General features: G+C 47.0%; 2 protein-coding genes across 3 annotated transcripts; both read left to right on the top strand.

Annotated features, from left to right (window-relative positions):
• Positions 1 to 8807: 8807 nt before the first annotated feature.
• LOC104004476 (nuclear pore complex-interacting protein family member B15) lies at positions 8808 to 19958 on the top strand. 2 transcript variants are annotated; one of them, XM_054669248.2, is made up of 6 exons: positions 8808 to 9525; positions 13143 to 13242; positions 13406 to 13550; positions 17633 to 17693; positions 17803 to 17838; positions 19189 to 19958. In XM_054669248.2, exons 2-6 carry the CDS (start codon positions 13194 to 13196, stop codon positions 19891 to 19893), a joined length of 996 nt encoding a protein of 331 aa, XP_054525223.2. In that variant the 5' UTR covers positions 8808 to 9525; positions 13143 to 13193; the 3' UTR covers positions 19894 to 19958. The 2 variants fall into 2 exon arrangements, with proteins under 2 accessions (XP_054525223.2, XP_063653110.1); XM_063797040.1 differs by having other exon boundaries at positions 13143 to 13550.
• A 1064-nt stretch (positions 19959 to 21022) lies between these two features.
• Positions 21023 to 67205, top strand: LOC749547 (putative RRN3-like protein RRN3P2). Its single transcript, XM_024354067.3, is given in 17 exon segments — positions 21023 to 21061; positions 33037 to 33134; positions 34670 to 34775; positions 35913 to 35969; positions 40835 to 40924; positions 41031 to 41160; positions 41609 to 41668; positions 42608 to 42630; positions 42633 to 42671; positions 47221 to 47319; positions 50730 to 50822; positions 52617 to 52747; positions 53618 to 53802; positions 55597 to 55705; positions 58479 to 58631; positions 60556 to 60643; positions 67061 to 67205. Coding segments are annotated over 17 exon segments (1545 nt in total). The 3' UTR covers positions 67106 to 67205.
• Positions 67206 to 143629: the final 76424 nt, after the last annotated feature.

Consider the following 143629-nt stretch of genomic DNA (forward strand, 5'->3'; position numbering starts at 1 on the left):
CCGAGACTGCACCACTGCACTCCGGCCTGGGCATGAGAGCGAGACTCTGTCTTAAAAAAAAAAATTCTCAGAAGAAAATTTAGGAAACTATATATATATAATGTGGAAATTGTGGAAAATATTTGTTATTTTTGTTTTTGAGACAGAGTCTTACCCTGTTGCCCAGGCTGGAGTGCAGTGGTGTGATCTTGGCTTGCTGCAACCTCTACCTCCTGGGTTCAAGTGCTTCTCTGGCCTCAGCCTCCCGAGTAGCTGGGATTACAGGCATGTACCACCATGCCTGGCTAATTTTTGTATCTTTAGTAGAGACGGGGTTTTGCCATGTTGGCCAGGCTGGTCTTGAACTCCTGACCTCAGGCAGTCTGCCCACCTCGGCCTCCCAGAGTGCTGGGATTACTGGCGTGAGCCACCATGCCCAGCCGGGAAATTTTTAAACCAATAAAAGAAGCCCAGAAGTCACCAAGAATCTTTTAGATGAATCTTTGTTAAAATTGGAGGAAAAAATTATGGGAAAATATTCTAAGCAAAGTTAAAGGGTGACTTGGATTTGCCAATATGGCAAATGAACAGCCTGTATCTGTGGTGCATAGACAGGCCTTGCAGACTGTCAGCAAAAAGACAAACAGTATGAAAGAAAAACAGCCAAGAGGAGGAAGCGCAGGCAATTCACAGAGGAGCAAATTTAAATAGCAAATAAATAAGCAAAAAATGTTCAGCCTCATTAGTAACCAGGGAAACACAAATTGAAGGACCAATGAGGTAGCACTTTATACCCATCAGGTAAGCAAAAATTAAAGAGCTAATGGAGTTTCAGGGGAAGCATAGTCATATATTGCTGGTGAAAATGCAAACCCCAGTGGGCATTTTAGAAATGAGTCTGATAAGATTCAACAAAAAAAATTTTTTTTGCAAGGTCTCAGAAGATACTCCATTTATTTATTTATTTATTTATTTATAGAGATGGAGTCTCACCCTGCCACCCAGGCTAAAGTGCAGTGGCATGATCTTGGTTCACTGCAACCTCTGCCTCCCAGGTTCAAGCGATTCTTCTGCCTCAGCCTCCTGAGTAGCTGGGAATACAGGTGTGTGCCACCACACCTGGCTAATTTTTGTATTTTTAATAGAGACAGGGTCTTACCATGCTGACCAGTCTGGTCTTGAACTCCTGACCTCAAGTGATCTGCCTGCCTTGGCCTCCCAAAGTGCTTCGATGACAGGTGTTTTTTTTTTTTTTTTTTGAAAGCAAGGTTATTAAGAAAGTAAAGAAATAAAAGAATGGCTGCTCCATAGGCAGAGCAGCCAAAAGTTACTTCTGATGCATTCTTTAACTGGGTAACTATAGGAGAATGCACTCGACCAAAACAAGAAAACAAGCCAAGTAAGAGGAACATAATGGCATCTAGGAACAGGAGATTCAACATATGGAAGACGGGAAGGGAGGTGGGGCGGGGTGGCTCACGCCTGTAATCCCAGCACTTTGGGAGGCCAAGGTAGGCGGATCACCTGAAGTCAGGGGCTTGGGACCAGCCTGGCCCACGTGGTGTAACCCCGTCTCTACTAAAAATACAAAAATTAGCCGGGCATGGTGGCACACACCTGTGAGCCCAGCTACTCGGGAGGTTGAGGAAGAAGAATCGCTTGAACCCGCGAGGTGGAGGTGGCAATGAGCCGAGACTGCCCCACTGCACTCTAGCCTGGATGACAGATTGAGACTCTGTCTCAAAAAAGAGGAAAAAAAAAAAAAAAGAGGGGAAGGGTATCCTTGGGGAAAGGATGAGATGAGAAAGACCCCGCGATGACACCGTGCAGAAGGCCTGGGCAGGAGTGCGTTCATATTGGAGCATGGCAGGAGGCACCAGCAGAGATTTTTTTCCAAGAAAATGAAATTCACAAACCACTTAATCTAAGTGAACATCTTGAGAAATGATATAAACAACTGATGGAGAGATTTGGGTTGAGTTAATAAGCACATCGAATATGCTAAGCAAATGAAAAAAACGAAAATGACTAACCCATGGAAAACAAAAATTGTGCAGAAAGGAAAGGTAATAATAATTTATTATATAGCTTAGCTCTGAGTTGAGTTTACATGTCATAATAATATTTGCTAAGATTTTTGGATGGGTAGTTTAGTTTTTCATCAAATTTAGGATGCTTTCAGTCATTACGTATTTATTATTATTTTTTTTGATAAATAATAATAGGCCCCAAACATCGTGGGGCCTGATTCTTCCTCTTTGTTCCAATGGCCCTGGGTGACTCAAGTGCCCATTCAATGACCAGGACACAGAGGTCTTAGAGAGATGCTCCATGAGGCCCCAGGTGTGAGCCTGTACCCTGCCGGAGCATGAGGCAAGGGACAGGGCATCATCTGTGGGGATAGTGGGGGTAGTGGGGGTAGTGGTCAGCCAGGCTTGGTGACTCTACTTGCTCACCAGACGATCCTACACCTGCCACCTCCGATGGATCCACTGCCTCTGTGCCTGCCTGTACTGCTGATGCTCCAGTGGATAACTCAGCATCCCAGCCTAGGCCCAATGCCACTGAAGATGGACCTGCCCCCTGGAGACCCAGGAGTCCTACCATTCAGCTGTCCCCAGAAGTGCCCAGACCCTCATTCTTATCCAGGACCTAGGAGCCCTACCCCCTGGCCTTCCCTCATCAGCCGTAAATGATGATTTACTGCTGTTACCATCATCACTGCATTTAGTGACCAAGGGCCTTCCAAGGTGCCAGCTCTGGAACGAAGGATGTCCTTGGGAGGTGATGACACTCAGGTACACGGGTGCTCAACAGATTGCTTCCTCCTATCCTCAGACGGTCTTTGCATGCATGCAGCCACTGGCACTCCCATTGTATGCAAGGAAACCAGCCCAGGGTCACACTGCTGGTCAGCAGCAACACAGCTGATCTCAAATCTAAGGTGCCTGGCCATGCCTCCATGAGGGACCGCCTGCAAGGGAGGTTGATCCTGGCTTTGGGGAGCCTTTCCTGGGCTGCACGAATAACCTCCAATGTTTGAGGCCCCAAAAGCTGCTCACATCTTCCTTTCCCTGTCTCTGCTTGAGCTATGATCACGGTGACTCTAGCAACCCTTCATGGACATTATAGTACTCTCTGCCATTCACTTTTGGTCTAATCTGACTTCAACCCCCACTTACTTGGTCTCTCCTTTTACAACCAACACAACTAAAATCTAGGGCTTCTTTTTTTTTTTTTTTTTTTTGAGACAGAATCTCATTCCATTCTGTCACCCAGGCTGGAGTGCAATGGTACGATCTCGGCTCACTGCAACCTCCGCCTCCCGGGTCCAAGGGATTGTCCTGCCTCAGCCTCCTGAGTAGCTGGGATTACAGGCGTGTGCCACCATGTCTGGCTAATTTTTGTGTTTTTAGTAGAGACGGGGTTTCACCATGTTGGTCAGGCTGGTCTTGAACTCCTAACCTCGTGATCCGCCTGCCTCAGCCTCCCAAAGTGCTGGGATTACAGGCGTGAGCCACCATGCCCAGCCAAATCTAGGGCTGGAACATGGCTGCAGCATATAAATAGAATTGAATTCCATAGTTTTGTTAACCCTGTTTTTTGTTTGTTTGTAGTTGTTGCTGTTTTTGAGACAGAGTCTCGCTCTGTCACCTAGGCTGGAGTGCAGTGGTGCAATCTCGGCTCACTGCAGACTCTGCCTCCCGGGTTCAAACTATTCTCCTGCCTCAGCCTCCCAAGTAGGTGGGACTAAGGCGCCCACCACCACACCCGGCTGATTTTTGTATTTTATTAGAGACAGGGTTTCACCATATTGGCCAGGCTGGTCTGGAACTCCTGACCTTGTGATGCGCCCACCTCTGCCTCCCAAAATGCTGGGATTACAGGCGTGAGCCACCACACCCAGCCCCTGTTTTGTTTTTGTTTTGCTTGTTTCTTAGGGTTGTTTTTCTATTTATGGTAAAGGCATTGGCTTTCCATTTGTAGCATCAATAGAATATTTCCTGTTTACAATAACCTTATGTCATAGTAAATGGTAAAGGGATTTAAAGCAGTGGTTTTCAGCTGCCAGAGGCCTGAGTGAGTTTGGGCACACTCTGTGTGATCGATCGGGCAGAAGGCCTGTGGGAAGTTTAGCTGAGGACAGGGCCAGGAAAGGTGATGGACAGTGGGGGTCTGTCCGGGTCACCAGACCCCTGGGTCCTGCCCACCTGCTTGGAGCTCCCCACCCATCACACATGATGCTGCCAAGCCCTCTGGGTATTGTGGGCAAATACCTTAGGAGAGAAGCTGATGAACTTTGTTTCTTGAAATGCACAGATTCCTTGGACATCCCTGAGAGGTCAATCATGAAAGTCAACTTGGTTTTCTCCCCCTCATTTGGGTTCAGAATTTAAAGTCCACACACACAGGCAGTAAGATGATATAGATAAGGACATCATCACTCGGTTTCGGATGTTAAAATGTCTAGGTGGGTTAGGGGTGATTTGAGATCACACAACATTGTGGCACAAAGATGATTATAGATAAGGACATCATCACTCGGTTTCGGATGTTAAAATGTCTAGGTGGGTTCGGGGTGATTTGAGATCACACAACCTTGTGGCACAAAGAGGAATTCCCAGGCCAGAGGGAGACATTTTATTGCCATGTTATGATCTTATCACTGAGTTGAAAGGCAATCTTGTTTCATTTTGGATTCTTATGTTTATGTCTTATAAGGGCACTTTGAATTTCCAAGCAAATAATAATTTTGAATTAGCTTTTAATCATTGACTTCTAGCACAGTTATATGATCAGAAACATGCTGTGTGATTGGATTGCTCTCAAATATATTGAGATTTGCTGGAACAAAATAAGTCAGGTTAATTTTTATAAATGTACCATGCATGCTTAAAATGAATGTATCTACATTTGTTCCTGAGATACAGGTTGATGGACGGATGGCTACATGGATGTGATGGAGATGGTTTACTATCGGGACCTTCCGCATCCTGCTGATGTTTTGTTGCTTAGGATATGAATGGCTGAGCGGAGGCTGTAAAACCTGGCACCCTGCTTGGGTATGAGGTTCTTCCTGCCATCCTGCCATCATTTATTTTTTATGTTTTGTCGCCAAAAGTGACCTTGAGGAACCCTGGGAGCTCAGGAAGGAAGGAGCGCCCAGAAGCAGGGACAGGGAGCTGGTTGGGGAGGACCAGAAATCAGGTTTTTGAAGGTTCCAGAGAGGACCTGTCTTTGGGAGGAGAGTGGGAGACTGAGATGGGGGAGGGGTCATTGGAATGATGCGGGCGCTACTTGGCGTTGTCCATTGTGAGGCACCACCGGGGTCATCAGGGATTGGTGGAGAGGGAGTATAAAGCCCCAGGGTTGCCAAGGGAGGGCCCAGACCGAAGAAGGTTTGGTGGATAGCAGAACCTTTTTGTCTCCCTCTAATTGCTCCTAAGCCTCACGCTCCCTTGCCCCGCGTGTCCTGTTGCTTCCCTGATCTTCTCCGTGACCTGTAGCTAAACCTTCCACCAGCGCTTGAGAACTTAATTTGAACCGGATCCTTTCCCAGACCCCTTTCTTCTTCTCCTCCTCCTCCTCCACCTCCTCCAGGTGCCCAACAGCCCCCTTCTCCTCCTTTCCCTTCCCTTACTTCCCCCCTTCCCCTCCCCTTCCCCTCCCCCTCCCCTCTCCCTCCCCAACTCAGATCCGGCCCGGTCCCCGTCCCCTTCCCTCCCCCCTGCCCTAAGCCACCTCCACCTCTGTCCTGGCCGCCTCAGGGCGCCCTGAAAGGACCAGGACATGCGGCTGCGCTTTTGGCTCCTCTTTTGGCTCCTGCTGGGATTTATCAGCCATCATCCCACCCCTGTGAGTAGACGCTGGACCCGCGGGGTTTCTTCCTTTTTACTGGGCTGTGTCACGCGGCATGAAATTACACAGCTCAGGCCTGTAATCCCAGCACTTTAGGGGGCCGAGGTGGGCAGATCACTCGAGTCCAGGAGTTGAAGAGTAGCCAGGGCATCATAGCGAAACCCCATCTCTACAAAAAATTCCAAAAAAGAGATTAGTTGGGCCTGGTGGTGCGTACCTGTTATCCCAGTTACTGGAGAGGCTGAGGTGGGAGGATCGCTTGGGCCCAGGAGCTGGATGTTGCAGTGAGCCGAGATGGCCCCGCTGCACTCTTGTCTCTAACAAACAAAATGGACCAAAACAAAGTGAAATGTCATTTGATTTGTGTCATCTGGTTTGATGACTTTTTTTTTTTTTTTTTTTTTTAGACAGAGTCTCACTCTGTCACCCAGGCTGGAGTGCAGTGGCAAGATCTCGGCTCACTGCAACCTCTGCTTCCGGGGTTCAAGCAATTGTCCTGCCTCAGCCTCCTGAGTAGCTCAGATTACAACGCCTGGCTAATTTTTGTATTTTTAGTAAATGACCAAGCCTGGCTAATTTTTGTATTTTTAGTAGAGACGGGGTTTCACCATGTTCACCAGGATAGTCTCCATCTCTTGACCTCGTGATCTGCCTGCCTCGGCCTCCCAGTGCTGGGATTACAGGCGTGAACCACCGCGCCTGGCCAAAATATGTAACCTTAAGTGTAAGTTTACTAACTTTGGAAAGTACATACACCAGCATAAACCAACCCCCTTTCAAGATCTACATTATTTTATTTATTTATTTATTTTTTTGAGACAGTTTCTCCCTTGTTGCCCAGGCTGGAGTGCAATGGGGCAATATCAGCTCACCGCAACCTCTGCTTCCCAGGTTCGAGCGATTCTCCTGCCTCAGCCTCCCGAGTGGCTGGGATTACAGATATGTGCCACCACTCCCAGCTAATTTTGTATTTTTAGTAGAGATAGGGTTTCTCCATGTTGGTCAGGCTGGTTTTGAACTCCCGACCTCAGGTGATCCGCCCGCCTCGGCCTCCCAAAGCGTTGGGATTACAGGCGTGAACCACCGTGCCCAGCCAAGATCTACACTATTATGTCACCCCAGAAAGTGAACTCTCACTCTTCCCAGCCAGTCTCTTTCTTATCATAGATTAGCTTGCTTATTCTGGAATTTCGCGTCTACAGATGCATGCCATGCCATAGGTACTCTTTTGTGTCTGCTTTGTTCTGCTCAACACCATGTTTCTGAAATCATTACCATTGTTGTATGGTTCTCTAACTCCATCATTTCCATTTCAGACTCAGCATATGCTGAGTTCAACCTGATGAACGGCTATCTCTGTTTAATTCACCATCTTGAAAGAAACATTTAAAATTGAGATGTTTTCAAGAATATATAGTTAAATCCTGAGGAATCCGTGTAGAAATGTTATCACAAGCTGTCTGAACTTACTCAGGGGAAGTCTTCGTCTTCACTCACATAAGAGTCTAATGGAATTAATATCAACAATGTTAGAGAAATCCCACACTATTCATGCCATTTTCATGATCTCCACCTTGGTAATTTTTGTTTTTTTTTTTTTTTTTTTTTTGAGACAGAGCCTTGCTCTGTCACCCAGGCTGAAGTGCAGTGGTGCGATCTCGGCTCACTGCAACCTCTGCCTCCCGGGTTCAAGTGATTCTTCTGCCTCAGCCTCCCAAGTAGCTGGAACTATAGGCGCGTGCCACCATGCCCTGCTAATTTTTTGTAATTTTAGTAGAGATGGGTTTCACCATGTTGGCTAGGATGATCTCAGTCTCCTGATCTCGTGGTCCACCCACCTCGGCTTCCCAAAGGGCTGGGATTGCAGGCATGAGCCACCACGCCCGGCCCACCTTGTTAATTTTTAAGCACTAAAATTTGATACTTATTTGTGAATGAAGTAATCCCTTCATTGTATTTTTTTTTTTTAACTTATGCTGAGCTTTAAATGACAAAGATTCATATAATCCAAGAGAGAAGTATTATTTAGAGGGATTCTTTTACCATGTGATATATAATAAATGCATCCAATGTTATACATCAATTTAAAAAACAAGTAAATAACTTTAAAGAAAAGATAACTACTGGCCAGGTGCAGTGGCTCACACCTGTATTCCCAGCACTTTGGGAGGCCGAGGCAGGTGGATCATGAGGTCAGGAGTTGGAGCCTGGCCAAGATGGTGAAACCCTGTTTGTACTAAAAATACAAAAATTAGCCGAGTGCGGTGGCAGGCGCCTGTAATCCCAGTTACTCAGTAGCTGAGGCAGGAGAATCGCTTGAACCCGGGAGGCGGAGGTTGCAGTGAGCTGAGATCATGCCACTGCAATCTAGCCTGGGTGACAGAGCAAGACTTTGTCTCCAAACAAAAAGAAAAGATAATTACTTTATACTTAGCTTGTCTTAGCCACGAGAGACGGGCTGCATGTGGCCCAGGACAGTTTTGAATGCAGTTCAACACAAATTTGTAAACTTTCTTAAAACATTAGGAGATTTTGGCCAGGTACAGTGGCTCATGCCTGTAATCCCAGCACTTTGGGAGGCTGAGGCGGGCAGATTACCTGAGGTCAGGAGTTCGAGACCACCCTGGCCAACATGGCAAAACCCCATCTCCACAAAAAATACAAAAATTTGCTGAGTGCATTGTCAGGCACCTGTACTCCCAGCTTCTCAGGAGGCTGAGGCAGGAGAATCACTTGAACCTGAGAGGCAGAGGTTGCAGTGAGCCGAGAGCACGCCACTGCACTCCAGCCTGGGTGACAGAGTGAGACCCCATCTCAAAAACAAAACACCAAACAAAAACAGAAACAAAAAAAAAAAATGGCTGGGCGCGGTGGCTCACACCTGTAATCCCAGCACTTTGGGAGGCCGAGGCAGGCAGATCGCCTGTCAGGAGTTCAAGGCCAGACTGGCCAACATGGTGAAATCTCATCTCTACTAAAAATACAAAAATTAGTCGGGCATGGTGGCAGAGACCTGTAATCTCAGCTACTCGGGAGGCTGAGGGAGGAGAATGGCTTGAGCCCAGGAGCTGGAGGTTGCAGTGAGCCGAGATTGCACCACTGCACTCCAGCCTGGGCGACTGAGTGGAGCGGAACTCTGTCTCCAAAAAAAAAAGTTTTTTTTAAGATCATCAGCTATTGTTAGTGTTAGTGTATGTTATGTGTGGCTCAAGACAACTTTGCTTCTTTTAATATAGGCAGGGAAGTCTAAAGATTGGATATCCCTGCTTTATACCAAGAAAGACAGCACCCCACATTTGCAATGCCTAAAAACACTACCAGCCATCTGAAAAAGATGAGACTTGTAACTTCTGTTCTTTTTTGTAGCAGTGGAATCCCACGGTGATATCTGAGGGATGTGGTTACCTTTTGGAGGAGGTTGACGGTTTCTAAGGATGATTCTTTCTGAGTGAAATATTGTCGGTGTCATTGACCTTTTCATTATTTCAACTATTATTATTCCAGGTTATCAATACTCTGGCTGTCTATCATCATCGTGAGACTGACTTTTGTGGAGGAGTTCGAGACCACCCTGGCCAACATGGCAAAACCCCATCTCCACAAAAATTGGATAATTTGATAATTATCATTATTGGGTTTCTGAGACCTTACACATTTACCATTCTCTTCTGCACAAATTACCTTTGTGTGAGTATACTAACTTTCTGTAGAGGTATACTTGTAATCACAAATAAGAATAAATTATATAAAACAATTCACATTTCTGGACTTCATTATGAATATGTGGTTTTACCCAAACAATCAGGGAAATGATTTATTAGCATAAGAATTATGAAAATGTCTGCCATTTACATTATGAAAATTAAATAGGTCGGTGTTTGTTTAATAGAATGTCAACAGAGCTTTTGGTCAAAAATAAGTTTTTTTAACCTTTGTGCTATTTATCACAAATGGAGTATGAGGTTTCGTCACTTAAATAGGAAATTCTTTCTAAACTCTTCTGCTTTATAGTTCTATCGTATGGGTGGAAGGAAAGCTTCCAATCTCCTCTCTGAAGATTCACTGCAGAAATGAGCTGACAACAGACAGCTTAACAGGAGAAGAAAAACCTAGAACAGGCATAAACATGGGAACCAGCTGAAAAATGAGACTGCTAGAAGGGCCGGATGGTTGATGCTTAAAGAGCACCCTCTTGTGAGGGGAGAGGGAGATAGATGGAGATGTAGGCCATTTAGAGGGGCAGCAAATGATTTTTAGGGGAAATGAAAGAGCCCAAGGAACAAACAATTGGCCTGAGACAAAGTTCCTCTGAGGTCATAGGGACGAGGTGACAAACTGCCGGAAGGTGAAGGGCAGAACTGCACTGCGTCTCATGATGCAGAGAAAGCCCCAGAGAATCTCTTAGAACTGCCCTCCAAGAGAATCAATGAAAAGTGTGTCTGGGCAGGGTAATTTTGAATGACATCATTCAAAGTGCATGTTCCCACTTGCAACTGGAGAGAGATCAGTATGTCAAAAGTCTGTACTTGGTAAGAATTTGGCTGCTAAGTTGTGCCATAATTTGTCTTTTGAGCCTTTTTTCCTTTGGGGAAGTTGAGCTCTACATTTTGTCTTGCCATTCATGACAGTAAAAATGTGGTTGTCTGGGGGCTGAACCTCCTTCTGAACAATGATCCAAGATAAAAGTACTAATACCACAATGCTTTTTTATATTCAAGGGAAGAGGAAGTATGTTTCAGTTTAACCACCTAGATAATTACACGTCATTTGGCACTGCCTTTCAAGATATGTAGAAAACAGAAAATATATGAGTTATGAAGATATCTAGGCACATTTAACATTCTCTATGCCACTTAGTCCTGAACAGAGAATTTTCGGTATAAATTGGAGGAAGCTTTTTTTTTTTCTTTTTTTTTTTTTCTTTTCTCACCCCCGAGACGAGTCTCCCTCTGTTGCCCAGGCTGGAGTATAATGGTGTGATCTCGGCTCACTGCAACCTCCACCTCCTGGCTTCAAGCGATTCCCCTGCCTCAGCCTCTCAAGTAGCTGGGATTACAGGTGCCCACCACCATGCCCAGCTAATTTTTGTATTTTTAGTAGAGTCGGGGTTTTACCATGTTGGCCAGGCTAGTCTCAAAACCCGACCTCAAATGATCCACCCGCCTCAGCCTCCCAAAGTGCTGGGATTACAAGCGTGAGCCACCACATGAGCCAGGGGAAGTTTTTAAATTTACCACTTTTTAACAGTTCCATTTAGGAAAGTTCAGTTGAGCTGTTGGACTTGGACAACTTCGCACCTCTCATCTTTGTCCTTGTCATCTAGTCATCTATACCATTACCTCCTAAGCAGGGACATCATGGGTGCCATGAAGCATTCATGCGTGATGGCATTTCTTTGCTTGTCATTTCTTCATGTGTTCGACATTTCTCCTAGCTCCAAACTGGGCCAGCTACCTTTCCTATGAAATCTAGTAGTAGCTGTGGGATTGACGTGGTTGCTCTTTTCATCTTTTTAGATTACCCATTGCTTCTCTCGAAATCCTAGTACATGATTTTTTTTTTATCCTATGTGCAGAAATCAGGAAAAAACAAATTCTACAAAGAATTTGAAAGATATTATTTCAGGCCAGGTGTGGTGGCTCATGCCTGTAATCCCAGCACTTTGGGAGGCTGAGGCAGGTGGATCACTTGAGGTCAGGAGTTCAAGACCAGATGGGCCAACATGGTGAAACCCATCTCTACTAAAAAGACAAAAATTAGGCAGGCATGGTAGCAGGCACCTGTAATCCCAGCTACTTGGGAGGCTGAGGCACAAGAATCGCTTGAATCTGGGAGGTGGAGGTTGCCATGAGTCAAGGTAGCGCCACTGCACTTCAGCATGGTTGAGAGTGACACTCCATCTCAAGAAAAAAGTCATTTCAATGACTACCTCAGGAGATTCATAGGTATCTGACCCACATCTGAGATGGGATTTGCATTGCATTTTCGCTATGATGAGAACAAATATTTAATATCTTCGAAGATTAAAAGCATACTGTGATAATACGGAAATCTTGGTGGGAATTCAGTCATTAGTGAGAATGTTTTGCGTTAAGTTCAAACCAGCCTCAATGAAGCTGATGTGAGGGAAGGGAAAGTGAACTCTGAGTAGAGCAGGGACAGAAGGAAGTTGCTCCAGTGCAGATCAGGAAGGAGCAGGGGGTGAAATGTTACAAATTCTAGAACTCAGAGAGCTGAAGGTAATTACTTCCTTTTCAAGTTGTGAAACATGTTAACCTGTGGTAAAATACTTATAAGATGATAATTACCATCTAACCGTGTTGAAGTGTACAGTTCAGTTGTGTGAAGTATATTCATGTCATTTTTTTTTTGAGATGGAGTCTCACTCTGTCACCAGGCTGGAGTGCAGTGGTGGGATCTTGGCTCACTGCAACCTCTGCCTCCTGGGTTCAAGCAGTTCTCCTGCCTCAGCCTCCCGAGTAGCTGGGACTACAGGCGTGCATCACCATGCTCAGCTAATTTTTGTATTTTTATTAGAGATGGAGTTTCACCATGTTGCCCAGGATGGTCTCCATCTCTTGACCTTGTGATTCACCCGCCTCGGCCTCCCAAAGTGCTGGGATTACAGGCGTGAGCTACCGCACCTGGCCTATTTTTTTTTTTTTTTTTTTTTTTTTTTTTTGAGACAGAGTTTCAATTTTGCTGCCCAGGTTTGGAGTGCAATGGCACAATCTCAGCTCATCACAACCTTTTCCTGCTGGGTTCAAGTGATTCTCCTGCCTCAGCCTCCCGACTAGCTGGGATTACAGGCATGCACCACCATGCCTGGCTAATTTTATATTTTTAGCAGAGACAGCATTTCTCCATGTTGGTGAGGCTGGTCTCAAACTCCCGACCTCAGGTGATCCGCCTGCCTCGGCCTCCCAAAGTGCTGGGATTACAGGAGTGAGCCACCGTGCCAGCCTCATGTCATTCATGTGTGTGTGTGTGTGTGTGTGTGTGACAGAGTCTCATTCTGTCGCTCAGGCTGGAGTGTAGTGGTGTGATCTCGGCTCACTGCAACCTCCGCCTCCCAGCTTCAAACGGTTCTCTGCCTCAGCCTCCCGAGTAGCTCAGATTACAGGCGCCCGCTGCCATGCCTGGCTAATTTTTGTATTTTTAGTAGAGACGGGGTTTCACCATCTTGGCCAGGCTGGTGTTGAACTCCTGACCCCGTGATCCACCTGCCTCGGCCTCCCAAAGTACTGGGATTATACGCATGAGCCACCGTGCCCAGCCGTCATTCTTATATTATTATTTCCTAGGTGTCTTTCCTGAAGACTATCTTCTGGTCTCGAAATGGACATGATGGATCCATGGATGTACAGCAGAGAGCCTGGAGGTCCAACCGATGTAGACAGGAAGGTATGGCTCTGTTGGAGTCCCCATAGTGTGGAAATGAGTTTGCCCTGGAAAGGGAAAGAACAGCTTCTTGCCCTCAGGTTTCTCACCTTCTCCTCTCCTCACTCTCACCAAGGGCTGAGGTCCATTTGTATGCACACAAAGAAAAGAGTTTCTTCCTTTCCAGGAAATAAAATTGGCCGGAAAGACGTCATTACTCTACAGAGACATGTGAAAAGAAAAGTTAGAGCTAAAATCCATAAGATGAAGGTGACAACGAAAATCAACCATCATGACAAAATCAATGGAAAGAGGAAGACCGCCAGAAAACAGTAAGATGTGCCTTGACACAAATACTGTTGTATGAACCATGTGCCAATCAAAGTAGACAACTGTAAAGTCCTTGAGAATATTTTCTACAATATTTGTGGCAAATTCAGTGGGCTCAAAATTGAGTTTGTCCTTTCTGCTTCATTAGTTTAAGCTGTATAATTCCTTTCCCTTCCTACATTTTTGTTTGTAATTTTTTTGGGGGAAGAGGAGTTGCTAGTACTGGCATTGGTTTTCCTTTCTCTCTCTCTCTTTTTTTTTTTTTTCCTGAGATGGAGCTTTGCTCTTGTTGCCCAGGCTGTAGTGCAATGGCACAATCTCAGCTCACTGCCTTTTGGGTTCAAGCAATTCTCCTGCCTCAGCCTCCCAAGTAGCTGGGATTACAGGTGCCCACCACCACGCCCAGCTAATTTTTGTATTTTTACTAGAGATGGGGTTTCATCATGTTGTCCAGGCTGGTCTCGAACTTCTGACCTCAGGTAATCCACCCACCTCAGCCTCCCAAAGTGCTGGGATTAGAGGTGTGAGCCACCACTCCCAGCCTTTTTTTTTTTTTTAATTTTGAGATAGAGTCTCGCTCTGTCGCCCAGGTTGGAGTGCTATGGTGCAATCTTGGCTCACTGCAACCTCTGCCTCCCAGTTTGAAGGAATTCTGCCTCAGCTTCCTGAGTAGCTTGGATTACAGGTGTGTGCCACCACATTCGGCCAATTTTTTTTTTTTTTTTTTTTTTTTTTTTTGAGAGAGAGTCTCACTCTGTCACCCAGGCTAGAGTGCAGTGGCATGATCTTGGCTCACTGCAACCTCCGCCTCCCAGGTTCAAGCGATTCTTATCCCTCAGCCTCTTGAGTAGCTGGGACTACAGGCGTATGCCACCATGCCCGGATAATTTTTGTATTTTTAGTAGAGGCGGGGTTTCACCATATTGGCCAAGCTGGTCTAGAACTCCTGACATCATGATCCGCACACCTCGGCCTCCCAATGTGCTGGGATTACAGGCGTGAGCCACCGTGCCCAGCCCAATTTTTGTATTTTTAGTAGAGACGGGTTCACCATGTTGGCCAGGCTAGTCTTGAACTCCTGACCTCAGGTGATCTGCCTACCTCAGCCTCCCAGTGTGAGCCACCGCACCCAGCCTGGATTGTTGAATTCAATGCTTGGGTCACCTCCAGATTCATTTTCACAGTCTCTCATGTTCTGGTCATATTACATTGTATTTTGCTGCCATATGACTGATCTCTTTTTGTTAAATGTGAGATACTTGTTAAAAAATATTTAGCAATGAATTGAGGCCTAGTGGCATGTTATCTTGCTGCAGAAGAGATGGGAGTCTACTTCTGGGGGATGGTCACGGGTCCTCCATACAGGCTGCAATTGAGGTCATCAGTGCAGGCTCAGTTCCTACAAAGGCCAGGGTATTTCCTGTCCACCTCTATTCTGATGCATGACTCTTCTGGGTCTCAACCAGAGCCAGTGGACTTCAGTATGGGTCGCTTTCATTGGCAGACCCTCAATCCACTTGTTTTCCATCTAATCCCACGCATGTGTGCAAAAGCTGCTGTGCTTCTTTGCATCTCAGTAGTTCCTTCTGGAATTCAGCAATGAAACTTAGGGAAATGGGTTCCAAATGCGAGGCTGACTTTCGTCCTGGGTTTCCTTCTTCTCCATCTACACCTCATGTCTGTTTACTGCCATGTTAGCAATTTGATGTATTCAATCATGGGTTTTATATTCTGTTTGGTGTCCCCCATTGTTCTCATCGGAGATCAGAAGCTTCAGATGCACTTATGTCAACTCAAGAGTAGAATGCTTCCTTAGCTTCCCTCCAAAGTCAGGTTTTGTGTTTCTAGTTCCCAAGTGCACAGCAGGAGTAGCGATGTCCTCACTGGCTTCTCATTTGCATTAAGCTGTGAGCTTCTTTAGCATGGGGACAGGACCCTGCTCCCATTGCATTCTCAGCACCACACCACACACTCCTTGTTTGAGGCCACTCCAGACAGCATGTGCTGAAGGATGCCCTATGGTCAAAAACAAGTTCATTAACTTTCTCTTTGAAGTGTTTTCATCCATGTTTCCTAGCATTCTGGGAATTTTACACATCCTTCCTATAAAACCAAGTATCAGGTGAGATCCTTAGGATCAGGACCATGAATCAAGTGGTGTGAGGGCAACACAGCAAACTTACCCTTTTTAGGCCATTTCCTTTTTCTGCCCTCAATCTCTGTGAACTGAACCTTGTTAAAGTCAGTCAACACCAGGTTGGATGGTTTGCAGTTGTCACCTATTTTCAGGACATAACACCCTGACTTAGGAGTCATTCCGATCATTTCTAAGTCAATAGATGCGCCCAGCATTCAGATTGCCTTTTCTCTCAACCAGGATCTTTAAAGTCGATGACAAGAGTTCCAGTCCTGAATCATGGCAAAGTGCAGTAGTGAACTGCGGGGTTAATGACACCATATTCTGGAATGATCTCTCTATGGCTGATGGTCTCAGTTCTGGCATCAGCCTCTGACTGAGAATCAGGTCTCACACAGGAGGAGTCAGATGAGGAGCAATCCTCTGCTTCCGATGGAGTTAGTTGTGATGAGTTGGTGAGGTCTGGTTTTTCACACTGAACTAAAATGATCTTTCGCTGTGTCAAGCACAAGACTGACCCCAGAGACACACATAGTGCACCTCATAGAAGCTTTTAATAGTCTTTATATTTACTAAAGAATAGGACTAACTATGGAACTATGAAGATGAGCTGGAAATGACAGGTGACTTGCCAGCAGGCCAGAGTGTGACTTTTTTTGGTCCCTCAATGGGAGGTGTCCATTCTCCCTTCAGTTGTGAGAATCAGTTGGTTCATTTGTGGGAAGGTTGCAGGGGGGATCTTTGAATCACAGCCTTCAGATGCCAGAAGGGCAGAGGGAATCCCACACGGGCTGGTGGATCATGTGTGTGCATTTCTCTCCCTTCTAACCTGAGGAAACTAAGCATGAAAGAATGTGAGCACGCAGAAAAGGAGAGGCAGGTATCAGAGGCAGAGGAAAATGGGAAATTGGATATGAAAGAAATACACACCTACAAGTGAGTTCAGAAACTGAACCCCACCCTCCTGGGAAACGCCCATTGGAGTGTTGTTTTTAACCTCTGTACAATGTTTAGACCCAGTAAATGCAGAAATAGAAACAAATGGTCAGAAGACATATTGTGTGAGAGAGAGAGAGTTCACAAAACAGAAAACAAAGTACCTTAATATTTACCAGTGACCAAAAGATGTGAAGCAGCAAAACGTCTCCTGACCCCATTGCCAGCTAGACTGTGTGGAAACTCGGTTCATACCAGCCATTCTAGGGGTGGGGTGAGTTGTTGTCATCCTTAGGAAAGTGTGTTGTTGTAGGATCAACCACATCCTTCAAAAGGACTATGCCTGTTTATAAGCCCAGCTGTTTCTGCCCTGTGAAACACGGTAAGGATATTAATACAAAGAGAATACAGCTTTATGATAAAAGATACTCAACGAAGGATGAATTAGGGATATACTGAGAATGGGGAAGGAAACTATCATCTCAGAAGTCAGCAGGCAGTAAGCAAGAGGAGGAATCAATATAGCAACAGTTTGGATCAGACCATACAGTTTTTTTGTTTTTGTTTTTGTTTTTCTGAGATGGAGTCTCACTGTGTCACCCAGGCTGGAGTGCAATGACGTGATCTTGGCTCACCGCTACCTCCGCCTCCCAGGTTCAAGTGATTCCCCTGCCTCAGCCTCCCGAGTAGCTGGGATTACAGGTGCCTGCCACCACGCCCGGCTAATCTTTTGTATTTTTAGTAGAGACGGGGTTTCACCGTATTAGCCAGGATGGTCTCAATCTCCTGACCTCGTGATCCATCCGCCTCGCCCTCCCAAAGTGCTGGGACTACAGGCGTCAGCCACCGCGACCGGCTCAGACTGTACTCTTATAGCCATCTGAAATACGTTTTCTAGGTAGAGATAGATTGTGTAAGGGTACAGTTGTGAGGATAACAGAAACATGGCAGATTATTTAAAATCATCCTGAAAGTGGTGCTTTATCTGATGAAAGTGATTGTAATCCATAGGAAAATGTTTCAACGTGCGCAAGAGTTGCGGCGGCGGGCAGAGGACTACCACAAATGCAAAGTAAGGAGCTTCCTCCCCGCAGTTGCAGGATAGTTCAGTGCTGATGCAGATGATGCCACGGCTCTTAGACTCTCTCAACATTCAATTTCTCATGTGTTGGCTTTTTCAGATCCCCCCTTCTGCAAGAAAGCCTCTTTGCAACCGGGTAAGTTTGTTTGTTTTCCTTGCTTTTGAACATAGTCTGCCAGGTCAGGACATGGATACATTTTTCTCCCTACAGCTCTGTGCTCAAGCCCTGCAGAGGGAGATGGCAGAGAGAAAGGCTGCCTACAAGCATCACAGTCCCATCCCTGTTGGTAACCGTGTTGTGCAAAAACACCTTCATCCCCACCCAGTGGGGCCCCTGATCTAATATTCAAAGTGTCAGAGGTTCCATATTTGTAATAGCAAATGGGCCCTGACTGTAAATTAGTGAAGAATGAATGTAACTTATTACCCACAGGGACAATTCCAAATGAAGGCCTTAAATGATGCTCAGCTAAGCTGGTTCTTGTGTGGCCTCTGTACCTTCAAAAGCTGCTGAGTCCTATGATTACACGTGATGGGACTTGTACACTTGAAGTGAAACACAGTTTTAAAACTTGCCTTGTTTAGAATTCCCACCTCATTTTTCCATGGACAAAAGTATTCTTCATGTCCTAGTGCACTTACAATTTGGTATTACCTGGGAGTGAAAAGAAATATTACAGCCATGCCTAACTGACTTCTTGAGGTAAGATTGTTCTGTCAGAAAACCCTCTCCCAGTTCCCCTGCAGCTCTTCAGGAATCCACATCTCTCCAGAGCTCTTTGTTCTCATGGGTGGCACCTCCAGAGTGAAGAAGATCCTTTGTCAAGAAGGGAAACAGAGGGGAAATGAGAGGGTCCTGCAGGCAGAGCTGAAATAAACTTCCACTCTGCCTCTTGCAAGCTGTGTGACCCTGGGCACAATTTCTCCTTCCTCTGGAAACCTCTGTTTTCTTAGATTTGGAGCAGGGTGGTCACACTGACCTTGCAGAGTTCTGAGAATCAGAGACAGAACATAAAAGGCCTGGAAAACATTCTCCAAAAAGAAGCTGCAACATGTGTGGACAATGGGCTTTTCATGCCTCTCTTACTGTCTGTTGACCTGGTGCAAGAAACATGCTCTGGTGATGGCTGTGAGGGAGGAATGAAGATAGACATAGACACTCCTGTGTCTCAAACATGCTTCTTTATTACTCTGTTATGACTCTGTCTTCCCTGGGGCAGGACCCCAGCCTGCCTACATTTGCAGACAGACACAGTGGCATGTGGAGACAACAGTGTGCCCCAATGACTTTTCTTTACCCCCCAGCTGTCGGCAGTACTCAGTGGAAGGGTGATATTATGACACTGATACTGCTATTTTGAAACCTGGAGGATGGAAAGGTGCAAAAATCTATCACCAGCAACAGAAGGTGCAGACCGTGTTGGTGGCGGTAATTTTGTCCATCAAATGAATATGTGTGAAAACATTCCCTTCTTCGGCCCTACAGGTCAGAATGGTGGCAGCGGAGCATCGTCATTCTTCAGGATTGCCCTACTGGCCCTACCTCACACCTGAAACTTTAAAAAACAGGATGGGCCGCCAGCTACCTCCTCCAACTCAACAACGTTCTATAACGGATAACTCCCTGAGCCTCAAGACACCTCCCGAATGTCTCCATCGTCCCCTTCCACCCTCAGTGGATGATAATATCAAGGAGTGTCCTCTTGCTCCTCTTCCACCCTCTCCTCTTCCACCCTCAGTGGATGATAATCTGAAGGAATGTCTCCTTGCTCCTCTTCCACCCTCTCCTCTTCCACCCTCAGTGGATGATAATCTGAAGGAGTGTCTCCTTATCCCTCTTCCACCCTCAGTGGATGATAATCTGAAGGAGTGTCTCCTTATCCCTCTTCCACCCTCAGTGGATGATAATCTCATGACTCCTCCCTTAGCTACTCAGGAGGCCGAGGCGGAAAAACCACCCAAACCCAAGAGGTGGAGGGTGGATGAGGTGGAACAATCACCGAAACCCAAGAGGCGGAGGGCGGATGAGGTGGAACAATCGCCCAAGCCCAAGAGGCAGAGGGAGGCCGAGACACAATTACCCAAACCCAAGAGGCGGAGGTTGAGTAAGCTGAGAACATGCCATTGCACTCAAGCCTGGGCAATAAGAATAAATCCGTGGGTCGAAAAAAAGAAAAAAATCAAAAAATAAAACAAAACCCACACTCCAAAAACAAACTAACAAAGAATAAATAAATAATATAAAAATAAAATAAATACTGCAGTCCTTATGTTATTGCTTTGTTTCAATATCTGGTATGATTGCCTGAGGGACCTGAGGTTTTTAATTAATTGTAGGGTTTTTTTTTTTAATCTTTAGAAGTGGTTGGTTATGTAAAATATTATTATTATTATTATTTTTTTTTGAGACTGGGTTTTGCTCTGTCACCCAGGCAGGAGTGCGGTGGCTCGATCACAGCTCACTGCAGCCTCAACCTCCGGGGCTTCAAGCAATCCTCCTTCCTCAGCCTCCCAAGTAGCTGGGATCACAGATGTGTGCCACCACACCTGGCCAATGTTAAAAAATCCTTTAACTTTTTTGCAGAGATGCACTCCTGGACTCAAGCGATCCTCCTACTGGTCCCGACCACCAGCCTCTTTCTGATAAACATTTACACTGTTTATTATCTGATGCCATTTCTATCTTCTTCCTTGTCATCCAGACATCAAAGAATTAGGTTTCTTCAGGGTTTTCTTTTTCAAGTCCTCATTGTTAAAGATCACTCACATTAGGGCCAGACACCACGACTCATGCCTGTAATCCCAGCACTTTGGGAGGCCAAGGCGGGCAGAGCACTTGAGGTGGGGAGTTTGAGACCAGCCCGGCCAACTTGGTGAAACCCCACCTCTACTGAAAAACATACAAAAATTAGCTGGGCGTGATGGTGCATGCCTGTAGTCCCAGCCACTTGGGAGGCTGAGGCATGAGAATCGCTTGAACCCAGGAGGCAGAGGTTGTAGTGAGCCAAGATCACATCAGCACACTCTAGCCTGGGTGACAGAGCGAGACTCTGACTCAAAAAATAAATAAAATAAATATCACTTACATTAGATATACCCAAGGGGTGGTCTATAGAGACTTGGAAGCAGTGGTTATTGCAACAGGGGCACGGAAGTCATCTGGCTATGCCAGGGTGCCCAGGGGATACTCAGGGTGGGTGGCATGGTGCTGCTGGGCTCTCACCGCACAGGACGCTCTGATTGATGCGCTGCCAGGAGTAGCACTCTGTCTTGGGGCTGCAGCCGGCCTCCTCAGCTCGAGTGTAACAACAGTCGTGGCCATGGCAGCACCTGCGGATGTCACATGGGCAGGACAGCAGGTGGGTGAAGCTCTCTCCTGGCCCTCCTCTCTTGCCAGGACCATGGGTGACTGAAGACCCCCAGGGAGGCACAGCATCCTCTTATCTAAGTTTTTTTTGCTTTTTTTTTAAGAGACAGGGTCTTTCTCTGTCGCCCAGGCTGGAGTGCAGAGGCACAATCATAGCTCACAGCAGCCTTGAACTCCTGGGCTCAAGCGATCCTCCCACTTCAGTGTCCCAAGTAGCTGAGACTACAGGCACACGCCAGCATGCCCGGCTGGTTTTTTAATTTGTATTTCCTTTGAGACAGCGTATCTCTCTGTCGCTCAGGCTTGAGTGCAATGGCTCAATCAGCTCACTTTAGCCTTGAACTCCCGGGCTCAAGTGATACTGCCACCTCAACCTCCCAAGTAGGCTACTACAGGAACACAAACTCCTTTTTTAAATTTTTTGTGGATATGGGGTCTCACTATGTTGCCTAGGCTGGTCTCAAACTCCCAGGCTCAAGCAGTCCTCCTACCTCAGCCTCCCCAAATGCTGGGATTACAGGTGGGAGCTACTGTATGCCTGGCCTTATCTAAGCTGTTTCCCTGAAAATCCCCGACTTGGGTAATGATTCCATTGGCCCCACCATGCCCTGTCCTGCCTTCCTGGCTGTGCCCAAGCTTGGTCCCTGCCTGCCTGCCTGCCTCACTCTCTGGGTCTCGAGCTTCTGTGACACATGACTCCTCTCTCTTCCTGGAGTGATCCAAGCCATGCCACTTCCTGACTTTGCCCACACTGTACCCTCTGCCTGGGGCAACTTCATGTCTGCCCATTGTCCCTTAGGCCTCAGCCCAGGCACAAGCCCCTGCCTCTGGGGGTCATCCAGGCCTCACCAGGCTACACCCTCTCGTAAAATTGGATTCCCTCCCTTCAGGGCAGGTTTATAATGAAATCCTCCTCAGAGGCCAGGTGCGCTGACACCCATCTGTAATCCCAGCACTTTGGGAGGCTGAGGTGGGAGGATCACTTGAGGCCAGGGGGTCGAGACCAGCCTGGGCAACATAAGAGAGACTCTTGTCTCTCTTGTCTCTATAACAAATTTAAAAATTAGCTCACCAGGCCAGGCTCAGTGGCTCATCCCTGTAATCCCAACACTTTGAGAGGCCGAGGCAGGTGGATCACGAGGTCAGGAGTTCGAGAGCAGCCTGACCAACACGGCGAAACCCTGTCTCTACTAAACATACAAAATTAGCCAGGCATGGTGGCACGCACCTGTAATCCCAGCTACTCGGGAGGCTGAGGTAGGAGAATTGCTTGAACCCAGGAGGTGGAGGTTGCGGTGAGCCAAGATCACGCCATTGCAGTCCAGCCTGAGCAACAGAGCAAGACTCTGTCTCGAGAGAATAAAAACACACAAAAAATTAACTCGCCAGGATGGCACATGCCTATAGTCCTAGCTACTTGGGAGGCTGAGGAGGGAGGATTCCCTTCAGCCCAGGAGTTTGAGGCTGCAGTGAGCCACTATGATTGTGCCACTGCACTCTAACCTGGGCAAAAGCGAGACTCCAGGCTAGAGTGCATGATTTTGGGTCACTGCAACCTCCACCTCCCAGGTTCAAGTGATTCTCCTGCCTCAGCCTCTTGAGTAGCTGGGACTACAGGCATGTGTCACCACGCCTGGGTAATTTTTGTATTTTTAGTAGAGACAGGGTTTAGTAGAGACCATGGTGAAACCCCATCTCTATTGAACAAATCTCTACTAACCCCATCTCTACAAAAAACAGCTGGGCGTGGTAGTGCACACCTGTAATTCCAGCTACTTGGGAGGCTGAGGCACGAGAATCATTTGCATCTTGGAGGCAGAGTTTGCAGTGAGCTGAGATCGCACCACTGCACTCCAGCCGGGATGACAGAGCAAGACCCTGTCTCAAAAAAAAAGAAAAAGGAACAAACAACAGCAACAAAAACAAAAAAACCTCTGTGTCAATCACAGCCTTCGAGCTAGGGGAGAGGTGGCTGAATTCTGCCCTCTGCTAACGAGCTATAGCTTTGTGGAAATGGGCGAGTGGCGTGCCCTTGTGAGCCTCAGGGCCCCATCTGTAAAATGGGCATAACTGTCATGCCCGTCTTTAAGAACAGCCTTGGGGGTAAATGAGTGGAACTCATGGAAAGATCTCAGCCCACAACCTTCCACAGAACAGGCGCTTCTCACACAGTAAGTAGCAGGAGTGCAGAGGCTGCAGGCATGAATCCAGCCAGACTGCCTGGGTTCAAGTCCCAGCTCCCACGTCTTGGTAACTAAGTGGCCTCAGACAAGTTACTTAGTATTTCTTCTTTTTTTTTTTTTTCAGACGGAGTTTTGCTCTGTCACCCAGGCTGGAGTGCAGTGGTGTGATCTCGGCTCACTGCCACCTCCGCCTCCTGGGTTCAAGCAATTCTCCTGCCTCAGCTTCCTGAGTAGCTGGAATTACAGGCACCTGCCACCACACCCAGCTAATTTTTGTATTTTTAGTAGAGACAGGGTTTCACCATGTTGGCCAGGATGGTCTCGAACTCCTGACCTCGTGATCTGCCTGCCTCAGCCTCCCAAAGTACTGGGATTATAGGCATGAACCACCGCACCTGGACACGTTACTTAATATTTCTGTGCCTTGGTTTCTTCATCTGTGAAATGGGATTGTTGTGAGAATGCAAAGGGATTCCCAGGGCAGTTCCTAGTGCATAGTCTGGCTGCCTTTGTGTGTGTGTGTGTGTGCGCGTGTGTGTGTGTGTGCATGTGTGTGTGTGTTTAATATAGAGACAGGGTCTCACTATGTTGCCTAGGCTGGTTTCAAACTCCTGGGCTCCAGTGATCCTCCTGCTTCCACCCAAAGTGGTGGGATAACAGATGTGAGTCACCACACCTGGTCACTTTATATTATTTTTTTCTTTTGAGACAGGGTCTCGCACTGTTGCCCAGGTTGGAATGCAGTGGTGCAATCTCAACTCACTCAAACTCCGCCTCCTGGGTTCAAGTGATTCTCCTGCATCAGCCTCTTGAGTAGCTGGTACTATAGTCACCCGGCTCCTTGCCCAGCTAATTTTTGTATTTTTAGTAGAGATGCGGTTTAGTGATTCTCCTGCATCAGCCTCTTGAGTAGCTGGTACTATAATCACCTAGCTCCTTGCCCAGCTAATTTTTGTATTGTTAGTAGAGATGCGGTTTTTTGAGATGGAGTTTCGCTCTTGTTGCCTAGGCTGGAGTGCAGTGGTGCGATCTCGGTTCACCACAGCCTCCGCCTCCTGGGTTCAAGCGATTCTCCTCCTCAGCCTCCCGAGTAGCTGGGATTACAGGCATGCGCCACCGCACCTGGCTAATTTTGTATTTTTAGTAGAGACGGGGTTTCCCCATGTTGGTCAGGCTAGTCTCGAACTCCTGACGTCAGGTGATCTGCCTCCCTCGGCCTCCCAAAGTGCTGGGATTACAGGCATGAGCCAGCATGCCAGGCTGGTCCTTTTTTTTTTTTTTTTTTTAATCACTTAACATATATCTTGGAGAACTTTCCATTTTGGGAGTTAAAGAGATTTGTTTGTTTGTTTGTTTTGAGACAGGGTCTCCCTCTGTGGCCCAGGCTGGAGCTGGACCTTGGCTCAGTCCAACTTCCACCCCCCCGGGCTCAAGCAATCCTCCCACTTCAGCCTTCCAAGTAGCTGGGTCTATGGGCACATGCCACCACATCCCGCTACTTTTTATAGTTTTTGTAGAGATAGGATTTTACCATGTTGCCCAGGCTGGTCTTGAACTCCTGAGCTCAAGTGATCCACCTGCTTCAGCCTCCCAAAGTACTGGGATTACAGGCATGAGCCATCTTGCCCAGCCTCTTGTTTATTTAATATCTACTAAGTGCCAACTACCATAGAGGACATAAAGATGATTCAGTCTCTGCAGAAGTCATTTTCTTTCTCTCTCTTTCCTGTTGTACAGCACAAAATTAATGGACTAAATAGTCTGTCACTAGATAAACAAGCCCTAAGTAATCAGGCACTTGCTGCAGTTTTTACAAAGTTTAAAAAGCCATATGAAACACAGTATACTCCAGGTAAGAAGAGGCAAAATATGCGAAGTGTTACTGCTGGGGAATTTACGGACTATTCTTTTCTACAATATATCTGCTGTGGTCTGAATGTGTTCCCCAAGATTCATATGTTAAAACTTAACCACCAGTCTGGTAGTATTAAGAGGTGGGGCATCATTAAGTCATGAGGGCATGGGATTAGTAACCTCATAAAAAGGTTGGCAGGAAAGAGCTAGGCCCTTTCATTGCCCTTACATCCCTCTGTCACTTGAAGACACAGCACTGGTCCCCCCAGGAGGACACAGCAGCAAGGTGCCGTATTGGAAATGGCCACCATGCCCTCTCCAGATACCAACCTGCTGGTAACTTAATCTTGGCCTTCCTAGCCTCCAGAACTGTGAGAAAGAAATTTCTGGGTTTTGTTTGTTTGTATGTATGAGACAGGGTCTCTGTCACCTAGGCTGGAGTGCAGTGGCACGATCTCGGCTCACTGCAACCTCTGCCTCCTGGGTTCAAGTGATTCTCCCACCTCAGCCTCCCGAGTAGCTGGGATTACAGGTATGCACCACCACACCCAGCTTTTTTTTTTTCATAGCGTTGTACAGATAGGGTTTCGTCATGTTGCCCAGGCTGATCTCGAACTCCTAACGTCACACGATCCACCTGCCCTGGCCTCCCAGCATGCTGGGATTAAAGGCGTGAGCCACTGTGCCTGGCCAAAATTTCCATTTTTTATAAATAACCCAGTCTCTGGTACTTTCTTATAGCCGCACGAACAGATAAAGACTGTACCTATCTGTTGGCTGGGCGCAGTGGCTCACGTCTGTAATCCCAGCACTTCGGGAGGCTTAGACAGGCGGATCACGAGGTCAGGAGATCGAGACCATCCTGGCTAACATGGTGAAACCCCGTCTCTACTAAAAATACAAAAAATTTAGCTGGGCGCGGTGGCGGGCGCCTGTAGTCCCAGCTACTCAGGAGGCTGAGGCACGAGAATGGCATGAACCCGGGTGGCGGAGCTTGCAGTGAGCCGAGATCGTGCCACTGCAGTCCGTCCTGGGCGAAAGAGCGAGCCTCCGTCTCAAAAAACAAACAAACAAACAAACAAACAAAAAAGACCGTGTCTATCTGTCTGTCTCCCTCATAGGTCAGTTTCCACCTGATTGTAACCACATCAAGTATCCTAGTATATTTCATATTTACAGAAAAATAAATGGGCAAATACTGTCATTTACAGAGAACCTGCCCTGTCCTGTACACTGTGACATATTTTGTGGTTTGTGATTATGTGCTCTGATCCTTACGATAGCTCTAAAATAGCTCAAAAAGTTATTCCCATTTTGTACATAAGAAAATTGAAGTTCTGGAAACATAAGGCAATTGCCCAAAGTAATAGAGTAAATGACAAAGCTAGGATTTCTTTCTTTCTTCCATTAATTAATTAATTATTTGAGATAGGGTCCCTGTTGCGGGATGCAGTGGGGAGATCATAGCTCACTGCAGTCTCGACCTCCTGGGCTCAATTGATCCTCACGTCTCAGCCTCCTGAGTAGCCGGGACTACAGGTGCACACCAACACTATGGCTAATTTTTGTATTTTTCTGTAGAGATCTGCCTAGGGTAGGCAGAGATTCTGGCTAGGCTGGTCTCAAACTCCTGGGCTCAAGCAATTCTCCTGCCTCACCCTCCCATATAGCTGGGACTGCAGGTGTGTGCCACCACTCCCAGCTGACTTGTTTATACCAGTGGTTCTTAATTGGAAGAGTTTTGTACCCCAGGGACATTTGGCAACATCTGGAGATATTTTTGAATGTTACTGTGGGAAGGAGGGGAGTGCTACTGTCATCTACTGGGTAGAGGCCAGGGATGCTGCTGAACATCCCACAATGCACAGAACAGCCTCCTCCCCACCCAACAGAGAAGTATCTGGTTGGCCCAAAATCTCAATGATGCCAAGTCTAAGAAACTGCTTTGTATTTCTCTGAGATACTGGGATGAGGAACGCTCTAAATTAGTTGTCTTTGAGGATAATGTATGCATACATACACATATATGTGTATACATGTATATAACTAAAGATATATAGTTGAGATCTTGCATTTGTGTTAATGAATGTAGTTTTTATAAAGATAATTGACTCATACAATAATTGTTGACTCTTTGGAAAGGAAAAAGGACAAATGAGATACATGCTATTGGTTTTGTTATTTAGAAATTTTTCGTGTGGATCCTCCCTACCATTCAGCCATTTGCAAACCATTAGTTGAGCATAACGTAATCCCTTCTAGTTCACAGCAAAGATTCATCAAAAGCCATTTGGTATACTGTCACCTCATCTCTCTACCAGTGTTGATTAGATTACAGGAGGGTTACAGGAGGGCACCTTATCCAAATTGGCCAATGATAAATTCTTTTTTGGTACCTTACTATATATTTGTATCCTCAGAACAAATTCTCCCTTTCTGCTTAAGCTGGCTTGACTTCGTTTCTTTCACTAGCAAGCTAAGAGGCTTTGGCCAACAGAACTACTCTAGGGGTAGCTATAAAATTTATCTCTAAGGAAAGGCTGCTCTTTTGAAAACACAGTTTAATGGGTCTTCTGGGTATATGATGATAGTAAGGCAAAATTTTGTTCTGGAATGAAGAAGCTGATTACATTGTTGTATTACAAACAATATATTACTCAGTGAAGTGAAAGGCCACACTGTGGGCAGGGTGGTGACTTTGCAGATAGCATGTTAATCCTTGCATGCTTTTTGTTGTTTCTCTTTTTGGAGGGGGAGGGTCTTAATTTTCTTTGGCCCTCCTCCACCCCCTTTATTTTCTCTGGGGAAGGCAAGACTGGATAAGGAGGCTTTTATCCTGCCAAGATGAGTTGGCCCACAGGACAATTTGACTGAATAGAGGCTCCACAAAGAACGGACATGGCCAAAGAATTACAACAGGAAATTATGCATTTAGTTTCAAGGTTTCCTTTTTCTCCTTTTTTTTTTTTTTTTTTTTGAGACCGAGTCTTGCTCTGTTGCCCAGGCTGGAGTGCAGTGTCGCGATCTCGGCTCACTGCAACCTCTGCCTCCTGGGTTCAAGTGATTCTCCAGCCTCAGCCTCCCGAGTAGCTGGGATTACAGGCACCTGCCACCACACCTGGCTAATTTGTATTTTTAGAAGAGATGGGGTTTCACCATGTTGGCCTGGCTGGTCTTGAACTCCTGATCTCAAGTGATCCACCCACCTCAGCCTCCCAAAGTACAGGGATTACAGGCATGAGCCACAGGGCCCAGCCAGTATTTTTCTTGTATAATGCTCAGAGTTTCCTTTAAATCTTTTTGAAAACTTGGCAGCCTTAGTCTTAGCTGTGCTTTGGGAAAATAAGGAGCTGCACTCAAGCTTAAGAAGATATTGCTGGAAGTGTACATTGGCACAGCCTTCAAAAAGCTTCTTGGTGCCCTCCTGTAACCCAATCGACACTGGCTAGAGAGATGAGGTCATATTGCATCAAATGGCTTCCAGTGATTCTTTGCTGTGGACAAGAAAGTCGCTCTTTTTCTTTGAGAGGGAGTTTTGATGCCTAGGCTGGAGTGCAATGGCAGTGATGTCGGCTCACTGCAACCTCTGCCTCCCAGGTTCAAGTGATTCTCCTGCCTCAGCCTCCTGAGTAGCTGGGATTAGAGGCATGTGCCACCATGCCAGGCTAATGTATTTTTAGTAGAGACAGGGTTTTTCCATGTTGGTCAGGCTGGTCTCGAACTCCCGACCTCAGGTGATCCACCCATGTTGGCCTCCAAAAGTGCTGGGATTACAGGCGTGAGCCACCATGCCCAGCCAAGAAGGTCACTCTTTATGCTCAACAAATGTATTGCAAATGGCTGAAAGGTAGGGAGGATCCAGATGAACAATTTCTAAATAGGAAAACTAATAGTAGCCAGACATGATGGCTCACACCTGTAATCCCAGCATTTTAGGAGGTCGAGGCAGGCAGATCACCTGATGTCAGGCATTTGAGACCAGCCTGGGCAACATGGAGAAACCCCATGTCTACTAAAAATACAAAAATTAGCCAGGTGTGGTGGCGGGCACGTGTAGTCCCAGCTACTCAGGAGGCTGAGGCAGGAGAATTGCTTGAACCCGGGAGGCAGAGGTTGCAGTGAGCTGAGCTTGTGCCACCGTACTCCAGCCTGGGCAACAGAGCGAGACTCTGTCTCAAAAAAAAAGAAAAAATCGTAGATATCCAATTTGTTCCTTTCTCCTTTCCTAAAAGCTTTTTGTGCCCCCTCCAACCCAACAGTTCCACCCTAGAAAAACACTTGTACACATACATCAGGACACGATACAAGAATATTCAGGCTGGTCGTGGTGGCTTATGCCTATAATCTCAGCATTTTGGGAGGCCGAGGTGGGAGGACAGCGGGAGATCATGCCACTGCGCTCCAGCCTGGGCAACAGAGGGAGACTCCGTCTCAAAAAAAAAAAAAAAAAAAAAAGCATAATGTTGAAAACAAACAGCAGTATAATACAGCATGGAGATAAATTTATAAAATGCAAAGACAAATAAAAGTAAATATAGTGCATTGTTTAGGAGTATAAATATGGTAATTATGCAAAGAAAACTAAAATGACTTTTAAAAATCATGATGGTGACTATTTTTGGGAGGAAAGCAGGTAGAAGGTGAGATCTGAGAGCAGCACACAGTAAGTGTCAATTGTCCTAGTTAATGTTCGGCTTCTTAAATTGGGTGATATGTTCACAGGTGTTCATTATGTTCTTTTTTTTTTTTTTTTTTGAGACGGAGTCTGACTCTGTTGCCCAGGCTGGGGTGCAGTGGTGCGATCTCGGCTCACTGCAAGCTCCACCTCTCGGGTTCATGCCATTCTCCTGCCTCAGCTTCCCAAGTAGCTGGGACTACAGGTGCCCGCCACCACGCCCGGCTAATTTTTTTTTTTTTTTTTTTTTGTATTTTTAGTAGAGACGGGGTTTCACCGTGTTAGCCAGGATGGTCTCGATCTCCTGACCTCGTGATCCACCTGCCTCGGCCTCCCAAAGTGCTGGGATTACAGGCAGGAGCCGCTGCGCCCGGCCCATTATGTTCTTATAACTTACATTAACATATTATTTTGTACATGTCAAGCTTTTTTTCCCTTTTTTTTTTTAAGAGATGAGATTTTGCTTTGTCACCCAGGCCAGAGAGTGTCGTGGTGCAGTCATAGCTCACTGCAGCCTCCAACTCCTGGGTTCAAGTGATTCTCCCACCTCTGTCTGCCAAATAATTGGAACTACAGGCATGTGCCACCATGCCTGGGTAAGTTTTTTTATTTATTATTTTTTATTTATTATTATTATACTTTAAGTTTTAGGGTACATGTGCACAATGTGCAGGTTAGTTACATATGTATACATGTGCCGTGCTGGTGCGCTGCACCCACTAACTCATCATCTAGCATTAGGTATATCTCCCAATGCTATCCCTCCCCCCTCCCCCGACCCCACAATAGTCCCCAGAGTGTGATGTTCCCCTTCCTGTGTCCATGTGTTCTCATTGTTCAATTCCCACCTATGAGTGAGAATATGCAGTGTTTGGTTTTTTGTTCTTGCGATAGTTTACTGAGAATGATGATTTCCAATTTCATCCATGTCCCTACAAAGGACGTGAACTCATCATTTTTTATGGCTGCACAGTATTCCATGGCATATATGTGCCACATTTTCTTAATCCAGTCTATCGTTGTTGGACATTTGGGTTGGTTCCAAGTCTTTGCTATTGTGAATAATGCCGCAATAAACATACGTGTGCATGTGTCTTTAAAACAGCATGATTTATAGTCCTTTGGGTATCCTGGGTAAGTTTTTTAAAAGTGTTATTTGTAGAGACGGAGTCTGGCTGTGTTGCCTGGGTTGGTCTCAAACTCCTGGCTTCAAGTTATCCTCCTGCCTCAGCCTCCCAGAGCTCTGGCATTACAGGTGTGAGCCACTGCACCCAGACTCAGACTTTTTTTAAGGGAAAGAATGGGAGTGTAGGTGGGGAGACACACTTTGGGAGGCCAAGGTGGGAGGATCACTTGGGCCGGGGGTTCAAGACCAGCCTGGGCAACAAAGTGAGACCTCGTATTTACCAAAAATACAAAAAATTAGCTGGGCTTGGTGGTGTGGGTTTGGGAGGCTGAGGTGAGAGGACTGCATAAGCTGTAGGAGCCCGAGGCTGCAACGAGCCGTGATCACGCCATTGCGCTCTAACTTGGGCTAGACAATGAGATCCTGTCTCAAACCAAAACAAAACAAAACAGATAATTGTCAAATTGCTGTTTTGCTATTGTTGCTTTTTGTTTTTGCTTTGCTTTGCCTTGGAAGTGAAGAAGAGATTCTCATTTAAACAGTTATCTTGAAGTATCTTTGTGAGCTAGGGTGCAATTATTTCCTCTGTCCTTGAGACACAGATGATTCCTGTCCAACATTCCCAAGGAACTCAGTAAGGACCAAATAGAGACTCAGGAAAGACAGTTACTGATTTTACACTGTTGCAAAACAGAGCTATGGTTTATGTTTAACAAACTGCTGGCGGGGCGTGGTAGCTCATGCCTGTAATCCCAGCACTTTGGGATGCCAAGGTGGGCGGATCACTTGAGGTCAAGAGTTCAAGACCAGCCTGGCCAACATGGTGAAACCCTGTCTCTACTAAAAATACAAAAATTAGCAGGGCATGGTGGCGCATGCCTGTAATCCTAGCTACTGGGGAGGGTGAGGCACAAGAATCGCTTGAACCTGGGAATCAGAGGATGCAGTGAGCCGAGATCACGACACTGTACTCCAGCCTGGGTGACAGAGCGAGACTCTGTCTCAAAAAAACCACAAAAAACAAAAAAACCAAATTGCTGTATTTTATTTTGTGAAATAGGGTCTAGCTCTGTTGTCTAGGCTGGAGTGCAGGGGTGCAATCACAGCTCACTGCGGCCTTGACCTCCAGGGCTCAAGCGATCCTCCCTCCTCAGTTTTCAAGTAGCTGGGACTACAGGTATGCACCACCATATGTTGCCCAGGCTGGTCTTGATCTCCTGGAGAGAGATACATATAAACACACACACACACACACACACACACACACACCCTTTTTTTTTTTTTTTTTTTTGAGACACAGTTTCGCTTGTCACCCAGGCTGGAGTGCAATGGCACAGTCTTGGCTCATTGCAACCTCTGCCTCCTGGGTTCAAGCTATTCTCCTGCCTTGGCCTCCCAAGTAGCTGGGATTACAGGCACTGCCACCATGCCTGGGTAATTTTGTATTTTTAGTAGAGACAGGGTTTTGTCATGTTGGCCAGGCCGGTCTCAAACTTCTGGCCTCAGGTGATCCACTTGCCTCGGCCTCCCAAAGTGTTGGGATAACAGACATGAGCCACTGCGCCGGGCCCATACATATGCATTTTTAAAAATTTATTTATTTATTTCGAGACAGGGTCTCACTCTGTTGCCCAAGCAGGAGTGCAGTGGTGCTATCTCCCAGGCTCAAGCAATCCTCAGCCTCCCGAGTAGCTGAGACTACAGGTGTGTGCCATCACACCCAGATAATTTTTATTATTTTTATTTTTTAAGTTTTTTGTAGAGATGGAGTTTCACCGTGTCACCCAGGCTGGATATTTTTGTATTTTTGATAGGCCTGTACAGTTTCCAAAGTTGCAACCTTTCCCCCTCCCTGAGAGTAGGGGCGGCCCCTGCTCTCCCTCTACATCCTCCACAGTCCCGAGGTTTTGGCCTCTGTTTCCTCTGTTTCCTATGCTTGGAACACCAGTCGCTCTTTTGTTGGTCTGGCTGACTTCTGTTCCTCTTTTAAAAATTTAAGTTTGGCCGGGTGCGGGGGCTCACGGGGCCCCTGATTGTCTGAAGGTTGCGCTGGCACGCGCAACTTCCGGGACAGAGGCTGTGGCTGGAAGGAGCTGGGCATCCGGCCTGAGGCGCAGCGGTCGCGTTAGTTCGGCCCAGTGGCGGCACCGCTGCTTCACACGCGTTTGCCGGGAGATGCGGCCGCTTCGTCCTCTGCAGTCAAGATGCTGGGCGCGTCGAGGACTGGGTAAGATTCAGGCCGCTTCCTTCTGCGTGTCTGGGACCAAAGCTCAGGACCGCTCTTAGAGGAGCGGATTGAAAGGATGTGGGGCAAAGCTAATGGCGTGTGATAGGAGCACGGGGTCGAGGGTCATCTCACGTTCACAGAAATGAGCTCATTCCTCCTAACTGGGTAATAGACATGGTGGGGCCTGGAAAAGTGAGTATGTTCTCTGTTCTGGAGGCCCCCTTTCCCGACTGTGTCTCTTCGTGATTTCCCAGGCCTGGGTACTGCCTTCTGCGCCTTGACCCCTTTTCCTTCCCTCTTCTTCGTCCAAATTTGGAAGGGATTTCCCTGGGCTATGTGGGTTATCAGCCGAACGTTGTCACTCATGGCAAATTGAATATTACATCTTTTTTGTTTGAAATTTGTTTCGACACACGTATTTGTTTAGCAGTCTTTATTTTGCTCCACTTTTAAAATCCCTAACCCCCATAGCACTTTTGGCGTTTAACTTTCAGAGTCATTAGGATGCTATGTTTTTTCATTAATTTACTACGTGTAAGTGAAGCAAACCTTGTAAAACAATTAGCGTAATATGATTCATAATATTTATCGAGCTCCTGCTTACTGTGTTAAACACTGGGGACAGTGGTTTATCCAAAGACACTAATGTCCCTGCTTTTTACAGAGCTTACAGCATAGGGGGGAAAGGCAGTACATAGGCCAATAAATAAATGAACACGATGATTTCAGTTATACAACAAGGTAATGGGGGAGGGAGAAGGGAGAGAAGGAGTGTTTGAGATTTCTCATTGGGAAGACATCTGTCATTTGAGCTTCTATTTGAATGAAGACAAAAATCTAGGCCGGGCGCGGTTGCTCACGCCTGTAATCCCAGCACTTTGGGAGGCCGAGGTGGGCGGATCACCTGAAGTCAGGAGTTCGAGACCAGCCTGGCCAACATGCGAAACCTCGTCTCTACTGAAAATACAAAAATTAGCCGGGCGTGGTGGCAGGTGCCTGTAATCCCAGCTACTCAGTAAGCTGAGGCAGGAGAATTGCTTGAACCCGGGAGATGGAGGTTGCAGTTAAGCTGAGATCACACCACTGCACTCCAGCCTGGGCAGCAGAGCAAGACTCCATCTCAAAAAAAAAAAAAAAAATCCAGCCACGTAGAGATTTGGGAAAAGAGTATTTCCAATAGAGTGAACAGTAAGTGAAATGAGAAACAGCTTGGCTTGTTTGAAGAGCAGAAAAGACATGATGGCTGTAGTAAAACAAGTTGTTGGAGATGAGGTGAGAGAGGTAGGCAGGGGCCAGATTAATGTAGGATCTTAAAGACCACACTGAGAGATTTGGATTTTTACTGTAAGTGCAGTGGGAAGACAGTTATTGGTTGCTGAGCAAAGGAGGGATTGTTGGTTAAGAGTGGAAGCAGGGAGACCAGTAAAGAGGCCTTAACAATAGTCCCACTGAATTATGTTGGTTCAATAAAGGTTGGCTATTATAATTTTTATTATTTTCATGAACTTAATAGCTTGTTAATCTTGGTTCCACAGGATTTCAAATATGCATGCATTAGAGAATGATTTTTTCAATTCTCCCCCAAGAAAAACTGTTCAGTTTGGTGGAACTGTGACAGAAGTCTTGCTGAAGTACAAAAAGGTAAGAGGAGATAATGTGTGAGGTTTGCTTTTGGTCAGGTCAGAATACAACTATTGCTGTTATACTAAAGACCAATAGAAATAGCAAGATTAATTAAGATACCAGTTGAAATCAAATATTTAATAATAGGATGATGCCGTCAGGGCAAAATTAGAGTAATAGTGTCCTTTTTTTCCCCCACCTTGGCCCATTTCACAGGTAATAATGAGAGAGTAATAATGTCTTTACTGAGGTTTCACCTCTTCAAATGCTTTATTTACAAAGCATCTTTTAACTTTAGCAAGTGCTGGAATTAAAAACAATTACAGCATTTTATTTATTTATTTATTTGTGCTGGAGTCTTCCTCTGTCACCCAGGCTGGAGTGCAGTGGCGTGACCTCGGCTCACTGCATCCTCCACCTCCCAGGTTCAAGCAATTCTCCTGCCTCAGTCTTCTGAATAGCTGGGGTTACAGGCACGCACCACCACACCTGGCTAATTTTTTAATTTTTTAAATAGAGACGGGGTTTCACCATGTTGGCCAGGCTGGTCTCGAACTCCTGAGCTTGTAATCCACCCGCCTTGGCCTCCCAAAGTGCTGGGATTACAGACGTGAGCCACCATGCCTGGCCTACAGCATTTTATTTTTTGAGGAACTTACCTAAGCATTACTTTGGGACGGTAAACCGGTTCTCTGAATAGGGATTTTTGTTTTTGTGGTAGTTTAGAAGCATTTCTACTATATCTCAGCAGTAGAGGGAAAATGTTAAGTAACCGTATGTTTATATGTAATATCCATTTGTATCCATATTTGAGTGAATACTTTTTTAGATCCTCCTGAATTAGATCATTATAGCTGGCTGTTTTTTTCCCTCATGCTTTTTGAGAATTCGCAGGAGTATCAACTATTATATTCAAATGTCAATACAGAAGTATAGCTAAATGTAGTTTATCATTTTCCTTTTTCCAAGCCCTCTGGCTGCACTAACATGAGTGTTTAAATTTTTGTAGTCATGATTTTATAATCCGCAATTGACATGTGAAAGTTAGTGTTCCTTTTATAATTTCATCTGATGTTAAAGTACGGTTAAAAGTCTTGCTGTTGATACTAAACAGGAAACAAAAGCATAACTTAATTCTTTCCCCTTCTTGTTAAGAGTGAAACGAATGACTTTGAGTTGTTGAAGAACCAGCTGTTAGATCCAGACATAAAGGTAATTAATTTTGTGTTTGATCATTAGCAAAATTATTGCCACTTTATACAGACATAGTTTGCTCTTTGGGTCCCATTCTGTTCTGCAGAACTTGCTCTCTCCATGGTCCTCCCTTACTTTAATCTGGTGGTTCTCAACCAGGGACAGTTTTACCCCCTAGAAGACATTTGGTGATGGCTGCAGATATTTTTGTCACAATTGGGAGGAAAGGGTGCTACTGGCATCTAGTGGGTGAATGACAGAGATGCTGCTAAACATCTCACAGTGCACAGGGCAGCCTCCCATAACCAAGAGTGATCCAGCCACAAATGACAACAGTGTTGAGGCTGGGAAACCCTGCTCTAATGCTTCCTTTCTATTAGATTACTACCTCTTTCCTCCATGCTGCATGCAACTCTTCTGTCTCTTTAAAGCTAAAACAAACAAACAAACAAAAAAAACCACTGTTTCAGCATTTCCAGGTTCGAGATACACCTATCATGTAGTAAAACCTTAATACATTTTGTTTCACCATTCTTCCTTTACTGCCCAGTTTTGAAGAGAATGGTTTATTACCATGGCAGTGGTAGTTAGATTGGAATGAAATTCCAATTTTATTATCCAGTGTGTGATCTTGAGTAAATTGTTTTAACCTCTCTGCCTCTATTTTCCACCGTGTGAAACCAAGAAAACAATAGAGATTTTAAAAATATGGAGTGTTTTGTTTTTTAAGAGATGTGGTCTTGCTGTGTTGCTCTAGCTATTCACAGGTGTGATCATAGTGCACTACAGCCTTGAACTCCCGGCCTCAAATGATCCTTTCTCTTCAGCCTTCTAAAAAGCTGGGACTATAGGTGCATGCCACTGTGCCTGGCTTTAAACATGGAAATACTTAACAAGGATTCAATGAGCTAATATGCAAGAAGCACTTAGAACAGTCTCTGACTCAAAGTAAGGGCAGTAATTGTCATCTGTTGTTTTTATTCCAGCTGACTGCACTGTATCATTTCTCACTCACATTTAAGTCCACTGTTCTTATCACTGTAGTAATTACCCTGACAGGTTACCCATGTTTTTTTTTTACATGCTGATTTAAGTGGACTTTTTTTGAGACAAAGTCTCCTTCTTGTCACCCAGGCTGGAGTGCAGTGGTGTGATCTGGGCTCACTGCAACCTTTGCCTCCTGGGTTCAAGCAATTCTCCTGCCTCAGCCTCCCAAATAGCTGAGATTACAGGCACCCACCACCATGCCTGGTTAATTTTTTTATTTTTAGTAGAAACGGGGTTTCACCATACTAAACGGGGTTTCACCATGTTGGCCAGGCTGGTCTTGAACTCCTGACCTCAGGTGACCTGCCCGCCTCGGCCTCCCAAAGTGCTGGGATTACAAGTGTGAGCCACTGAGCCCAGCCTCAGTGGACTTACTTTTTTAAGCCTTGTATTCCTTGTATCAGCCGACACTGTTGGCCACCCACTTCTTAAAACTTCAGTGTTTCTGATCCTCCTGTCTTCTGATCCTTTAATCTCTCTCTCTTTTTTTTTTTTTTTTTTTTTTTTGCTCTGTCGCCCAGGCTGGAGTGCAATGGCGCAATCTTGGCTCACTGCAAGCTCCACCTCCCGGGTTCAAGTGATTCTCCTACCTCAGCCTCCCGAGTAGCTGGGACTACACGTGCCCGCCACCACCCCCAGCTAATTTTTTGTATTTTTAGTAGAGATGGGGTTTCACCATGTTAGCCAGGATGGTCTCGATCTTCTGACCTCGTGATCCACCCGCCTTGGACTCCCAAAGTGCTAGGATTAGAGGTGTGAGCCACCACACCCGGCCAGTGATCCTTTAAGCTCTAGTATCTCTCGATAGGTTCTTGATCTTAAATTTGGTGTTGATTGGGCTTCAAAACTTGACTCTTTTCTCACTCTGTTGATTCTTCTGTGTGATCTCCTCATCTCCCTTCATGGCTTTGAAATCTACCTGTGTCCTAATATATTTGTGTCTGTAGCCAAGATTGCTCTTGTGGGCTCCAGACTTATTTCATTTTCATTTTTGGGGAAAGGCAGAACAGAGTCTTGCTCTGTCACCTAGGCTGTAGTGTAGTGGGATGATCTTGGCTCACTGCAACCTCTGCCTCCTGGGTTCAAGCCATCCTCCCACCTCAACCTCCTGAGTAGCTGTGCCACCACGCCCAGCTAATTTTTTTGTATTTTCAGTAGATTTGGGGTTTCACCATGCTGGCCAGGCTGGTCTCGAACTCCTGACCTCAAGTGATCCACCCACCTCAGCCTCCCAAAGTGCTGGGATTATAGACGTGAGCCACTGCACCCGGCCTAGACTTGTTTCTTAACTGTCTGTTAGATGCATTTACCCAGAATCATCATAGATGCTCCAAACTTAGCATGTCCACTCTTGGCTGGGCTCCATCTTTCGTGGAGCTTTCCCTGGTTCTCTCTAAGCACATGGTTGTTCCTTCATTGAGTCCATTTCCCACACTTCCAGATCTCTCTAGTTACAGATCTGGTTTACAAGGCCCTCCATGGTCTATTTGGTGCTTCTTTGTTCCCCAGATTTATTATCTGTTGGTTTGGTCACTATACATGCCAGCCATACTGAACGTTTTTCAGTTTTCTGAAAACATACTTTTCCTTCTGTAAGAAGCAGAACTTCCAGAAAAGACTCAACTGTGTTACTGTTTAAAGACAGCTGAAGCATCACTTTCTCTTTAAAGCTTTTCCTGACCCCTGCCTTCTTTCCCAGATACAAAGGGACATTTTCTTTGTGTTCCACTGTATTTTGTATCAGCAGTTCTCATTCTTGGTATTTTGACATACCAAGAATTGCACTAGTTGTGTGGAGTGTTGCAAGTAGAACTTTTTTCGTCTTGAGACAGGGTCTCGCTGTGTCACCCAGGCTGGAGTGTAATGGGCCCGATCATGGTTCACTGCAGCCTCAACCTCCCAGGCTCAAGCAATCTTCCCACCTCAGGCTCCCGAGCACCTGGGACCACAAGCATGAGCTACCATGCCTGGCTAATTTTTCTAGAGACGAGGTCTCCCTATGTTGCCCAGGCTGGTCTCAAATTCCTGGGCTCAAGCAGTCTTCTCCTGCCTTGGCCTCCCAAAAGTGCTGGGATTACAGGCATGAGCCACTGTTCCTGCCTGCTAGTAGAAATAATAATAGTTCAGTACTAAAGCATCAAAGTCTGCAACTGATTTACTTTTTTTTTTTTCTTTTTGAGACAGAGTTTTGCTCTTGTTGCCCAGGCTGGAGTGCAATGGCATGATCTTGGCTCACTGCAACCTCTGCCTCCGAGTTTTTTAAGCAATTCTCCTGCCTCAGCCTCCCGAGTATCTGGGATTATGGGCATGCACCACCACGCCCAGCTAATTTTGTATTTTTAGTAGAGACGGGGTTTCTCCATGTTGGTTAGGCTCGTCTCGAACTCCAAACCTCAGGTGATCCACCCACCTTGGCCTCCCAAAGTGTTGGGATTACAGGTGTGAGCCACCACGCCCAGCCTGATTTACTTTTAAAAATGGTACAGTTTAAATGTTATCCTTATAGTTTTGTTGCAGTCTTTTTAGTGGAAAAGAGATAGGATAGATTATTTTATTTACGCACTAACTTAGCTTGTTTTCTACATGCCTTTGGCCTTAGTGAGCTACCATTAATGTTATCCTTAACAGTTTTGGACATATGAAATTACCATAGTACAAATGAGTTGTGGTTTTACTTTATTTTACTGCCAGGCTACTTGGGATTTCATCAGAAAATGGTTGATCTGTGGGAGTTTGACACATGGATATGGCATAGTAAGCACTCAGTAGCTGAATTAAGGTGGGGAAAAGGGGACAGCTTCTTCTCCGCATATAGGGAGGCAAGTGGGATGGTGGATGGAGGATAGCCTTGACCGAGACAGATGGTTTTGGACCTGCTTCTTTACTGGCCTCTTGGTTGGGCAGATTGCTTATTAATCGTTCTTAGCCTCAGCTTCCTGAACAGCAAAATGGGAATAACTAAACATCTTGCAGAGTTTTTAGGATTAGAAGAAGATATATATGCGGAGTGTCAGGCACCATGCCTGGCATATGGTGTATTCTCACTAAATGATAACTCCATATGAATATCCCTGTAGGTATGACCTTGTGTTGCTTTTATTTATATGTCTAAGCCTTCCACAAATTAGGGGCTTTTTCTTAAGGGTTTTTTTCCTGTGCAGTATATATGCATGAATATAATTAATATAGTAATATTTTACATAATTGACACTGTATTTTATACCTTGCGTTTCAAATTTAGCAGTTCTTCTCATGTCACTAACAATTACTATGAACAGTAATTTGATTGCCTGAAAAATATTTCATGGAGGAATGGGGCTATCATTTATACAGAACAAACACATCATAATATATTTAAACTCAGCCACAGATTTGGTTTAGAAAAGTTATGTTTATTCATGACCCCAATTGATCAGCCTAGACTGAATTTTATCAGCATGCTTCCTGGTCAGCTTGAATATAGAGGAAATAGAGGTAGCTATTGTTCCTTTGTGATCTTCTAATATTTCAATCTGCTAGAATTCTGCAGTTTTTAAAAGTCCCAGGTGTCAACATTTGAGGTGATTTCACTTTTTCAGGGCAAACAAGAGTGATCAGGCTGAAGTACTGCATTTAAGTCTTTCTCCTGTGTGTTAGAGTTACTAGATTGCTTTCTTAAAACAATTAAGTTTATTGTGACATCTTTTTCTGTTTTAATACCCAGTTTTGATTTCCTTCCAAGTTTGTGACCTTTTCCCCCCAACCTATTCTTGATAAATGATTGATATAAGATAGCTGTAAATTTCTGTTATCTTAGAGGATTTGTGATTTTGAAAGTACTCTTTGTTTAACTTAAGGATGACCAGATCATCAACTGGCTGCTAGAATTCCGTTCTTCTATCATGTACTTGGCAAAAGACTTTGAGCAACTTATCAGTATTATATTGGTAAGTTCACCATTTATTTTACTGTCAAGTATGTAATTCAGAACTTTGGTAATAATATATGTTATATTAATAACATGCTGCTTTTATCTTTCTTCCACCACTCTAGAGATTGCCTTGGTTGAATACAAGTCAAACAGTAGTGGAAGAGTATTTGGCTTTTCTTGGTAATCTTGTATCAGCACAGACTGTTTTCCTCAGACCGTGTCTCAGCATGATTGCTTCCCATTTTGTGCCTCGTAAGTCATTACTCTTTGCTTGCTTGGAATTTTCTTTTCTTTTCTTTTTAATACTTCTTTATTAAAATACCACCTTTCCCTTATATATGAGAGACTGCTACCATGGAAGATTCCAGATGCATATTGGCACCAGGTCTGGTAGACATATATTCCCCATAATGACCCTTATGGAGGTGTCTAGATTCATTTGTTGCTGTGAGTTTTATGAATTATAACTTGCTTTATTGAACTCCTGGTGAAATCTAGGAATTTTTAGCCGTTTAAAAACTATAAAGTTGCTTTACTTTTTTTCAGATTGTGCATTTAATTAATCATTGGGCTAACTTTGGATTATGGAAAAATAACTTTTTTTATAGCTGTTCATTGTCTAGGTCAATAACTTTTTTTGTATAGCCATTCATTGTCTAGATCAATGACAGAACAACATATTTTCTTTTTCCCTCAAAAGCCCGAGTGATCATTAAGGAAGGCGATGTAGATGTTTCAGATTCTGATGATGAAGATGATAGTAAGTATAAAAAGGTTTAAAGCCTGGGCACAGTAGCTTACACCCATAATCCCAGCACTTTGGGAGGCCAAGACTGGAGGATCACTTGAGGCCAAGAGTTTGAGACCAGCCTGGGCAACATAGTGAGACCTCGTCTCTGCAAAAAAACATTTTTTTCCAAATATTTTCTTAAAAAAGGCTTAAAATAGAACTAGGCAGGGTAGTGTGTGTCTTTAGTCACAGCTACCTGGGAGGCTTAAGTGGGTGGATTGCTTGAGCCCAGGAGTTCAAGCCCTGCCTGGTGGCAAGACACTGTCTTCTTTAAAAAAAAAAAAGTAAAGCACAGAATACCTGGCACCTATTCTAATAAGTAGACTGCAACAAATGACAACCTTTGATGTAATCTTTTTGTTATAGTTACCATTGATATGCAGTCAGTTGTCCTGAATGCATTATTTATATAATTAGTCCATTTAATTTTCATTGATGCTGGTGGAGAAAAGTCTTGAAATTATTATTTCTCTGATAAATTATTCCGTTTTGGTTAGCATGTGTTTTTAGCTTCAAGTATGTCAGTTTTTGTTTGTTTGTTTGTTTTTTGAGACAGAGTCTTGCTCTGTTGCCCAGGCTGGAGTACAGTGGTGTGATCTCGGTTCGCTGCAGCCTTCACCTCCCAGGTTCAAGTGATTCTCCTGCTTCAGCCTCCTGAGTAGATGGGACTACAGGCGTTTGCCACCATGCCCGGCTAATTTTTGTATTTTTAGTAGAGATGGGGTTTCACCATATTGATCAGGCTGGTCTCGAACTCCTGACCTCAGGTGATCCACCCACCTCGGCCTCCCAAAGTGCTGGGATTACAGGCGTGAGCCGCTGTGCCCGGCCAGCATTTATTTTTAGCTTCAAGCATGTCGCCCTTCAGTTTTGTTTTGATGCTCATACTCTGAACTTTTCTCCTTTCAGATATTCCTGCAAATTTTGACACATGTCACAGAGCCTTGCAAATAATAGCAAGATATGTACCATCGTGAGTATACTTTTCCTTATTTTGAATGTTTAATTCTCAAGAAAATTGTAATCAATTAGTAAAAATTATAAAATGTTAATAGTATTAAAGCTTGAGTCTTACATTGCATGTTTTTTTTGGTATCCACTTGAGGAAACATTACATTCTACAAAAAGTGGCATTTCCATTTTCTATTTATTCTCTTTAATTGTTTTTCAAAGTTTGTATGCAGATTCTCCCCCAATTTTGTATGGTGGTTGGAATTTTGTTTTTATCTTCAACAGATATGCTATCCAAAATTTTTCAGTGAGAAACCCCGGGTGTGTTTGTGTCATGCCATATGAATAAAAATTGCACTTCTAAGAAAAGCTTTTCAGGTTTGTGGGTTTCTTTTGGAGGGGTGGATTTCTGGTTCCCTCTGTCTGTTGATTATTTGTTAACTGAAAAAATCCAACTTGATTATTTTTACTTCTTTTAAAAATAATATACATGTGTAGTGGGAAATGTCAGCAAAAGTGCTGTTATGTTTCTATGGGAGAGAAGCTCCCTCTTTGATTTGCTGTTGATATCAGAGTTAACAGAAGCTTATTTTCTCTAAGTCGTTATAGACTTTCTCAGAAGCTATACATTGTAAGTTCCAGTTCTGGCCGGGCGCAGTGGCTCACACCTGTAATCCCAGCACTTTGGGAGGCTGAGGCGGGCGGATCACCTGAGGTCGGGAGTTCGAGACTAGCCTGACCAACATGGAGAAACCCCGTCTCTACTAAAAATACAAAATTAGCTGGGCATGGTGGCACATGCCTGTAATCCCAGCTGTTTGGGAGGCTGAGGCAGGAGAATCGCTTGAACCCGGGAGGCGGAGGTTACAGTGAGCCGAGATTATGCCACTGCACTCCAGCCTGGGCAACAAGAGCGAAACTCTGTCTCAAAAAACAAAAAAAGTTCCAGTTCTTTGAGGTAGGGGTTCCTGTTTGCCTCCTATGTCTATCGATATTTGCTTTTAGAATGGTAGTTTTCCTTTTTATTCCTTTTCTAGAAAGTAAAGTTAACATGGATTGATTTAATTTTTTAAAAATAGGACACCGTGGTTTCTCATGCCAATACTGGTGGGAAATTTTCCATTTGTTTGAAAATCAGAGAGAACACTGGTAAGAAATCTTTTCATTGAGAACATCATGGAAAAGTTGTTTGTATGATTTCATTTTAGATGATATTAGGTCTTTTTCTTTCTTTTTCTGTCTTTATTTTTATTTTTCTTTTTTGAGACCGAGTCTCACTCTATCGCCCAAGCTGGAGTGCAATGGCATCATCTTGGCTCACTGCTACCTCTGCCTCTCGGGTTCAAGCAATTCTCCTGCCTCAGCCTCCCCATTAGCTGGGACTGCAGGCACCTACCACCATGCCCAGCTAATTTTTGTATTTTTAGTAGAGACAAGGTTTCACCATATTGGCCACACTGTTATCGAACGCCTGACCTTGTGATCTGCCTGCCTTGGCCTCCCAAAGTGCTGGGATTGGTGAACCACCGTGCCCGGCTGATGTTAGGTCTTTTTCTTAAAGGTTACTTTGTCTTCTAGACTTTAAGCTGATGTCTAAGAATTTGACTCAGATTCCTTTCTTATAAAGCGGCTATTGGGGATTCCCAGTGCCTTTTTCTGTTATTACTATGTGCAAGTCAAGGTCTGAGTTCATTTCAGGAATATCTGTAGTGGCTTTATGCTCATATGGGCAAGAATTACTAGAAGATAATAGTTCATGTATTACTAATTGTGAACATGCCTTATTTTAACCTGAAAACAAAGCCTTCCATAGAAGAATTCTGCTTAAGTTTTTGTACAATGTTCAGATCATCTGTACAGTTTTTAATAATTAATAGTGGTTGCCTTAGTAGAAAACCGAATCTAGTAGCATACAAAAAGAATTATGTACCATGACCAAGTGCGACTGATGTTAGGAATGCAAGATTGATTTTTTTTTTTTTCGGGGGTAGGGGGACAGTCTCTGTCTGTCATCCAGGCTGGAGTGCAGTGGCACCATCTCAGCTCGCTGCAGCCTCTGCCTCCAGGGTTCAAGTGACTCTCCCACCTCAGCCTCCCAAGTAGGTGGGACTATAGACATGGGGCACCACACCCCACTAATTTTTGTGTTTTTGGTAGAGATGGGGTTTTGCCATGTTGGCCAGACTGGTCTTGAACTCCTGACCTCAAGCGATCTACCCGTCTCCACCTCGCAAAGTGTTGGGATTAGAGGCGTGAACCACCGTGACTGGCCGAGATTGAGTTAGTACCTGAAAATGAATTAATAAAATATTTTGTAGCAATAGAACAAAGGACAAAAACCACATAATCATCTCAGTAGATGCAGAAGTGTGTGACAAACACCAATATCCTTTTATGAGAAAAACAGAAGGAAATTTTCTCAACCTGATAAAGGGCATCTGAAAAACCCACAGCTAACATCATATTCAGTGGTGAAAGACCAAAAGTTTTTTCCTAAGACAAAGAACAAAACAAGGATGTCCGCTCTTGCTGCTTGTCTAGCCAAGGCAGTTAGGCAAGAAAAAGAATTAAAAGCATCCAGATGGAAAGGAAGGCATAAACTCTCTTTTGCATGGTGATTTTATATGTCATTCTAAGGAGTTTACACACACACAAGAAATTTTAGAGATAATAAATGAGTTCAGCATGGTTACGGGACAGAAGACTAACATACACTAACCAGTTGTTCAAGACAATTGAATAGGGGAGAATAGTCATTTCAACAAATGCTGCTGGCAGAAGTGGATATGAACATGCAAAAGAGTGAAGCATATGGATATCCATACACAAAAATGAACTCAATAAAAGCCCTACATGGAGTGTAAAAACTGTAAAACTCTGAGAAGAAAACGAGTACATTTTCATAATGTTGGATTAGGCAGTAATTTCCAGATTTGATGCCTAAGCACAAGCAACCAAAGAAAAAATGCATCAATTGTACTTCAAAATTAAACGTTGTTATGCTTCATAGGACATCTTCAAGAAGATGAAAAGAATCCCCAAATAATGGGAGGAAATATTTCTAAATTTTATGTCTGGTAATGGACTTGTATATGTAAAGAACTCTTATAATTGAATAATAAAAGGGCAAATGGCCCAACTGAAGTGGGCAAAGGATCTGAATAGGCATTTCTGCAAAAAAAGCACATGAAAAGAAGCTCAACATCATTAGCCATCAGGGAAATGATTTCACTTCATGCCCACAAGGATGGCTATAATCAGAACGAGAAGACAGTAACAAGTGTTCACAAGGATATGGAGAAATGGGAACGTTGGAACTGTCATATGTTGCTGTGAGAATGTAAAATGGTGCAGCCGTTTTGGAAAATAGCCTGCCATTTCTTCAAGGTCAAATGTAGAATTAACACGTGACTCAGCAGTTCCATTTCTGGGTTTATACCCAAGAGAAATGAAAATATATGTCCACAGAAAAACTTGTACATGGATGTTCATAGCAGCATCATCCATAATAGCCTCAAGTAGAAGCAACTCAAATGTCTGTCAACTGATGAACAGATGACAAAACATGGTACAATGGAATATTACTCAGCAATGAAAAGGAATGCTTTATATGTTATAACATGATTGGACCCTAAAAACATGCCAAAAGACTGTGTATTATATGACTCCATTGATATGAAAGGAATGGTTTACATGTTACAACATGATTGAACCCTAAAAACATGCCACAAACTGTGTATGACTCCATTGATATGAGAGGAATGGTTTACATGTTACAACATGATTGAACCCTAAAAACATGTATTATATGACTCCATTTATATGAAATGTCTCAAAGAGGCAGATTCATAGAAAGACTAGTGGTTGCCAAGGTCTTCATTTTTTAGGGGTGCACTAATGGATGTAGGATTTCTTTTTAGAGTGATTAAAATGTTACAAAATTGCTGGCTGGGTGCAGTGGCTTATGCCCATAATCACAGCACTTCGGGAGGCTGAAGTGGGAAGATCCAGGAGTTGAAGACCAGCCTGGGCAACATAGTGAGAAAATGTCTCTCTAAAAGGAAGAATTAACCTCATGTGGTGGTGTGCACCTGTAGTTCTAGCTACTAGGGAGGCTGAGGAGGAAGGATTGCTTATCCCGGGAATTCAGGGTTGCAGTGAGCTATGATTGCACCACTGTACCCCATCCTGAGAGAGAGAGCAAGACCCTGTCTCTAAAAGAAAAATAAATGTTCTGAAATTGATTATGTTGATGGTCACATAACTGAATATATTAAAAACTTAAATTGTATACTTTAAGTTGGTGATTGTATGATATATGAGTTTTATCAATACAGCTACTTAAAAACCTATAGTTATACAAATTAAAAATTTCATTTACTGGGGATAATTGAAATGATTATACCGAACATAATACATGTAGAAACAGTATAGTTTTTGTATTGCTGGATAGTCTGTTTTTTTCTTTTTAAATATTTGAAACTAAAGGTCATGTAATTGTTGTTTTTCTTACATAACTGTGAAACATTTATTCTCTGTTGAAATGTTTTATCTTACGTTTTCTCCTTTAGGAATGTTACGTTCATAACTTACTAAGGATTAGTGTATATTTTCCAACCTTGAGGCATGAAATTCTGGAGCTTATTATTGAAAAACTACTCAAGTTGGATGTAAGTATTGAGTAATCTATTTTTATTTTCTTTTATTTTTTATTTTTTTTATTTTCATTTACTGACTTGAATTTGTTATAATCACAGTATGTGGAAACAATAGTCAGTGATAGAAAAGAATCCACTTGGCCAGGCATGGTGGCTCATGCCTTTATTCCCAGCACTTTGGGAGGCCGAGGCAGGCAGATCACCTGAGGTCAGGAGTTCGAGACCAGCCTGGCCAACATGGCGAAACCCCGTCTCTATAAAAAAAAAAAAAAAAAAAAAAATTAGCCAGGCATGATGATGGGTGCCTGTAATCCCAGCTACTCAGGAGGCTGAGGTGGGAGAATTGCTTGAATCCGGGAGGCGGATCTTGCAGTGAGCTGAGATCGTGCCACTGCACTCCAGCCTGGGCGACAGAGTGAGACTCCGTCTCAAAAAAAAAAAAAAAGAAAAGAAAAGAAACCACTAGCACCATTCTTTGCTTCCTTTCTTTGAATGTGTCTTGAACTCCATCTGTGCATGTGCCGGGAGTTGTAGACAGTTCCTTCTCATGATTGGAGAACAAGGCGTTAAATACATAGTTATCCAAATGTAAAAGTATGGTTGTGGAAAATGCTATGAATGAAACATACATTATGAGTTAGAGAACCTGATAGAATCACAGTGGGGTCAGGAAGGGATTCCTACGGAAGTGATTTTTCCTGTTTGGCCTTTCTTAAGGGCAGATTATAATTATAAACAGTTAAAACTTTGTTTAAGGAGGCCCGCACTAAGGTGCAGTGGGAATGAAAGGAAGTGGTAGATTCTAGTGACATTGTGAGGAAAGGTGAACTGGTCCTTGAGACTGGTTTGGAGGAGGGGAGGCAGACAGTAAGGGAAAGGAATCCTTCAATAGTTGCTCCCTGTGGAATCGAATCTTGGTGTTGCCATTAATGGTAGTTAGAAATATGAAGAGGAGGCCGGGTGTGGTGGCTCACGCATGTAATCCCAGCACTTTGGGAGGCCGAGGCGGGCGGATCACGAGGTCAGGAGATCGAGACCATCCTGGCTAACATGGTGAAACTCTGTCTCACTAAAGATACAAAAAATTGGCCGGGTATGGTGGCGGGCACCTATAGTCCCAGCTACTCGGGAGGCTGAGGCAGGAGAATGGTGTGAACCCAGGAGGCGGAGCTTGCAGTGAGCCCAGATTGTGCCACTCCGCTCCAGCCTGGGTGACAGAGCAAGACTCTGTCTCAAAAAAAAAGAAAAAAAAGAAAAAAGAAAAAAAATATGAAGAGGAGGCAGTTGGAAGAGTAGTTCCATCTTGGCCAGGTTCAGTTGCTGGTGTGCAGCCTACCAGAGAATACTCACAGGCAGTCGTGGCTGCAGATGGGGACCTGAGCATAAACCTTTGGAAAGATGCAGTTTAGGACAGGGGAGGAAAAGGGTGATCAGAAGTATGGGGAAAACCAAGAGCCTGGATGCTCAGGAAGAATCCGCCGGAAGGAGGAGTTTGGTCAGCAGCATCAGATACTGCTGTCATTTTTTAGAAAGATGAAAAGAGCAATAGTCCTTGGATTTAGTGGTTAGAAGGTAGTCTTTGTTGCTTTCTGGAGGACCATGTCAGTGAAGACGCATAAACTGCATTTCGGGAGAGGATGTGGATGGTGGGGAAGCAGAATTGGGGCTGTTAGAGATCTTGGTGCAGGGTTGTGATGGAAGGAGGGGATGGAGCAGGGCTAAGAGGCATGGTTTAGGAGTGGGGAGACGTGAGCAGGTTTGTGGACTGAGGGGAGAGGAGCTTTGGTGGAGGAAAACATTGATGCTATAGGGAAAGCAGGAAGATGGAACAAGGTCTTAAGAGCTGGAGCTTGGGCTCACTGGTGCAGTGCTCACTTGGAGTTGCACCTCTCTGGCCAACTGTATATGTACTCTTTATAGTCTTTCTCTGGTATATACTTAAGGAACATTTTAGAATGTTTACAAAGAAGGTCAAGCATAGTTAATAAAAAATGGCATGGTTTGAGTGGTATGTTAAGATATTTGAATGGTGATATACCAAAATAAATATTGCATCATGCACATTTGGCTTGCAGTTCATCATTTTTCTGCTCAATTGATTGATGATATGTTTATTACACAATGTGTCTGTGAGTGTCTTGTGCATAGAGATTGTATTAGTCCATTTTCACACTGCTGATAAAGACATAGCTGAGCCTGGGAAGAAAAAGAGATGTTTTTGTTTGTTTGTTTGAGATGGTGTCTCGCTCCATTGCCCAGGCTGGAGTGCAGGTGCGATCTCGGCTCACTGCAACCTCCACCTCCCGGGTTCAAGCAGTTCTCCTGCCTCAGCCTCTTGATTAGCTGGGATTACAGGCACGTGCCACCATGCCCGGCTAATTTTTTGTATTTTTAGTAGAGATGGGGTTTCACTGTGTTAGCCAGGATGGTCTCAATCTCCTGACCTCATGATCCATCCACCTCGGCCTCCCAAAGTGCTGGGATTACAGGCGTGAGCCACTGCACCTGGCCAAAAAAGAGGTTTAATTGGACTTACAGTTCCACATGGCTGGGGAGCCCTCAGAATCATGGCGGGAGGTGAAAGGCACTTCTTACATGGTGGCGGCAAGAGAAAATGAGGAAGATGTAAAAGTGGAAACCCCTGATAAAACCATCAGATCTCGTGAGACTTATTCACTATCACGAGAACAGTATGGGGGAAACCTACCCTATGATTCAAATTATCTCCCACCAGTCCCCCCCCCAACAACATGTGGGACTTACAGGAGTACAATTCAAGATGAGATTTGGGGCCAGGCGTGGTGGCTCACGCCTGTAATTCCAGCACTTTGGGAAGCTGAGGCCGGTGGATCACCTGAGGTCAGGAGTTCGAGACCAGCCTGACTAACATGGAGTAACCCCATCTCTACTAAAAATACAAAATTAGCTGGGCAAAGTGGCACATGCCTGTAATCCCAGCTACTCAGGAGGCTGAGGCAGGAGAATCTCTTGAACCTGGGGGGCGGAGTTTGCGGTGAGCCGAGATCTTGCCATTGTATTCCAGCCTGGGCAACAAGAGCAAAACTCTGCCTCAAAAAAAAAAAAAAAAAAAAATGAGATTTGGGTGGCGACACAGAGCCAGACCATATCAGAGCTAGAATAAATGTTGAATTTGTTGAGGCTACCTGACATAGAGCATCATGTGATAGTTGTCGATTTTATATAAGTATGTAGTAAAAGGGGCTTGGTTTATTATATTTAAATTCCTTCATGACCTAGGTCAGTTTACAGGCTTGCACCATAATTGTGTATTGTGTTGGGGTGTGATATAAGGCACTAATCTGGACACCTTGAATGTGTGTATATCAGATGAATTTCCATCCCAAAATAACATAGTTGTATTTTTTAAATCCTTTTATTCTTCCCCCCCCCCTTTGTTATAGGTGAATGCATCCCGGCAGGGTATTGAAGATGCTGAAGAAACAGCATATCAAACTTGTGGTGGGACAGATTCCATGGAAGGATTGTTTAATATGGTTAGCAGTTTATTAATGAAAGTGGAGATGAAGTTTATCATAATCAAAGGGTGGAAACAGCTAGTGCTGCTCATCTTTGTTAAGGCTTTAGATTGAAAGAATTAAAATAGTTTAGCAAACTTGAAAACGATTCCTTATATGAGTAATTTGCTGCCATGTCATTTAGCACTTAGCATAATTGGTCTATTTCCAAGGCTTTGAATTTGGGTTTGGTGAAGTATGTTTCACTTTTGTTCTTGTAACTTTCAGTGTTAGTTTTTGTAAGCCAGATGCTGTCTGTGAGGGCGTGGCTAATAGAAAAGCATACCTGTTTAATTTCTGCATTTTACCACTTGTACACTTTATAGCATTACTTCTTACGAGTAGCTGGGACCACAGGTTACCATGCCTGGCTAATTTTTGTGTTTTTAGAAGAGGCGGGATTTCACCATGTTGGCCAGACTGGTCTTGAACTCCTGACCGCAAGTGATCTGCCCGCCTCCTGCCCCGCAAAGCGCTGGGATTACAGGTGTGAACAACTGTGCCTGGCCCATGTTCCTTTCTCAGTACACTTGGAGAGAAAACAGATTGCTGCCTGCCAGCCCAGCTAGGTGCTCCGAAAATGTCATCCTGCTTTTTGGTCACTAGGTGGTGCTCTTCCCTTAAGCCTTTCTCTATTAAAATCTCATATGGGGTAATTAACAGTATTTCCTTTATTCTTTCCAAGGGTTGAGTTGTAACTAGCCCAAACCAACTTATTAATCTAGAATTTTAAAAACTTTAGGCTTTGTCTTTTCTTCTTCTTCTTCTTTTTTTTTTTTGGTGGGGGAAACAATATAGAAGGCTTTTCCTTCTCTGCAACGATTTTGTGGCTTCCTAGAGGTCAGGAGAGTGTTGGTCATGGGAAAGAAGGTTGAATTCAGTCTGCCCACATGGGCGTGCCTAGCTTTAGAACAGTGCTATTTAGGAGAAGTTGGAAGTTACACCCTTTGGTGAGAAGCTGTGTCTGTTTTTTTCCATGATTGGCATAATTAACTCAAATACCAGCTGTACGTTAGTCCGTATTTCTGTTCATGGTTGAGTTCAGTGTGTCCAGAGACCGGAAGGTGCTTTGCACTCACAGGAGTGCCCATGTGGAGCTCCATGGGATGTGAATTATTGTTGGTCACCAGTTCTGGCTGACACTGGAATCACTTGAAGAGTTTTTATAATATGTGGATTCCAAAGCCCTGTCACAAACCTATTGAATTTGTACCTCCCAGGTTGAATTTTTTGTTGTTTTTTGTTTGTTTGTTTTTTGAGATGGAGTCTCACTCTGTCACCCAGGCTGGAGTGTAGTGGCATGATCTCAGCTCACTGCAACCTCTGCCTCCTGGGTTCAAGCGATTCTCCTGCCTCAACCTCCCAAGTAGCTGGGATTACAGGCACCTGCCACCACGCCTGGCTAATTTTTGTATTTTTAGTAGAGACAGGGTTTCTCCATGTTGGCCAGTCTGGTCTGGAGCTCCTGACCTTGGGTGATCCACCCGCCTCGGCCTCCCAAAGTGCTGGGATTACAGGCGTGAGCCACTGTGTCTGGCCCTGGGTTGATTTTGATGCTTAGCTAGGTTTGGGATCCATTGGATTATTTAACACCCGAGGTGCCTTTTGTTTTTAATGATATTCTCTCAACGTGTTTTAAAAATGAAGCCCATGAGATAGTTATGAGATAGTAGAACTTTTCCCTACATTGGTGAAGTAAAAATCTTGGGATTTTGATAGCCAGATTATCTTAGGCATTAAAAAATATCACACCGACGCCCTCTCTTTTTATAGGGATTCGCAGAGGCATTTTTGGAACATCTTTGGAAAAAATTGCAGGATCCAAGTAATCCTGCCATCATCAGGCAGGCTGCTGGAAATTATATTGGAAGCTTTTTGGCAAGAGCTAAATTTATTCCTCTTATGTAAGTAACCTAATTTTCTGAGTACTTTTTAATATCATGCTTTAAAAAGAGTATAGCATTGTCTCAAGTCAGAAATATCTCCCATATGTTTTTGGCATGTTTTTAAAGTGAATAAAATTCCTACTCTGTGCAAGATGTTTATATTTCTAAGTGGTGATTTTAGAATAAAGTGTCTCCTTTTTTATATATAAAACCCTGTATGTAAGGCTTTTGTCATCTCTTTTGTGTGGTTGCACTTAAAGATCCATTTGTTTTGTGGATAGAGGACAGTGTTGTATACTGTTTTGATTCTTTTTGTAGGTTTTTCATTTTTTCATTTGCATTCCAAATCTATTGTATCTGTTAAAGCTGAAGAAAAACCCTTTTAAAGGTAAGAGACCTATCTAGGAGGCCAGTTTCTTTCAGTGGCCCATGAAGATATCTTTGGACAAGGATGCTGTTGAAACCCTTCCCCAAGAACAAAATTATTCACCATAGGACTTGACTGGATGCATCAGGGAATACTGAAGTCCACCAGACTGTCTTTCTCTTGAGAGGTGTTGGTGAACATGTCCTATTTGGCCAATCACCCTAAGAGGGGTGCCTTTGAGATGGTTAGGAGAACCTGCTTTCCATCCCTTGGGACGTTCTTAGGGGCTTACCTGTTCCTAGAAGGTCAGAGCTACTCTGCCTTGTAATTGGAAGGTTGTCTTCCTACGCACCCATCCTTATCCTTCTTTTCTTTGCTTTTCCTCTGTACCCATGGGTATTATTTAAAGAAACCTATGAACTTACTTAGCATGGTTTGTAATGAAAGGCAGTTGTGTGTTTTTATGTTATTCTGGTTTTTTTATGAAGTGTAAAGTTGACTTGAATTTTTCTTTCCTCTAGTACTGTAAAATCATGCCTAGATCTTTTGGTTAACTGGCTGCACATATACCTTAATAACCAGGATTCGGGAACAAAGGCATTCTGCGATGTTGCTCTCCATGGACCATTTTACTCAGCCTGCCAAGCTGTGTTCTACACCTTTGTTTTTAGACACAAACAGCTTTTGAGCGGAAACCTGAAAGAAGGTCAGTGTTGTGGGAGTGCTAGACTGGATTTTCCTTGTGTTCTTGTCACCCATCAGAATGGTGATTCATTACTTTTTTGAGATTTTTATAAAAACTGGATTCAGAAAACTGCATGTACACTCAAACTTTTAATAATAATTTCAAGCAGCTCATAGGCCCCTACAAACCCCTTAAGATAGATTTCAGCTTGAGAACCCTACAAACCCCTTAAGATGGATTTGAGGTTAAGAAAGAGGTTTCTGCCTTTGAAGGTTTGAAATGTGAAGATGTCTCCAGAGGTGAGGCTGAGCCCTGGGCTGTGCCAGTGCCCTGTACAAAGCTTCAGTTGGATGCACCTTCTCTTTGTTGTCCTTGTAACAGCCCAGTAAATGGCAGGTATTCTCCGTTTACAGACAGCACCAAAGCACAGGAAAGTCATTTTCCCAAGATCACATGGTTACTGGCAGGATTAGAAAACTGAAGCCAGGTTCAGCTGACCCTAAAGTTTGAGTTTATATAGATTAAACTCTGCCTGAAGCCTTGAGACTTAATTGACCAGTATTGTTTTGCTAATTTCTAAGAGTTACTTATAATTCAAATCTATCAGTTGAAACTTATTAGATTAGTGTATTTTAGTTGAAGAGAGTCTCCAAGAACAGTATTTATAAGTCATTGTAAATTGTTCTGTTTATGTTTATGAATAATTCATATGGTTTTGTGGGTCACTTCCTCTAAACCAGGGTCTGTCAACCCTGTATGATTGCCATTTGGGCTGCATCATCCTTCATCGTCGGGGGCTGTCCTCTGCACTGTAGGATGTTTAACAGCCTCCACCTACTAGCTGCCAACAGCAGTCCCCGACCACCCCCAGCTGTGACAACTAAAAGTGTCTCCAGACACTGCCAGGTGTCCTCTGTGGGGGTTGCAGTCTCCTTAGGTTAACAGCCACAGCTCTAAACTGAAAGTTGTACGTGTTGCATTATATATGTTTACCTACATCCTACATGCTTCTAAAAGATGTTGTATGAACTAGTAGGATGAGGTTTTATCACAGGGTAAGTAAATACAAGCTCTGCTTTTCTTTGTATAAATTAATGCCAGGAATCTGAATTAAATATCTTGTTTTTGTAAGCAGTGACATCCCATTTAGCTAATTTTTATTGAAATATGCATCAAAGAAACTCCTAAGAAAATATACTTAAGTACAAGTTGGTCAGCTTGCCTCTTAAAATAAATGTGATGTCTTTATTTTACTCATGTAAGAAAGAATTGTATTCATTAAGTCTAAGAAAGTGGCTTCTGTCTAAATTTGCCATCCGTTGAGGTAGAAGGCAAATTTGGAGTTTTCTTGTTTAGAAAAAAAACTACAGATGACTACTGTGCACCTGAAAACAGCACTCAGCTTCACTAACGAGACATGCAAGCTAGAATCAAATTGCTGTTTTGTTTTGTTGTCTGTCGCGATTGTTAGCTGAAACCAAATCACAAGGTCTTTTTCTCCCTCTGTATTATCTCAGCATACACTGAGCTTACAAACGTATGAACTTGACGTTGTCATGGAATCTTACAGCCTGCTACTTCCTAAGTTTTCTTTAGAGAAGCTGCCTTGGTGACCAATGAATGTGGTTAGCCTAGTGATACTCTTCTGGGCCATATACTGTGTGACTATCTGCATGGACCTTTATTTAAAGCATTTCTGCAAATAATTTTTTTAAGTTTTTTTTAAATGTGTGATAATTTGTGCTTTTAAAGATATCTTACACTTTTCACTTACTTGTACCTTTAAAAAATCTTTTTTTTTTTTTTAAACCAAAGGTTTGCAGTATCTTCAGAGTCTGAATTTTGAGCGGATAGTGATGAGCCAGCTAAATCCCCTGAAGATTTGCCTGCCCTCAGTGGTTAACTTTTTGGCTGCAATCACAAAGTAAGTTATTTACGCTTTCTTGATGGGAGTTATTTAAAATATTTTTATTTATGTTTATCTAGTATTGTAAGAGTCTGTTAAATTTCTATGAAATTAGTAACATTATAAAAGGCCGGGCGTGGTGGCTGACACCTGTAATCTCAACATTTTGGGAGGCTGAGGTGGGAGGATTGCTTGAGGCCAGGAGTTAAAAGACCAGCTTGAGCAACATAGTGAGACCCTATCTCTATAAAAAAATTTTAAAAATTAGCTGGATGTGGTTGCCTGTGCCTGTAGTCCCAACTACTCAGGAGGCTGAGGTAGGAGGATCACTTGAGCCCAGGAGGTCAAGGATGCAGTGAGCCCTGATTGTACCACTGCATTCCAGTCTGGGCTCCAGAATGAGACCCTGTCTCTTAAACAAACAAAAACAACCCAGTCCTTGCAGGAAATACTGTGATACAGCTATTGTTTTTATACTTTGATGGCATTGGAAATTACTACTACTTCTTATCCAAAGGGCAGCACTTTGAAATAAGTATGGCAACCAGTAAGCTGAGAGGGGCAAAGCCATAGATGCTTATTAGAGTGACTCCTGTAATAGTAATAGAAATAAACTGGACATGAGGCAAATGTTGACCTGTAAGAGATTGGTTTAGAGAGTTCTCTTCTGTCAGGTCTGGTAGCTATGGCTAATCCATAGCCTTTTCTCTGTGCCAGGCAGTTCTAAGCACTTTACATAGAACTCATTTGATCCTCAAACAACCCTCTAGGATGAAACCCTGTTTATCGACAGGGAGGTGGAGGTACAGAGAGGTGAAATCACTTGCCTAAAGTCATAGAGCTAGACTGGCAGCACAGATTTAAATGTAGTCTGGCTCCTTTGTAAGCTTTCACTAAGTTATTCTGCTTTATGGAGAAAGCGAATTGGAGAATTGAATATTCAATGAGGATATTTAGGCCAGATCATAGCTTAAAATCTTCAACAGATAAGAGCCAGTAGCTTGCTGAGCTCTGTCAGCCTCTTTAGTTCTCCTTTGCTAGGCGTCTGGTTCAAGGTGTCCTCTCTTCTGAGTCTCAGTGATAGTAAAGGATTAGGAAAAGACATAAAGAGACCAATAAGCAACGGCGGTGAGTGGGTGGAGGCTTCAGCACGTTGGTTAAGATGGTGAGCAGCTCAAAGAGTGAGGATGGATGAAGCAAAGCAGAGGCCGCTGCCCCTGGTATGTTCTTGGGGTGGGGACAGAGGACTGCATTTGTGAACCATCTGGTCCAGGGGCTCTCGATTTGGGGTTGGCATGCGCATTGGAGGGACAGAGTGTGATGCGATGTGAGGCTAAGAGCAGGGGATTGAAATAAAAGTCTCTGCCTAGGTACAGATATGGTAAATAAAGGCGTGTACCATTCTGTAGCTGTTGCTTTTGCCTGCTTGATGCTTTTGAGATTGAACCATATTGACACAAAGCTTTATTTTGATTTTAACTGCTGTGTTATGTTCTGGGAATCTTTTTTATTGAGTCTTTGTTGGGATTTCATCTGTTAGTTTTTGTCTTTTTTTTTTTTTTTGAGACAAGGTCTTGCTCTGTCACCCAGGCTGGAGCGCAGTGGCGTGATCTTAGCTCACTACAACCACCACCTCCCAGGCTCATGCAGTTCTCCTGCCTCAGCCTCCCGAATAGCTGGGACTACAGGCGCCTGCCACCACACCCAGCTAATTTTTGTATTTTAAGTAGAGACGGGGTTTCATCATGTTGACCAGGCTGGTCTCAAACTCCTGAGCTCAAGTGAACCACCTGCCTCAACCTCCCGAAGTGCTGGGATTACAGGTGTGAGCCACCGTGCCCAGCCGGCTGTGTTAGTGTTTTAGTGCTCAGGAACATTCTTGTGTGTGGGCACACGCTTCCTTGTCACACACCCGGAAGTGCGGTCAGCTGCAGGGTTGTAGGAGATGCAGATCTTCAACTTTACCTGATAGTGCAAACCACCCTCCAGTGTGGTTTTGCTGATGTGTCCTCCACCAGGAGGAGGGGTCAAGTGCTGTGAGCCTTGGCTAACAGGACAGAAATCAAAGTATGTGGCTTGAAGTTGCCATGGTGACCTGAGAACCTGAGATGGAGAGTGACAGAAGTGAGATCTAAGTCCTCATCTTGGAGAAGCTGTCCAATAAATAATTTTTCAAGTTGCTCAATCATTTAGAGACAACTACTGGAAAAATTAAAAACATAATTGTCTTTATTTTATGTTTTCTTCTATGCATTTAACTGTTCTCACTCGGCATGCCTAGTCCTTTCTGTGCCTGTTTTTGAGGTCATGACTTAGTCAACCCCGTGTCCCTCCTTCAGTAAAGGCTTATTTCTTCTTCAGTGCTTCTTCAGCAAGTCTCTTCACCAACCATTATTTCCTCCTGAGTAACTCCTGAATCCCTTTTCCACCAACCTTCTAATTCTTTTGCAAACAGTAAAAATAAAGACACCTATAGTTATGTAATCTAAGAGTTTTGCCTTGCAAACATTTATTTTTAATGAATAATATCTATTACTCGTTAAAATATAAGCCCAGTTTCACATTCTGAGTGATAGCCACATTTTCTTTCTCCTTAGCAAACTTGCAGATAGAAGACCCATAGAACGGTACCCTAAAAGTGTTACTTTCTGCTTTATATTGTTATTTTTACTAGCACTTGTTATATTCAGCAATTTCTCTGTGGTAGGTACAGTTGTCACATGCAGCTCACATCCGCAGAGTCACTCCAGCATGTTAATGCCTCTGTCTGTGTTGTTTTTTTGTTTCACAGTAAGTACCAGCTCGTCTTCTGCTACACCATCATTGAGAGGAACAATCACCAGATGCTGCCAGTCATTAGGAGTACCACTGGAGGAGACTCAGTGCAGACCTGCACAAACCCACTGGACACCTTCTTCCCCTTTGATCCCTGTGTGCTGAAGAGGTAGGTACTTTTAAACATTGACGCTGGAGGAGGTGGATTTTTTTTTCTTTTTGAGACGGAGTCTTGCTCTGTCGCCCAGGCTGGAGTGCGGTGGTGTGATCTCGGCTCACCTCAAGCTCCGCCTCCTGGGTTCACGCCATTCTCCTGCCTCAGCCTTCCAAGTAGCTGGGACTACAGGCACCCACTGCCACGCCTGGCTAATTTTTTTGTATTTTTAGTAGAGATGGGGTTTCACTGTGTTAGCCAGGATGGTCTCGATCTCCTGACCTCATGATCCGCCCACCTCGGCCTCCTAAAGTGCTGGGATTACAGGCGTGAGCCACCGCGCCCGGCCAGGAGGTGGATTTAAACGTGATACATGTTTGCTTTTCCCAAAATTGGGATTTAGGGCTCTTCACCAGAAGTGGCCCTTCCTCGCTGTTGATGAGCATCTCGTGGTCTCCCTGCATATATTTCACAGATGCAAAGTAGAGGATGCCTAGCAGGACTTGCCAAGTGGTGCAGGCACCCCAGAGTGGGTAGATCTTTGCCTCACTAGGAGCCAGACTGACATCAAGGGTTTTTTTTTGTTTTTCTTTAAACTGTTATTTAAACATGTAAGGTTATGGGGATAATGGTGCCAGGATAGGGGAGGGTGCTGTCTTTTCTTGCTTCATAATTTTCTGCCAAGTGTCTTGTTCCTTCCTCTAGAGACCACATCCCATTCTGTTGCACAGGATAAACAAAAAACAAACGATTGGCTGGGCGTAATGGCTCATGCCTGTAATCCCAGCACTTTGGGAGGCTGAGGCGGGCGGATCACTTGAAGTCAGGAGTTCAAGACCAGCCTAGCCAAGATGGTGAAACCCTGTCTCTACTAAAAATACAAAAATTAGCCGGGTGTGGTGGTGGGCGCCTGTAATTCCAGCTACTTGGGAGGCTGAGGCAGGAGAATCGCTTGAACCTGGGAGGTGGAAGTTGCAGTGAGCCGAGATTGCACCACTGCACTCCAGCCTGGGTGAGAGAGTGAGACTCTGTCTCAAAAAACAAAACAAAACAAAACAAAAGCAATTTATCTAGATGAGTTATTCTAGAAAACCACTGGGCCAGCCTTAACTTGGCACTTGTATAAGGAAGCAGGATTTTTGCTTATTATGGTATCTAAAATAACTAGCAGCATCATGACCATCTGGGATTGTCTGGTCCCTGAAGTCTTGGTTGACTGAAACCAGATTAGTTGTTTTTCCTAGACTTACTTTTCAGCAAATTACTACAGAAATATAAAAAAGAGAGTTCCAGAATATTACGGTTTCATTTCCATTTGGATATACTATATCTAACTGACTTGTCAGTTTTTGTAAAGTTTAGAAACAATTTCACATGAAAATGGAAAGATGAAAAACGGTAGTTCAATACTCCATTGACATGAGTGAATGAACTCTTATACAGAAAGAGCCACATTAGTTACAGCATTTACATAGAGGGTTGTTTTTTTGTTTTGTTTTTTTCTTTTTTTTTCCTTTTTTTGAGACAGTCTTGCTCTGTCACCCAGGCTGGAGTGCAGTGGCATGATCTCGGTTCGCTGCAAGCTCCACCTCCCAGGTTCAGGCCATTCTGCCTCAGCCTCCTGAGTAGCTGGGACTACAGGCGTCCGCCACCACACCCGGCTAATTTTTTGTATTTTTAGTAGAGATGGAGTTTCACCGTGTTAGCCAGGATGGTCTCGATCTCCTGACCTCATGATCTGCCCACCTCAGCCTCCCAAAGTGCTGGGATTACAGGCGTGAGCCACTGCGCCCAGCCAGGTTTTTTTAAATGTAATTATTTAAGCTGTAGTTTTCACTTCTTGGTTTTGGGTAATAGATCTTGTGAGAAAAGATCCAAACCAATTTTGACTTCTGCTGAAGTATTTAACTTGACTTTGAAATGTGATCTTTGTTGACAGGTCAAAGAAATTCATTGATCCTATTTATCAGGTATGGGAAGACATGAGTGCTGAAGAGCTACAGGAGTTCAAGAAACCCATGAAAAAGGTCAGTTTGTGATTGATTGAGCACACTCTCAGAATCTCCTTTCTGGTTCCAGGTCACAGTCAGATAGTAAGTGGCAAGTCGCTCGTGCGTGTAATCCCCACACTTTAGGGGGTCAAGGCCAGAGGATTGCTGGAGACCAGCCTGGGCAACACAGTGACACCCTGTTTCTACAAAAATTTTTTAAATTAGCTGGGCGTGGTGGTGCACACCTGTAATCCCAGCTCCTCTGGAAGCTGAGGTGGGAGGTCAAGGCTGCAGTGAGCTGTAAATGCAGCATGGCATTTCATCCTGGGCAACAGAGCAAGACCCTGTTTTCTTTAAAAAAGCACACCGAAACCATGTCTTACTCATTCTGACTTTATAAAATTCCAGGCCCAGGTTTTGTTGTTATTTAAAGAGTCTATGGCTTTTTTGGATAAATTGCTTAAACCAGACACTTCACATACTGACATGTGAGAAGCGAAGGTTAATTACAAATTAGCTGAACAAATTTAGATCTTTGCCACTTGCGCATTCTCACCAAGTAACAATCTCCAGTTGACTCATGTTGAAATTGCCCCAGCAGTTTACATTAGTTTTATAGATCTTCATGAATGGGTAGTGAAGACGCAGGTTGCAACATACCCTCCAGGTCACATGAGGTGGAGCTGAGACAGTTACAGTTAGAGAGGAAAGTTAGAATCCAGTAATAAAGAATTTCGCTGCTCTGTTGCTTGGGAGCACATTTGTTTTCTCATTAAAAGCAGCTTCAAGATGGCTTTTTTTTTGGTTGTTGTTTTTCATAAGTAATCATTAATAAGTAATCATTGGAAAGCCCCACCACACCCAACCAATTAGCTGCGTGTGGTGGCAGGCATCTGTAATCTCAGCTACTCAGGAGACTGAGGCAGGAGAATTGCTTGAACCTGGGAGGCGGAGTTTGCAGTGAGTTGAGATTGCACCGCTGTATTCCAGCCTGGGCGACAGCGCCAGACCCTGTCTCAAAAGAAAAAAATAATAATAATATAAAGTGACCAGGTGTGTTGACTCACACCTGTAATCCCACCACTTTGGGTGGAAGCAGGAGGATCACTGGAGCCCAGGAGTTTGAAACCAGCCTAGGCAACATAGTGAGACCCTGTCTCTATATTAAACACACACACACGCGCGCGCGCGCACACACACACACACACACAAAGGCAGCCAGACTATGCACTAGAACTGCCCTGGGAATCCCTTTGCGTTCTCACAACAATCCCATTTCACAGATGAAGAAACCAAGGCACAGAAATATTAAGTAACGTGTCCAGGTGCGGTGGCTCACACCTGTAATCCCAGTACTTTGGGAGGCTGAGGCAGGCAGATCACAAGGTCAGGAGTTCGAGACCATCCTGGCCAACATGGTGAAACCCTGTCTCTACTAAAACTACAAAAGTCCTAGGGTAGTCAGCCCCTCTCACCCCTCCCTCATCCTCTCACACAAGAGTCATTTACTGTCCCTCCAGTTATGCCCAGTCACGCAGACACTCTGCTGCTCAAATGCCCTCACCCCATCCTCAGCCTGCTCCCAGGCCACCTCCCTCCAGAATCCACCTTGCCTGCCAGGTGGCCATAGGGACCCTAGCCATACTGTCTGCTTGTGGCAGTGCCCTCCAGCCTGGGGGGTCTTCCAGAGCAGATCTCTGGCCAAGCGCAGTGGCTCATGCCTGTAATCTCAGCACCTTCAGAGGCCAAGGCAGGTGGATCACCTGAGGTCAGGAGTTCGGGACCAGCCTTGCTAACATGGTGAAACCCCGTCTCTACTAAAAATACAAAAATTAACCAGGTGTGGTGGTGGTGCATGCCTGTAGTCCCAGCTACTCAGGAGGCTGAGGCAGGAGAATCTCTTGGACCCAGGAGGTGGAGGTTGCAGTGAGCCAAAATGGTGCCACTGCACTCCAGCCTGGGCAACAGTGAGACTCTGTCTTTAAAAAAAAAAAAAAAAAAAAAAGAGCGGAGCTCTGATATAAGCTGCCCTGGCACACAGTGAGCCTCCAGAAATTGTCCCTTGACCTCTAAATGCACCAAGACCCAGGGAACACGCCCACTCTGAGCACCCTGACAATGTCCCAGTCCCAACACGGTACCCTGAAGCTGTCCCCAAAGTTTCCCCTGCCACACTCCCTGACCACTCTCTGGTATCTCAGAGCCCTAGCAACAGCCCTATAGAGGGAGGGTTCTAGGCACGGGGCAGGCATGAGCACTGTGCTTATAACCAAGCAAAACACTCCCTCTGTGCCAACATAGGTGGGGCAGGTCACGCTGGGGTCTGTTTGCCCTGTCTGCCCACTGCAGCCTCCTCGGGGAGGGCCAGCGTTGTCTGTGCATCCTGTGAGCCCCAGGGTCTATGTGCACATATGTGTGTCTGTGCCTTTCTCTCTCTCTCTGTGTGTGTGTGTGTGTGTGTGTGTGTGTGTGTGTACACGGTGCATCTGAATTGTCCTGAGTGCTGTCTCGGGTATCCTTGAGCTGTGTGTGCATGTGTCCCCCTAGCGGTATCTCAGTATTTTTGCCTGTGGGAGCTGCACACCGTGAGCTGCACACCTGAGGGCCAGGTGAGTCTGGGGCTGGTCCTGTGCCTGCGTATCTGTGTGCTGGCGGTGTCTGCATAGTATTCTGTGGCTACATGTATCTGTGCACCCCAGAAATGGGCAGTCACCCAGGAGACCTCTCTACAGTGACCCCAAATGATGGATAGTGAGATAGGGACAGTATGATCTATATTTTTTTTTTGGTCACAGGGGTTTGTTGTACAGGGGCACAATATATTCTTCTCCCACCCCCAAGCCGGGCCCTTTCTGCCCCTGCTCCTCCCACCCTCTGGTGTCTCACATCTCAGGGACAGGTGGAATGAAGGATAAGTTCGCGGACCCCAGATCAGGACAAGCGGGAAGCTTCCGGGCTGCTGGAGAGGGTCACAGCCGGTTAGGGGAGGGAGCCAGGAGAGGACTCTGTGGCCCTGGGGAAGGGCTGGGCTAGTTCTGGGTCCCTGAGAGGAGTAAGTGGGGGGCCCTGCAGAGGGCTGGGACCCAGAGTGTGGGTGAGCATTAGAAGAGCGAGCTGGGGGCTCTAGGGCAACTAGGAACTTGGAAAGGGATGGGAGGCAGGGCTGCTGGGTCCCTAGGAAGGGCTGGAGGAATCCCGGAATGCCTGAGTTCCGGGAAAGCCCCTTCCTCACTCACCCTCGACAGACCTGGGGCCAGGTCCAAGCAGCAGCAGCAGCAGCAGCAGCAGCAGCAGCAGGAGCAGCATGATTGGCAGGCATGCAGGTAGCGGCCCCATCGGAGGGTGGCAGAGGTGGGACGGTGCTGCGGGGCCACCAGAGGCAGCAAGCCCGGCGGACACACACCCTGGCTGCCACGCCCTGGCCCGTGGCCCGGCCTCCCCCGCCCCCCACCGACCTCACCTTCCCTCGGGGCCCAGGCGGAGCCAGCTAGAGGCGGGCACCTGGGGCGGCGCAATGGCGTCCTGATCTCTGCATCTTGGTCACTGAAGGGGCTCGAGAGGCCTCGGGGCGCTGGGGACAGGACCAGGAGTCAGGCCCAGGAAATTCTCCTTGGAATAAGGGAAGAAAAGGCGCTCTTTTGATGTTATTATTCCCCCAGCCCCTCCCCCGCTCACCTAATCCCATGTGTACAGTGTCATGGAACCTTACCATGTTGTGTGTGTAATCCCCTGTGTGCAGTGTCATGGAACCTTACCATGTTGTGTGTGTAATCCCTTGTGCGGTGTCATGGAACCTTACCATGTTGTGTATGTAATCCCCTGTGTGCGGCGTCATGGATCCTTACCATGTGGTGTGTGTAATCGCCTGTGTGCAGTGTCATGGAACCTTACCATGTGTTGTGTGTTATCCCCTGTGTGCAGTGTCATGGAACGTTACCATGTGGTGTGTGTAATCCCCTGTGTGTGGCATCATGGAACCTTACCATGTTGTGTGTGTAATCCCCTGTGTGCAGTGTCATGGAACTTTACCATGTTGTGTGTGTAAGTCTGCTCTGTTAGCAGCTCTGCAGGATTCATTCACAGGTGCCCCCTCCACAGTTGACTCTTCTCTTTCAGAGGGCTCCTGGCATAGTCTGTCTGATTTTTCCTTTATACACAACCCTATAGGGAAGATCCTTGCATATATGTCTTGGCAAATAGATAAGTTCCTGGAAGTAGAATTGCTACATGTGTTTAAAAGTTTGTTAAGACGGTAACAGGTTTTCTAGAAATGTTTTACTAATTCTTCCACGGACAGTGCTTGAGAACAAGTGTTTTCTACACCTTTGCTAAGGCTGATAATTTTTAAAAATGGTGTTAAAGGCACATGTCTACTTTGAAATCATAACTGTTTGTTTGTTTAAAGGAGACCCTTGAGAAATGAAACCCTAAATTTCAGGAACTTCATCTCTTCATCTCTGAAAACACTTTGTCCACACTTATTGTTTTAAAAAGATTTTTTTTTTTTTTGGCCATAAAGTAGTATATGTTTTATTGTTCTGTTAAGTTTGAAGTGACCAGCCCACCACAGTTAGGTCACTGAGTGTTTCGGTTGCCTGGTTATTCTTTCAGGAATGTTTGAATCAAAATGCTCACAATTTATTCCCCCAGAAGAGAGAATTTTCAGAAATCTCCTAAGAAGGTCTGATGTCCGTTCATATGATCTGTTTGCTTTGTTAGTAGAGAAAACTACCTTTGGAGACTAGTTGTAGCATGGAAGGGGAAGGCAGTAGAAATAGTTTTGGGGTGAGGCGAGCAGTCCCAGGGGAACATGAAGGCAGCGTTTCAGGAGTGCTGCTGGTTAGTTTTCCACGCCATCACTGCACATTATTTTACAAATCCCTGTTTCTAGTTCAGAAGGCAAATGAGTTTCTTTAGAAAATGTAACACTGTAATCTTGTAAAATGAAAGTGTTCCAGTTACATCATTTTCGGTGATTTCAGAACCATTAAAGTTCTGACAGCCTACTTCCCCGATCTCTTTGTAGACTGTGGCCCAAAGAAGGCTTAGAGAAATAATTTTGAATCTTGATTTTGTTCCAACTCTGTTCCTTAAATGCCTAAGAACTGCGATTTCTTGAGTATTTGTTAAAAGCCTACTGTGTCAGCCAGGCATGGTGGCTCATGCCTGTAATCCCAGCACCTTGGGAGGCTGAGCGGGCGGATCACGATGTCAGGGGATCGAGACCATCCTGGCAAACACGGTGAAGTCTCTACTATAAATACAAAAAAAAATACAAAAAATTAGCTGGGCGTGGTGGTGGATGCCTGTAGTCCCAGCTGCTCAGGAGGCTGAGGCAGGAGAATGGTGTGAACCCAGGAGGCGGAGCTTGCAGTGAGCTGAGATCGCGCCACTGCACTCCAGCCTGCGCGACAGAGCAAGACTCAGTCTCAAAAAAAAACAAAACCTACTGTGCACAGAGCTCCGAGGCCTGCCCCAGTACAAAGCCTGCAGTCTCTGACCCAGGAGAAAGTGTGCACAGCTGCAGGTACCTTGATGTGTCAAACACATTTGCATTCATAGTAGGTTTAAAGTACTTTCCTTGTCTCGAAAGTATGCATCTAATAAAGTTTAACAGGATAGTCAAGAAAGTAGAAGAAATAAAAATTTCCCATAATTCTACTGGTTGTAGCAGCTTTTAAATTGTTGACGTGTATGTCTTTCCAACTTTTCCTTATTTTTATTTAAAAAGACTTCTAGGATCCTCTGACTTGGCGTGTACCGACTATGGCTTGTGCTTACTCTACCTGTCTGAATGCAAAAATTGTGACTTGCATCAGGCCTGTCACTGCAGTTGATTGATTGTGATATCTTTATTTACTTATTTAAGACAGAGTTTTGCTCTGTTGCCAGGCTGGAGTGCAGTGACGTGATCTCGGCTCACTGCAACCTTTGTCTCCTGAATTCAAGCGATTCTCCTGCCTCAGCCTCCCGAGTAGCTGGGATTACAGGTGCCCGCCACCACGCCCAGCTAATTTTTGTATTTTCAGTAGAGACGGGGATTTCACCATGTTGGCCAGGCTGGTCTCAAACTCCTGACCTCAGGTGATCACTCACCTCGGCCTCCCAAAGTGCTGGGATTATAGGCGTGAGCCACTGCACCCAGCCTGATTGTGGTATCTTTAAAATGAACAAGGAGTTCTTTGGTCTAATTCTAAAAGTAATGCATACAAAATTATAAAAAGCAACACATACAAAAAGCAGCAAAGTACAAAGAAGAAAATAAATGTCACTTGCTGTCCCACTACCTGTGGAGTCATTACTGGAGTTACTGCACACCTCTCTTCTGCCATTATGACGAAACTAGCTCTGTGACCCCAGAGAAGTCCCGTAACCTTCCTGGACTTGTTCTCTTCTCAGCAAACTAAAAGGTTAGAGTAATGAGTACAAGGGTCTCTCTCTCTGTTCTTCCAGGCCTCGTGTGATGACCAGTTTCCAGTGAGAGTAAAGAGCCTTTGACTGAGGTCCTGAGAAACTTTGACTAACCACAGGCACTTGTAGGCATGGATGGAGTTTTAAAAGTTTCATGAAGCGAGAATTCATCTGCAAAGGCTTAGGTGGAGATGGTTGATGCGCTCCCTGCCTGTGAGGAGTCCTGAGGCTGAAGGCAGAGCTGTGTGCTGTACTCAAGGGACACCCCCACCTCAGCCCCTGAGTAGCTGGGACTATCGAGGCTAATAGCTTAAAGTTTTTAACAGTAATACCAGTGTGTGACCAGTGTGTCATAGGTGCTGATAATCAAAACAGTCTCAACCTTAACACACTAAGTGACAGAACCCCGACCCTCCCAGGCACAGCTGAGACCAGCTGCCCCCATCACACAGCAAGCGTCAGGTGATCGTCACGGCTTCCCACAGGATAAGCAACTCGGCCCCAGCTCAGGGTGGCCACAGTGTGGTCCCAACCTCCTTCCTTTTGTCTAAAATTGACTACAAAAACAATGTCAAAGATAACCTCAAAATCAAAGACCAAAATCGGCCGACAGTGGTCCTTGGCTTTGGATAATTTCCCACCAGGTAGATCAGATTTGACTGCTTTTGCCTAGGACCTGTGAGACGTTCCTGTTAGAACTGCAGGACGATTCAGCATCTTTCAGTTTTAGAGTTTTGAGATGAATCATCTAGTGTGTACAGGCTTAAAGGCATGGACACTCTTTTTTGTTTTCCTGTTAAGATCTTCTTCGGAATGTCAATCAATGTAACACGTCTGAGGGGAGTTGCTTTGGTGGAGGTGGAGGCAGGGACCAGAGGGGCCTGTGCACTTGGCTTTCCTCTAGCACCTGGAGAATCTGAATGCCAGCCAGGAGTGCTTCATCCACATTGGTGGGCAGCCTTGTGTGTAAGGTGCTGGGAGGGCGGTCTGCTGTGGGGTGGGTGCTGTGACCTTGTTGGTGTCACAGTATAAACAGGTGTGAGTTGAGACCCTTCCAGGAATGCCTTCCCGAACAAGGCGGCATTTGAGTGGGGCTGGACAGAAGGTGGTTAGATTTCCCTGGTGGAGGTGGCTGGAGGGTTGGTAGTATGGGAAGGGCTGGGGCACAGCACCAGCAGAGCGGGGCAGGTGTCATCTGGCCACAGTGAGGTCATCCTCCTTGGCTGTGGTGTTGGTGCCCTTGAAAGCAGACGGTGTGCCAAGGTGTGCATGTGCTGAAAGGCATTCCCAGTGGCCAGCATTCAGATTTCTGATTTTTTTCTATCAGAAATGTTACAGTAAGCATGCTCATATGTATGCGTGTATATAATATCTATTCTTATATGCTGGCATTCATTTTTGTAAATAGTCACACACTGGTATTACTGTTAAAAACTTAAAGCTATTAACCTGGATAGTCCCAGCTACTCGGGCTGAGGTGGGGGGTCCCTTGAGTACAGGAGTTTGAGTCCAGCCTGGGTGACATAGCAAGACCTCATCTCTTAAAAAACAAAAAACAAAAAACAAACAAGATGATTAATATTAACCCAGAGTCCATATTTGTTGCTTAGTGAAGAAGAAGGCTGCAGACAAATCTGTTGATGAGGTAGATGGTCTCGCACCTCCCACATGTATGCCATTTGCTTATCTCAATGTGTGAGCATGTAGAGTAGAGTGCGGTAGGAGTGCACTAGACAGTTCACACTGTCATTTCAGGCAAGGAAATGAGAAGAAAAAAACACTCATGGCACAATGTACAATCTTTAACAAGAACTGTTGACCTTAAACTTCTATCTATAACTGCAAATATGTACATTTTTAAAAATTGACTAGGTCTAAGGAAAAGGACTAGAAGGGTCACAGACAGATAGAAATGTGATTTGCAGAGATGAGGCAATTGTGGCCGATTTTGGTCTTTGATTTTGAGGTTATCTTTGACATTGTTTTTGTAGTCAGTTTTAGACAAAAGGAAGGAGGTTGGGACCACACTGTGGCCGCCCTGAGCTGGGGCCGAGTTGCTTATCCTGCGGGAAGCCGTGACGATCACCTGACACTTGCTGTGTGATGGGGGCAGCTGGTCTCAGCTGTGCCTGGGAGGGTTGGGGTTCTGTCACTTAGTGTGTTAAGGTTGAGACTGTTTTGATTATCAGCACCCATGACAATGTGATATTCAGTGTATTTTTTCCCCTTTTAGTTCTGGACCTGCAGATAGACTGGCTTTGATTTTGGAATGAGGTGACCAACAGATAAAACTTTATTTTAAAGTTGGGAAGAAATCATTATTATTGATTGGGTTTTATCGTGGGTTTTCTCAAGCCAAACAGGGCAGCCCCACAGAGCATTGAGTCAGAAGTCAGAAGCTTGCAGGTTTGGAGTTAGGACTGACTCAGTGGCACATTAATTACCCAGTGTCTGGGCTTTTCTTGGGATTAAGGAGTTATCCTATTTTTCTGCCTGACTGAGAATAAGTTTAAAAAGGTAAAATATGAAATAGGTTCTGCTGTTTCTCATTCAACCTTAAGGTGTCAGCACTGTTTACTATCTTAATGTTAAAATAATTCTGTAAAACTTTTCATGTTAAACATTTTTTTTCTCTGTCACTGATTTCAGTTGTTTTGGAGAATCATGTAGCAACAGATGAAGACGAACCTGCTTTGAAATGCCAGCGACTAGAAATCAATTGCCAGGATCCATCTATAAAGGTAAAAATCTGACTCTGTTCTGTGATGTGTAGTGCGCTGCAGTGTTCTGTGACGTGTAGTGCATTGCAGATTTCAAGGGCTGCTATAACAAATTACCATCAATGGGATGGCTTACAAATGTAGCCTCTCAGCTGTGGAGGCCAGAGATCCAAAACCAAGATGCAGGCAGGGTCTCGCTCCCTCCAAAGGTTCTACAAGGTGGATCCTTCCTGCCTCTTCCAGCTTCTAGTGGCTCCGGCCCTGCCTCAGCTTGTGGGGCTCCTTCCAGCTGTGCCTTCCTCTTCATGTTGCTGCCACCTCTGTGTGTCTGTGACTGTTTCCCCTTCTCTCCTCTAGTAAGGACTTGTCATTGGATTTAAGGCCCACCCTAATCCAGGTTGATCTCATTGACTAAATTACATCTACACAGACCCAAAGAGTTTCTAAATTACATCTCCACAGTTTCCAAAGAGACCACATGGGTAGGTTCTGGCGGTTAGGATGTGGATATATCACTTTAGGGTGTGGCTATGTCACCAGGCAGCCTGCTACAGAAGAGTGTGAGCCATTTTTTCTCTTGAAGAGCACAAAGAGTAAGAATTGTTTACCTTTGAGATGCTGCTGAAGGAGGCATCTTCCCACACACCTGCAGGCCCATTTTGGATGTAAGGAAAGTGAAATTTCTACCAGTGATGAATGACTTCTGTGTCTGCCATTTAAGTCACTTAGATTCTAAAGTTTACTAGATGGGGTTCTTGGGAACTGCTCATTCAGTTAATTATTTTTGGATCTTTGAATTTGCTTGGTTGGTTCCAGTGTTTGCAGAGTCACAGAGGTAAATATCGGCACATGTGAGAAGGTTATGAGAGCAACACAAAACCAAAGTCACTTTTCATATAATTCCTCTACTTACACAGGGTGTCTATTTGGTAATATTTAATTTGTTTTGTTAACAAGGAGAAGCAGTGTAAATGTGTATGAAAAACTTACAAATAAATTCACTGTAAAATGCCTATTTCCAACTAATGGATAGGATGTGGCTCTTTTAGTAAACACTGCGTTATCATTCCCTAAATAAAACGCAGTTGTGATTTTATCACAGAAGACACATCTATTACACATAGCACAGAAATATATAAAGTGGGCATGGAAGTGGCCCTGCCTTTGTCCTTGTCCCACTGTTGAGAAGAGGGTGGGCCCCCGGTTGAATGTGACTTGCGTAGAGTCGTGTGCGTGGCTCTAGGTTGTTTTATTGGTATATAAGAGTGATTTTTCCCAAAACCCCAGGCAGAATCATTGGTAATTCAGAATTAAAATAATATGGGTGTACTGTTTAAAGAATTTGAGAGCCAAACATTTGATGTTCTCTGGTTGTTGAAAATAGTGGGGTTATCAGTGGCCATTCAGGGATTCAGCCACCTATTGTTGCTTTTCAAGACGATGCATGTTTGTCATGCCATGGACCGTGCCTCCTTTGTAGATAAGCTGATTGAGTGTCATCACATGGGCTTGGGTACACCTGATGCCGTGGCTCCTTCCCTCTCTCACACGTGCCTTAAACAGAGAGTAGTCAGTCAGGGAGGGTGAGTTTCAGTTGGTTTCTTTAGCTCCTGTCTATATCAGCGCCCAGTGGTGAATCTTGCCAGGAGAGGTGGTGACCTGAGAAAAGGTGAGTTCTTGGGCAATATGTGGATTTTCCCTTGGTCAGCGCTGTCCCTGCCACTATGTACACCAGATTTCCATGCCAGCTACATGTTGTATGATATCACCGCAGTTTTGATATTCTGCAGATTCCCTTGAGATCAGAAAGGAGAGTGGGTGTAAGCAGTGTTGTAGGTCAGCTGCAGTTAGTGGGAAAGCGGTTCCAGCTTCAATGTGGGCCAGCCTCCCGCTCCCCCTTCAGTGTGGGCTGGGCTCCCACTCCCCTGTGCTGCGAGCTCCACGGCCAGCTCTCAGCGGCTGCCACAGTGCTGCCCCTGCTGTCCCGAGCCTACCTCCCCCTTCCTTCTGATGTGTGCACTTTGGACCCCACACTCTTTAGGTCATGGGCAGGAAAGGAGAGAGAAAAGACAAAACACAAATTCTGTGCTATTTTCAGCTGTTGATTCTTAAGGCAGGTGCCAGCCTTCCTGAGTACTAAGCAGGGCTGGTGGGTGCTCCCCCAGCCTGTCCCTCCCTAGACCCGAAGGAGTGTCCTTCTGTCTGCTGGTGAGACCTGGTGGAGGGTGTCTCTTTTGCACAGTGCAATTCCTGTGTGATTAACATGTTTCCACGTGTGCTCATGGTGGCTCCTGATGGGGACGGCAGCTAGGGAAATGAAGTTCTTCCCTTTCTGGTTTGTGTGTTTTCTGTTTCTTGGGTTTGGAGTCCGGCACATGACTGCTCGCTGTGGTTACTTGGAGTTAGAAATCCGGAGGAGACTCAGCCGGAAAGGTCAGACGTGGAGCCCGGCTTTGCCAACCACTAGGTGGCAAGCTTGCCGCTCAAGAGCCCCACGGGAGCCTCAGGACCAAATCCCAAGTCAGGGCCACAGGGGATCCCATCACCTTTTCCGATTAGGCAGCAGGGTGTGAGGTGAATGTGCATGGCGTGTGGCTTTTATGCTGTTTCGATGCTAGGTGTAATCTGTTTTTATTGTTGAGAAGATTTGACTAGTTTTATATGTAAATTTACTGATTAATAATAACATATTAAAGTACATTTTTAAAATTAAATGGGCTTAACCAAGAATTGCAACTGCACATAGAAGTGAAACCATGACTAAGTCATCACATTTGAAACAGGACGTGTGACTCGTGTGTAAAATGTGAACTTGTTACTCACATGTTTCTGGCTCATAGCTCAGCAGCTAGTTCCAGTGTGGGGACTGTTCTGTCTGAATAGATAGAGTTGAGATCAGGAAATAGCTGTTTGGTGTTTCTTGGGGTGGTCTTCTTACAGTTCAGGAGACCCTTCCTAAAGCCGGTCTTTTTTCACTTCCAGTCATTCCTGTATTCCATCAACCAGACAATCTGCTTGCGGTTGGATAGCATTGAAGCCAAATTGCAAGCCCTGGAGGCTACTTGCAAATCCTTAGAAGAAAAGCTGGATCTGGTCACGAACAAGCAGCACAGCCCCATCCAGGTTCCCAAGGTTGCCGGCTCCCCTCTCAGGGCAACCCAGACGTGCAACAAAGTGCGATGGTAAGAACAGACCAGGGTGCCGGGGCCTTCAGGTCACTCGGGGAGAAGCGCGTCACCTCCTCGCCCAGGCCCGCAGCTTAGTGGCTCAGTTTGCTGGAGATGCGCAGTGTCTGCCTCAGCAGTCTCAGCAGTTTCTAACTAAAGCTGACTTTAGTTAGACTGAAACCGAACACACGGCATCCTGCCAGGATGACCTGAAGTCATCCTCAGCTTTCCTTTCCACATAAAGCCGGCCCATACACCTTTTCTTTAGAACTAACCCACCAGATCTTAGAAGATGTACACGTGCTTCTTTCCTTTTTCCTACTCTACCTGGCTAGTCTTTAGATATGTTTTTCTTCGTATGTGGTGTTTATACATTTCACATGAATATATCAAACTTTTCATTCAAATCTGCAGTTTTCATTTTGCTTATTTTTAAAAAGTAGAGTCTAATGAGTCTAATCTTAGAAGGCTGTGTGGTAGTTTGCGAACTGTTTGAGTGGAACCTTTATGATGTCTTAAGAAGTCTCGGACCTGCTTGGTGTCCACTCATCCAAGGCTTCCTGTCAGATATTCCAGCTGACAGCTCGCGCTGAAGCTCAGGCTCTGGTGTTGCTAACCTTCCCCACACCTGGCCAGAAAGAAGTCCTGCTTAAGGCAGTGGACACGGCACAGCTTTGTGCTTGACAAGGGGCCTTTTGACTGAGCGCTGCTCACTTCAGGTTCCCTGGCCTGGCTGTAGCCTTCTGCCCGGTGTGTCTGGGAGGAGAGAGAATGGTGGGACGGCAGCGGGGGGGCTGGGGAGGACATGTGGATGCCGAGGAATGGGAGCTGCAACAAGCCTGGAAGGACTGTTGTGACCTTGCTGCCCGTGTGTGCTGCGGGTGCCACCCTGCCCATGTGTGCTGGTGGCTGGTGCTGGGTTAGGTGCTTTGTGGACCTCGCCAGGGAGTGTGGGAAGTCTGGGGGCAGCTCACATGATGGCTGCTGTGCTGGCTGAAGCAGTGGTGCCTCTTTGAACTCTCGGGCGTGCCAGGGGTTTTGGAAACGCTACCCGGCCGTCTTCTGAGCTCCGCTGCTGGTGGTGGAGTTGGCATCTCAGTTCGCAGGCGGGAGCTGGGGATCGTTCATGTGTTACTCTGAGATGGGGCCTTCGCCCTGCACAAATGCTGTCACTCACGTGTTTCCCCCCAGCAGGAGTTTGTTTACCATGTCCTCTGTGCAGGGACGCTGTTGGGCTCCCAGGTCAGGTGTGCAAAGCTGTTGGACCCAATGCCTTTTTTTTAGGATAGTTTTTTGGGGTAATGTCCTCTTACCCTAAAATGCAGTTCTTAGAAAATATAATTTATGTTTCCAAAAAAAAAGAAAATGTAATTTATAACTTATAGTTATTAGACTGCCCTAGCTGTAGGGAATGAATGTGATAGTATTGTGTAATAAGACAACACATTTCAACATGGTGATGGTTAGCCGTGAAAAAGCCGGACGTCCCACCTGGTGTGTTGCGTCCTGGTGACTGGGGGGGTGGTCCCTGCAGATGGACCCAGGTGTGACACTGGGAGTTCAGCCCCCAGCTGGTGATGGAATATTACAGAATGGTGAGCAGTTCCTAATGAACTTTCACATAAAGCAAAGTATAATTTTTTCTAGACTTATGTAATAGTTGAATTCATGGAAAATTCAAGTCATAGTAAGACCGTGCAAAAATGTTTTGTGTGTAAACGTTGAATAGAGTAAGATTCTGAGTTCAGAGAGTTAGAAGCATGTTTTCCACTCATGAAGTTCTGGTTCATTGTAAGTTTTGTATGTGGAGAGTTTTTGTTGGGTGAGACTGTCTCGCTCATTAAAGGACGTCTCAACCTCCCTTACCTCTGCCTGCCAAATTCCAGTACTCTCTGAATCTTGACCACCAAAGATGTCCCACGGGATCTCAAAGCACCCCTGGGCACCTGCATTGAGAACCACTGTTCTAAGGAATTAAACACAAGGATGAACGAACCTCTCCTGCCCCCGGAACCTTGTGTGCTGGTGGACGGCTGCCCATCACGTGTCACTTGTCACTTGTCATGTTGTGCCAGTGCTGGGCAGGTCATTGTCACCACTTGGGAAAAGTGTTGACAAAATTGGTCGTTAGATTCCACCACTGACAATGTGCGATGGGGAGAGAAGTTCCTCTGTGAAGAACTCCAAAGGCTGAGTGTGGTTTCTGTTGTGGGTTGGTCTTGAGGGTGCCTTGCTTGGATTCCATCTGCACAGGGTGGAGCTTGGGCCTCTGGCTGTCACAGTTGCCCTGACAGACACTGAGGTGACCTTGGCCAAGTCACGCATTCATTTCCATCTGAGTTTCTAGTTTAAGATAAGAGGAAGAGGACCTGGAGCTCCTCTGGGGCTGCTTTGGCCCAGGGTCCTCCTGCTTTCTGAGGGTAACAGTGTCTGTGCCCACGAAAACATGTGATGTTAGTCACAGACCTGCCGTGGCAGAAATCCCCCATGCTTCCCTCTGCTGGGGGCAGGTGTTATCATTCACAGCCCTGCGGTGGTTGTCTGTCTGCTTGTCAACAAGCAGTGAAATAAGAGTAAAGTTGCCTAATACTGACTCAGATGCACAATCCAGTTAACCCAGATGTGTGAGATCTTCCGGTTTGAAAGAACTGTATTGGCAAGGCAAAATCAACCTATTGTAGAATATATTTATTGTATATCAGCATGGGGATTATTAATATTGCTAATAAAACCATTATTTGTAAAAAGTAAGATTAATAGAAGAATTGTTCTTCTATTTTCTCATAGTTTTAAATAGGATAAAAATATATTCTATTCAAAATCCTATTTAAAATATATCCTATTCAAAATTAAAAGAAAATGTAAGAATGGTTTCCTTTTTTTTGAGACTCTGCTCTGCCACCCAGGCTGGAGTGCAGTGGCGCAATCTTGGCTCACTGCAGCCTCTGCCTCCCAGGCTCAAGCAATTCTCCTGCCTCATCCTCCCGAGTAGCTGGGATTACAGGCATGCACCACGCCGCCCAGCTAATTTTTGTAATTTTAGAAGAGACAGGGTTTCGCCACATTAGCCAGGCTGGTCTTGAACTCTTTACCTTAGGTGATCTGCCTGCCTCGGCCTCCCAGAGTGCTGGGATTAAAGGCGTGAGCCACCACGCCTAGTGGAGTGATTTCCTTTCATAGTAAAGTTTTAAATATGGCATATTTGAATGACTTTTAAAGAAGGAGACTGGGTGTGATGGCTCACACCTATAATTCCAGCATTTTGGAAGGCCAAGATGGAAGGATCACTCGAACCCAAGAGTTCCAGACCAGCATGGGCAACATAGTGAGACCCCCATCTCTACAAAAAAATTTAAAAAATTAGCTGGGCACAGTGGAACCTGCCTATAATCCCTTAGGGGGCTGAGGTGGGAGGATTGCTTGAGCCTGGAAAGGTGAGACTATGGTGAGCTGTGACTCTGCCACTGCACTCCCGGCTGAATGAGACCCTAACTCAAAAAAAAAAAAAAAAAAAAAAAAGGATGTTATTAAGTCTGGCATTTCTTTCCATGTAAGTTCTTTTTAAAAGGTAGTCTCACTCTGTCATGCAGGCTGGAGTACAGTGGTGCAGTCTCGGCTCACTGCAACCTCTGCCTCCCGGATTCAAGCGATTCTCCCACCTCAGCCTCCCGAGTAGATGGAACTATAGGTGCACGCTACTATGCTTGGCTAATTTTTGTATTTTTTAATAGAGATGAGGTTTTGCCATGTTGGACAGGCTGGTATCTTTCCATATAAGTCCTGAAAATTAGAAATAAAAATTGCCAACAGTTGAAAGCTGTTGACAGAAAATTGTAGGGGAGAAATAACAGATAAGAACATAATCCCAGTATGTCAATGAAAAAAAGTATGTTTAAATTAGAAAGTTACTAATTTGTGAACACATATGAGTGAATGAGAATTGTCTGTCTAAAATTGGGCAGTGGAACATTGAAAAGGAAAAGTCTCCAAAGTTAAAAATTGGTTAGCATTCTGAATAATAAAGTGCTTCTATGGATTATTTATTTTGGGACTCAGATATTTTGAGGTGGAGTCTCGCTCTGTCGCCCAGGCTGGAGTGCAATGGCATGATCTTGGCTCACTGCAACCTCTGCCTCCCAGGTTCTAGTGATTCTCCTGCCTCAGCCTCCTGAGTAGCTGGGATTATGGGTGCAGGCCACCACGCCTGGCTAATTTTTTTTTTTTTTTAATTAGAGATGGGGTTTCAGCATGTTGGTCAGTCTGATCTCAAACTCCTGACCTCATGATCCACCCGCCTCGGCCTCCCAAAGTGCTGGGATTACAGGTGTGAGCCACCGCCCCCAGCCGGGACTCAAATATTTTAAATGAAGATTAGAAGTATGTAAGTCACAGATAGTATTACATCCAAGTCGTATGCTGTTAAAATAGCCCGGGGTTCCCAGGGCTCACTCCTTGCTGTGAGGGATTAGCTGGGAAGTCCGAGTGTAATCTTACAGCACAGATGCAGACACCTTAAGGGGCTCTGAGTTGTGACGAGGCCCCTGGAGAGAGTGCGAGAAGCTGCCCCCTGCGGTGTCACTTGCCCTTCTGTTTAGAGCGGCTGCATCTGCTCAGAGCCAGCCCAACCCTCAAGGGCGGGCACAGCCTTGCAGCAGCAGGGGCGTCACTAAGGCCCCCTCTCTGTGTGTTGAAATCCACCCCACCTGTTGGTTATTTCTCATTAAAACTGACTGGTCTGTGCTATCAGTGCTGAGAGCTGATTATTCTTTCCTTTCACTCTCTGGAACACAAGAAGGCAGTGGAGTACTGCTTGCCTCACTTGGCATTTTGGATCCAGATTTTTGGGTTCTACACCTGAATGAGATTCTTTAAATAACTTCGAGAACAAAGAAAAGAAAAAGAAAGCCCCTTTTATTTGAAGCTAAAGTTGAATCATTGTAATAAAAATGCGAGTCACCTGGATGGGCCTCATCCAACAGTCATCATCGACGTGGGGACAAGAAAAATGGTCTTTTAAGTTTTGTAGGTAGGGGCGTATTTTCTTCCTGCAGGTGCGCCATCAGTTTGGATTTTGCTTCATTGTAGTTTTGGTGTAGTGACCTGAGGTTTTAACTTTAAAGATGTTTAGGCCTGTCCATTGAATGCTAGTGTGGACAGTTCAGTTGGGGCATTCGTTATGTCACATGGCCTGCAGGGATCCAGGGCACGCACATGCTCACGTTTATACAGGTAAATGTTAACATCCTTTGTCTGTACTTCGAAGCTGGACAGAGATAGTGGTGTAAACAGGATGCAGCGGAGCATGGAGTGTTGCCCGTCAGGGGATGCAGGCCCACGTGGCTGCGCACATCCAAGACACAGGACACAGGGCGGGCGACAGGGGATGCAGGCCCACGTGGCTGCGCACATCCAGGACACAGGGCGGGCGACAGGGGATGCGGGCCCGCGTGGCTGCGCACATCCAGGACACAGGGCGGGCGATGGGATGCAGGCCTGTGTGGCTGCGCACATCCAGGACACAGGGCAGGTGACAGGGCTCTGTGTCCCCAGCACACCTGTGGAGTTGGCTACTGGGCAGCTCAGACAGCAGCTCACAGCCCAGGATTTTCTGCTTTGTTTTCATTAACTGAACATACTGACTGACTCGAAAAATTATTTTTAAAAATAAAAAGCTAATTTTATTTTAGTTTATTTTAATTAAAAAATAGATTTTAAAATCTGCTTTTTAAAGTCATAGATGTTTATCTTTAAGAACATTAAACAATTAAAGAACTAGCATGTTTCTACAATTTTACAACAATTATAAACCATAGGCTTCTGTATAAGACTAGTTCTGGAAATTTTTAAAAGTGTGATTTCTTTTAAAGTATGTCTTCCAGAGATGTGTCATGTAAGACTCAATGAAGGAGAAATTTTTCTTTTCCTCAGAACTGACTGTTGACCCATGGATAATTGAAATATTTGATTAAGGAATGATTTTAATTCCCTCTAGTATGCTGTCTGCTGATTCTCTGTTTTATTTCCTAGAGTGTCTTTTATTTTATTTCCTAGAGGGTCTTTTATTTTTCCTAGAGGGTCTTTTATCTATTTTATTGATAGATATTTGTGGAAAGGGTGTTGTGGTGTTATGTAGAGCTAGGCCTCAATCTGAGCATCTCTGTTCTGGCACGGGAGCATGAGAGGTCTTGGCCAGGGTAAACCAGTTTTTTCAGTTGTGGGTCATTGACATTCTCAGTCAAAATTATAGCATTTCATAGGCTTTAGAATCTGACAAACTCAAGGGAGAGCTGCGTGAATTGTGAAGAAATGGTTTGGTCTCAGCTAAGATGGTTTTGTTTAATTCTTTTCTTATTTAATATTGAATTTTGGTTGCTTTCGTTTAATTTCGTGTACATGTAATTTCTCTTCCTGACTGGTCTATACTACCTTGCACAGCTGCATACTTTTGTTTTGTTTTGTTTTTTGAGACAGAGTCTCGCTCTGTCGTCCAGGCTGGAGTGCAGTGGTGCTATCTCGGCTCACTGCAACCGCCGCCTCCTGGGTTCACACCATTCTCCTGCTTCAGCCTCCTAACTAGCTGGGACTACAGGCGCCCGCCACCATGCCCGGCTAATTTTTTGTATTTTTAGTAGAGACAGGGTTTCACCGTGTTAGCCAGGATGGTCTCGATCTCCTGACCTTGTGATCCGCCTGCCTCGGCCTCCCAAAGTATTGGGATTACAGGCGTGAGCCACTGCGCCCAGCCAGCTGCATACTTTGAGTGACCTAATAGTGACACCCTCTACATGCTAGGGCTGAGTACTAGCCAAAGAAAACATACAGTTTACATACCTGCAACTTCGGGAATTATTCACATAATCGTATGATACAGTTTACATACCTACAACTTCGGGAATTAGTCACATAATTGTATGATACAGTTTACATACATACAACTTTGGGAATTATTAACATAATCATATGCTTTAGAGATACAATCTAATAACCAAACTAATGAGAAACATACATTTAAATGTTGTAATGATTATGCACATTCTAATAATTTGGAGCACTTCTCTAGTTTTAGAATAACTCAGAACTCATTGATTGGCATTGTATTGAGTCTGTAGATCAATTTGGGGGAATTGCCAAGTTAACAGTATTGAGTATTCTGATTCATGAACATGGTATGTCTCTCCATTTATGGAGGTCTTTAATTTCTCTTAGCAGTGTTATACAGTTTTCAGTGTTCAGCTCCTGTGCATATTTTGTTACATTTATCTCTGAGTACTTCATACTTACAGATGCTATCATATTCATACTTATGGATACTATCATAAATGGTATTGTATTTTAAATTTCAGTATCCAGTTGTTCGTTGGAAGGATGTAGCAGTACAATAGATTTTTCTTTACTGACCTTTATCCTGTGTCATTTCTAAATGAACTTGTTTTAGATTTTCTGTAGGATTTTTTTAAAATATGCGTAATTATGTTACCTTTAAATAGAGTTTTGTTTCTTCCTGTAGAATTTCTATACCTTCTCTTACTTTAATGTGCTGGCCATGATCTTTATTTCAGTGTATTTTCTTTATAAAAATATTTTTGCCTTATTCTTCATCTTTGAGTGAAAGCATCCAGCATTTCATCATTAAGTCTGATGTTACCAGTACATTTTTCCCAGATGCTCTTAATCAGGTTGAAGAAGTTTCCTTCTATTCTTTGTTTCATGGGAGTTTTTTCGCATGAACGAATGGACATTGGATTTTCACATGCCTTTTCTGTATCTTCCGAGATGATGGTATGGTGATCCTTCTTGATTCTTTTGTTAAAGTGAATTACGTCGATTTCGAATGCTAACCGAACCTTGCATTTCTATTATCATAAACCTGACTTCATCTACGTGTATTGTGCTTTTGCTATACTGATCAGTTTTCTAATATTTAATGAAGAGTTTTTGCGTCTGTGTTTGTGTGACATGTTAGTCTGCAGTTTTCTTTTTTTGCCATGTCTTTTTGTTAGCAGGATAATGCTGACCTCAGCAACGGAGCTGGGAAGCTGCCTGTCATTGTCTAGTTTCTGAAAATGTTTCTGTGAGATTAGTTTTATTTCTTTTAAAAAATTTGATAGAATTTGCCAGTGAAGCCTAGGTTTTTAATAATAAATTCAATTATTTTAATAAATATAGAACTGCCAGGCACAGTGGCTCATGCCTATAATCCCAGCACTTTGAGAGGCTGAGGAGGGTGGATCACCTGAATTCAGGAGTTCGATACCAGCCTGGCTAATGAGGCAAAACCCCGTCTCTACTAAAAATACAAAAATTAGCCGGGTGTGGTAGCGGGTGCCTCTAGTCTCAGCTACTCAGGAGGTTGGGGCAGGAGAATCACTTGAACCCAGGAGGTGGAGGTTGCAGTGAGCTGAGATTGCACCACTGCACTCCAGCCTGGGAGACAGAATGAGACTCCTCAAAAAAAAAAAAAAGAACTTCGATAAATGTAGAATTTCTTGAGTTAGTGTTGTTTGTGTCTCTCAAGATTATTTTCTTTTCCCCCAAATTCTAGAGTGTGTCTGCACACTGTTCCTCATGGTACCCACTGTATGTTTCCATGTCTGTGGGTCCACAGGATGCTCCGCGGCCAAGCCTCCCTGGGCTCCTCTGATCTGTGACCGTTTCTCATGCTTCCTTGTTTTTGGCGACTTTTTGAGGACTGTTGGGGTCGGTTATTTTGTAGGATGTGCCTCTGTTGGAATTTGTCTCCTGACTAGACTGGGGTCACAGGTTTTGGGGAGGGAGGACATGGAGGTGAAGTCCTTCTCATCACATCCTGTCCAGGCCAGCACTGTCAGGAGGACTCAGTGCTTAATGCTGATGCGGGTAACCTGGCTGAGGTGTGCTCTTCAGCATTTTCCACAGTCAAGTGACTCTTTCAGCTTTCATCCTGCACTTTGGAAGGAAGCTGCTATGCCCATCACCCAGTTAAGGAGTGGGGAGTTGTGTGCCGCCTCTTCGAGGGTGGAGCATCACAGATACTGTTGTCAGTCTACCCGGGAGCCTTGTTTCTTCTTTCCCATTTATTCACTTATTCACTCATCCGTTTCCATCAGTGTGTGCTCATGGAGATGTATTTTACACTCTGGGTTAGAATCAAGTTCTGCTTCATTCTGGTGCTCACATCCTTCCAGCTTTGGCCATTGGCAGCTTGTCAGTTGGCTCCCGTGCCCCTTGACATTTCCCTCCATTCCCTCTTCATTGTAGGTGTTTCATCATTAGTGTTTTTTTTTTTTTTTCTTGTTTTCTTTTGAGACAGAGTTTTGCTCTTGTTGCCCAGGCTGGAGTGCAATGGGGCGATCTCTTACTGTAACCTCCACCTCCTGGGTTCAAGCAATTCTTCTGCCTCAACCTCCCAAGTAGCTGGGATTACAGGCCGTGCCACCACACCCGGCTAATTTTTTGTATTTATATTAGAGACGGGGTTTCACCATGTTGACCAGGCTGGTCTCGAACTCCTGACCTCAGGTGATCCACCTGCCTTGGCCTCCCAAAGTGCTGGGATTACAGATGTGAACCACCATGCCCAGCCTGAGCACTTTTTACTTGCACAGCACTACCAAATGCTTCTCCGGGCTCATTGTGAGTGCTTGTCCCAGCCTAGAATCAGCTGTTTCTCCATGAACTGAAAAATGACGTTAGAGACCAGGATGCGGTGTTTGGAGGGCCCTGGCATTAGAGACCAGGATGTGGTGTTAGAGACCAGGATGCGGTGTTTGGAGGGCCCTGGTGTTAGAGACCAGGATGCGATGCGCAGCGGTGCCCTGTGTCCTCTGAGCATGCGAAGGGCCCTGGGCGGCTTTTCACCCAAACATGTTGCCTAGGAGCCCTGCATCCTGTGCCATTGCAGAGTGCTGACTTCTGTGGAGTCAGTCCTGAAGCTGCTTCCCTCTCTAACTGGTAGTCATTTCTGTAGCTTCTAGGAAAGAGGAAGAAAACATACCCGTCCTTGACCTGCTCGCCCTCTGATTTGAGACTGTTGGGTGGAAGTCACAGATCTCTGTCGGAGCACAAGCGTGGCTCCTTGGGGAGAGCAGCATGAGGAGTTAGATCTGGAGCCTCTCAAAGCCAATTGCCAGAAGCTAGAAGCTTCTTTCTTTCTTTAGCAACGAGGTTTTAAAGTTTGTTACATTAGGTTAGTCCTGTTTCTCTGGTGCAGTGGTTATTTGGAGAGTTGGTTTTATATTCAGTTTTACTTATTTCATTAGATATTAGGAAGAAAATTTTAATGCCAATTTATTTTTACCCCTGGGTATTTTTTGTTAGATCATGTTTTTATGACTTTTTAATCTTTAGCGTGGTACAGTGGCTTAGGCCTGTAATCCCAGCAACTCGGGAGACTGAGGTGACCCAAGTCACGTGTGAGGAATGTCATGCCCAGCAACCTCAGGGAACGTGCTCTTCTCCAAATTGCCACCCACTAGACTGTGAAGCCACCTCAATGCCACAGGATGGGGGCTTGCAGAATGTGTTTTGTGACCAAATGGAATTAAGGCAAAAATTAATGAGAAGAAAAGTAGAAAAATCCCTGAATGATTGGGAGTTAAATAACAAACATTTAAATAACCCCTAGGTCAGATAAGAAAGAAAACTGGACATGTGAAGGTATTTGTAACTGAATGACACATGCAAATTGATCAAAACTCGGGGAATACATCGACAGTTGTATTAGAGAAAAGCTTAAAGACAAGGAAAAATTAAGGAAATGAGGCACAAAATGTAGAGTAGATACAACCAACAAAACCAAATTGGATTCTTTGAGAAGATTAGTACACTTGAGAAAGTCCTGGTACACTAGTCAGAGAAAAGAGAGCAGGGACAAATTACAATGTCAGAATCTACGAACCCTTCAGACATAAAAACTTGAGGCTGTCTCAAAAGTCAGTGGGAAACATTAAATGCAATTGACAAATTACTAGGAAAAAACTGCTATCAGAAGAAATAGAACATCTTACTAGCTCCTGTCTTTCAGAAATCTTACCTATATCTTGTCACAAAGAAAAACTCCAGGCTCAGCATTTCAATGTTACGTGTTTCCAAATGTTTAAGAAAGAATAACGATCTTTTAAAAGTCTTCCACAGAACCAAAAAAAAACAACCAAAAAAAAAAAAACAAAAACAAAAACAAAAAAACACGAGACTCTCATTTCCCATCTTGTTTTATGAGGCAGCATAACCCTGAAAAGGATGTTTCAAAGAAAAACAGAAAATCCAGGCCAGTGTCTCTCTTGAACATCCTAAGCAACCCTAAACAAAATATGAATAACCCCGATCCAGTGACATTGAGGGATGATATGTCATGATCGAGTTAGGCTCAGGAATGCAAGGTTGGTATAATATTTTAAAAGTCAATGTAATCCATCACACTAACAAAAGAGGTAAACTATATGGTTATCTTAATAAATGCAGGAAAGTAATTTGTAAACTTCAACACCCATTCATGATGAACTATGCCTAGTGTTCCATTATTGGAATGCCAAGCATGTGGGAGTTCTTTATATCCTACTGCTCGAGCTCATTGCCAAGCAGTAGGTGACTTCAGGCATAAATGGGTTAAGAGAACCTTTAGCAAACCAGGAATAGAAAGGACCTTCCTTAATTTGATCAAAGGTATCTATAAGAAATCTACAACAAGCAGCCCACTCAAGGGTGGAAAGTGGAGAGCTGCCCCCACCCCCCTCTCCCGTTCCCTGAGATGGCTGCCCCTCACTGCGATGTGCTAGCACACCAAAGCAAGAAAAGAGGCTTATAAGGGCCAGGTGTGGTGGCTCACCCCTGTAATCCCGGCACTTTGGGAGGCTGAGGCAGGTGGATCACCTGAGGTTGGGAGTTCAAGACCAGCCTGAACAATATGGAGAAACACCATCTCTACTAAAAATACAAAATTAGCTGGGCATGCCTGTAATCCAAGCTACTCAGGAGGCTGAAGCAGGAGAATCACTTGAACCCGGGAGGCAGAGGTTGTAGTGAGCTGAGATCATGCCATTGCACTCCAGCCTGGGTGACAAGAGTGAAACTGTTAAAAAAAAAAAAAATCTTAAAAGGCTTTAAAACCAGAAATGAAGCTGTCAGTATTTACAGGTGATATGGTTATATGTGAAGAAAATCCAAAGGAACTCACAAGCAAACTGTTAATAAGTGAATTTACAAAATTCCTGCCCACAAGGCCAACATACAAAAAACTGATTATATTTCTAAATTCCAGAAACGAACAGTAATAATCACTTACAAATGTTACTATAGACACTAAGAAATTTAAACTATGTAGAAACAAATCTAACAAAAGATGTCTGGGACAGAAAGCTATAAAATATTAGGAAAGTGAAGAAAACCTAAAAAAAAAAAACAAAAGAAAAGGAGGGATGTAGCCTGTTGGTGAATGGAAGCCTCAGTATCGTAAAGATGATGATTTTCTCTAAATGGTACATTCAGTGCAATTTCAGTGAAAATCCAAGCAGAGATTTTTGTGGAAATTGCCATGTTTATAGTAGAATGATTTATATTCCTTTGGGTATATACCCAGTAATGGGATTGGTGGGTCGAATGGTATTTCTGGTTCTGGGTCTTTGAGGAACTGCCACATGTGTCTTCCACGATGGCTGAACTAATTTACATGCACGCCTATGTCCATTGCAGCACTGTTCACAATAGCAAAGACATGGAATCAACCCAAATGCCCATCAGTGATAGACTGGATAAAGAAAATGTGGCCAAGGTGGGCGGATCACTTGAGGTCAGGAGTTTGAGACCATCCTGGCCAATATGGCAAAACACCGTCTCTACTAAAAATATAAAAATTAGCCAAGCATGGTGGTGCGTGCCTGTAATCGCAGCCACTTGGAAGGCTGAGGCAGGAGAATTACTTGAACCTGGGAGGTGGAGGTTGCAATCAGCCAAGATCACGCCACTGCACTCCAGCCTGGGTGACAGAGTGAGACTCTGTCTCAAAATAAATAAATAAATAAATAAATAAAATAAATTGGTCAATTTATGGACTCTGTTCTGCCAGGAGCAGACACCAGAGTTTCCTCATCCTCCTCGGAAGCCTGCCTGCCTTCATTGCTGCTGGGTTATCTGACAGTGAATTTTCCCCTCTACCAAAAAAAGGAAAAAGGCCAAAGACATGAAGAGTCACCTAAGAGAAGGCCTCCAAATGGCCAGTAAATGTGAAAAACTGCTCAGCTTCATTGGTCAAATGAAAACCGCCAGAATCGCTAAGGTGTAAAAGGCCAGCACCATGGAGGGTGTGAGCAATTGGGCCTCCCGCACACCCTGGTGGGGTGGAAGACGGTGCAGTGCCTTCTGCCAAGTCAGCTGAGGCCACCGAGGCTGCAGCAGCCCATATTGGGTGTGCCCATCAGAAATGGCAAGTGGGCTTCAGGAGACACCGCCAGAATGGCCTTGGCAGCCATGGTCAGCCCCATCCTGGAGAGCCTCAGACACCCATCACCAACGCAGAGTTGCTGCTCGTCCCATGGAAGACTTTGCGGCAACATAAAGGAGGGGCTCGCAGCTCCCACAGTCACACCAGCGAGTTGCACGTGTGCGTGCCGTGGGACACAGACATGCAGTGTGATCCTGTCTGCCCCTTTCAGAAACCAATGAAATCATCAGTGGGTGAGGCATTCTCTGCAGAGGGAGACGAGGCAGGGATGAAGGAGCGAGGCAGGGGGCTTCCAGGAGGCTGGCATTGTTTCCCAGTCTGTGTGTATTCACTTTGTGAGATGGTGTGCTATGATCTGCACACTTCACAATGTCATTCTTCAATTAAAAAAAAATATATTAAAACACAAAGGGCCAGAGCTGGCCATGGGCAGACCTGCACTATGAGACGCTGTAAGACTACAGGAAGCGGGAGGACCGCGGTTCCAGACAGAAGATCTGAGATGGGGAAGGGAGGAAGAGCAGAGAAAATGGTAAATGTGTGGGCAGGCCAAAAACTGGATTTATAAAAGAAGAGGTCTTGGGCTTAAAAAGAGAAAAAGAATTAGCATATGTAAAAGCAACTTCAGGATCCCTTATCCATTAAAGGCTACACCCAGAATATGTAACTTCCACGCTAGTAGAGGTGAAAGCTACAATTAGAAAAATACATGGTCTGTCCAAAAGAAGGCAGGAAAGGACGGGGGCCTGGCCTGGGGGGTGTCCACTTGGCAGTGTCGCTGGCCCTCCTCGGGGTCAACAGGAAAACTGACTGAAATGTACAAGTGTGCTGAGAGTCTCAGGGGAGTGCAGCCCTCCTAGTCAAGGGTCTGGGCAAGGAGAGTGCCTGGGCATCGGGGCAGCCCCGGAGTCACTTTTCTCCTGGGCTGGTGGCTGCCCTGGCAAGTGCTGCCTGGGTGGGTGTGTGGGGCCTTGGCCAGCCTTGCAGCCGGAGGGATGGGCACTGGGACCTGGGGCTGCCAAGGACGAGGGCCCCAGTCTACCCCTTCCCATTGGGCTGAATCCTGGGAGGGCTGCACCCTGAGTCTCCCGGGGCTGCCACTCAGCTTCACATTGTCCCAGTCATGACCCTGGACTGATGTGGTCTTGCACGGCTGGTGTCCCCAGCTGCCAGGCAGAAGCAAACACTAATCCTTCTGGGAGGAAGATAATGCTAAATTATGTCTGTGAGCAATTTTGCAAATACGGTATCCAGCACACAGAAACAATCAGGCAAAGGAGAGAAAACAATGTAAATAAAAACCTATGGAAATAACAGAGAATAGAAACAGCCCCACAGCGATGAACTGGACACTTTTAAAAAGTACCAAACTGGCCGGGCGCGGTGGCTCACGCCTGTAATCCCAGCACTTTGGGAGGCTGAGGCGGGCGGATCACGATGTCAGGAGATCAAGACCATCCTGGCTAACACGGGGAAACCCCATCTCTACTAAAAATACAAAAAAATTAGCCGGGTGTGGTGGCAGGTGCCTGTAGTCCCAGCTACTCGGGAGGCTGAGGCAGGAGAATGGCATGAACCCGGGAGGCAGAGGTTGCAGTGAGCCAAGATGGCGCCACCGTACTCCAGCCTGGGTGACAGAGGGAGACTCCGTCTCAAAAAAAAAAAAAAAAAAAAAAAAAAAAGTACCAAACAGTAGCTCTACCACTAGAAAATAGAATTATCAAAATTAAGAATTCAGTATGTAGGTATAATAGCAGATGAGACACATCTGAGGAGGGAGGAGGTGAACTGGAAAACAGGGAGGAAGAGATCCCAAATGATGTGTGTTGCACCAGACACTGAAGGAGGAAAGGACTCCATTCCTTCACAAGCTCTTCCAGGAAGCAGAAAGAGGTGGACATCCCCCAACTCATGTTTTGAGGCTAGCATTTCTTTGGCATCAAAATCTGAAGACATCAGCAGAGAGAAAAAAATTACAGCCCAATCTTATGCTTACACATTCACATTCTTTCTTTTTTTTTTTTTTTTTTTTGAGACGGAGTCTTGCTCTGTTGCCCAAGCTGGAGTGCAGTGGTGCAATCTCAGCTCACTGCAACCTCTGCCTCCCAGGCTCAAGCGATTCTCCTGCCTCAGCCTCCTACTCAGATAAATTCTAAGCAAAATTTTAGCAAACCAAATCTAGCAGTGAACAATCTCATTTGGTAACTAACTGTGGCTGGATTCAATCAGGTGTCATATCTTGTATTCTGTACCCTTGTTAAGCTCTCTAATTAATCATAACAGTTTCCAATAATATAACAATCTCAGTCCTTTAGATTTTCAACATGACACGTGTTTGGGCTGTGACTGCAGCTTGGCTTGACCTTAGAATATCACTCAATGTGACTCGACACACTGACAGATTAAAGGAGGAGAAATTCATGTGATCCTCACAGCCAAGGCAGACACAGCTTTTGAGAAAATTCAGCATCCAAGAAAAATGCTTAAAAAAAAAAAGGGCCAGGCATGGTGGCTCACGCCTGTCATCCCAGCACTTTGGAAGTCAGGAGTTCAAGACCAGCCTGGCCAACACGGTGAAACCCCGTCTCTACTAAAGATATAAAAAAACAGCCTTGCGTGGTGGTGGGCACCTGTAATTCCAGCTACTGGGGAGGCTGAGGCAGGAGAATCGCTTGAACCCAGGAGGTAGAGGTTGTGGTGGGCTGAGATCGTGCCATTGCACTCCAGCCTGGGTGACAGGGCGAGACTCTGTCTCTCTTTTTTTTTTTTTTTTTGAGATGGAGTCTCGCTCTTTCGGCCAGGCCGGACTACAGTGGCACTATCTCGGCTCGCTGCAACCTCTACCTCCCAGGTTCAAGTGATTCTCCTGCCTCAGCCTCCCCAGTAGCTGGAATTACAGGCGCCCACCACCACGCAAGGCTGTTTTTTTGTATTTTTAGTAGAGACGGGGTTTCACCGTGTTAGCCAAGATGATCTCGATCTCTTGACCTCGTGATCTGCCCACCTCGGCCTCCCAAAGTGCTGGGATTACAGGCGTGAGCCACTGCGCCCGGCCAACTCTTAAAAAATAAAAAAAAGCATTCTAGAAAATAAAAGGAATTCCCTTGACTTGATCAAGAGTTTCCACAGAAGCCTTGCAGCCACAGTGCGCGTCCCCATGGTCAGGAGCAGGACTGGGTGCCATTCTCACAGCTTCTGTCCAGCTGTGTGGAGGTCTTCGGAGCAGAGAAAGAAAACAAGCCAGAGGTACACTGTGGAAACGAAGAGACAAAACAAAACCCACTATTCGCAGGTGATGTCACTGTGTTCTGGAAAACTCCAAACAATTTCCAAAGATAACCTAAAGTATTTCCCAGGGATAAATATCGGAAATATTAAGAGATGTCAGCACGTTTTTGGGGATCAAAGTCAGTATACAAGGTGTCATTGCGTTTCTGTCATCAGCAGTCATGCGAAAAGGAAACTTTAAAAAGCCACCGTTCAAAAAGCTTTAAGATATAGAAGTGTCAAGAAATAACTCCAATTAAAGATGCAAAAGATGTTTATAGGAAAAAAATCATAAAACTTTCCTGAAAGAGGTTAAAGAAGACCTAAATTAAGGGAGCCCCGTCCCGCATCTGTGGATTGCAGAGCACATTGTGCTGACCCCTGTTCTGCCGTCTCCCCTGTGGCTGGCTGCCCTGGCCCCTTCTTCAGCCGGGCCAGGAGCCCAGACCCGTGCTCCCCTCTGCGTGGACACACCCTCAACCCCTTCGCACCTCCGAGGACTCACCTCGTAGGACTCACCTAGACAAAGCCCCAAACTGAGATACATGAACCTTCGCCTGCCCTGTACCTGAGAGCGGGAGAAGCAGCACACACCTGGTTGCATTTTTGCTGTGAAACCACAGGCTTCCAGGCAGCCTCTTCATACCGCCCAGCAGCCCCACTTCCCTTCCCTTTGCCTTGAACCTGTACACCGCCTCCCCACCTCCACTCCACTACTGGGGATGCCTCCCTGTTCATCAGCCAAAGCAATCAAAAGAAACCCCACAGGCACCCCAGCCACACCCACTCACCCACCTGCCCCGCGCTCGCCTCCCTTTGGTCCCCCACATGGGTGGGTGCCCACCTGGTTCCCCCAGCAGCCGGGCCCCACCCACCCCGCGCTCGCCTCCCTGTGCTCCCCCACATGGGCGGGTGCCCGCCTGGCTCCCCCAGCAGCCAGGCCCCACCCACCCCGCACTCACCTGCCTCTGCTCCCCCACATAGGCGGGTGCCTGCCTGGCTCCCCCAGCAGCCGGGTTGCGGGAAGATGGGCGAGAGTCAGCTCTCTGAGTGCTTGGCGGCAGGCGGTCAGCTCAGCTGGTGGGAACAGCAGGACGGTGTGGACGTCAGCCTGGCACCGGGCAGGGGTGCCCCTCAGCAGAATGGCATGGGGGCTGTGGCAAGCTCCCCTCCATGTCTGGTCCCTGGAGTCAGACTAGACCTTCGCCGCATCCATCAGGAGGGGTGGCAGCAACGCCAGCCTCTCCAGGGTGATTTTCGGTAGAAACAGACCCCTCTAGATCCCAGAAACTGGGCCCTCACCATGGCCAGCTCAGCCTCATGGGGTGAAAAGCCATTGTAATATCCAAGTAACAGCAGCGAGGGTCACGAGTTCTGCCTTTGGGGCGTGCTGGCAGGCGGGCGGGGGTCTGCGTGCCTCGGCTCTCTCAGGCCCGCGCGGGAGGTGCCGTAACTGTCCCAGGCTTCAGACAAGCTGACTGTGGCCAGCTGGAAAAGGCTCCCCCAAATGCCCTGATCCCCAGAACCTGTGCTTGATGCCTGGATTAGCCCATTTTCACACTGCAATAAAGAACTGCCCAAGACCGGGTAATTTACAAAGGAAAGAGGTTTAATTGACTCACAGTTCAGCATGGCTGGGGAGGCCTCAGGAAACTGACAATCATGGCGGAAGGCAAAGAAGCAAGAACCTTCTTCACAAGGCAGCAGGAAGGAGAAATGCAGAGCAAAGGTGGGAAGAGCCTTTTATAAAACCATCAGCTCTCACAAGAACTCACTCACTATCATGAGAACAGCATGGAGGAACCGCCCCGTGATTCAGTCACCGCCCCCTGGGCTCTCACTCCACACGTTAGGATCATGGGGATTAAATTCGAGGTGAGATCTGGGTGGAGACACAGAAACTGACCATGCCACTGCCGTGCACAGCACTGCCGGTGGCTGAGGGTCACGAGGCAAGGTCTTCCCAGATGATCCAGCTGGGCCCAACATAATGGCAGGGTCCTTTTAAGGAAGAGGCAGAGGAAGATTTGGCCCACACAGAGGCAATGGCCCTGGGACACAGACGCGGAGGCAGAGATTACAGCGAAGCAGCCACAAGTCAGGGCACGCCTGGCTTGCAGACACTGCAGAAGCAGGAAGGACCCTCAGGAGAGCACAGCACTGCAGCCCTTGGCTTTGTCCCCACAGGGCCCATGTTGGGCTCTGGCCTCCACACCACATTTTAAGGCCCTTGGTTTGTGACGTCATGGCAGCCCAGGCGCCTGGTAATGGCTGAGGGCTGAGGTGCCCTCCCATGCCCTGCACACAGGTCTCACTGACCCCAGAGTCAACTCCTCCGTGCGATCTGTATGTCATTTGGAGGTGGATGCAGGGTAGAGAAGAGAAGACTTTCTTGAGGATTTTTGTCCCCTTCTCTTTGAAGAAATAAGGCCATTTGCACGTCTGTGGGGATGTGGGGATGGAGGTGCACGTCTGTGGGGATGTGGGGACAGGGGTGCACGTCCGTGGGGATATGGGGATGGGGGTCCACGTCTGTGGGGACGCGGGGATGGAGGTGCACATCTCTGGGGATCCCAGGACAGAGGTGCACGTCTGTGGGGACGTGGGGACGGGGGTCCATGTCTGTGGTGATGTGGGGATGGAGGTGCACAGAGGACGCCTTCTGGTGAGCCCTGCACGGTCACACTGTGGCCCTGGCCATCCCTGTGGGACAGCGCATCTGGGTCTGGCTGCTGGTGCAGCCCATCTCGATTCTGGACTGAGATTCAATGGTCACACCCGACGTCTCCTGGGTGAAGGCAGAAGACAGGGCTCTGGGGTTGCTGCCCAGAATTCAATTGCTCTTTCCACCCTGAAGAATCAGGCTGTCAAGTTGCACAAAACTGGTGAAGGGGACTTCTGGGGGTGAGGATCTTTGGGGGTTGAGTTGCTGATGTCCTAGGATCTTCTCCCCACCTCTGTTTCCCCAGAGAACTCTCGCCTCAAGGGTCCCCACTTCAGCGTGACTTCCCTGAAAGCAGGTGGTGGTGACGCTGTAGGGTGTTGGCCTCCTTTCCTGGCCTCACCCTCTTTCAGGGCCTTGCTCACTGTATGGGGGGGCCACGCATGTGTTTGCTGAGGCTAGGTCATCATGGGCACCAATAGCTTCTTGCCCTCACTCCCCAAGACCACCTGCTCCAGGGGAGGCCAGTGCCATGTGCCAGCAGCTCTGTGGGGAGGCTCAACAGGGGAGTGCTGAGGCCTCGAGCCACCAGCCCCGGTCGGGACTTCAGATGACTCCAGCAAAGACATCTCGACGGCAGCCTCATGAGTGAGCCTGTGCCACAGCTGCCCAGCCAAGTCACGCCACATTCATGACCCAGAGAAACCAAGATAATCAATGACTGTTGTCCTTTTTAGCCACCAAGTTCAGAGGTGACTTGTTACGCAAAAGCAGAGAACAAATGTGCCAGCTGCCAGGGGTGTCGACGGCTCATAGCTGGGTCCCTCTGGAAATGGCTGCCGTGTCACCCCATGTAATGCCTTCTCCTGGGAGCAGCTGTATGGAAAGACTGGTCCTCATGTTTCCATTCAGGACACCCACAGAGGGTCTCTCTTCTTTGTGGGTGAGGCCTCAACAGTGAGACCTCAACAGTGAGACAGCTGAGGCCTCTGCTGCAACCGCATTGCAGCCCAGTGGCTCCCCCTGCCCAGGCCCACTTTCCACACCCCTGCAGGTGTTGCTCCAAGGAGCCTCTGCACCTCCTCCCAGACTCAGATCTGTTTCCTGGGACCCAGGCATGAGGCTTCTCCCCAGCAGCCTCCGATGTCACGTGGATCAGGCAATGCTGGGCATCTGTGTCCATGTTGTCTCCTCTCCAGGATCAGGAGGTGCTGAGCGTCTGTGTCCACGCTGTCTCCTCTCCAGGATCAGGAGGTGCTGAGCGTCTGTGTCCACGCTGTCTCCTCTCCGGGATCAGGAGGTGCTGAGCGTCTGTGTCCACGCTGTCTCCTCTCTGGGATCAGGCAATGCTGGGCGTCAGTGTCCACGCTGTCTCCTCCCTGGGATCAGGGGCTTTGCCAGCTTGCTCACCTTTGGCCCCTGGGCACGTGATGGACTCTTACCAAATGTTAGTTGAGTAAATGTGAGTGGGTGGCACGGGAGGAGTCAGGCTAGGTGGCCGTCTGTGTGGGCGATTCGAGAAAACTCTTCCTGCAAACAGCCACCTGGAACCTAGCACCAGAATGCCTGGGCCTCACCATTGGTGGCTCCTTTTTCCCTCACTCCTCACGTATAGAATGCAAATACTATGAGGAAGACAAAGGCATGAAATCATTAATACTTTAGAGTTGGAAGCAGCTTCAGAGTCACACACACGTCCAACTGCCCCTCCCCAAATCACCCAGGCCGAGGCCGCCCCACCCCAGTACCCATCAGAACCCCCTGGAGGGTGAGTTCAGACCCCCGGGGGGCTGCCTCCTGGGCTTCTGATTCAGGAGGCTGGGGCAGGCCCTGAGGCTCCACATTGCTGACAAGTTGCAGGTGGTCCGCTGCCAGTCCGCTTGGAGAACTCTGCTCCTGCTCACGCTGGACTGAACTGGCTGCTGCCCAGCCTACCACGGTCTCCGTCCGTCTTCTCTGGCCGGGGCTGGCTCTCCCAGGTGTCGCTGAGTGCCTGGTTGTTCCAATTCAGTTTGCTTACAGTGTCTGTGAGTAATACCCAAGGCTCCCCTCCTGCTCCTCCACACCCACGTGGCGTGAGCAGCTTCCCCAGCCCTGGTGCAGCCTCCTGACTTCAGGCCTGTCTCTGCCTCGGTGTGAACTGTATCGGAGAGATGTCCTCCCAGCGTGGGCTGCTGTCCTGCAGGTGAGAATCATAACGTGGTCATTCAGAACCACTCGTCTTAAAGTGCCTTCTCTAGACAAAAAATGCCTTTTCCATCGAAGGTGGGGAGGGGAGAAAAATGGCCTCCAACCCAGGGAGTGCTGTGCGGGTTGGGCAGGTGCTTGTGGGCTCTAACAAATGGATTTCCACGAGGGGCCCAGGGCAGCAGGTGCAGCTTGGCCGGGTGTAGCCTCGCTGGAGACATGCGTCTGCAGCCGGGCTCTGTGGGGCCTCGGGACAGGCACTGGGAAACCTTAGAAACTGCAGAGCCAGGCCAGCGATGGCACAGTGTCCATGGCAGGGAAGCTCAGGAAGCTTGTGGTCCAGCCCCCTTCACAGATGAAGACGCTGTGGCCCAGACGGGCACTCGTGGCACTTGCAGTCAGTGTTGAAGGCCCCTTGCTTTTCTTCAGCCCCCAGGCACCTGGGCTGGGTGCGGCTTCCTAAACCCCACTGTCAGGGCCCCTCCCGCACCGCCCCATGTCAAACCATTTCCTGCAGCGATGGGGCTGTGATGCCACTGCTGAAGAGGCCAGCGTGAGGAAGGCTTTTGAACTAAAACCACTCCCCGCAGTGGCCAGTCTGCAATGGGCTGTTTTTCTAAAGACTTTTTTTTGTGGGTACGTCGTAGATGTATATATTCATGGGGTACATGAGATGTTTTGACACAAGCATGCAAGGTGTAACAATCACATCAGAGAGAATGGGGTCTCCATCCCCTCAAGCATTTATCCTTTCTGTTACAAACAAGCCAGTGATTTTATTTTAGTTATTTTAAGATGTACAATCAAATTATTGTTGACTGTGCTCACCCCGTTGTACTATCAAATAATAGGTCTTATTCATTTCTTCTTTTTTTTGTACCCATTAACCATCCCCCCACTTCCCTTCCCAGCCTCTGGTAACCCTCCTTCCACTCTCTATGTCCATGAGTTCAATCGTTTTGATTTTTAGCTCCCACAAATAAGTGAAGACGTGTTTTTGTTTGTTTTGTTCGTTTGTTTGTTTGTTGAGACGGAGTCTCGCTCTGTCACCAGGCTGGAGTGCAGTGGTGCCATCTCAGCTCACTGCAACCTCTGACTCCCAGGTTCAAGCGATCCTCCTGCTTCAGCCTCCTGTGTAGCTGAGACTACAGGTGTCCACCACCACACCCAGCTAATTTCTGTATTTTTAGTAGAGATGGGGTTTCGCCATGTTGGCCAGGCTGGTCTCGATCTACTGACCTTGTGATCTGCCTGCCTTGGCCTCCCAAAGTGCTGGGATTACAGGCGTGAGCCACCGCGCCTGGCTGAAAACGTGTTGTTTTTCTTTCCATCCCTTGATTATTTCACTTAACATAATGACCTCCAGTTCCATCCGCGTTGTTCCAATGACAGGATCTCATTCTTTTTTGTGGCTGAATAGTACTACGTTGTGTACGTGCCACAATTTTCTTTATCTGTTTGTCTATTGATAGGCACTTAGGTTGCTTCCAAATCTTGCTACTGTGAACAGTGCCGCAGTAAACACAGGCGTGCCGGCCAGGCGCGTTGGCTGATGCCTGAATCCCAGCACTTTGGGAGGCTGAGGTGGGCGGATCCCTTGAGGTCAGGAGTTCCAGTAAACACAGGACTGCAGACATCTCTTTGATAGATGGATTCCTTTCTTTTGGGTCTATACCAAGCAGTGGGATTGCTGGATCCTATGGTAGCTCAATTTTTAGCTTTTTGAGGAACCGCCAAACTGTTCTCCATAGCGGCTGTATTAATTTACATTCCCACCAACGGGGTACGAGGGTTCCCTTTTCCCACATCCTCGCGAGCATTTGTGATTGTCTGTCTTTTGGATAAAGGCCATTTTAACTGGGGTGAGGTGATGTTTCATGGTAGCTTTGAGTTGCATTTCTCTGACGATCATTGATGTTGAGCTCCTCTTCAGATGCCTGTTGGCCATTTGTATGTCACCTTTGAGAAACGTCTATTCAGATCTTTTGCCCATTTTTAATCAGATGATTAGATTCTTTCCTATAGAGTTGTTTCAGCTCATTATATGTTCTGGTTATGAATCCCTTGTCAGATGAGTAGTCTGAAAATATTTCCTCCCATTCTGTGGGGTGTCTCTTCACTCTGGATTGCTCTCTTTGCTGTGCAGAAGTTTTTTTTTTTTTTTTTGAGATGGAGTCTTGCTCTGTTGCCCAGGCTGGAGTGCAGTGCCACGATCTCAGCTCACTGCAAGCTCCGCCTCCCAGGTTCACGCTATTCTCCTGCCTTGGCCTCCCCAGTAGCTGGGACTACAGGTGCCCGCCACCATGCCTGGCTAATTTTTTTGTATTTTTAGTAGAGACGGGGTTTCACCGTGTTAGCCAGGATGGTCTCGATCTCCTGACCTCGTGATCCACCCGCCTCGGCCTCCCAAAGTGCTGGGATTACAGGCATGAGCCCCCGCGCCCGGCCTGCTGTGCAGAAGCTTTTTAGCTCGAGGTGGCCCCATTTGCCTGTGTTTGCCTTGGTTGCCTGTGCGTGGGGGCATTGCTTGAGAAATGTTTGCCCAGGTCAATGTCCTGGAGATTGTCCCCAGTGTTTTCTTGTAGTAGTTTCATCATTGGAGGTCTTGGATTCCAGACTTTAATCCATTTTGGCTTGATGTTTGTATGTGGCGAGAGCTAGGGGTCTCGTTTCACTCTTCTGCGGATGTGTAGCCAGTTTTCCCAGCACCGTTTATGGAAGATACTGTCCTTTCCCCAGTGTACGTTCTTGCCACCTTTGTTGAAATTGAGTTCACTGTAGGTGCGTGGGTAATGGGCGGCTCTTCCAGCTGGTGAGTTTCCATGGCTTCTGGCGCTTTGACACCTGGTGACAGGAGAGCCTGGTGAGCAGGGATCCAGCCCTGTGGACGCAGGATGTGAGGACCTGTGGCTGAAGCCCGGCTCGGGGAGGAACAGTTTACCTCCAGCCCTGGGCAAGGCCATGCTTTTTGTGTCTGTTACCTCCGCAGACTGTGGTGAAGGCACAAAGGCTCTCGCAGCTGAAGGGCCTATCGTAGGTCAGGTCTGGCCTGTCTTAAACGGGTAACAAGTGGCCCCTCTGGGACAGGCGGTGCAGGGCCCCAGCTGTGAGGCGTGTGTCCCTTCTTCTTAATTTCACCGACACGGCTGGTTTGACACCCCCCCGGTGCAGGCTGCAGGGAGATCAGATACACGTGCAGCCTCTTGCTTTGGAAAGCTCACCGTGTGGTCTAGTGCATGGAGAAGCTCCTGGGTGTGAGGAAAGTTCTTGCCACACTGAGAGTGCTGTGGGACTGGACACCTGGCTCCTGCCAGGGCCGCACTGGGCATGGCTGTGGGCCGTGCAATGGGAGGTCCTGTGGTCCCATGATGTCCAGTGAGCACCATGGCTGGCTAAGGAAGGGTCTCCCCCACCCCACAGCCAGTCCTGTCCCCCACCCCCAGCTTCATGGCCTTTGCAAGTCCCTCCACCTCTCTGTGCCCAAGTCTGCCCACCTGTGAATGGGGAGAACGATAAGGGCCACACTCACTCACTGCAGGGGTCTCGGGGGAGAATGACAGGGACCACATTCACTCACTGCGGGGGTCTCCGGGGAGAATGACAGGGACCACACTCACTGCGGGGGTCTCGGGGGAGAATGACAGGGACCACATTCACTCACTGCGGGGGTCTCCGGGGAGAATGACAGGGACCACACTCACTGACTGCGGGGGTCTCCGGTGTGGGGAATGACAGGGACCACACTCACTGCGGAGTCTGAGATGAGATTGGATCAGGGAACGCGCAGTGCCCAGCTGACTTCCCATCCCATGAGCTAGGGTAGACGGAGCCGTGGTTCTGGTACTGCATTCTCCTCCATGCCTCCAGCTTCTGCAAGTGTTGCCCTGGGCGTCTCAGACCCTGTCTGAGCCTCTCTGCAGCCTGGTGAAGGCGGGCCTGGCCCCCAGATGCAGCTGTGTGTGCGGTGAGTCGGCTTGCTGGGCCCACAGAGGGGCAGGGAGCTCAGAGGGGCTGTTGGGGAAGAGGTGCCTCCCCTTCTCCACCTACAAGCCCAGCAAACCTGGTTCCTTGTGGCTGCCGCACTGAGAATTCTTGGACGCCATTGCTTTGGGAGGAAGTGGGCACTGGAAACAGGCCAGGGGGAAAATGTCTTATCAGTCTGTAAAAAATTTCAGCTGCCTTCTCTTTCTGTGGCCTCTCATGGAGATGATGCTTCTGGAGCCGGGGAAGCAGAACCCAGAGGTGACTTAAAAAACAACCACCAACCCTCCAGGTCGCAGGGTAGTGAACGGTGGCTCCGCAGGGAAACGCAGCTGTTTCTGCCCCTGCCCAGCCTGTCTTAACCATGCCGCCTGGTCTTCTGTGCCGGGCTCTGCGCGTTCAGGGTGTGATTCTATTTAATTCTTAAACTAAACCTTAGTGTGCAAAGGGGAAACGTGGCAGGAAGCACACCAAAAACAGCCACTGTGTTTATTTTCAAGGGGCTGGATTATTTTATGCATTGCTGCCATTTCTGATCTGCAATAGATATATATTATTTTCATAATCAGAAAAACACATTATAAAAAGCTTTAGGAAGACAAGTACATGTGTGACGCTCATATGTCCTGGCTGATCAGCCAAGGTTGCTCCTCTGGAGAAGCTCGGGGGTCACCGCCGTGCACCCCTCCAGCTCATGTCAGCCTTGCACAGTGCACACAACCCCGTCCCCTCCCGCTTTCCCTCCTGAGTTGACCCTGGTTTATCTGGGATGGCCATGGGCTCCGCTAAAAATATGCACCGTCCAGGATGGTGGTGTGGAAAGAGAAAGGTGCCGGGGCCCTGTGTGTTCCTGGACTTCCTAACTCTAGTTCTGGAGACCAGAAGGGAAATCAAGAGGCCCGCCGAGCCGTACTCCCTCCAGAGGCTCTGGGCCCTTCCAGCCGTACTCCCTCCAGGGGCTCTGGGCCCTTCCAGCCGTACTCCCTCCGGGGGCTCTGGGCCCTTCCAGCCGTACTCCCTCCGGGGGCTCTGGGCCCTTCCAGCCGTACTCCCCCTGGGGGCTCTGGGTCCTTCCAGCCGTACTCCCTCTGGGGGCTCTGGGTCCCTCTAGCCATACTCCTTCCAGAGGCTCTGGGCCCTCCAGCCTCTCCCAGCTCCTGGGCACTCCAGGTATTCCTGGGCTTGTGGCCACATCGCTCCCATGTCTGCCTTTATCCTCATGTGGTCTCTTCATCTTTGGGGGCAAACCCTGCCCCCCCACCGTCTCGCTCGTGAAAGGATACCTGGTCATCCAGCGTGGCCTCCCCATCTCAGGTGAAAAGCGTGCGCTCTGGGAAAGGCTCTTTGATGAGGATGGAAAGAGAAACTGCAGAGCGGGGAAAATATTCACAAACACACATGCCCGACTAGAGCCCTGGGGTCCAGACTGTATAGAGAACTCTCAAAACTCAACCGTGAAAAAACAAGCCAATGTGAGAATGGGCAAGACATGGGGGGGCTCTTCCCTGAAGAGGATGCAGACAGCCAATCAGGGCGTGGCAGGTGCTCCTTGCCAGCAGCCGTCGGGAAATGCACTGAGACCACAGGCAGGGATCGCCACACCCCCATCAGGACGGCCAGCACAGAACCGGTGATGCCGCGGTGTAGACACAGGGCCTGGACCTCCAGAACCAGCGATGCCCCAGTGTAGACACAGGGCCTGGACCTCCAGAACCAGCGATGTCGTGGGGTAGACACAGGGCCTGGACCTCCAGAACTGGCGATATCGCGGTATAGGCACAGGGCCTGGACCTCCATTGCTGGCAGGAATGCAAATGGCATGGCCACTCTAAACACCAGCTTGACAGTTTCACCCAAAAGTAAACACCCGACTAATGTACAACCCCACAATGACACTCTTGAGGTGTTTATTCCAAAGAAATGAAGACATATCTTCATGCCAAAAACTGTGCAGCTGTAGTTGTAACAGGCAGAACGTGGAGACAACCCGAGCGTCCTTCAGTGGACACACGAACGGCCGCACCGCGGAACGCTACTCAGCTGTGAAAACAAACAGACCAGCTGCACACAGCAACTTGGACTATCTCCAGAGAATTCTGCCGAGTGGGAAAAGCCGACCTCAAAAAGCCTGTACATGCCATGACGCTGTTTATGGAACTGGCATCATCAAACCAGAGACCGAGAACAGGTTGGTGGTTTGCCAGGGCTGGGGATGGTGGGTGGGGGGTGTAGGGGCCGCAGGGGTGCAGCTGGAGGCAGCCTGTGATGAGGGGAACAGTTAGTGCTTTGGTGGTGGTGGCAGTTACACGAATCTACACGTGTGATAAAATGGCCTTGCCTGAAGTGCGTGTGCACGTGCGCACACACACACACACACACACCAGGGCATGCAGAGCTACGAGAGTCTGAATGGGTCCTGTGGGTCATGCCAGGCTGATGGCTTGGCATGCTGCTGTGTTGGCACGCCTGATGCTCTGAAGGGTGTGGCTGGGTGGGAGTGAGAGTCAGGGATGCGTGAGGGTTGGGGATATGTGAGAGCTGGGGACGTGTGAGAACTGGGGGCATGTGAGGGCTGGGGATGTGTGAGAGCTGGGGGTGTGTGAGGGCTGGGGACACGTGAGAGCTGGGGTTGTGTGAGAGCTGGGGACATGTGAGAGCCGGGGACGTGTGAGAGCTGGGGGCATGTGAGGGCTGGGGATGCGTGAGAGCCAGGACAGATGCGTGTGGCTCTCTCTGCCTTTCTCTGCAATTTCCTGTGCATCTATAATTATTTCAAAAGTAAAAGTTTTTTTACAAAAAGAAAAAAATGAAGAAAAAATCACCGCAAATTCCTGTTTTGTCCCTTTGATCTTTTTTTACTTGGAGAGATGATTCAGGTCTCTGAATACTCAGCCACTGACTGCCTAGAAGACCCTGGGGAGGGCTGGGCCTCTGAGGCTCAGGCCAGTTTATACCTGTGGAAGTGCCACGTGTCTTCACGGACCGTGGAGGTGCCACGTGCCTTCGGGGACCGTGGAGGTGCCATGTGTCTTCACGGACCGTGGAAAGTGCCACGTGTCTTCACGGACTGTGGAAGTGCCACATGTCTTCAGGGACCGTGGAAGAGGGGCTTTTCCTGGGCTTGATGCTGCTGCACTGTTGCTGGGACCCAGCTTCTTGGAGCCCCGGTTGTGTGCGAGTGACCTGGGAGGTGGACCTGTCGGAGTGACTGTGAGGGAAGCTGTGTGAAGGTGGGAGGCCGCCGTATCGTCAGAGGCAGCTATGGCAAAGGGAGGCTCCGCACACAGCACCCATCAGCAGAGCAGGAGGAGGAGCACGAGGGGAGGCGCCATACTGTGATTTTATTTCTTTGTTTTTTTGAGACGGAGTCTCGCTCTGTCGCCCAGGCTGGAGTGCAGTGGCGCGATCTCAGCTCACCGCAACCTCCGCCTCCCGGATTCACACCATTCCCCTGACTCAGCCTCCCCAGTAGCTGGGACTACAGGCTCCCACCACCACACCTGGCTAATTTTTGTATTTTTAGTAGAGACAGGGTTTTGCCATGTTGGCCAGGCTGCTCTCAAACTCCTGACCTCAGGTGATCTGCCTGTCTCAGCCTCCCAAAGTGCTGGGATTACCCAGGCATGAACCACCGCACCTGGCTCCTATCTTTTCATTGAAATCTTGCCTCGCAGCTTTTAAAGACTGTACATTTCTTCTAAGTTCTTTTTAGAATTCTTCGCAGTGTTTTGGTGGAGCCTTTTGAGTTTCTTCACGGGCTCTCCACAGCCCCACCCTGAGGACGGGAGCCCTTTGGATGGGGCCGGTGTCAGCAAAGGAGGCACAAGAGTCTCAGCCGCTCGACCTGGTCCTGCCCACCGTGGTCCCAGAGAACCGTGGGAGCAACGTCTACCATTTGGGCTGACTCTCTGCTTTCTGTGTCAGCTCACCTGTCACCTCCGCCTCTGCAGAGAGAGGGTGATGGCGCGCAGGGGTCAGGCACGACCCGGGTGCTCCTGGAGTCTCATCTTCCTCTTTTCTTCCCTTCAGAGTGTGCTGATCCAGGCTCAGATTCCCGACTCTACGGCTTCCTTAGCAGAGGGGCCCTGGTGTCAAAGGACTGCTTTTAAAAGAAGATACAATTCTGACTCACAAATACAGAATACATACATGTCAAAGACTTTATTTAACTCATTAACTAATGCAGGCACCAGTAAGATGTTTCCGGCATTTGGGAGAGAATTCAGAGAACCACACGGATAAGCAATAGGGAATGCTGAGATGAGTTTACAAATAGATGCGGAGATGCTTTATCCCCAGGTGGTCCTCGGCTGCATTCCACGGAGATGCAGTTCACTTGTGTTTCCACTGCTCTCACTTTTCTAGGATTTACAAAGTTGTAAAATAGCCCCAAGACAATGAGAGGCAGGGCGCTAGGCAGGAACTGAGTCACTGTTTGTTTTTGCTCGTTTCAAAGTCTTTTGCAATTTTCCCTGACAACTCGTAACTCTTGGGCTTGTTTTGCCATCTGTGGAATGAAAATGATGTTTGTCCAGTCCTTGAGGAGTTGTGAGCTTGAAAAGAAAGATAGTAAGTGAAGAAATGTCTTCTAGAGGCTTCTTTGTATCAGCCGAGGCGGTCTCACGGTTAGCTCTGGGCACCCTGGGAACCGGGTCTGAAATTCACTATTTCATGATCTCCTACAGGTTTATCTCCCTCCCTCGCTTCATCCCCGCACTCTTCCTTAAAGCCACATGCCTCAGTGCAGAAGCCTGGCCATCCGCAGCCTGTGGTGCACCTTCGGGGCCCATCTGTGCCGGGTGTTTGTCATTATTAAGTGACCCTGATGAGAATAACCTTGCATGGCTGGGAGCAACTCAGCATTCTTCTTGGTCACCAATATTCCTTCCAAGCCAATTGCTCAAAGCAACCAAATACCAAAGTTTTCATCAGAATGCCTCGCTCCACGTGCACTGATGAACAACACCTGCTCCTGGGTCACGGTGCCGGCAGCCTGGATGTGTTTTACACAGAGGGTGGGGTGGAGACACAGGTGCCGGAAACTGTCCCCCACCGGGTCCAGCCATTTGGGTGGATGCTGGCCGGCCCAGCTCTGGATGTGTGGGACTGGGCTGTTCCCAGGCGGCTGCCTCTCCTGGTTCTCTGCTGGGAAGTCAACGGCTGACTGATAAGGTTTTGCCCAGCTCCCTGAAGCCTGGTCTTGGTTAACTGGGAGCGTGTCGTAGGGAGTGGGGTTAGGGAAGAGATGGGGACATCTGGTTTTTGTCCTGCCCACTGTTTGGGACAGGATGGTTCAGTCAGACCACATTTGCAAAGTGAGAGCCATCTGTGGAGTCCCGGCCCGTGGGGTCCTTGCGTTGGGTCTGTCTGCTGCCGCCGTGCGCTCTGTGAGGAGAGCACTCTATTCTGAGGAGAATGGGATGGGGAACCACACACAACCAAGAGGCCCCCAAGTCTGCCTGGGAGGATGGAGGCTGCACCGGGGAGAGTGTGCTGGGGCCAGGGTGGGTGGACGTGTCCCGTGGAGGGGGAGGCATCGCCCCTGAGCCATTCTCCAGCTTCCCCGCTTCCAGGGAGCGCAGAACTGCCCTGTGGTTGCTGAGGAGGAGAGCAATCTTCAGGGGCAGCCCTGGGCCCAGGGGAGCCACTGCCTGCCTCAGCAGAGCCTCATGACACTTGCTTTCTCTGGGGTCCGTGCAGGAGGCCCAGGCCCCCGCCTTCTGCTGCATGTGTGTGTTACAGAAATGGCAGATGATAAACTGATTCCTCCATCGGAGCTTGGTGCTCATTTCCCGGAGTGATGTCATCGGGCCGGCGGGACGCATTAGCCAGAGGGCTGGGAAACAGCGGAGATGGCGCGCCCCACCTCAGAGAACACAGGCAGCTGGAGGACGTCAGCGGTGTTACTGTGACGGTCACCTGGACTGGGCGGTTGCAGGCGGCTGGATGCTGGACCCGCAGCGTGAGCTCCACGGCCGCAGCAGGGAGGCGAGAGCCCTCAACCAGGGATGGAGCAGCCCTGTCCACGGAGCCTCCAGACCCACCAGAACGCCTGGGTCACCGCGGCTCCCGGGCGGGCCTCACTGCGCTGGGACACGTCAGGACACGTGGCAGCTCCCAGCGCGGCAGAAGGCCTGAGCCCTGGGAACACTGGCTGGAAAATGGAACTCGGAGGACAGAGCTTGTTGACGGCGTCTCGTATGAATCCTGGAGGAGACGCCCGTGTCGAGGGCAATTAGAATCCAGGCATGAGCCCCGGCTGGCTGCGTCCACTGGAGCCGCCTGACCTCACCCGAGGGTGGGAGGCCGTGTGGTTTCTTGGTTCTCAGCCATGCGAACTTTCTTGGCCGCAGGCATTGGGTGAGGTTCTAGAAAGGCCTCACCATCGGTGTGGGGTGTTTTGCACCCTCTCCTTCACTGGGGTGGCATGAGGCACCCGCTATGTACCGTGCACAGTGGGGTGGGGGGGGTGGTGGGCGCTGCATGAGGTACCCGCTGTGTACCATGCACGGTGGGATGGGGGGGTCAGGAGGGGGGCGCTGCATGAGGCACCCGCTATGTACCATGCATGGTGGGGTGGGGGGTTGGGGGGGCACTGCAGTTGGCACCGGCTGTATACCATGCACGGTGGGGTGGGGGGGGTCAGGGGGGTGGGGGCGCTGTACTTAGTGCTCTCCTTACACTGACTTTGGTCCTTGTCCAAACCCTACGAGGAGTTCACCCTATTATTAAAACTCGAAACAAAAACCAACCAAACATAAAAACATACTCAGAGAGTTAAAGAGAGAAACTAAGCTGCTGTCGCCAGCGCCGTGTCATGAGCCGAACATTTCAGTATCGATTCTGGCCATCGGAGGGGCTGGCTCAGTGAACTTCCAGAATGAATTGTTCGCAAAGAAACAAAATTGACCTTGAAGAGAGCTCAGCCTTGGCCAGATGGGCCCTTGAAGTCTGGCTGTCACGTCACAACCCTGGCTCACAGGCTGAAATCCGGCCCTGGGCCGCAGTGAGAGTTGAGTAGGCAAAATTCCATACATATTTAAGCTTATCTATAATTTATTCCAATGACCTAAGGAATCATATATCATTTTGTCTGTTGTTCAGTAACTTTTAATCCCTGCCTTCCTAATCCTAAATTGGCCAGGCGGTTGCAGGCCGCACTGCAGAGTTCTCATGTAACTGTGCAAATACTCGCCCACTAGGTCCTGGGTTTGCTGAAGTTTACTGTTTATGATTAGGAATTTATTTGTCAAAATATGCTTCTTTTTTACTCATTGGCCACTAGAACAGAGGCTCATGGTAACGCGTACAGAGATGGTACATCCCTGTCCTCTCATCAAAGTGATTCCTCTGCCTTTTGCCAAACTTCCACAGAAGCCAAATAAACAGTGTAGACACTCCGTCACTCGCTACAGCCATGGCAGCCACTCGGATCACACTCCGTCACTCGCTACGGCCACGGCAGCCACTCGGATCACACTCCATCACTACGGCCATGGCGGCCACTCGGATCACACTCCGTCACTCGCTACAGCCACGGCGGCCACTCTGATTGCACCCTGTCACTTGCTGTGGCCTCGGCGGCCCATCGGATCACACTCCGTCACTCACTGTGGCCACAGTGGCCACTCAGATCACACCCCATCACTTGGTATGGCCACGGCGGTGACCACTCGGATTGCATCCCGTCACTCAATAGGGCCACGGCAGCCACTGTGATCGCAACCTGTCACTTGCTACAGCCACAGCAGCCACTCTGATCACACCCCATCACTTGCTACGGCCACGATGGCCCCTTGGATCACACTCTGTCACTTGGTGTGGCCACGGCGGCCACTCGGGTCACACTCCATCACCCACTACGGCCACAGCAGTCACTCGGATCACATCCCATCACTCACTACAGCCACGGCAGCGACTCTGATTGCATTCCCGTCACTCGCTATGCCCATGGCGGCCACTCAGATCACACTCCATCACTTGCTATGGCCACGGCAGCCACTCAGATGGCACTCTGTCACTCACTACGGCCACGGCAGCCACTTGGATACTTAGTCAATAAAATAAGAAGGTCAAGCATTTACCCTGTGTGAGCCGGCAACCTCCAAAAGGCAAACACAATCAGTTTGGTCAGGAGCTGGAGGATTTGTACACATATTTGTATGCTTTAGTCTGCCACACTTTTATGTGTGTGTACATAAATATACTTTAGGTATATATTCTTAGCTCTGTGTATATATATGTGTGTATATATGTGTATATATGCTTAACTCTCTGTATATATGTGTGTGTGTGTGTATATAAATATATATTTTAGAGACGACGTCTCACTCTGTCCCCCAGGCTGGAGTGCAGTGGTGCAATCATAGCTTACTGCAGCCTTGTCCTCCTGGGTTCAAGTGATCCTCCTGCCTCAGCCTCCCAAATAGCTGGGACTACAGGTGCCCGCCACTGGGTCCAGCTGCAATTGTTATATTTTTGATACTCAAATTGCCTCTTTGTTGGCTATCACTTTTATTTATTTATTTTTGCTAAATGATTTTAGTGGTTTGAATGGCATATGCTGGCGACTATGGACACATTTTTGCACGCACATAGCCAGCACCACCCCGAGACTACCCATCATCTGGAAAGGCCCTGCTCCACCCCTTGTATGCCCCAACCCGTCTGCTTTCCCTTGCTTGGATGAGGCAGGGTTTTCCAGGGTTTCGTGTCCATGGAGGCAGGCAGCACGCACGGGCTGTGTGTCTGTTCTTTCACCCAGCGGAGTGTCGAGGTTTATCCATGCCGTGTTGCCTCTCAGAAGGTCATTCCTTTCATTGTTGAGTAGTGCTTCATTTTTGGATGTACTACGGTTTGTTTGCAGGTGCACCTGTCTATGAAGATTTGGGCTGTTTTTAATTTTGGGCTGTTGTTAGGAATAAACTGACATGGATGAAGATTTGGGCTGTTTTCAATTTTGGGCTGTTGTTAGGAATAAACTGCCGTGGATGAAGATTTGGGTTGTTTTCAATTTTGGGCTGTTGTTAGGAATAAACTGCCGTGGATATTAACAGCAAGTCTTGGTGTGTGCCTGGGTTTGCATTTCTCTTGGGTGAGGGCCTAGGAGGAGAATTGCGGGGCCACATGGTGAGTATATGTGTGACTTTATCAGCAGCGCCAAACCCTTGCCAAAGGGGTCGTTTCTCCTGATAGATGTAGGGGTGGGTTGCATATTATAATTATATTTTTTATTTTTCTAGTTTTTTCATTTTCTAGTGACTAATGATTTTGAGAATCTTTTCCTATCCTCTTTGCAATCTTTGATGAAGTGTCTATTCAGATATTTGACTCTTTTTAAAATTTCGAGATGGAGTTTCACTCTTGTTGCCCAGGCTGGAGTGCAATGGCGCACTCTCGGCTCACTGCAAACTCCGTCTCCCAGGTTCAAGTGATTCTCCTGTCTCAGCCTCCCAAGTAGCTGGCATTACAGGCATGTGCCACCATGCCCAGCTAATTTTATATTTTTAGTAGAGACGGGGTTTCTCCATCTTGGCCAGGCTGGTCTCGAACTCCTGACCTCAGGTGAACCACCTGCCTCGGCCTCCCAAAGTGCTGGGATCACAGGCGTGAGCCGACGCACCCAGCCAGTTTCACTCATTTTTATGGGGATGTTTGTGTTTAGTTTCAAAAGCTTTTGATTGTGGTCTGGATGCAAGTCCTTTATCAGGTATCTGTTTGGCCAGAATTTTCTCCCAGTCTGTGACTTGTTTTTTATTTTTATTTTATTTTATTTATTTTTTGAGACAAGGTCTCACTCTGTCACCCAGGCTGGAGGGCAGTGGTGCAATCATGGCTCACTGCAGCCTCCACCTTCTAGGCTCCTCCCACCTCAGCCTCCTGAGTAGCTGGGACTTCAGGTACATGCCATCACACCCTGCTAATTTTTGTATTTTTTGTGGAGACAGGGCCTCACCATGTTGCCCATGCTGGTTTTGAACCAGGCTCAAGCAATCCACCAGCCTCAGCTTCCCAAAGTGCTGGGATCACAGGCATGAGCCACCACGCCCAGGCTGATTTGCTTTTTAATTTCTTAATCATGTGTTTGGAATAATAGAAGTGTTTTTCGTTTGTTTGTTTTTGGTTTTTTTTGAGATGGAGTTTTGCTCTTGTTGCCCAGGATGGAGTGGAATGGCACGATCTAGGCTCACTGCAACCTCTGCCTCCCAGGTTCAAGCGATTCTCCTGCCTCAGCCTCCCGAGTAGGTGGGATTACAGGCATGCACCACCACACCTGGCTAATTTTGTATTTTTAGTAGAGACGGGGTTTCTCCATATTGGCCAGGTTGGTCTTGATCTCCCGACCTCAGGTGATCCACCCATCTCAGTGTTCCAAAGTGCTGGGATTACAGGCGTGAGCCACTGTGCCCGGCCAAGAATAGAAGTTTTTGATGTTTAATTTATCAGTCTTTTTAAAATACTTTTTGTGTCCTATCCAAAAAAAATTTGTCTATCCCAGGGTCATGAATAATTTTTCCTATGTTTTCTTCCAGAAGTTTTCTAGATTAAGCTTTTATAATTAGATCTATGCTCCATTTCAAGATACTTTGTGTGTGCTGTGAGGTGGGGTTCATATTTTTCCATATGAATTTGCAGTTGTGCCAGCACCATTTGTTGAGAAGAATGTTCTTTCCTCACAGAATTGCTTTAGCACTTTGTTGAAAATTGACCATTTATGTGTGGGTCTATTTCTGGACTTCTTTCATTGATCTACACATCTATCTTTACACTGGCATGCTGTCTTGTGGTTTTATACTACATCTTAAGATAGTATGTCTTCTAAATTTGTTTTTTTTCAAAATTATTTTAGCTATTATAGATCCTTTGCATTTCAGAAATTCAAAGAAGAATTGGTACCAATCCTATTGAAACTATTCCAAAAGACGGAGAAAGAGGGAATCCTCCCTAAGTCATTCTATGAAGCCATATAACTTTTAGAATCAGCATGTCAGTTTCTACAAAAATAGCCTGCATGGCTTGGACTGGAATGAGTTAAATCTATTGGCCGATTTGGGAAGGGTTGCCATCTTAACTCTATCGAGTAATCCAATCCATGGACATAGTTTGCCTCTCTTTTTATTTAGATCTCCTTTAATTTCTCTCAGTAGCATTTTATAGTTTTCACTATCAGGTCTAGCTCATACTTTGTAAAAGGTGAAGGATTTATATGATCTGAAGAGAAATCAGAGTATAGTAGCTCATATTTTGTTAAAATTATCCCTAAGAATTTTATGATTCACTTGCAAATGGTATTTTCTTTTTGCAAATGGTATTTTTTTTTAATTTAAATTTCCAATTGCTTGTGCTTATAGACAGAAATACTGTTAATATTTGCATACTGGCCTTTATCCTAAGACCCTGCTTAGTTCTAGTTCTAGTAACTTTTTAAAAAGTTCCAGTTGGGCGCAGTGGCTCATGCCTATAATCCTAGCACTTTGGGAGGCCAATGCGGGTGGATTGCCTGAGCTCAGGAGTTTGAGACGAGCCTGGGCAACATAGTGAAACCTCGTCTTTACTAAAATATAAAAAATTAGCTGGGAGTGGTGGTGGGTGCCTGTAATCCCAGCTACTGAAGAGGCTGAGACAGGAGAATTGCTTGAACCTGGGAGGCAGAGGTTGCAGTGAGCCGAGATTGCACCGTTGCACTCCAGCCTGGGTGACAGAGTGAGACTCCATCACCAAAAAAAAAAAAAAAAAAAAAAAAATTCTTTGGGATTATCGAAGTAGATGTTTGCATTGTCTGTAGATAATGCAGTTTTATTTCTTCCTCTCCTGCATGCTTTTTATTGTTTGTTTCTGTCTTTACTGTACTGGCTGGAACCTAGTACAATGTGAGATAGAAGTGATGTGTGGAGACATCCTGGCCTTGGGGGGAACGTCTCATATGTCACCATTAAGGATGATGTTAGCTCTAGACTTTACAGAGATGTTCTTTATCAGTTGAGGAAGTTATTTCCTATCCCAGTTGTGCTTGGAGATTTTAATCATAACTGGATGTTGAGTTTTGCCAAAGCCTTTACTGCATCTTCCACAATGATCTTATTGTTTTTCTTCTTATTCTGCTTATATAGAGAATTGTGTTGATTGATTTTTGAATGCCAACTCTGCATTTTTGGGATGAATCTCACTTGGCGATAATATGTTTTTTGGTTTTTGTATTTTTTTTGAGACAAAGTCTTGCTCTGTAACCCAGGCTGGAGTGCAGTGGCTCGATCTCGGCTCACTGCAACCTCCGTCCCCCGGGTTCAAGCAATTCTCCTGCCTCAGCCTCCTGAGTAGCTGGGATTATAGGCACGCACCACCATACCCAGCTAATTCTTGTGTTTTTGGTAGAGATGGGGTTTTGCCATATTGGCCAGGCTGGAGTGCAGTGGGGCGATCTCGGCTTACTGCAACCTCTGTCCCCCGGGTTCAAGTGATTCTTCTGCCTCAGCCTCCCGAGTAGCTGGGATTACAGTCACACGCCACCACGCCCGGCTATTTTTGTATTTTTAGTAGAGACGAGGTTTCATTCACCATGTTGGCCAGGCTGGTCTCGAACTCCTGACCTCAGGTGATCAGCCCGCCTTGGCCTCCCACAGTGCTGGGATTACAGATGTGAGCCACCAGGCCCAGCCCAGTTTCATGTTTTCTGGGATGGATTTGCTCATTTTTGTTGAGGAATGTTGCCGTGCTCACGAGGGCCTTGCTCTGCTGTTGCCTGCAGGTTCTTTCCAGCGTTGTCTGTGTCACAGGCCTCATAACACAGATGGGAAAACAGTCCCTCCTCCTTCACTTTCTGAAGAAGTTTGTATGAGTTTGACGTCATTCTCTTCCTTAAATGTCTAATAGAATTCAGCAACAAATCCCTGGCTTCCAGGATCTCGCTAGAATAGAATATTATCGCCTTGATTTCACTGCTTTCATTTTTATGGCGACTTTCTGTTTGGTCAGTAGACTCTGATTTTTCCTTTACAGTAGTAATATCAAGTTTGATTTCTCAATACTTGCATTGCAGCTTATGAGAAAATTTGTTTAAAGAAAGATAAGTGAACAGCATTCTGGGGCGGGAGGAGGAGGGCGGTATTCAGATACGGCGAAACTGTTTGTTGAGAGTGGAAAGGCTGGTGTGATGAGCGCCGTCAGTGCTGCAGGCGGCAGGGAGGGCCTGGGGCTGCCCTGTCTCGCCTCTACCTTGGGAGCCGCTGTGTGAGTTGAGCACTGGGCTGAGGGTGGGGTGGCCTCCTTTCCATCTGAATTCTGTATTTGAGATGAAGAAGGTTGGATTTGGTGACAACAGGAACTGTGTTTAGAAGGAAAACTCCGTTTCTTGAAGCAACACCTACTCCAAATTTCCAGAGGGTTTTGCTGTCTCCTCACCTCAGTTAAATGAGGGAGACTGTGAAGGACCAGCCCAACACTGAAGATCTAAGAGTTTATTCCCAAAACACCTCCCCAGAACCAAGCTCCAGGACACACAGGCACGAGGCTTGCCTGTGCCGGCGGCCACAGCAGTGAGTGTAGGCCAAGGGTTCTGCACAGGAGGGGCTGTGCCCCTGTTTAGGTCTCAGCCCACTGGCCTCTAGTCTGTGTGAATTCTGTGGGAATTACTCCCTGGGCCCTGGGAGAAGGGCAGAGGATGGCAGCTGTTGGGTGACCCAGATGGTGAGATGGCACCAGCACAGATGCCTGAGCCGCTGAGGATGGGTGGCCCCTCTCGAGGCCAAGGGTTGAGCCCCTGAAGGCCACGTCGCCCAGAATGCAGGCCTTTCTCGGGGGGCCGTCAGGAGAAGTAGGGGGTGATCCTGGGTAACTTGGGGCTCAGGCTGGTGCAGCCCTCTCCAAGGATGGCATCTCTTGAGGTTTTACATTGAATTCCATGATATAGCATATTTTTAAAAATATGAAAATGATGTTCATAATAACCAACTGATTGAATTATTATTTTTTGCTGTTCTCACCCTCCAACCCTCAAATACAATCGATCCTCCATGAAGTGGCGCCACTGTGGTTCAGAACACTTTACACTTTGCTTAGAGGGTGCTCCACCTGGAAGGGCCTGAGCTCCTAAGCAAAGGTATGGGCACTCCCTTTGTGGGTGTGAAAGCCCACAGCCCAGACAAGAGACCCCCTCCAGCAGAGGCAGGGGCTTCTCTCCCCCGACCCAGGTCTCCCTTTGCCCCTGAGCCTGCTCCCCATGACGCGTTGGTCACGTAAACCCCTCTAGGCTGTGGGTTCCCCAAGCTGCCTGGGCAAGAGCTGGGGCCCTCCCAGCCCCTCCAGGCCTCTGCTAAGCTTCCTGGGATAGTCCAGACAGAGCATCCCGGGGGCTCTGCTCACCTGGGCCGGGAGGATCTGACAGGCAGGCAGGTGGGCAGAGCAGAGCGCAGGGCAGGAACTCCCCTCGCCAGCATCTGCCGCTGCTGAGAAAGCTCCTGGCTCACAGGAATGACCAAGAATGGAGAGAACCTTCAATGACTGGAAAATGCAGCACACTGGGAACGTGTGAAATACGCCTGTTTGCGTTGAATGATGGCGCTGTGCTTACAGATACAGCATTAAGTGGAGAAGAATACGTAAAATGAGTTAAGAGAAACAATCGGTAATGCAGTGATAAAGCGTTAACCTCCAACTGTCAAAAAGTACCTGACTCATTCATTCCAACTGGAGCTCATCCCCGTGAGCTCTGGGTCAGAGAGATGAGCTCCCCAGCCCTGCCAAAGCGTCATGCCAGGAACCAAACTAACACGAGCCTCAGGCTCCTCATCTTAAGGTGGGGTTAGCCTTAGGGTCATCTCGGCCTCTGGTGAGCCATCACGGCAGCCTCTCGGCGGGGTCTGGCGGGCAGGAGGTCCTCGGTAAGTCTTACCACTGCCTCTGTTCTTCCTTGGAATCTGTGGAGCCGAGAAGACAGAACTCATTGTCCTCTGCTTCTGTACTTTGCACATACCGTTTTTTTTTTTTTGCTACAAGTTCTATATTGCATTGCATTGATTTATGCAAATATCTGTTTCTTTATCTGGGGTCCTACCCTCTTTCAACACAGTGCTTGGAATTCAATAGGTGATAAATATATTTTTTGTTAAATTGAAGCTGCCTGGGAGTGGTGGTTCATGCCTATAATCCCAGCACTTTGGAAGGCTGAGGCAGGAGGATTACTTCAGCCCAAGATTTTGAGACCAGCCTAGGCAACATGGGAGACCCCATCCCTACTAAGAATACAAAAAAATACAAAAAGCCAGATGTGGTGGCGCACGCCTGCAGTCTCAGCTACTCAGGAGGGCTGAGGTGGGAGGATCACTTGAGTCCAGATCAAGGCTGTAATGAGCCAAGATCGTGCCATTGCACTTCAGCAGCCTGGGCCACAGAGCGAGACTCTGTCTAAAAGAGAAAAAAAGAAAAAGAAGGCTATTGCCACACCAGCCACCAAAGCCCCTCCGAGGGAATCCTGGCGTGCTTTGGTCTTTGGTTTGGAAAAGTTACCAGTTTCAGACTTAGCTTTTCTTGCTTGTGATCAAGTCCTGGTCCTGTGGTGGCAGAAGTTTCTGTAGTTTTCTCTTCAGTGAAAAACCATTTCTAGATCTGCATTAAGAGGACTAAACCGAACGCGTGGGTCGGCAGAGTTGGGCTGGAGGACCATTACCGTCGGGCGCTGTTTGTCTCTAACTCGAATACCAAGCCTCCCAGATGGCAGCTTGCAGCATTGGGGTGCATGCGCAGGAAACGGGAGGCCGAGCTGTCCAGCCCTCCCTCAAAAGCCGGGGTCGAGGCCATTTGGGGGTCTTCAGAGAGGTCTCGCTGCATGCTCTGGACAAACCGCACGCCGCACACAGCAGGTATAGTCGGTTCTGCCAAAACGTGATATCGGCGTCCCTAGAAACCACCACGCAGGCAGAATGGCGCAGTTAAAAACCACGGTGTGTGGGGAAAGGAAGCCAAGGGTGCAGCACTCAAGGACGTCACCGGCACCAGGTTACAAAGGGAGTGGAGGCCGAGGCGGGCGGAACACCTGAGGTCAGGAGTTCGAGACCAGCCTGGCCAATATGGTGAAACCCCGTCTCTACTAACAATACAAAAATTAGCTGGGCGTGGTGGCGGGCGCCTGTAGTCCCAGCTACTCGGGAGGCTGAGGTAGGAGAATCGCTTGAACCCGGGAGGCAGAGGTTGCAGTGAGCCGAGATCGCGCCATTGCATTCCAGCCTGGGCCACAAGAGTGAAAAAAAAAAAAAAAAAAAAAAGGAGAGGCACCTAATAAAAATGGCAGCGCAGCCTCCCACGCACTCAGTGGTTCAGACACACGAAGACAGCAATACAGATGTTACCTAGGCTGGTCTCAACGCAGCACCGGTGCTGGGAAACGACGTTGCCTGGGATGGCGGGCGCGTGGGAAGGCCCCGCGGAGTGGGGGTGTGAAGTGGCTGCGGGGTGTCCGCAGAGACAGGCGGAAGTGGCGTCCCGATGAGGACGAGGTGCCCGGGCAGCCGGGGACGGGGGTGCGAGGGGCGTGTGCTTCTCCTGTTCCTGCGTGGCTCGGTTCCACGGCGGGCAGCACGGCGTTCGCCTGGCATTTCTGGCGGGTGAAATTGCACAAAGGTAAACACAAATTTGCATCGTGTTCAGATCGTCTCCTACAAATCAATTGCTTTGGAACCGGTTGGCATTTTCAAAACAAACGTGCGGCAGAACCGGCTGTCTGGGCCATTCCGTGTTGAGTAAGGCGCAGAATCACACCCCGTTGAATAAATTTCAAAAGTGACTGCTTTTCTCAGCCAGGGACTGTTGAAAAAAATGAAAAACAAAACAAAAGAAGTCAAAACAATACCAAGGCTGGCGTGTCGCCTAAGCCCTTGTGACCCGTGTCTGGATGCAGATGGGACGGCCCGTTAGAACCTCTCGGCGCTGCCTTCCCGGGGCCTGTTGTTAGAACCTCTCGGCGCTGCCTTCCCGGGGCCTGTTGTTAGAACCTCTCAGGAATGGATGCAGAGGGGCCGGCCTGTTAGAACCTCTCGGCTTTCCCTTCCCGGGGCCTGTTGTTAGAACCTCTTGGCGCTGCCTTCCCGGGGGCCCGTTAGAACCTCTCGGCGCTGCCTTCCCGGGGGCCCAGGCCTTCACCTAAACCACCCCTTCCCCGGGTTTCTCATAGTCAGGCAGAGAAGGTCTTATGTTTCCCCATTTCTGAAAACAACACCGAATGCCCCTTGGGCTTGGGCGTCCTGTGAGGCAAGGCAGGCTGGGGCGCTCCTGGACCCCACGTGCCAGTGCAGGGAGGGGCCGCTCGCAGAAGGCAGGGGCTGACCTGGCCACACGGCGTCCACTGCATGTCTTTGGTGGACACTCTGTCCAGGGATGGGGTCAGGGACGGGTTTGGCTATTGCCTAGATGCTGCCCTGGGACACGGCTGTGCTTTGGGGTCAGCTCTGTGACCTCCTGGTGGGGAATTCCCCTCCTGGTGGGTGGGTTGGGGCGCCCACCTGCCCGCGCCCACCTGCCCGCTCTGGGTGGGATGCTGCCTTGCCAGCCTCTAATGGCTCCTGCCCGGCCCGCGCATCTCCGGGGCTGCTGAAGACAGGGCAGCGATGCTCCGCCCGTGGGAAGCTGGGCAGTGGCAGGACGGCACTCCCAGCCTCTCCATCAGCTTTTAATCACGGCCTGGAGTTCCGATGCTTCGTGGCCACTCTCCTCTGCATGTGTGGACATCGCTGTCTGTGGCCCCAGCTGTACCGATGGCTTCAGCTGCCTCAGGCTGCACTTGGGGTCATGCCACAGCGCCAGGCCCCCGTCCCTGCCCAGGACAGGGAGGTTGCTTTCAGCCTCCGACTCCCGCCTTCCTGCACCCAGGAAGTGATCCCAGTCACTCGGTGCTCGGGGACGGACGCTCTTTCTGTCCTCCCCATGCCCTGGCCTTCGGCTCCCCGCGGCGACTGGCTGCCCAGAAGAGAGGCTGCAGCTCCATCGTCCCCATCGCTCCCTCCTGGGTGCTCAGCCCACCCAGGGCGCGCCGCGTAGCCGGCGGGGCTGGATCTGTGACTGGCCCCATCTCTCCAGCTCCATGGGGCTCGAGAGACTGAGCCTTTCCCAACAACACGTGGCCGTCCAGTGTCACAAACTCATCTGAACTCACACAACCCGGGGTCTTGGAGACACACGCTAGCCCCAGCTCTGCTACCGTCAGCAAAACATTTTCAGAATTGTTCAAAGAATCCATATCACATTCTTTCCTGTGCTCTCGGTGGTGACAAACTTTCATCTTACGAGAGCAGAATCAAGTTTTCAAACTAAATGGAGATGTAAGTGCGGCTCTCCTGGGCCTGGTGGCTGTGCACCTGGCTGAGTGTCCTGGGGCAGTGGCCCTCTGCCATGTCAGCCCACGCTTCCTCTTTAGTGAAGTCAGAGGTGGAGGCCTCTGCGCAGCATCAGTTACAGGAGGGTGAAGCGAATTTGGACATAAACAGGTCAGCTGAGGGCCCTGCACAGAGCAGCTGCCTTGGGCAGCATTGTGGACCCCCGAGCTGACCGCCACAGGTGAAGGGCTCACAGAGCCAAGGCGTGCCACTCCAGATAGGCACAAGTGTGGTGGGCACGCTGGGAGAGAGGCCAGGAGACCCGTGGGCAGCTCCCATGGGAGGGTCACCACACACGGGGTGGGGGCCGGGCGGCTGCCCTTCTTGTGCACCTTAGCTTTGCAGCAGAGCACTGCCTGCGATCAACATCACCCACCAGCTGTGCTGCAGCGTACCAGCCACAGCACCTCGCTCGGGAAGGCGGGCACTGAGATAGGGCCCTGCCAGGGCTCCTTCCGCCCTCGTCCTTGGTATTGTTTCTGACGGCCTAAGAATAAAGGGTTACTTCTGATGATTCCCGCGGTCAAATCATTACTGCTGGCGATCCCGCATGTTCCCAGTGCTTGGCAGCTCGAGAACATCTTTTGCACACAGGATTGCATCTTTGCTCTGCAACCCTCCCTGTCAGGCAGCCCCTGGGGCCTGTCAGGGAAGGGCTGAGGAAACCGCAGTTCACACAGATGGTGGGAATGGCAGACGCCGCCTGGGGCTCTGAGTCCAGCCTGGACTCACAGGAAGATTTAATTTAATAATGTATGTATTAAATGTATTATTAAAAATAAATAAAACCAACAGATTTAACCAATAAGTTCAATCATTCAAGCAATAAATCAAATCATTCAATAATTTTAATAAATTAATAAATTAAAATAAATGATAAAGAAAATAAAACAAATATAAATAAATTAAATAATTATTAAATTAATTAACTAACAACATTCATAGGATGTTAAAGTTATAAAATTCTTGTGTTTTGAATATTGGAAATACCTCGACCTGGCTTTCTGATTGTACATTATGCATAAAAACGGAAACATCGGCCGGACACAGTGGCTCACGCCTGTAATCCCAGCACTGTGGGAGGCCGAGGCGGGTGGATCACCTGAGGTCAGGAGTTTGAGACCAGCCTGGCCAACATGGTGAAACCCCGTCTCTGCTAAAAATACAAAAAATTAGCTGAGCGTGGTGGTGGGCGCCTGTCATCCCAGCTACTTAAGAGGCTGAGGCAGGACAATCACTGGAACCCCCCCGGAGGTGGAGGTTGCTGCGAGCTGAGATCGCGCCACTGCACTCCAGCCTGGGCGACAGAGCGAGGCTCTGTCTCAATGAATGAATGAATGAATGAATGAATGGAATCATCACAATGATCCCAGTACTTAGGTTTAGAGCATCATCTTTCTGAATGTATTGTCATGTAAATGGGCTGCCCTTGGCATTTAGCTTTATAACCACTTTTTCCACCCGGTGGTATTTTGTGGCCATCCTTCTGCGTCGGGACACACTGCTTTGTTCCTTTTCATGGCTGCACGGTGCACTGTTGTACTCACTCTTTGGGCAAACGTTTACGAACCACGTGCTGTGTGCTGGAACCATGTGCTGGGAGCTGGGGACACAGTGAGGAGGACAGAGAGGTCTGTGTGGATGCACCACCATCCATTTCACAAACCCCTTATGGATGGGTCTAGATCATTCTGTGTAGTTACTTTCTGCAATGAGCCATGTTGCAATGCGTGTCTTCACTTATCCATCTTTGCATATGTATCTATTAGTTATTTAGAATAAGTTCCTGGAAGTGGAATTACAGAATCAAGAATAAGCACATTTAAAAGCCAGGCGGATGTCCAAGAAGCTCCTAAAAAGCCGCATCCATTTCCATCTGCCGACCCCGTGTGGGTGTGCCCGCCTCCTCACCCTGACAGCAGGGTGTTGCCACACTTGTAAATCCCTGCCGCCTGGCAGGTGGCCTGTGCCTTGAGCAAGCTGGTGTCATTGATTGTGAGTTAGGATGGACAGCTGTTTGCATTTTTTCTTTGGCTGATTGCCAGTGTATATTATTTTAAAATTTTAAATGGATTTGTCTTTTCCTCATTGATTTATAAGAGCTCTTTCTATATGGAGGATATTTACTCCTTGCCATATACCCATTGCCATTTTTCTCTCTGTTAACTGATTCATTTCATCAGAGTTTTCATCTTGTTTCAAAAGAAAGTCCCCAGGCCGCTCCTCCCTGCAGGCAGCTCCTGGACAGGGGTCAGTCCCCCACCCCCGCCATGTGCCTGCCTCGCTGATGAAGCCAGGGCGAGGCCCCAGGCAGCAGGGGCTCCTGACCACCTGGGAAGAATCGGCACTCCCTGCTGGCGTCTGGAACAGAAGCCTATTGGCCTGGGGACCCGAGCATTCCGTGGGGCAGGACTATGAAGGAATCGTCTCTGTAAATCTTCAGTGTCCTCATTTCTCCCCTCCTTTATCTCACAAGGCCTCTTGGCCGAGCCCAGTCTCCCCCGAGGAATCCTCTCTGGCACACATCATTTGTCGTCTGCTTTGTTCTGCTGCTCAATGTTTGGAATTCCAGGCTCACTGAGAAGTCCTCTGTTGGGGAGAATTTGGGGCTGGTTGACTCTGTTGTCAGTGACACCGCCAGATGGGGCTGACTCCAGATGGACGGGGTTGGCCAGGGTCGATCTGGGCCAACAGTGCCAGCCCGTGGCTGCTTCCCGGGCAGGGGCCATCTCATGGGTGCCTGAGGGGTGAAAACTTGGGGTGTTCGTGTCACGTTGGCTGAGGCACAGGAAGGCCCCGCACGTTAGCTGTTGGTGAGGAGCACCCACACCCAGGGGAGCACTCACACCCGGAGGAGCACCCACACCCGGGGCCCCTCTTTCCTGGGCATTCGGTTCCTCAGCGACACCGGCTTGGTGCTGGGACCCGTGATCCACAGGCACAGATCTGTCTTCAGGGATCTCACTGTGAAGCTTGCCATGTTTTATTCTTTTTTTTTTTTTGAGATGGAGTCTCGCTCTGTCGCCCAGACTGGAGTGCAGTGGTTTGATCTCAGCTCACTGCAAGCTCTGCCTCCTGGGTTCACGCATTCTCCTGCCTCAGCCTCCCAAGTAGCTGGGACTACAGGCGCCTGCCACCACGCCCGGCTAATTTTTTGTATTTTAGTAGAGACGGGGTTTCACCATGTTAGCCAGGATGGTCTTGATCTCCTGACCTCGTGATCCACCCACCTTGGCCTCCCAAAGTGCTGGGATTACAGGCGTGAGCCACCGTGCCGAGCCAGCCATGTTTTATTCTATGTGTTCAGCTGGACAAAGGTCCCCCAGTTGTCCACGTCCTAGTCCCTGGACCTATGAAAGTGCAGCTGGACAGCAGTGCCAGAGCCATTGTGAAATGTAAGCCACTGCTGTTAAGTCAGGTTCCTCTGCACTGGGGAGGCTGCAAGGATAGAGCCACCTCCAGCGTTGTCTTCCAGCCTGGCCCCTGCCCTCCGCCTCCTCATCCCATCCGGCCCGCCCTACAGGCACAGATGTCCTTCTCACAACTCTGATTTTCATTTTGTTAACTCAGATTGCTGGGATAAAGCAGAGACATGTTCAAGGCATGCAGCTGTCCCGAGCTTTGAAGATGGCGTGTTGCAGCCGTCTCCGGCTTGGCCAGGAGGCTGGGTCCAGATGGCGGCAGCAGGGTCTATTTCTGGCTATTCGTAACCCCAGGTCAGAGTTTTAGATGGGTTTTAGAACATTTAGATGAATGAGTTGTGTGCTCCTGGTCAGCGGCACTTGCTGTATCGTGTGCCCTTCACAAATAAACCTAGCTAGCAGATGTAGCGTGGGCCCTGCCCATGGGGGCCCATTGACATTTTGCTAATTACTCAAAGAGGAGGCCTGGAGCCTGAACGATGGACGTCTGATGGCTCATCTCATCCAGAGATTGCCTCGTGCCTGTTACGAGTCTGTCCCCAGCTGCCATCCTGCCAGCTCTGCCTTCTTTGTGGAGAAGATTAGATGATTCTCATGTACCGAGCGTGCCCAGTACAGGGCAGGGCCTGGGTGAGTGCTCAGGTTGGTGCAGTTTGTACCTGAATGATGACTGTGGAGGGCTTTGTCTTGAGCCTGGCCACTGGGAGGGGAGGATGCAAAGATAAGTTCTGTCCTCCACAGTCAAAGATCTTAGCATCCTTGGGCAGACATGCATGTATGTAACTATGGATGCATACAGCCATGTGCATGTACAGCTGTGTGTGCATATAGCCATGTGTGTGTACAACCATGTGTTCATATGGCTATGTGAGCATACCACCACACAAGCACCGTGTGTGCAACCATGCGTGTGCAAGTCATGTGTGCATACAGCCATGTGCACATACAACCTTGCATGCAATAACCACGTGTGCATACAACCATGTGTGCATACAGCTGTGCGTACATACCACCAAGCCTGTGTACAGCTATACATGCATACAGCCGTGTGTAACTGTAAACAGTCATATGTGCATACCACCATGTGTGCGGTTGTGTACATACAACCAAGTGTGTGACAGCTATATGTGTATGCAGCCGTGTGTGTGCAGCTATGCATGCATGCAATCATGCATGTATACAATTATGTGCACATATGACCTTGTGTGCATACTCCACACATGCATGCAACCACGTGTCAGCTATATGTGCATACCGCCATGCATGTATACAGCTATACATGCATACAACTGTGCATGAATACAGCTATGTGTGCATACCACCACAGTGTGTGCACAGCTATGTACGCATACCACCATGTGTGCATGTAACTGTGTGTGTATAACTATGCTATGAGCCATGGTAACTCATTGCAAGAGGGAAGGGAAAGACAGCCAAGGGGTTATTGTAGTCTTTAGAATAAGAGCTTCTTTACAACTGAGGAGGAGAAAGATGTTTGATACAAGGCATGGTCAAGGCTCAGGGAGCAATGTGAGGTGCAGAGCCCTGGGTCTGCAGATTTGGCTGGGAGACCATGGCTAGCCCAGGGAGACAGAGGGTGGGAAGAGGAAGATGGGATTGGAAAGCTGTAGGGGTGCTGTCTTGCCCAAGACGATAGAGCCGGGTTAAAGCAACAACAGAGCCTGGAGAGGAGCTGGTGTGGCCTTCACCCCATCACGGAGCATTCCACCACTCCCGGTCCAAGGGAGTGCCCATCTCACTCAGTGTCTGTGACGCTGGACAGCAGAACCATGTAATCAGACACACAAACTATCAAGGTGTGTTGAAACTATCACATTCTAGAATGTTCCATGGACTCTTTTGGCATCCAAGAGCAGGGACTTTACTATTCCAAACTCAGCCATAATTTTGTAGTACTTGGTGAATCATTACTCACTGGCAAGAGTTCACTGTTGTTTGTCTTCTAATCACAATCCTGTTTAAACCATGTCCTAGTGCTGGGATTGGCCCCTCCCCTGCCCTCACCCCACTTTCCCAAATGCCACACCAAAGTCTTGGCAGGGGATGTGCCTGTCTGGGAGCGCCCAGTGGGTTGTCAAGGGATGATTACCCAGAGTCATAGCCCTAGCTTCCTTACCTCTTGGAATAACATAACACATAAACCTCCTAATTTTCATCTTCCTTCTACATAAGCCTGATTGAATAGTAGAAAAGTCATCTTTTTAAAAGGAATCTGCCCCTAGATACAATATTAGTAAACATTATGTGGCAGTGTCTGAATAAAAGGGACATTTGTAGTCATGCAAGGTTGATTCTGCAAAGGAACATAACAACCCACCACCAGATTAACCTCTGAATCCATTCAAAATGCCATGTGACCAAATTCATCTCTTCCTGATTTCAGTAAACTAGACATAAAAAGCAGCCTTCTTAACTTCATAAACTTGCATAGGATATTATTCCTAATGGAAACACATTTAAAGCATTTCCACTAAAGTCAGTAGCAAAACAAGGGTGTCGGCCTTGCTGCTGCTTTTCTATGTTGTATCTGAGGTCATCACCAAAGGAATAAGACAAGAAAAAGAAATAAGCAGTGTAAGCACAGCTATTCAGCTATTCACCATTTGGCTGCCTGGAAAATGCTAGAGGGAGGCCTCTGGTGAAACGCTAGGCTGTGCTGACAGGGGGGACCCTCTCCCACTGTAAACACATAGACATTCTGGGTGAAATGTAACCTGCAACATTTTAAGTCCATAGACAAGCTTGAAAGAAAGACAGGGAAAGCTTTCAGGACTAGAAATGAAGAGTGAAATGAGAGGGTGTTTCGGAGACCCTGAGAATTGTGACGAGTGTCAGAGCGGAGACTGCTCTGCATCCCACATGCTGGAAGCTGGGATGAGCCCAGCCAGGAGGCTCAGAGCCCCAAGGAACTGCACATGCTGTGAAAAGTGGATCTGAAACCTTTTTGCTGGGCAGAAGCCTGGCGAGGCCTGAGAGGAACCACCAGCCCTTTCGCTTTTCTCAACTCTTTTCACAACAACTTAGCTAAAATCTTCCCTCTGGGGATCAGGTGGGTCCAGAACAAGGGGTTGGGGCACCACTGTGCCTCCCGCTGTTGGTAGGGTTGAGGCACCGCTGTGCCTCCCGTTGGTGGTGGGAGAGGCGTGGCACCTGCTGCCCGGCTCTGACATTGCACCTTTTCCCACCCAGCAGCCTGCGAGATACACTGAGCCACCCAGCCGCCAGCAGGCAGGAACAGTGAGCAGCACAGGAAATAAAAAGGGTTTTAAAGGCCAGGTGCAATGGCTCACACCTGTAATCCCAGCACTTTGGGAGGCCGAGGTGGGCGGATCATTTGACATCAGGAGTTCAAGACCAGCCTGGCCAACATGGCAAAACACTGTCTCTATATTAAAAATACCAAAATTAGCTGGGCGCTAAAAATATACAATTTAGTGGCAGGTACCTGTAATCCCAGCTACTCAGGAGGCTGAGGCAGGAGAACCGCTTGAACCCAGGGGGCAGAGCTTGCAGTGAGCCGAGATCGTGCCGTTGCACTCCAGCCTGGGTGACAGAGCGAGACTCCATCTCAAAAAAAAAAAAGGGGTTTTATTAATTCCACTGAAAAGTCCAACCTTAAAGGTACACTGATTTATCTTTACAAATACCAATTCTGGTGGAGCATAATATCATGGTTAAAACAACGTTCTCCCTAAATGGCGACGATCTACGGGGCGGAAATATGCTTGGAACTGACGGTACTGCCTGCAGGCGTGTGCTCGTCAGAATCTATTCCCAACACAGTAGAAGCGGAGGTTTCAGGAGGTGCAGAGTGACTAGACCACAGCATGTGTGTAAGAAAACTGACACTGAATGAAAACAACACAAAACAAACTTCATCTCAGTCAGTGCTTTCTGTTTGTTGCCTGTCACCACTCAGCGTTTAGAGAAAACGTCCTTGCCTCTGTAAATCAAAGTGGCTCACGAGGGCATTGAAACTTTTCGTATGTGAGTGCTCTATAAATTTTGGTTGCATTTTATTCAGACTTCACTAGAAACTTCCAGTTATTCAATGAATGTTGTGCCAGAAAACATCAGTTTTGTAAGGGAAAAAAAAAAGCTAGCTCAAGGAAAGAAAAGAAGCTGAAATAAATGTTTCCCTGCAAAACCGAGGGACAGCCGAGGAAGCCAGATCACGTGAGCTTGTGTGGCTCGTGGACTTGGCATGCAATGTTACAGTTTTACTGTGGAATGTCCTGCACTTGGGCAAGAGTCTTCTGATGGAGTCCACATTTTTAAGTTGGATATATTTATATTCTGGACCCAAATGGAATGCCGTTGAGACAGCCTATGATTTTAGAGCATTTAAATTTAGTGAAACATTGGAAAGAATCACAAATAGAGACAACTTTTTGGAAGAGTTTTGCATGAAGATTTGTCCAATTTTTTTGTTTATGAAAAGTTCTCTGAATGGAGACAAAAAGATGGTACGTACACAAATAGCCAGGCTGAAAGAGCCACACATCTCCACATGGAAACATGAGAGTTGAGAAAATCCTCCATTTAGCCAACTTGCCCTGAGCTTCCTGGGTCTCTCAGACTCGTAGGAAGGGTATTTTTTCAATAAAATATTTCATACTACAGAGTAGAGTCAAAGCTGTCAACAATTTTTAATTTATCCATCACAAAATTCAACATTGAAAAAAATTGGAGGATATTTTATGAAAGATAAAAGTAATAAATAATGAAAAAAGACATTCTTCAAAAAAAAAAAACCACATCAATGACATAGTGTTAGAGCCAGAAATGCTTGAAGACTGAAATGAAGTTTGTAAGTATGTACCAAGAATAATTATTCTGCTTGTTTTTTAAGTGTAATCAATACAAAGGATTTTATAAAAAACATTTTGCTTTAATATACAGATCTATTGAAATAATTTATTTTTGATATTAGATTTTAGATAGAACTGTTTTATAAGTCTGCCAATAAAAATAAATACACACAAATGTCAGAAAATAAATAGGCATTTCAAAAAAGCATTTATCTTAATTCTTTTTAGTGCCCCCCCAACTTTTATTCTCAGTGTCTTGGTTTGCTTGGCAGATTCCCTTGCCACCCTGGCAGTGTGTCATACATCACATTTGTGGAATGATTATTTTGTTCACCTTTCTTGCCCTTTATATAAAGGTACAAGTGATATCTTAATTATTTTTATGTTAATTATTCACTCAATTCAGCTATCCAAAAAATACTTAGTGCCTACTTTAAGCTGGGTATTAGAACTTTGTAAACTCAGCATGTAGCAAGAGTACAGCAACACAAGGCCCTTTAAAGTTGGATGGATGGTGGGGGAGGGAGGGAGTAGGTGTTGGATGGATGGGTGGGTGGATGAATGGGTAGATGGATGTGTGGATTGATGGGTGGCTGGATGAATGGATGTGTGGGTGGGTAGATGGATGGATGGATGGGTTGATGGATGCATGACTGGGTGGGTGGGTGGATGTATGAGTGGCATAAGTGGATGAATAGATGGGTAGATAGGTGGGCAGTTGTGTGGATGGGTAGATGGATGGATGGATGGATAGATAGAAGGATGGATGGGTTGATGGATGCATGACTGGGTGGGTGGGTGGATGTATGAGTGGCATAAGTGGATGAATAAATGGGTAGATAGGTGGGCAGTTGTGTGGATGGGTAGATGGATGGATGGATGGATAGATAGATAGAAGGATGGATGGGTTGATGGATGCATGACTGGGTGGGTGGGTGGATGTATGAGTGGCATAAGTGGATGAATAGATGGGTAGATAGGTGGGCAGTTGGGTGGATGGGTAGATGGATGGATGGATAGATAGAAGGATGGACAGAGAAGGATGGATGGATGGATAGATGGATGGATTGGTAAGTGGGCAGATGAGTGGGTAAGTGGATGAATAGTAGGGTAGATGGATGGGCAGATATGTGGATTGGTAGATGGATGGATGGATGGATGGATGGGGATGGATGAATAGTTGGGTAGATGGGTGGGCAGATATATGGGTGGGTAGATGGATGAATGGGTGGGTGGATGTATGATGGATGGGTGAGTGAATGGATGGGTGGATAGATGCATGAGAGGATGGGTAAGTGGATGAATGGGTGGGTGGATAGATGCATGAAAGGGTGGGTAAGTTGATGAGTGGATGGGTGGCTGGATGCAGGGATGGTAGAGGTACAGACGGATGAGTGGATGGATAGGTAGGTAAGTGGATGAATGGATGGGTAGATGAATGGAGGGATGGATGGATGGATGAGTGGGTGGATGGATGAATGGCTGGGTGGGTGGCTGGATGAGCGGGGTAAGTGGATGAATGGTTGGGTAGATGGGTGGGTGGATATGTGGATGGGTAGATGGATGAATGGATGGATGGATGAATGGATAAGTGGGTGGATGGATGAATGGATGGGTTGGTGGGTGGGTGGATGAACGGGGTAAGTGGGTGAATAGTTGGGTAGATGGATGGGTAGATGGATGAATGGATGGGTACATAGATGAATGGATGGATGGATGGATGAGTGGGTGGATGGATGAATGGATGGATGGGTGGGTGAGTGGATGGGTGGGATAAGTGGATGAATAGTTGGGTAGATGGGTGGGCAGATATGTGGATGGGTAGATGGATGAATGGATGGGTGGATGGATGCAGGGATGATAGATGTACAGATGGATGGGTGGATGTATAAGTGGGTAAGTGGACGAATGGATGGGTGGACGGATGCAGGAATGGTAGATGTACCGATGGATGGGTGGATGGATAGGTAGGTAAGTGGATGAATGGATGCGCGGATGGATGGATAGATGGGTGGCCAGATGCATGAATGAGTAGATGGATGTTTGGATGGGCAGATGAATGTGTGGGTGGATGGACAGACGGGGTGGGTATGTTGCCTGAACCTCGTTGTTGATGAGGGCACTGTTGATACTCTGAGTTTTTTCCCTTTCTATGTTTGGCGTGGATTCTGGTTCATGACAGCACAATGCCTTCACTGGCCAGATGATTTCACAGTGCTTTATGGCTCTGCCAGTGGGGATCACAGGGCCTGGCCATCAGGGCAGTGGGTGAGAAAGCAGGATGAGGTCAGAATAAAGCCCTTAAATCTTCACAGGGAAGCAGCTGGGCCTTGGGTTTCTGGGTGGTGGGTCTGCAGTATCCCCTGTGACTGAAGAGTGCATGAGTCCATTGGAGGCAGGACCAGCATGGGACACTTCCCGTGGGGTTGGATCACAGTCTACACTGAGCGTGCTTTCCAGATTGGCTCAGGGCCAGGCGGCAGGTGGTGTGCCCCGCCATGCTATGGTGCTGAGGGAAGGCAGGGCCATCGTGGGCTCGTGTGTCTTTTATCCCCCTGCAGGTGGTGTGCCCCGCCATGCCGATGATCCTGAGGGAGGGGAGGGCCATTGTGGGCGAGTGTGCCTTTCATCCCCTTCGTGGCTTTCAGTTGTGCTCAAACCAGAGTGGCCTCAGCCCGAAGGTAGAGGCAGCAGGGCTTCTGTGAGTGGGCTCAGGGCACCCAGCAGGGCCTGTCTGGCATCATGTGCATTTCACTGGAGTCATCTCCCCAAAAGGCTGCCTGTCACCTCCCCATGGAGAAGCACGTGCTGCCTGCCCTGGCTCCCAATGCCCAGCTCACACCACCCTTGGTAGCTGAGGCTTCTCTGGTGCCTCCCAGTCCCTGTGCCTTCAACCTGGTGTCCCCAATGGCTGTGAAAGGCCATTGAGAGGGGACATTGCTGCGGGGTCTGCTGCTCTCTCCTAGGCACCATTTCAGGAGGGCTCACTCGGGCTCAACTTCCAGAAACTGGGAATGCAGGGCTCTGCTGTCTGAGGCCTTGCTCAGCCTCTGGGCTCCTGGATTCTCTGACGTGAAGCAGCTGGCAAGAATCTCTGGGGACTGCTTGCCCCTCTCTGCGGGCCAGGGCTTCAGCACGCTAACTTTTTTCCAATTTTTAAATCGTGGTAACATAACATAAGACGTACTATCTTAACCACTTTTAAGGTACAGTTCGGTGGGACTCAGTACTTTCTTTATGCTGTGCAACCCTCACCAGCATCCATCTCCAGAACTTATTTGATTCCAAACTGAAACTGTGTCCCCACTACACCCCGACTCCCCGCTTTCCCTGCCCCAGCCTGGCCCCGCCGCCTCCTTTCTGCCTCTGAGTCTGATGCCTCCAGGAACCTCATGTAAGTGGGATCCTGCGGCATTTGTCTTTTGGTGCCTGGCTTATTTCAGTCAGCACAAAGCCCCCGAGACTCATCCACATGGGGTGTGTCAGAATCTCCTTCCCTTTTAAGGCTGAGTGGTGTTTTTAAACTTTTAAAACCTTGCACAACCCCAGAAGTGGGCACTATTGTCACGCACCCAGGGGCCACTGAGGCCCACGCCAGTGAGGAGGCCGACCCTTGTCCCACGGTCACTGCGTGTGGAGTGAGATTCATGACAGACAGGCTGGCCCAGAGCCTGCGTTCATTCTCTTTTCCAGCATTTTCTTGTGAAGAAGTTCAAACATACAGTAAAGTTGAAATAATTTTGCAGTCAACACCCACACGCCCACCACCTAAATTCCATTAACAGTGAACTACACTCACTTTGATCAAATCTCCATTCCTCCCTCCCTCCCTCTTTCCCTCCCTCCATCCATGTTATTTTTGGATCCATTTCAGAAAACAACTGTGGACGCAAGCATGATTCACTCTAAATGGTTTTAGCTCAATTTCATTAGCTAGAGTGCAATCGTTGTTTACGTTTTAAGTGAAATTTCCATGCGGTGAAATGCACAAGTCTTAGATGTACGGTTCGCTGTTTTGGCAAATGTGAGCGCCCCTCGGCAACCTCCCTGATCAAGACATGGAACCCCAGGAAGTTCCTTCCCCGCTCTTCCCAGCCATCCGTGTCCCTCTTCCACCCCTTGAGGCAACCATTGTCCTGACTGTTTCATCAAAAATAGTTTTTTTAGTCCCAGAACTTCATATAAGCCAGAGTCAGCATTGGAAACCGCCCATCGATAGCGCCACTGGGTGAGGCATTTTTCAAGGGCTGGGTTTCAGAACCGATATGCCTTTCCTACTCCGTGGATCAGGGCGCTCCAGAGAATCAGAATCATAAACACACACACACACACTACATATAAATGTATATAAAATATGTAAATATATAAAAATGTTATATCTAAATCCACCACATTGATAACAGATAGCATTATATCTGTAAAATCATTTCTATATGTGTGATTTTTAGGAGTTTTCTCTTGCAACTGTAGGGGCTGGCGAGCTCATGGTGTGCGGGTGCTGGCAGGCAGGACTCTCGGGCGGAATCCATGCTGTGGTCTTCAGGTGCAATTCCCTCTTCTCTGGAAAACTGCAGGCTTATTCTTTTTTTTTTTTTTTTGAGAGGGAAATCCCATCTGTCCTCCAGGCTGGAGTGCAGTGGTGTGATCTTGGCTCACTGTAACCTCCGCCTCCCGGGTTCAAGCGATTCTCCTGCCTCAGCCTCCCAAGTAGCTGGGATTACAAGCACCCGCCACCATGCCCGGCTAATTTTTGTATTTTTAGTAGAGATGGGGTTTCACCATGTTGGCCAGAATGGTCTTGAACTCCTGACCTCAGGTGATCCGCCCGCCTCGGCCTCTCAAAGTGCTGGGATTACAGGCATGAGCCACCATGCCCAGCTTGCAGATTTGTTCTTCAGGCCTGCCATTGACCAGACGGGTCCCTGCATTGCAAGAAGAATCTCCTTGACTCCGGCAGCTGGTTGCTGACACCGACCACGTCCACCTGGCACCTGCACTGCAGTGTCCAGGCTGCTGCTTGACCGCCACTGCCCCCAGCCCGCTGAGCAACACATTAGATTTCCCTCCTGCACTGGATGCCTGCAAGTTGCCACCTCCTGCCCTGGCCCTGGTTAGGAATGTGGTAGGGAGGTTTCCAAGGTGGGGGGCAGGACCCAGAGACCCAGCCCCAGGGGAAGTCCTGATTCCATCTCAGGAGCCACTCCGCTGCGTTTCCTCATCTCTCTGGTCATAGGGGCACCCATCCCGGGCAGAGCTGCAAATGGGGGGTGGTGTGGCCACCAAGCCCCCTCCCCTGGTTGCCGGAAGAGCAGCTGTTGTATAACAGAGGGATTCTCTGCACCGCTCCCCAGGACGGACCGCTCCTTACAGCGGATGATCTGATTAGGTTTTAATGAGAATAATGTTGGCTTCGAGGAAGGAAGAATCCAGCAGTGTTTTGATGTCAGCCAGGCGTCTTGAACACTGCCCCCCCCCCCCCCCCCGCCAAACATTTGGAATCTGGCACGACCTGTCATGCAGTTTGGCGGGCGGGTCCCCCTCCACCCGCTTCGCGATGAACCCCATGTGGTTTCCAGGGAGACGTGAGCCATGTGTCCCTTATTCATTTACACTTCGTTCATCAAAACACAGTTTTGTAAGAGCTAATTGGCACCGGGGTAGCCTTTCAAATCTTCTTTATAAGCCTCTTACCATCTCTCTGGTTTTGAGCCAAGTGTTAACAGAACCTCAACTTCAAAAGACTGAAGTTTGGTCTGAAACTCAGAGTGTGGGTGTCTGAGGGGTACTGAACTTGGCCGAACATTTTCTACTGATTTTAGGCTGAGCAGAGCCAGGCTGTTGGGAAAGATGCTGGAATCCAGGCAAAGTGAACTGGTTTTTTTCCCCACATATTTTCTAGGCTGACAACGGCCTTGAGCTGGGAATTCCGTGGCCTCCCTGTCACCTGCCCGCTGTGGGCCTGGGCTGGCTCATGAGTGATTGTGACCTTGTGTCGGGTCGCTCATGTGTGATTGTGACCTTGTGTGGGGTTGCTCGTGTGTGATTGTGACCTTGTGCAGGTTCCAGAGGGGTCCAGGTAACTTCTTTCTTTTTAATAGTCCCTTTTCTCTTGCCAAAGAATGGGGCTTAGATAAGTCATTTTGTCCCCATCTCCTCTCCAGAACAGTTTGTTTATCTGTCCATTCATCCACCGGCTTCTTTAATCATTTGTATTGCACACCTGCCGTTTGGCAAGCACTGGGACGAGGGCTGGGCTTTGAGGATTAGCAAACGGCACCACGGGAGGCCTTCTGCAGAGCAAACTGGGAGCTGACAGCTAAGTAGAAAAATAAGACTCTGAGGCTGGGCTTTGTGGTGGCTGTGCCTGTAATCCCAGAGCTTTCGGAAGCCAAGGCATGAGGATCGCTTGAGCCTAGGAGTTTGAGACCAGCCTGGACAACATCGTGAGACCCCCCCTCTACAAAAAAAAAGAATTAGAATCTGAAAGGGCAGGAGGGGGGCCTCCTCGTGTGTGGTAGGGAGGACGCCATCTGGAAGGATGTGGGGAGGAGGACAGGACAAACATTCACGTTGGGGGACAGAGTGTTAGGGTCTCTGGGACACCAGGGGACAGGCCGGAAGTGTGTGCAGCTGTGGGTGGGAGGGTCGGCTGTGAAGAGGGTGGGGTTGAGGACAGGGCCCAGCTCACGCATGACTGCCATGAGGCAGAGGGATGAGGTGACGTTGGTACAGGAGGATGTACCTGTTGTTGCTGAAGTCAGGTTTGCTGGGATGTAATCTATGTCAGTAAAATCCACACTTTCAATTCCTGCTCTCTGAGTTTCGGCGAATGTGTACAGTTGTGTGACCAACATGGAAACGGAGGTGCAGGATGCTCTGTCACTCCCCCAGACTCCCTTGTGCCCTGGGAGTCAGCCCCTCCCCTGCGCCAGCCCCTGGCAGCCCCCCTCTGATTTCTGTTCTGGAGGTGATTTTGCCTGTTCCAGAACATCATCGAGGTGGAGTTCTCCAGTACGCAACCTTTCACCTACCAGAGTGCGTTTGGGGATCCAGGTTGCAGCCTGTCTCCATCCTTCTTAGTCCTAAGCTGAGTCCGGGGTTTAGAGGCACCAGCTGTGGTGGTCCATCCACCTGCCGAAGGACGTTTGGGCCGTTTCCGGGTCTGCCAACTGGACACAGAGCTGCTGTGAGCCTTTGTGCCCAGGTCGGCCTTCGTGCTCACATTGGCCGTCTGCCCCTCAGTCCCAGCACCCAGCCAGTGCTCCAGGAATGTTTGTAAGGGCTTTGGCGTGTGCATGTTGAACAAACCCTTCTCCAGAGCGGCCATGCCACGTTCCCACCAGCGGTGCATGAGGGTTCCCGTGGCTCCTCTGCCTCTGGCACGTGGGCCCACCAGTCTCTCTGGGGTCGGCCCTGCCAGTGGGGTGCAGTGGCACCTGGCTGGGGTTTCGAGATGCATTTCCCTAGTGACTAGTGATGTTACGTGCCTTACATGGACTTCAGCTGCTGTTTTTAGGATGCATTTATGGGGGGCATGGTGCAGGAGCACAGGCTGGAGGAGGACAGAGCACCCGAGTCCCGCTTGTGGCTGCTGACTTACTGTGTGACTGTGGATGAGTCACTTAACCTCTCTCAGCCTCACTTCCTATCACTGTGTTTCTTTTCCACCTTTATCTAAAGAGGTATATTTGACAAATGGAAATTGAATAGAGTTAAGGCATGTAATGTGAAGCTTTGGTGTGCGTATACACTGCCGAATGATTACCACAATCCAGCTAATTGTCACATCCATCGCCCTACAGTGACCTTTGTGTGTGATGAGAATGCTTAGGACCTGCTCTTCTCAAATTTCACATACGCAATCGATTATTCTGAACTAGAGTCACCAGGCTGTGCACTAGATCCCCAGGACGTATTCACTGTACAAGTGAAAGTTCTCACTCTTTGATGGACACCTCTCCATTCCCCCCCTGTTCCCAGCCCCGGTAACCACGGCTCTACTCTCTGCTTCAGTGAGTTCAACTTTTTTAGATGCCACACGTAAGTGAGATCGTGCAGTGTTTGTCTTTCTGCACCTGGCTCATTTCACTTGGCATGACGTCCTCCAGCCTCCTCCACGTCATCACAGATGACAGGACGGCCTTCTTTTTAAAGGCTGTAGCATGCTCCGTCATGTCTATACCATGCCTTGCTTGTCTGCTCGTCTGCCAAGCAGCCCTTGGGATGGTTCCTTTCTTGGCTGTTGTGAGCAGGTCCGACACGTCTCAATGATGTACTGATTTCCTTTCCTTTGCATAGGTACCCGTTGATGGGATTGCAGGATCATATGGTAGTTTTATTTTTAATTCTTTGAGGAACCTGCATACTGTCCTCCCCGGAAGCTAACTGACTTTCCCCCCAACCGTGAGCAAGTGTTGCCGCTCCACACCCAGCGCCAGGGGTAGCAGGGGACAGCGGACTTCCCTGGGCTGCCACGAAGGCCAGGGTCCAGGCACAGGAGGGGAAGTGCATCACAGTTAAACACTCACCCTAGGACAACCTCTAGGAGGTCAGCATTGTAGTAGTACAAATGTCTTTTAAATATACATTTATCTAAATTTAAGAGAGAAGCTAATTTTAAAGAAATACGTTAAATAAATAACAAGGTAGGCATTTACCAAGGTAGGCATGATGGAGATTTGGCAAAAGTCATGAGGATGCACATGTGAGTGATGTTTGGGAATCCCTGAAATAATGCAAAGGGCCTTGGCCTGTTCTAGCCCCAGCTCCACCCCAGGTAGCAGTGGCCCATCTGCCACCTGTTCCAGGAGCATGTTGAGAATTCGAAGTGATCACTGTCCCAGGCACTTGCCTAGGAACACCTGGAGTTGTGTGGAGCGTGTTTCAGAGACTGCACCCAGGAGCTCAGTGTAAGAACTTGCTCCTGATGGTGCCAGCCCAGGCCCAGCCTGCCCTGCTGTATCTCAGAAAGCTCCTGAAGGAGGAACCCTACCTTTCTGCCAGGATGACACAAGCAAAGAATGTCAGGCTCATAATCTTGGCTTCAGATACACACACATAAAAATAATCACATTCTTAAGTCCTATGATCAGGTACTGTGTCTCCATGATCTCCAATGAATAGTCCCAAATGTTAGCTTATGAAAAATGCACAGACTCTGTGGTTAAATACGGACATTGTAGAGAGTTTATAAACAGGTGGAAGACCCATCGCTGGGTTACCCTGGGGAGAAACGGTCTTTATCCTGAGATCATGTCCTTCCTGCTGTGTGATGGAATGACAGTGACAGTAGAGGGTGATGTATTTGTTGGGGTTAGTCTTTAAAATGTGGGAATAAAAAATGATTTTGTTCAAAAAAACTCAAAATTTTACTGCTATTTGGACATCTGGTTCTGACTAATATGGGGTAACAGGAAGAGGGATTTACCCCCCTGCTGCTGTAAACTACTAGAAAACTGGATGAAGTGTTCAGAGCATCATGTTCAGACATTGGACAACAGATAGCTCAAGACTGTGATCCCTGTGAGAAAGGACACAAGTGTCCCATGGAGGTGCCAGCTCACTGCCATGAGGGGAGAGGAGATCAAGGTGACCATCTTGCTGAGTAGAGGAGATAGAAATGAGTTCAGGGAGGGCAAATAGCAAGAACCAGAGGGCAGAGTACTGGAGAGGAAAGCATTGCCCAAAGAGAGCGCCAGAGGTCTGCAGAGAGGGCCCCTGGGGTTTTGGCTAAGCGTTGATCTGTGTGTGCGTGTGAAGAAACAGCTGAAGGCTGGGGAAACACCCACCCGAAAGGAGCAGGCAGAACAATACTTGGAGCTCACACAGGGTGGGGGACAGGGTGGGGGACGGTTTGTGTTCCCACCAGCCAGGATGGGAAGACTTTATAATATGAGAATCCTCAGTAGAGTGTTGCCTGAGAAATGGTGGTAAATTAGCCATAGCCTAAGGCTGCTTTGGACCCACCCTGACAACATTTAAAAGCAAGGCTCAGAAAGATCGAACTGATTCCAAATAACTTCATTGCACATAAAGTCCAATGCTATTCAAAGGAGTACAACAAAAGCCAGAAATCAACAATGAATTTTCACGATGTCTGGCATTTGGTCAAAAATAAGAAGATATGCAAAAAATTAAGATCCATAATTGGAGGTGGGAGTAGGGGTGGGAATCAATCATAAGTGACAGATGATGGAATTCACAGACAAGGATGCTAAACAGCTATTAAAAATGTTTTCTATGTGTTCAAGAAGGAGGAAGAAAACAGGGTCATGTAAGGAGAGAAATTAAGCATATAAAAGGTCACAAGCGAAACTTTTAGAGATAGAAATTTAATACCTGAAATGAAAAATACACTGGATGGGATTCACAGAATAGAAGAAAAGATCATTGAGTCTGAAGCTAGAGAAACTATAGCTATAGCTATAGAAACTGTTCAAATCAAAGCAGAGAAAAAAGTCTTAAAAAACAAAAACAAAAACAGGATACTGGTGACCTGTGGGATAATATCAAAGCATCGTGTCTGTGTGTAAGTGGAGATCTAGAAAGAGAAGAGAGGCAGGGACAGAAAAATGTTTTGAAGAAATAATGGCCAAATGTTTTTTGAATTTGTTGGAAAGTATAAACCCACAGATCTAAGAAGCTTGATAGATCCCATGTAGAATAAATACCAAAAGAGCCACATCAAGGCATGTTATAAACAAATTTCTGAAAGCCAGTGATAAAGAGAAATCTTAGAAGCAGCCAGATAAGAAAAAACATATTATGTATAGAGGAAGAAAATATGAGAGACAGCAGATCTCTTGACAGAAACCATGCAAGCCAGAAGGACATGGGAAGACATCTGTAATACGCTAAGGAGGCGGTTGTTGGGGAGAACCTGCCAAGAATGATTTTTTTAACTCAGTAAAAATATCATTCAAAATTGGAGATAATGACTATTTTATACAAATAAAAACTGATGGAATTCATTGTCAGCAAATCTGTTCTACAAGAAATGTTAAAGGCTTCCTTCAACATTTCTTTATTTTTCTTCTTTCAGCAGAAGAAAAATAATTCCAGATGGAAATTTAGAGTGACACAAATCAGTGAAGAGTAATTACAGAGATAAACGCAAAAGATAGGTAAACGCATTTTCCTCAATCATTCACTGTTTAAAACAATTTATTTTGGGGTTTATAGTATATGTGGAAGTAAAATCTATGACAATAATAGCACAAAGAATGAGGGTTGGGGGAATGGAAGTGCACCACTCAGTGATTCCTACCCTCTGTGAAGTGGAACAATATCATTTGAAAGTAGACTGTGATAAGTTAAAATACATATTATAAACTCTAGAACATTCAATAAAAATTAAAAATTAAGGGATAGCTAATAATTCAATAGTAGGATAAAAGAGAATCATTAAAAATAAGACCCTCGATTAATCTAAAAGAAGGCATGAAAAAAGGAAAGAAGAAAGAAAGAACAGATGGGGTAAATAGAAAACAAATAGCAAGAAGATAAATTTAAATCAAACATAATCAATAATTACATTAAATGTAAATTATCTAACCTCCAAATTATGAACAACAATTGTAAGATACAGTAAAGAAGGAAGACCGAAGTATATGTTGCCTACAAGAAATGTAATTTAAATATGAAGCACAAGTAGGTTAAAAGTAAGAGGGTAGAAAAAAGATATATCATGCTAACACTAATCAATAGAAAGATAGAGTGGCTCTATTAATGGCAAACAAAAGAGATTTGCTAGCAAAGCATATTAGTGGAGATAAAGACAGTTATTTCATAATGATCAAGGTGTCAGTTCATGAAGGGGACACAAAATCCTAAATATGTACATTCTTAATTACAACTTCAACTTACATGAAGCAAAACTTGATAGAACTGAACAGAAAAATAGAGAAATTCAAAATTATAGCTGGAGGCTTCAGTACCCCTGTATCAGTTCAGTCAGAGTGTAACCAGAGAAGCAGAATTTGTCTGTCATCTGTCTGTCTGTCTGTCTATCTATCTATCTATCTATCTATCTATCTATCTATCTATCTATCATCTATCTGTAGTTGATCCTTGAACAACATGGGTTTGAACTGCAGGGTCCACTTATAGGTGGATTTCCTCCCACCTCTTCCAGCCCTGATACAGCAAGATTAGTCCCCTCTTCTTCCTCCTCTGCCTCAGCCTACCCAATGTGAAGATAATGAGGATGATGACCTTTACAATGATCTACTTCCACTTTACCAATAGTAAATATATTTTCTCTTCCTTATGGTTATAATATTTTTCTCTAGCTTTATTGTAAGAATACAGTATATAATATACATACAAAATATGTATTAATAACTATTACTGTTATTGGTAAGGCTACTGGTCAACAGTAGGGTATTCGTAGTTAAGTTTCTGGGGAGTCAAAAGTTATTTGCAGATTTCCAATTGTGCAAAGGTTGGCACCACAACCTCTGCATTATTCTAGGGTCAACCGTGTGTGTGTGTGTGTGTGTGTGTGTGTAAATGAAATTGGCTAATGTAATTGTGAGGGCTGTCTGCAAGTGTGAACATGGGCTGACATGACACAGACACAAGCTGGAGCTGTTGTTCATAGGAGAAATTTCTTCTTTCCTTTGGGAAAGGCTTACTGAGCTTTTAAGATCTTCTGACTGATTAAGTCAGGCCCTGCCAGGATAATCTCCCCTACTTAACATGGACTGATTATAGACTTTAGTGACACCTGCAAAATCCCTGCACAGTAGCACCTAGAATAGATTTAGATTGGGTAACTGGGACTCTAACCTCACCAACAGACACATCAGAAAGTCATCACAGCCCTCTCTCAACAACTGATAGAATAAGCAGACAGAAAGTCAGTAACATATGGAAGACTTGAAGAACGTTACCAATCAGCTTTCCTTAATTGGCACTTACAGAAAATTCCCTCTAACCACAAAATAAACATGGAACATTCATCAAAGTGGACTATATTCTGGGCCATGAAATAGATACCACTAAATTTAAGAAGATTAAAATCATACAATATATGTTTTCTGACCACAAGAGGATTAATTTAACTAGATATCAGTAACAGAAAGATGTCTGGAGACTACCTAAATATTTGAAATTAAAGAACACACTTCTAAATAACTCATGTTTCAAAGAAGAAATCACTGAGAAAATTAGAAAATATTTGGAACTGCATGAAAACGGAAATGCAATCCATCACACTGTATAGAGTTCAGTTAAAGCCGCACTTCAGAGGGAAATGTATAGCATTCAATGCTTATGTTAGAAGAGAAAAAAGGTCCCAAATCAGTTATCACCTTGAGAAACTAGAGAAAGAAGAGCAAATTAAACTCAACAACCCAGAAAGGAGAAGAGAAAAAAAGGAAGAATCAGTAAAACAGAAACAGAGGAAATCTGTTTCACTGGTCCTTTTAATTCTGGAGTTGGAGGACACTGCCCTGATCTCTATGATGATCTAGGAATTATCCTACCTTAATCTGTATGATTATCCTTCCTAAGTCATAGATGACAAATAGGCTCAGAAACACCAGGTGGCTAGTGTGTGGTGAAGCTGACTCAAACCAGGCCCTCTTGCTTGTAGAAGTTCCCACCTGCCTCCTGCCACCCCAGGGCTACTCCACTCCCAGAGGGCTGGGGGGGTCTCAGCCTGGTGGCCTGAGGATGTCTGGCACCCTGCACCCACCGAAGCTCATAAAATGCTTCCATTAGATGGGGATCCTGAGTTATTAGTACCAGACTGCACGGAGCTCACAAGTTCCAGCCTTCTGTCCATCATCACGCAGGGCCTCCTGCTCTCCACCCTGGGATGCTTTTGTCTTGGGAGATGCCAGAGTGAGCTGACATCACTGGCGCTGCTCCTTGAGGCCATCCACCCAGAGATGTGCAGTGCAGAGAACATGATGGATTGGACCTGGGCCTGGGGGAGCTGGCTGGGACACCCGTGTGCTTTCCATCAACATTTCAGAGGCGTCAAAGAAGGAGATTTGTTCTGCAGTGCCAAGGAGCTTGGCCAGGCCATGCCTCCAGCCCTTGCCAGGAGCTTCTCCACTAGGGCGTTGGATAGCAGAGAGGCAATGGCGGCCTCCACACACCACCCTCTCTCCCATGAAATTAAAGAGCTGCTACAAGAAGTCTCAATCTTGAAACTCAAAGAAATATGAAAAAAAAAAATGAAGGTGGGGAAGTTGTTATCATGATGACCATGTGTTTGTCCTTGGCAGGTTGCTAAGCTGCCTGTGGTGGGTCGGCCCGTGGCCTGCCGGCCCACATACAGCCCCAGCCTCTGCCACAACCCCCAACGCCCAGCGCAGCTTCTGGCTCACTCATCTGCTTTGCAGTAAGTTTGGGTCAAAAGAGGCCTTGAGAGGAGAGACAACCCAACCAGAACAGATGCAGCACGGAACACGTACGGGATCGTAAATGCAGAAACGACAGATTCTTCCATCCCACCTTGAAAGTTTTGGCAAGGCGGGGCGTAGCTCGTGTGTCTGTGGCCCGTGGCAGGGAAGCCTCATCCGGGAATGGGATGGGCTTTTCCCAGGTCATAGAAACCTCGAGGCAAAGGAGAAGGCACCCGTGCACGTCTCTGGTGACTGACAGGTGATAATGTTTGACTGACAGGTGATAATGTTTGTTTGACTGGAGCAGAAACATTTCTGGACTAATTCACCCCTTCGCTCATCTGGATAGAAAAAGAGGGGCGTGCCGGGCAGGGAGAGAGTGAGAACACAGAAGCAGATCAAGGGGACCCGAGCTGAACTCATGTGCCAAACTATACACACCGCGGGCCTGACTTTCACTACACAAATGCAAGGTTGAATTAGGCACAGCAAATTCAAATGCTATTTATTGAAGGCTGGAGGTGTCCAGGCTCTTGCGGCTTGTGGAATGGTCCCCTCTTCCCCACCCTGCTCCCCACTCTCCCAGTCCTCACCCCCCACTGGCAAATGAACTTGTGTTTCCTTCCATGCAAGTCCATTGAAATCAGGATATTAGTTATATTTGAAGCGACATATTCTAAAGTTACTCGGAAAGAAAAAGGTATCAGTTTTCCATCAAGGCACTTCCCATCTCACACGTGGTCCTGGGGGATGTGCTCCTGATACCGAAACCAGCAGACCCTGCCTGTGGCTCCCCGGCCAAGATCAGGCACAGCCAAGGCTTGGCTTGGCTTTTCTGTTGCATCAGAGTGAAACTCGCTCACCAGATTCCTCCTGCATTTAAACCGGGCCTCGTACTTTAATTTTTTTATTTTTTTGAGGCAGGGTCTCACTCTGTTGCCCAGGCTGGAGTGCAATGGCGCAATCTCGGCTCACTGCAACCTCCACCTCCCGGGTTCAAGTGCTCCCCCTGCCTCAGCCTCCCGAGTAGCTGGATCTACAAGCATGCACCACCACACCCGGCTAATTTTTTTTGTATTTTTAATAGAGACGGGATTTCACCATGTTGGTCAGGCTGGTCTTGAGCTCCTGACCTCAGGTGATCCACCCGCCTCAGTCTCCCAAAGTGCTGGGATTAAAGGTGTGAGCCACTGCACCCGGCCGACCTTGTACTTTTGAGGCGGTGTTGACTCTTGCAATCCGTAGCTTTGAGAGCTCCCCATCTGAATCTCAGGCACATTTGACTTTTTCACTCTCGTAGGAGTGATCTCCTTAGTCCATCGATCAAACTGCTGAGAGCAGGCCATGGCCTGCCTGCTGTCATGGCCCGTGAAGCAGAATTGGAGATGAGAGGGGAGGACCTGGGCTGGAGAGTGGGCAGGAGGAGATCCTGCAAACAGGGAACTGAGAGAGGGGAGGGAGGAGGAGGGTTTGAGAGTGGGGAGGGGAGCTGGGGGTGCTCCCTGAAGACCGGGAGGAGAGGAAGGAGGGGAGCTGCAGGCTATGAATGGGGCTGCAGGTTATGAATGGGGCACTCCGGCGTTCTGAGAACTGAGCACTCCGACGTTCTGAGAACTGGGCACAGGGGCACCAGGCCCTAAGTGAGTTCTGCTCCGGGGTGGCCGGGCCCGAGAACACTGACGTCCAACAGGAGTGTCGCTGCCCACCGCCTCCCACAAGAGGACACTTCGATTTGCCAGAGAAGGGCAGAGTGGGAGATGACTTTTTCTCAGCATCTTGCCTCATTTTCCTCTTCCCAGAGGTTTGTTTTTAAGGAAGTTTAAGCTTGTTGCACTGGAAAAGCAAAAAACAATATTTTGTAAAATAAATATTTGTTTTGTGCAGACTTAGGCCTTCCCACATATTGGTTTTTCTTGAAGAGGAGATACAACCACAGCAGGGGTGAGGAGAAGAGAGATGCAGTCACTCACTCATTCAGGAATAATCTTTGAGTTGAAACTGCAGTCTCCTCTTGGCCAAAGGTAGGGTGCTGACCACCTTCACCTGGAGGCCGCCTTCACCTGGAGGCCGCCCACCACCTTCACCTGGAGGCTGCCCTTGCTCTTTCAGGATCCTCTTTCATGGGTTTCTGCAGAGCCACGGGGTGAGAGCACATATGTGGGCCATGAGGACTTTTCCTTTGCACCCCAACACATCTCTACCCGTCCTCCCTGCACCCCCAACCCGAAGACGGGCGTGTGATCCTGTGGGTGGGTGCGTGGTCCGTGTGTGTAATTTTGTCCGGAGCAGTAATTCTCGGAGTGGGCCCCAGACCCGCAGTGTAAGCATTGCCTGGTGCTGTGGTTTGGACGTGTGTCCCCTCCACATCTCATGTTGAAATGTGTCTCCAGTGTTGGAGTGAGGCCTACGGACAGGGGTTTGGGTCAAGGGTCAGATCCCTCAGGAATGGCTTCCTGCCGACCCCACCTGCCAGTCATGAGCGGGCCCTTGCTCAATTAGTTCCTGCGTGAGCCAGGTGTTAAAAGAGCGTGGCCCCTCCCTCCCTTTGGCTTCCTCTCCCACTGTGCCCTCTGCACACATGGCTCCCCTTCACCCTCCACCCTAAGTGGGAGCAGGCTGAGGCCCCACCAGAAGCAGATTCTGTTGCCAGGCTTCTTGTACAGCCTGCAGAACTGTGAGCCAAAGAAACCACTTTTCTTTAGAAGTTGCCCGGCCCCAGGTGTCCCTTGATAGCCACACAAATGTTCACCTGTGAACTTGCTATAAATTCAGATTCTCAGGCCCCCACCCAGACCTGCTGAGTCAGAAACTCCAGCAGGGGCCTGGAAGTCTGCCTTTTACCAGGAACCTGTGTGATTCCCATACAGAGTTTGAGAACCTCTGGTCTCTGGAACTGCATGCTTTAAATGGGTGCATTTTATGTATGTGGATTATATCTTTAAAAAGATATCCAAAGACAAACAAAAAGATAATTGACTACCTGAAGCAAAGATGGGAAAAGTGTATTGTGGGGTTTGTAACATGCAGAAGCAAATCTGTGGTAACAACAGTACCAAGGATGGGAGGGAGGAAGTACAGACGCTGCTGTCAGGTTACTACATGTATGTGAAGTGGTAGAATATTGTGTAATGGCAGACTGAGAAGCTACAGCTGTAACTTTATCATAAGCCCTATTGCAACCATGAATAGCTACACTAAGAGGTATAACAAGGCAATAGTGAAGATAAAATGAAATAATAAAAAATACTCAGCAGCTCTGCCTATGGAGTAGCCATTCTTTTATTCCTTTACTTTCTTAATAAATTGGCTTTCACTTTAAAAAAAGTACTTGATCCAATAGAAGGAAGAAAAAAGGAAAAATTATTTAAAAAGAACAGATGAGACAAATACAAAATAAGTGTCAAGGTGGTAGATTTAAATTCAACTTCCCAATAAAAATATCCAGATTTTTAGGTTGGGTAGATATAAAAACAAGATCCAACTCTATGCTGTCTACAAAAGAAAAAAAAACATAAAAACATAAGTGGATTGAAGGTAAGGGACAGAAATAGTTATATTCTGAACTATTAAAAGAAAGCTGGGGCAGAGATGTTAGTATCAGATAAAATAGACGTCCGAACAAGGAATATTACCAGAGATGAATAGATACATTATATGATCCTGAAAGTGCCATTCTGGCCAGGCACGGTGGCTCACACCTGTAATCCCAGCACTTTGGGAGGCCGAGGTGGGCGGATCACCTGAGGTCAGGAGTTCGAGACCAGCCTGGCCAACATGGTGAAACCCTATCTCTACTAAAAATATAAAAAAATTAGCCGGGCGTGGTAGTGGGTGTCTGTAATCCCAGCTACTCAGAAGGCTGAAGCAGGAGAATTGCTTGAACCCAGGAGATGGAAGTTGCAGTGAGCCAACATGGTCCCACTGCACTCCAGCCTGGGTGACAGAGTGAGACTCTGTCTCAAAAAATAAACAAACAAACAAACAAAGTGCCATTCTGTAGGAAAATATAGCAGTTGTAAATATGCTTGCACCTAACAGCAGAATTTCAAAACACATGGATCACAAAGTAAAGAAGAAATAGAAAAATCCCTGAGTGTCGTTGGAAACTTCAATACTCCTCCAATACTCCTCTCTGTAAGCTATAGAACAAGTAGACAGGAAACCAGTAAGGATATAGAACCCTGAATCACAATATCATCCAAATTGATTGATTTGACATTTATTAAGCAATACTTTCAATATT

Source organism: Pan troglodytes, chromosome 18 (assembly GCF_028858775.2).
Source record: "Pan troglodytes isolate AG18354 chromosome 18, NHGRI_mPanTro3-v2.0_pri, whole genome shotgun sequence".
Lineage (NCBI taxonomy): Eukaryota > Metazoa > Chordata > Mammalia > Primates > Hominidae > Pan > Pan troglodytes.

Bases quoted from the DNA above. Each gene is read 5' to 3' on its own strand.
- LOC104004476 (XM_063797040.1), top strand. From the start codon at position 13,177: ATGGACATGATGGATCCATGGATGTACAGCAGAGAGCCTGGAGGTCCA. The intron at 13,551-17,632 runs GTAAGATGTGCC...TGTAATCCATAG, and splicing joins AGGAAGACCGCCAGAAAACA to GAAAATGTTTCAACGTGCGC. The intron at 17,694-17,802 runs GTAAGGAGCTTC...TGGCTTTTTCAG, and splicing joins AGGACTACCACAAATGCAAA to ATCCCCCCTTCTGCAAGAAA.